Here is a 144,179-nt window from a genome sequence, read left to right as displayed (position 1 = left end):
CAGTCTCACGCTAAAACTTGAAGCTGCTGTGGCCCTTTTAGTGTTACCTTAAGATCTATACTGTTCTTCTGGGGCTGTTCTTGGCGATCGGCCGGCGATGTGGGTGTCTGTCCCTTATCGTAGGGCTTCTAGCCTACACGGCTCTGCTCGTTACTCCCTCGGAACTGCGTCTGTTTCGCGGTGGGAAGGTATGACATGCATTTAGGCGTTCTTGTGTTAGTCTGTGGTATTCCGTTTGCTCACTCGTTGATCGTATTACTTTGGTTAATTTAATGTCAGGATTTATTCGAAGCTATGTCACATGCTGCCGGATTTGCTATCGTGTCAGGGTTTTCATGGAAGGTGTTGGATTTGCCTGACACCTTACAAGTAAAGTGAACAATAACCGGACATACTGAAAAAAGTTTTTATTCTACATCGCTGGAAAAAGATATTTTAAAAAGGGTTATTAATCGTGAATGTCCAACGCCTGAAGAGGTTGAGTCTTGTACATTATTTCATACAGCGACAAAAGTGGCCTTGGAGCTTAGTTATTTGTATTCCTTTATTTTTGTTTTATTATTCAATATCGAATTTTTTTTAAATCTTTTCCTGCAAAAGATTATAAAACAACTGAAATTGTTGAAACATAAAAGGCTGAAATATTGTGTAACGTTCCTCAAGGACAATAAATTAACGTTCATCGTTAAATTAAAATCAAAGTTCCACTGGTGTAGTTAGTTAATACTACTTATATTCTTGTGTCAATGTCTCTGAGCATTTTAAATGCATAAATAATAATGCAAATACTTCTGAAGAGAAATATTTAGTAACGTTTTTCTCTAAAGTGAAAAGAAAAGCATAAGATTGAATTTTGACAGTTACGATATAAAGTTTAAGCTGTCAGAGAGGTTAACTGCCTCTGGTAGAAAACAATACGCAAACAATAGTCATTTGTCTATCACATCAGCTGATCGCATTAAGCGCTCTTGTGTCGTTAATTTTCTTTAATGTTGATTCAACAATCTGATGGAAGTAACTATTTCTTTTATTATCCAAAGAAATACCTTTTTATATTAATGCTCTTCAAATACAGGGCACAGACATAGGATTGTTTTATCGTAAGCAAACATGTCTTACAGATTACAATACTCGGGTACGAAATATTTTGTGCGTCTATGCACTGAGCTCCCACTAGCATATATATTGGCATTGATTTGAGCGGAAGTTATAAGTAGGGTAGTAATTTGTGAATTTGTGATTTGCCGACTTGTAGTTACAACGTTGTGAGTTGTTATCTGGGTGTTGAATTGAGGCGGAGCTGGACATCTTCTGAAAAGAAAAAAAAACCTATTTATCCAATGTGTCGGTGTCAGATTAATTTTGTTGTGTGTAACGTACGCGTACAGATTACCTACTCGTTTCAACACTAGCGGCCTAAATAAAACTATGGTGCTACATTACTGAAGGAAATTGTTGTTACCAAAGTATAGGTCTAACGAACATACATTAGTTTAGAGAATCAATTTCTAAATATTCTCTGTAGTGTACTCAGAAGTTTTCTTGTGGATTGATTTACGATATTGATCTTGAGTGATCACAACTGTACATCAATATATTTTAACACCGGTAATCGTTTATACTGTTTCCACAACTAAGAGGGTAGATTGTATTATGTTGTGATTGCCTATTGACACTATTCTTTGAAAATCTGTTCGATACGCTAGTCGGATGGTGTTGTCAATTTATGGTGTTATACCCTGTCAGTATCTTCTCTTGATATCTTCACCGGAATCTTCAGTTACGTCAGTCAGGCAACCACAGCTCAGAAGTGGTGTGCTGTTTTCCGCAGAATTGATGTTGTACTCTAAAGTGATTATCGACTGCCATCCACTTTGGGATCTTCTATTGAACACTGGCCGGTAATAAGGTTTCTTCATGGGTAGCAGTTCATAGTCGTTTAAAAACACATTTCGTGACCTGATGCATTTCTGTCATTTGAGTGATAACATAGTTTTGCATGACACCGTATACGTAAACTTCGAATGCTGCAGTTAGTTTCGGTTTCTGTGGCGATTCCGAAATGCAGAGGGGAAGCAGGCGGACCTGTTTTGCTTCTTGGGAGCGGAATGGAGCCGTCACCTGCGGCCGCGGTGATTAGTGCGGCCGGAAGGGCTCGGCCAGTGGGCTGCGTAATGCCCGCTAATTGGCCGTAAGAAATTAGCGCCGGGCCTCGCCGTGCAGAGCTGAGCTGCGGCCGCACCGCACCTGTTGCCGGCTTCGCACGTCCACCGGCGACGCTGTGCTGGCACGCGGAAGCCGTGCGTCACAGCAGCTGCGGGCCTTTCAGCACACCGGAGCTGCACTCTTGGGAGCAGCGCAGGGTCCGCATTCAGGAGCACGCTGAAACGCAGCCTCCCTCAGCCTAGTGGCTGTGTATCAAAGCGGAAGCAACGAAACTACTCACCTGAGTATTTCAAAACTATGCCTAAACTTAACATTCCTTGTAGAGAGTGTGGCGGATTTTGTGTATCATCAACATCAACAAGTGCAATGAATATGGATGATACGATACTCTATGGTATTCTGCGGTTTGAATTCACTCGGTTTTTTATTTTTTATTATTTATTTATTTATTATTATTTTTTTTTAGCAGTTGCATTGGTTTGATTTTGTAAATGACACTGGCAATATTATACACATGTATTATGGATTATTCAAACTACAACTTCCCCGGATAATTATTTTGTTCACATTGCACAACAATTCCACCTGACGTAGTGTTATAATGTTGACTGTAAGCTGTATTCATATCACTAAAATTACAGATCGTACATCAGAGTTTTATAACTTTTTTTGTCTTCGATGGATTTAATTATTCTTAGCAAATTGATCATGAAAAGGAACCACAGAATACCACCCGCACACAACACTGACGTTTGCTACCAGAAATATTTTTCTCCGTGATTCGTGCGTAGTTTAATTTTGGCCACACTCTTAAGCAATGAAATCTTGTTCAACAATAAATACCATCAGCACTGTTCTTAGAAAATGCAGTCTGATTCGATTTATTTTTGTTCTTTTATAAATAGAGTTCAGTATCACCAGTGCACATTTATTTCTTACACATCGTAATATTGAAAGTTTTCAGTTTCAAGTAATTTCAATTTGCCGCTGTAATAAAAGTTAAGATGGCGGCCAACAAAAGATAGAGGATTTCTGTTTTAATTAAGAGTTTCCTTTTCCCAGTAAATCATTTAAATTAATGCCACTAATAAAAAATATTATCAAATTATTTTGAAAATTAGTTTAACACAAACCCATTTTATTTTCAACTGAAAGTACAGACGGAGTTGCTATATAATCGCAACAAACAATGGCTGCGCTTCTTGCAGCTATGATAAAACAATTAATACAAAATTATAATTAAAAGACGAAGTGAATTTACAATAACTAATAATAAATAGTTTTAACGCATTTTGCTCTATGTGTTTTTACCAACAAACGAACATAACAGTACAATAATTTTACATTAAAAGTTTTTCATTTAACAGACCTCAAATCGATTTGCGTCTTGCGTCGGCGATGTACATCAGAAGACGACGAAAGGACAGAATGACATAGATTAACAAAGAATGTGAGGCAAATATTGTCTCTGTTTTACATAATTATCATCTTTTTAAGAAATAATTACATAATTTAATGAATATTATCCACACTTTCATATTCCACTCGTAATATATATATATATATATATATATATATATATATACCGTGGATGCTATAAGAGAGCGCGGCGGAAAAACAAATCGACGGTGAGAGACCAAGTCTTAGGAGTGCGACAGGGGTCATTTCTGAGCCCACTATTCCTCTTTTTATATATTAATGACACGTCACCGATAGTGTCCTCTTGTACGTACCATTCCTATGCTGAAAACCTCCAGCTTTCCTCAATTGCCCGACCTGAAGATATCAGTACTGCTATCGCCCAGGTGGGTGACCACCTGTCTCTGTGATCAGATGTTCTTTATCACAGGACACTGGGGTACTCAGTCTAGACCGTAAGTACCAACACTTGTTTTAAATTCGACAATTTTCTTAATTTAGTTCGTCATATTAGATGTTTCAGAAAGTCTACAACTGTGTCATTCGTGATTTAAATAATGAAAACTGCACCAGTTATTTATTTTTTGATTCTTAGCACAACGCGTTTCGAGATTTAGTTCTCATTTCAAGTGTATTTGTTTACATGATTATCTTTTGTAGCATGTTTTGTAAACAAACAGTCGGAGTGATGATTTGTCGTATGTGATTTTCTGCGTAAAGGAGGAGGCACAGTAACTTCTAGCTTCAAAAAGAAGCAAAAGAGGCAGAAAATCACACATGCAAACATCACCAAACATAATCACGTAGCAGGCCGGAGTGGCCGAGCGGTTCTAGGCGCTACAGTCTGGAAACGTGCGACCACTAGAGTCGCAGGTTCGAATCCTGCCTCGGGCACGGATGTGTGTGATGCCCTTAGGTTAGTTAGGTTTAAGTAGTTCAAAGTTCTAGGGGACTGATGGCCTCTGATGTAAGTCCCATAGTGCACAGAGCCATTTGAACCAATAATCACGTAAACAAATGTACAAGTTCACTTGAAAGTGAGAATAAGTTCTCGAAACGCGTTGTGCTAAGCACCAAAAAATAAGTAACTGGTTCCGTTTTCATTGTTTAAATCATCGACAATTTCCTCTAGTTTAAAGAACTAGTAACATAAATCAATCATAAAAAAGACGAAGCCTTAACACAGCCGACAAAACGTGCCATCCAAACGTAAGGAGTAGGCACCTTTCGTTAACCTAATACTAAATTAGACAGCAGTGCTTTGGGAGTAGGGATCAAAACTCGTTCAGGATTCATTTTCTCTCAGGAGTGTCACACGGGTCAGTTGTGGATCCAGTAATGCTCTTGTATTTCAATGACATCTCGGTGGTTCTTTCTTCCTGTACGTATCATTTCTATGCTGAGTACATCCAGAATTACTTAAGTAACACACCCGAAGATATTAACGCAGCCATTGGCCATTGTCCATTACTATTCACATGGAAGTCAATCCTCGAACTTAAACCAAATGCGAGTAAGTGCCAAATAATATTAGTATCCCATCAGAAATTTTTATTTATGAACTCTATGAACAAATTTCCATTATCCTTCTCAGTGGTATCTCAATACTATTAAATAAAACGGCGAGTGACGTGCATTTAAGTTTGCATGAGCATCTTTCCACAAGTTTTGGAACATATATCCCCAGGAATGAATACTGAAAATTCTGGTCATTTCGAACTAACCACGGACGCTTGTGTATAACTTAATAAATTGGTGTTTCGCATGTTCAGTTAGGATGACCATACCCAGCCATGCTACTTGTCTACTTTGCGCACATGCACCCCAGTGTCTGATATCAGATGTATCTGTTGTATTCGCTTTAGCCGCTTTTATGTCGTCTCGTTGTCTCTGTGGGGTTGTACCATGGGAAGTAAGAAGAGAATGTTGCTTGGTGACCGGTGTCGTTCTATAACACAAACGGTACGCAATTAATAAGTGGGTTCTTTATTTATAAACAAAGAGCTACTTCACAATAAGTTTCCGTGTACAGTGGTACAAGCTCTTTTCTTTATAATCAACGTAGCCTCAATCCTGTTGAAGTAGAAGTTCATTATGTTCACTACACGGTTGCTATGTGCTGCCTGTCTCTGTGCTAACGGTAAGTCTGCAGCTCCGTCTCGGAGACACACTGGAACTCCATGGCGTACAGACTCGAACTAACTGGCTAAACTGACTGGCTAACTCCAACGAACTGGCCCTCCGGTCAGCAGCGACTGTCTTAAATACTGGCGGCTGGGAGGGCGTTGGCGGCGTGTTTCCAGCGAGTCTTGTCGTTGGCCACTATCGATACTCTCGTAACCTCTATGCCGCATGGTGTGTTGGCACCAGCGTACTCTAGCACAGTACCACTTCATCATAATGTCAACATTTGGTCTCTCTTAGCTTGTGAATTGAGAACTACACTAGGAATTCTTAAACGATAGCATTCGATTGTTTCTAGAGAAGTGCGTTCACTGGGCGCAGACCACGCGCTCGAAGCGGTTAGTCCCCCATATTTTCGATCCTCTTTACTGGAGCGGGACTAAGACTATGCACACGAATTCTTTCCGTTAATTTGTATCTCTGTGCACACCCTGCAGTACCATGAAAACTTGACCTTACGTTTTCAAAAATTTTGTGTTTCGCTTGCTATACAGGTTATTGCCTCTTTCTGTGTCGAAGTTGATTACCCTTTTTTGCGCCATTAGTCTGCTTATTAGCTTGATGCTACCGCTCTTGTGCCGACGTCTTCATCTCAGAGTAGCACTTGCATCCCAAGTCCTCAATTATTTTCTGGACGCTCCAGTCTCAGTCTTCCTGTACGATTTTTACCCTCTAAAACCTTCTCTAGTGCCATGAAAATTATTCCTTAATGTCTTAACACACGTCCCATCACCTGTTCTCCTACTTCAGTGTTTTTCCATGTGTTCCCCTCTTCGGCGATTCTTCAGAGAACTTCTTATCACTCTGCCTAATTTTCAACATTTTTCCATAGCACTTTATCTCAACCATATCGATTCTCTTCGACACTTGTATTCCCATAGTCCATGTTTCATGTCCTTAGTGCGCTGTCTTCCAAACACACATTCTCAGCAATTTCTTACTCAACTTGATACCGATGTTTGAAGCTAGTAGATTTGCTTTGGCCATAATGCGCTCTTTGCCTACTCTAGGCTCCTTTGAATGACCTTCTTGCTTTGCATGTCTTATGTTATTTTGCTTCCAAGGTAGAAGAATTCCTTCACTTCGTAGTCATCAATTTTGATGTTAACTTTATCACTAATCTCATTTCTGCTACTCCACATTCATTTCATCTTTCTTTGGTTTTCACTCAATCCATACTCTGCACTCATTAGACTATTCATTCCATTCAACACGTCCTGTCTTTCTTCTTTTCTTTCACTGAGGATAGCAATGTCATCAGCAAATATTGTTATTGATACACATTCACCCTGAATGTCAGTCCCATTATTGAGACTTTCTTTTACTTTCGCCGTTGCTTCTTCGGCGTATGTCATGAACAGTCCCTATTTTCCTGAGATTTTCGAACATCTTCGACGACTGTACACTGTCAAACGCTTTTTCCATTTAGACAAATCCTACGAGCGTATGTCATTTCTCTCAACTCTTGCTTCCATTACCAGCCCTAATATCAGAACTGCTTCTCTAGTGCCTTTGTCTTTCCTATGTCAAATTGATTATCATCTAACTGATCTTCAAATTTGTTTTCCAATCTTTTGAATATTAATCTTATCAGCGACTGGGATGGATGAAATGTTAAGCTGATTGTGCGACAGTTCTTGCGCTTATCTGTTCTTGCCGTCTTAAGGACTGTGTGGATGATGTTTTCCCGAAAGTCTAATTAGGTTTCTCCAGACTCACACATCACACAAACCAACTTGAATAGTCTTTTCGTTGCCACTTCCCCCAATTATTTTAGAAATTCCGAATAAACTTTATCTATGCCGTCCACCTTATTTGATCGCAAGTGTCTTGAAGCTCTGTTAAACTCTGACTCTAAAACGCTTTATAAACTGATTGTAGTGAAGCATATTGTCCCATCGGCAAGGTGATGATATGAAAGCCATAATATTCTTACTATTCCTAAATAAATGTTTCAATGTGTACTGTTTCTCTCACTGTTAGGCGTGTTTTGAATGGCACTGGTCTTAAAACAATGAATTTTTAAAAACAACAATATCAGAAGTTGAGTCCGCCTTGATGCAAAACACCTTGTTATATGATTAATTTCTTTATTTTCCCATACTAGTTTCGGCGACAAATATCACCATCATCAGTGGGCTTTTTTAATCTAGAACATGCAGAGAATAGCATGGTTACACAAACAGAGTGGCACATTATTACATTTTTACTGATCGTTTTTTGAAATATACTTTTTATACTACCTTATTTATTGCAAGTTACATAATGTTTTTGAGCATTATTTTTGCTGTCTGCAACATATTTACTCCGTGCTTATGTCTCCGTTTTTATTCACGAACATCATGTCATCTGCAGACTGTATGAGCGGCTGTTAGTAAACAAATACTGAAGGTGAACTGTGTATGTCAGCAATATACTCTTGGGATTGCAGCAGCGTTGTGGAGTGCAGTGTAATGAAACTGTTACTTAGCTATTTGTGTACTTACATTCGTTGGATGGTGTGGAGACGCTTTTATATACACAAAGCAAAACTTTCGCACCTTGTTTTGGCTCGCGGGTATTACGCCATCTTGCCGTTCGCGCGTGTCGCGAGAGGTGTATCGCATGTGGCGAGAGAGGCTATGAAAAAAAAAAAAATTGTGCGAATTACGACGACTCCTGTTCTTTATTTATGTCTGTGTGTGTGATGGGGAAGTGGTTCTATTGCGTGTGTGTGCTTGTCTGTTCTGAGTCCTTGGCCAGTTCTCTCAGAGCAGTGAAGAGTGTGTTATTGCAAAGTGTTGTGTATTCGTTTATTACATTTTTCCCTTCGACTATGGCCTTTTGTATATAGTAATTTTCTTCTATTGTTAATTGTTGGTATAGACTGTTGCTGTTTTTCAGAATGTGTAGATCGTTTTCAATATTAGTGGGGTTATGGTTTTTGTTCATTAGATGTTCTGCAAAAGTTGAATGTGTGCTGTCACTCTTTAGAGCTCTCATGTGCTCTGTGTACCTTGTTCGGAAGTTTCTGCTTGTTTGTCCTATGTACTGGGCCTGACAGGAGTTGCAGGTGAGTTGATATATTCCAGCGTTGCTGAATTTGTCTGCGGTTTTTCTCTCTGGTCTTAGTCTTTTCTGAACTGTATTGTTTGTTCTGAATGTTATTGGGATCCCTTGTTTTTTCAATATGTTTCCTATTCTATGTGATATTTTGTTATTGTATGTAAGTGTGTACCATCTCCCTCTATTTGCTGGAGTGGTATGGTCTGCTGTGTTGTCTCTGTGTACTGCATGTTTCCGTTTTATCTTGTTGTTGAGTTTGTTTATGATGTCTGTTTTGTAGTTGTTTTCAACAGCAATTTGTTTGATTATATTTAGTTCCTGTGTGTTGTTTTCTGGTTTAAGAGGTGTTCTGTTTATCCTGTGGAGCATGTGTGTGAAACTGGCATATTTATGTACTGTAGGGTGGTTGGATGTGCTATGGATAACAGTGCTTGTGGATGTGGGTTTTCTGTAGATGGAGAATTCATGTTGGTGGTTGTTTCTCGTGATTGTAAGATCCAAGAAATTTAGTGTCTGGTTTTTTTCTATTTCCATTGTGAAGTGGATTTGTGGGTGTACTGTATTGATGTTACTGTGTAGCTCTTCTATTCTGTTATGTGTTTCATCTACAAGACAGATTATGTCATCCACATATCGATACCAGTAGATTATTTTGTACCCTCCTTGTTTTACAATGTTATTGAATATTGTGTTTTCTATATGGTCCAAGAAGATGTTGGCTAAGGTTCCACTGATGGGGGATCCCATGGGTAGCCCCTCTTGTTGCAAATAGAAGTTGTTGTTAAAAGTGAAGTAGTTTTGTTCTGTGATCAGCCTCAGAATGGATGAGATTTCATTTATTTGTATGTCTGGGAATTTCTTCAGCACTAATTGTAGCAATGATCTAATGCAACACATTCCTAAAGTAAGAGCGGCAATAATGAGTAACCCATCTAATATACAGCCCTTCACAACTTACTTATTCGTGGAAATGTCCACATTTCTGTGATAACAGCAGCTAAACATGTTCTCCAGGTCTCTGATGATACACCACTTCAGTTCGAGCAACATTTCGGGAACCAGAAGAATATATAATCTATATCATTGAAGGAATCGAACAGAAATAATCGCATACAATGGGATTCGACACAAGGCAAGGTCATGTGCAAAACATAGTCAAGTGCATATCGGCTCCTATTCGTAACGCCGCCGCGTTCTATAGTAACAAAGTGTACGTTCCAGCTATGTGGTATGTAGAATCAGAGAGCGATGTAGAATTTTCATATGTCTTCTTTTAGACGATAGTTCCTACAGTTGCTGCTGATGAAAACGTAACCTCAAAAAGTAGTCCGATAATCTGTAATTATGCTACGAGCAAACAGGGAAACAAAGGTCGCATATGGAAAAATGCCTCTGCTGTTATTCTTTGTAAAAAAAAAAACGTGCACCAGCACAGCCGTTGTTTCGACTATTGTATGGCAGATGTCAGAGATGTGTATTTCCATTACAGGACAAAAATATATTCCATTGCACTCCGTAGACGCCCTTCCTTAAATGGTTCAAATGGCTCTGAGCGCTATGGGACTTAACTTCGGAGGTCATCAGTGCCCTAGAACTTAGAACTACTGAAACCTAACTAATCTAAGGACATCACACACATCCATGTCCGAGGCAGGATTCGAACCTGCGGTCGTAGCGGTCGCGCGGTTCCAGACTGTAGCGCCTAGAACCGCTCGGCCACTCCGGCCTGCCAGGCCTTCCTTAAGTCATGGAGGCGACGCGATAGCAAAATTCTGCTGGTACATGATTTGGCCCAGTCGCCATAGATGTAGCATCCAATAATCACGAGTTTCCCAAATTAAACCTGATTTACCTGCTCCGTTTAAGGGGTGCAGTTTTTGGCCGTGTTGTAACTCACTGGCCGTTATTGTATTTTAACATTCCGTAAATGACCTGAAAATTGGAACAAAGACATTTCTGAGTACATCGCTTTATAATACTCGTTCCTCTTTAAGAAAATCACCAGACTAAACGGTACTCCAAAAACATATACCTATGTACATTTTAGGGAATTCCAAGTTTTAGATTTTTATTATAGTCGATCGTAAGCAAAACTGAGTTTGTTCCGAGACAGAAATTTAGTGTGAACTTTCCGCTCATTAAAGAACATTTTCGTCACGTTCATTTTGTTATTTCGTCAGTGTTTACTGTATTGTCGATGTCAACGGCGAGGTCTCAGATAGGGAAGGGCACTGAGAGAACTGCGCTCCTACTCGTGAAAGACGCGACGACAGAGTCATTCGAAGTCATTTATGGAACAAGAGGCCGTGGTACACCCTTTCCTTTTCTCTTCCATATTTCCATTCTCGACCCATCAGACGACAAGAAGTTCACTGAAGATGGGTGCTACATTGTTCTTGGATACCTGCGCTGAGAGTAACCATCGTTTTGAGTCTTTGTAACGGTAATAGCAAGCACACGACGTCAGTCGAGCGACTAAATAACGTTGTAATAACGCGTATCGAATATCTGCTCGTATTCTGGCCTGTTACTAGCCCAGTCCCATTGTTGCAGATGCCATATTAAATTCGCTCGCATAAAGGCGCAGCCGTCATATCTATTAAGACGAAAAGAATAATTTTCGACGACTAACAGACAATGAGGAGCCGGTTATAAGTTATCGTAGCTAGATCGTGCAGAGAAGTGTCTAAATGAAACCATATTAGCCGCGACTTAAGTATCATCAAAAATGAATTTAATGCTAGACTGTTGTCGTCAGCTGATTTCTCAGTTCTACGTGTTTTCTCTTCCAGAGTTGAATTACGTCACCGAGGAAAATAAAATTCTATGCAAATATTACCACCTGGGTCAGGTGCGAAGCTCGGTAACACAGGTAACTGCGGCGGCGCTCGACACGGTTTGTTCCTGGGTGCAGAGATAAATTTTCATCACTAGTTCTTTAGGTGGTGACGGGAAGAAAAGTGGTGGTGTAGTTCCTCAACTCGAGACATTGCGCCAGTGCTCTCCTTAAAACTAGGAATTCCTCCACACTGTTCCATGGAGTGAGGTTGGGATGGTCTCACGAATGGGGAATTCAGGCGCGCTATTACCTTTGACACTACCAGGCAGCAGAAGGTTTTGTTTAAGCGCTATATTTCATTCTCTAATTTTTTTTCCTATCTTCGTCGTGAATAACACATGGACTTGACACTAAACTCCACATGCAAACTTTAATCATATACACACACCCGATGTAGTTAAGCCACATGACTCACCGCACACAAAGGAAAGGCACAACTGAGTGCGAAAAAAGGGAATCTTGTCAATTGGATGGCTAAACCCAGTACTGCGTGCCACGCAGCCATTAATACTATCCGATTTTAACCGTTTTTGTCAAAATTTATTACAATAATCACAATTTCAAATAAATCTTCCCTTAGCGTTTCAAGTTAAGAGTTTTCTTTCTGACAATATAACCAACAGAACAAAAATTTCAATTCACGTCGGGATTAGTACAAGCAAATATATTTATAAAAGTGAATTACGCCTAAAGCAGATACCACAGTCAGTTAAATATGAATTCACGCAATAATATCGTTTGACAGCTGTCTGTGTTGAAGAAATAATTTTGTTGATTCAGTTGAATTGTTGACAGCTGGACTCACCTCAATAACACTTATTTTTATCAGAATTATGTTTTAGATAACAAGATTTTATTATAAATCCTGAATGAAAAATAGTTTACACTGCACATAAATGAAATTGAACTTCGTGTACAGAGTTTTCAAAGTGATATTCGGTCAACTTTAAGCGAGTGGAGTACTGGTTATTCTTCCTATTTTACTGTCTTCTTTCATACACTTCGACACAACGAATATCGCACTAGACTAATAATAAACTAATTTGGGACGCACGTATAGAATGGGCAAATAGAACTCCATTTTGAGAAGCATTTTGTTTGCAACGCGGAACAAATCGACTCTTTCCTTCGACAACGGGTGCCGCATGAAAGAAGTGATGGGCAGCATTCGTTTGGGCTGACTCGAGCTACACATTGGAAAAACGAAGTTGTTTTAAATGCACATTTGCAGTGCTATGGGCACTTCTTCAGCTTCGATGCTGTGAAACAAATCTCTTCTACTGCAAGGTCTTTGCTTTCCATATTTTGGGAGGATGTAACATGGAAGAACACAAAATAATACACAGAAGAATGGAAAAGGAAACTGAGAATCATTCTGGCTTTAGAAAAGTTAAAGGCGCGATAGAGGCAATTCTGGTGCTGCGGTTGACAATGGGAGCAAGACTGAAGAAAAACCGAGACACGTTCGTAGGATATGTCAGCCTGAAAAAAGGATTTGGCAACATAAATTCGTGCAAGATGTTCGAAATTCTGAGAAAAATACGGGTAAGCCATAGGCCCTGCGGCTTGTCTGACAGCTGGTGTTTAATAAAAGTGAAAGACCAAGAACGAAGTGCTCTAATTAAAAAGGCTGTAAGACAGGAATGCAGTCTATCACTCACACTGTTTGATCTATACAAAGAAGAAGGAATGACAGAAATAAAAGAAAGGTTCAAGACTGATATTACAATTGAAGATGAAAGGATAGCATTATTAAGATTCTCTGAGGACATTGCTATCCTCGGTGAAAGAGAAAAAGAATTACAGAATCTACTGAATGGAATGAACAGTTAATGAGTACAGAATATGGATTGAGAGTAAATCGAAGAAAAGGCAAAGGTAATGAGAAGTAGCAAAAATGAGAAAGCAAGAAATTTAACGTCAGAATTGTGGATCAGAAGTAAAGGAAGTTAAGGAATTCTGCTACCTAGGCAACAAAAAACCCATGATCGACGAAGCAAGAAGGACATGGCTGCGTGTTGTGTGATGTCCTTAGGTTAGTTAGGTTTAAGTAGTTCTAAGTTCTAGGGGACTGATGACCACAGCTGTTAAGTCCCATAGTGCTCAGACCCATTCGAACCAAGCTGTAGATCGAAAGCCACGATTTTGACAAATATTTTCTAGGATGTTGTCAGGTATCAAATTAGTGGCTCGAGAAATGTTTCCAAACCTTAGCTATATCATGAGTGTCTCCTACTTACTTTTGAAAAACATAGAACAAGCATCAATTTTATATGCATTCCTGTAACTAGGTGCCGAAGCTAAATTGTAGCTATGATTAGTTTTCAGATTCACCCACGGCATCCTAAACACCATAAATCGAGATGAGGGGGAATAATTTGGGTGGCCCAACTCTTCGGCAGCTGTTGTAATTATTTTTTCTGTGTTATGCGATCTGTAAAATGGAAATTTTCTTTGCTAGACACAGTTCAACAGCACCTGTTTATTGCGTCATTACAACCCATACTTAGTTTCTGGTAGGGTTCAAAAAGATGGCTCTGAGTACTATGGGACTTAACATCTGAGGTCATCAGTCCCCTAGAACTTAGAACTACTTAAACCTAACTAACCCAATGACATCATCCACATCCATGGCCGAGGTAGGATTCGAATCTGCGACCGTAGCGGTCACGCGGTTCCAGACTGAAGCGCCTAGAACCGCTCGGCCACAACGGCCGGCTTCTGGTAGGGAAAAAGTTGCCCAACTATATGTTAACTGCATGAACATTCCATGTCCCTACACACTACACCACTGCCCCAACATGGTTGGTAAATAAATTATTTACACTATTGTTCGATTTTCTAAATGTAAATTCTTGTTGGAACTAACTCGGTTTGGTTGCTGCAAGGTTTAATACTGACAGCAGTTTTATTGATAGATAAACAAAGTCTTTGAATACCACGTAAAATTCTGAATTGAATTGACCGGGCAATGAACGACATGACTCGAAACAAGGCACCTGGGGTAGACGGCGTTCCCTCAAAATTACTGAGATCCTTGGTACAAAATACCATTACAAACTACTCAATCCGGCACGCAGAATTTACGACATAGGAAAAATACCTTCAGACTTTAAGAAGAACATAATAATTACAAGCCAGACGTTGCACTTACTGACAGAAGAGAATGTTGCCGAGCTACGGTCCTAACAAGTCATGGGATGCGAAATACTGACACAAAATATTTATAGAAGTATCGACGGAAAAAAATTGTGGAATCCGGCTCGGCGATGATCGGTTTGGATTTCGAAGAAACGTAGGAACGCGTAAAGCAATGTTGACCGTATCTTAGAAAACAGGTTGAAGACGTTTCTAACGTTTCTAGCGTTCATCGATTTCGAGAAAGCATTTTACAATGTTCACTGGAAGACACTCTGAAATTCTGAAGGTAGCAGATATAAAATACAGAGAGCGAAAGATTATTTACGACTTATATAAACGACCAAATTGTGGTTGAAGGCTACGGTCGCAGGTTCGAATCCTGCCTCGGACATGGATGTGTGTGTGATGTCCTTAGGTTAGTTTGGTTTAAGTAGTTCTAAGTTCTAGGGGACTGATGACCTCAGAAGTTAAGTCCTATAGTGCTCAAAGCCAGTTGAACCATTTTGTGGTTGAAGGTCATGAAGGGTAGCAGTTGTTGAGAAAGCAGGGAGGGAGTGTTGTTGTCTATTCCCGTTGATAATCACTCTGTGCACTGAGCAACCAGTCAAGGATGCCAAGGAGACATTTTAGAAGGAACTTTAAGTTCAGAGAGACGAAATAAAAACTTTGAGTTTTGACGATAACATTTTAATTCTGTTGCTAACGGCAAAAGACTTACCGGAGCAGTTAGCGGAATGGACAGCGTCATGAAAAAAGGTGATATGACAAATGTCAAGAAAATTAGAACAAGGACAATGAAATGTAGTCGAATTAAACCAACTGGTGCTGAGGAAATTAGTTTAACCAACGGGAAACTAAAAGTAGTAGATGAGTTTTGTTATTTAGGCAGCAAAATAAGTGAAGATGATCGACGTAGAGAAGATAGAAACATCAGGATGCAACAGCAAGAAAAACGTTTACACACAGTAGAATATGAAGGTCGGAAAGTCTTTTGGGAAGCTATCTGCCTGGAGCGTAACCTAGAATGGAATTGAAATATGGACTATAAAAAGTTTAGAGTAGGAGAAAATAAAAAGTTTTGAAATGTGGTGAATAAGAAGAATGCTGAAGATTAGAAGGGTAGATCGGATATGAGGACGGTGACGAGATGAAGGAATCAAATTTGTTTTAGTGAGTCGGGTGATTCGCTAGTGGCTGGTGGTGTGTGTGCGGGTGGGTGGGGAGGGAGAGGTGGGGTTGTGAGCAATAGTTGAGAAAGATCGAGGTTTGAATATAGTGGGAATGTCCAAGTGGATGCAGGTTGCAGTAGTTATGTAGAGATAAGGCACATTTTGGATTAGCGTAGAGAACTGGATCAAACCGATGTCTGGACCAAAAGCCACAACAGCAACAACATATTCATAATTTTCTAATGAATTGTTTTTTTTTCCTCCAGTCCTCGGAATGACATGATGCAGCTGGTCTTGACTTCTTTTACTATATGAACCTCTCCATTTGCGTTACACTTTTTCAGTTACATGATGCATGTGTTTCAGTGTCTGTCTTCCCCTGCAGCTTTTTCCCTCTACGGTTCTCTCTAATATCATGAATGTTTTCTGGCACTATCTTATCACCTGTTCTGACACTATGTTTTAATTAATATTGTCCACTTATTCTTTTCGTCTTCTTTTCTGCAGCAAAGCTCTTCATTTGTTGTGTTTTGAGACACTTAATTTTCATCATTCTTATGTAAAACCACACCTCAAACGAATCGAATTTCTTTTCCATTTTTCAAATGAGAATATAATTGTGCCCGATAAATTGCCAAAGGAGAAAGTGCCTGTATAGAAGCTTTCAGAATGATTCATTTCAATAGTCAGAATACATTAGGAATCTGTTTAGTACGGTAAAACATTGAAAAGCAGAAAGTATCTCTGCTTTCGGCAATTGTTTTGCGACTTGTGAAGTCGAAGTAGGGCTCGAAAGTGTGGTGCAGACGGGAATGAGTCTACTAAAGTATATTTCAGTCTTGGGAAGTTTCATTCAGGATGTGCAAACTTTCAGTAAAATTCAAAACAGTGGAAGATAGGTGGCAGCGAAGTGATTATTTATCAAACTGTAACCCACAGAACATGTGCAGTAATCGTGTTTTCACCTCTGTGGAAGACGATAAGATTCTTTATGCAAATTACCTATGGAACTAACAAGGTCGGTTTCAGGCTCAAGCGACACGAGCCGCTGCTTGGGGCGCCAAGCTGAGAGGGGGCGAGATGAGTCTCGCTATTATTCGTAACTACGTTTTACATCGAAATCATACTTTCTGAAATGTAAAAAATAATTCTGGGTTATGCTTCAGATATTTCGACCTCCAGTCAACGTGGTAGCGTCTCTGAAAGGAGATATTTCCAGGTGCTAAGCAGCTCAGTACACCAGCTAAGCCAACGTATTCTTCCTGTCGCTCCTCTAACTGAGAATTAACAACGTTGTAGGATATGTTCGGCCATTCTGTGTTCGTCGGTTTACTTTCTGGTGCAATTCAGCACAGTCCTGCTAAATTCACCTGATATTTCGTTGCATTTCTGATAGATAATCTGATTGATTCTCACGTAAGGTGTAACAATGAGGCGCCAGAATTATTATTTGATTCCATAAAGATCATTCCATACAGAATCTATAAGTAATCTGTCTGCTTTACCAATGTTCTTTATAACTGAAGAATATCCCACTGAGAGTGTACTGCAGCAGTGCTGGCTCGGTATCTAAGCGGCAACCTCAATGCCTTGTGTAACAAACGTTGCCTTTGCTTTAGGGTCTATTCACGCTATTGCCCTAACTGTTTTGTTTGCTTTTTACTTCTTTTATCGAGCTGTCAGCTTCCAGATTGAGAACCGTTAAGGAAATCTTAACGTCAGCATCACAAATTTCGATTTAGCATCTCGTGGATATAACGGTTGAAAATTTAGGAAATTATGACCTTGCACCCTTGTTAAAACATATATTTTCCTGCTGATTCTGAAATACACTATGATTTTTTGTCACACAATTCAACTGATAATTTGTGAGATTGAATAATTTGATAACTGGGTTCTTTCTGGGTCTACTCTCATTGAAAAGTTTACGTATTTCTGAGGTAATCCCGGAATGCTTCTTGCGTGGGCAGAGGACTTCACGCAGACACAAACCGTATAGGAGTCTAAATTGCGTAATATCTTGCTAATGCGTGATGGTTTGGTCGGCCTTGTGTTACAGGTACTATTTGTTTTATTAACTTACACTTTAATTGTAAGGATAGATGTAATTCATTTGTATCTGAACAGAGCATATTTTTATGCCGTTCCTCCTTGGTTTACGAAATATAACAGAAAAACATAAGAGAGACATGAATCATCAACAATATATTCACCTCATTCCATTAACTAACATGTCCGCCCCGATAACTGAGTGGTCAGCGTGACGGCTTGCCATCCTACGGGCCTTGGTTCGATTCTCAGCTGGGTCGGGGATTTTCTCCGCTCAGGGACTGGGTGTTGTGTTGTCTTCATTATTGTTTCATCCCCATCCGGCACGCAGGTCGCCCAATGTGGCGTCAGATGTAATAAGACCTGCACCAAGGCGGCCGGACCTGCCCCGTAAGAAGCGTCCCGGCCAATGACACCAAACGCTCATTTCCATTTCCATTAACTAAAATAGTCTGACGATAGTCAGGCAATTTTTGGATTCCACAGAGGGAAAGAGCTACTGGTATGGAAATACAGTACGTCGATGACCCAAGTTTAAAGTGGATTTTCGTTCACAAAAAAATGTTTGATAAGAAGCAAGAAAGATAACTGTCTGAGGGCTCTAAATCTGAAGAATAAGTGCGCAAGAGGTTGCTTTTCAGACTTTTTTTTTTTTAAATCAGCACAGTGCACATATACGTGTGTCGTACAGTAGCAACGATATACTCTAACTGACACTACTTGAGAGGTGACATTTCACATGTTGGAGTTATCTTCCTCCAACCACAGCGCTCAACGCCATGCCCGAACTGCTCGCCGTTGTCAAACTACCGCAATAAACGGTCATTTCACTTCTAGTTCCTTGTTTGGCTTTTTTTCTTGTTGTGTTTGGATCTCGAATCTTGGTCCCTGTTACTACGAATTTAATCACACATGATAAACACACCCAAAACAACACACACGAAACGATGGCAACTAAATAACACACATTCTGTACACGCCAATAGCCAAAGACTACAGGATATTTTCACCCAAGACGCGATTTGGCTTCACAAATTTAAATATTATCTTCACAGAGATCGGCTTATAGTAGAGAAACTTCATACGACATGGTGTGAAACGAACTTTCTGGAGGCAGCAAATGATCGTTGCAACTGGTTTTAGGGATAAATAAATATAGCTGCGTAATGTGAAGTGTTCCATAGGGTAGTGATAAACCTACATTTTGAAAAGCAGAAGATTGATGGTTCGAATCCCATCCAGTGGCGATAACTGTTTATTTTTAAATCTTTATCACAATGACTCTGATTGTCATAATTTTAAGTTAACTGGTTTCAGTGTCATGTTTTTTATTTTCAATCTTTTGCCGCATCATTTTCAACGCCGTATTGACTTTATTATTTGCTTTTACTTTTCTTCCTACGATACTTTTTTCGTTTAAAATCTCCCTGACCGGGCGAGACGGCGCAGTGGTTAGCACACTGGACTCGCAATCGGGAGGAAGACGGTTAAAACCCCCGCATGGCCACACTGATGTTGGTTTCCTGTGATTTTCCTAGATCGCTTCAGGCAAATGCAGAGATGATTCCTTTGAAAGAGCACGGCCGACTTCCTTCCCCATCCTTCTCTACTCCGATGGGACTGATGACATCGCTGTTTGATCCCCTCCCCCAAATCAACCAACCAGTCTGCCTGTGTCGCCTAGAACCTGTAAATGAGTTCCAACCAGGACCGCTCATCGGTCGGCATCGCTCATCGGTGTCGCGTCAGCCCGCGTTGCAACATCGAGACGTTACACTTCACTTTTGGCGCTGAAAACGAATTTTTTCTGTCTTCAGTTTCGTCGCACAGGTCAGCTTCAATCGCTCTGGGCCAAGCGACCGAGATTAATAGTTCTGCCTGTAAAGGAACTGAAAATATTGTGATTTAATCGCAGAGGTGCTGAAAAATTGTTCCAGTGACACACCAGAGAAATATCTGGTAAACTTTTTATCTTTGAGAGACATAGGAACAATTTCGCCCTTCGTTTTTTTTTTCTTGTATGAACGACTACCTTTTTTGTTCTGATGGGCTGGTGGGATGTCGTACTGTCTAATTACTAGTGTGTATGTGTGTGGTAAATGAATGAGTTAAAAGACGCAAGATGTGTTTTATATTATTTTCATCGCACAACAAGCCTTATTCCCATGCCTATGGAGTATTTATGTTAAGCAGAGAAGGCGAGTTTTAGATGGAACCGAAGATCTTCAAAACGGCGCTGCTCAACAATAGAGGTACATGATTGTGCTCTCTACTTTCCTTTCGTGGCCGCTAAAATTACTTCCGATTCGTTTTGCCGAGACATTCAGAACCTGCAATCTTCTTTTTCTTATAAAAATACTAGTCCGATGCAAAAGAAATACTCTTAGATTTAAATAATTGCCATTCTTTTACCCAGGCCACGGGGAATGATAGAACGTACGTGCCTCTACTCTGAATGTACGTTCGCAATCTCCGAGTGTGTTACGACGAAATTATTTCACAATGAAAATTTCTCATCAGACCGCAACCACTCGCACGCGAATGTACGTACCCTCTGAATGTATCTAGTCAGTCACGCGCGTTGTTCAAAAGCTTTACTTTTAATATTCAGTGGATTACATTTCCGAAATTAATTTTTGTTTATGCTGCAAATCGTACTTCACGCGAAGTATTTATTACGTAAGTTTCAGGCTCAATTTAATAAAAAAAAAGATTCCGAATAATAGAAATAAAGAATAACAATCAAACAAATCAAACCTAAATAAACAGAAAGAGGGAACGTTACATGCCGCAGGTTTCTGGCGGCCGTGTTCTCCGATACATTGCATATCAAAAGGTTGTGGTGAGGTTAGGAGACGAGTGTAAATTCGGCACTACAAAACCCGTTGTCTGCTGCAGTTCAGTCATTGGTAGTTCAAAATCAGCTGTGGACAGAGCATCTTGCATTCCCGCCACGCCTGATGGCAGCAGCTTCCGACATCGCTCTACTTTACGTGAACAGTATTTCAGCACTTGCGAAGTGATCTGCCGTGTTTGCACGTCACCTTGAATCGAGCGGTTGCCGGTGTGGCAATACTGCAGCGCCAAGTGACAGACGTCTCCTATCATTTAATTTTAAACAGACTGTAGTTGCAGTTTCCTTGATCGTTTTTCCTAAGTTGGGACCACAAGGTGCCTCGCTTGTTGAAAACAGATCACAACTGCGGTGGATACATCCCTGGGATGCAGTTCTTAACATAAAACATCGTCTTTGTGCCACTAAAGCTACATTTTGAGGACGCACTCTGTCCCATGCTTCTGCTTCTTTGTTAGGGCCAACCATTGTTTTCTGTTAATAAACAGTGATTTTTCGTTATTTCCTTGAACTGATTTCTTGTTCTTTTGCAGTTCGTTTGTCTGTATGGCTGTTAAGATATTTTTTTTCTCAGGAACAGGTAGGTGTATCAAGTAAAATACTAATGTCTACAGTCTTTGGTAGTGTAAAATATTTAAGATTCGAACTCACTCAAGTCGAAAGATATTATCATATATTATGTCACATATTTTGATACTGATCTTAGATAGATGAGGGTGTGTACATACGTATCCTTGGTGATTTTGCGATAAAGTGCGTGTGCCTGCGACCCGCCAGATGGCGTGATCGAGTATCGGACGGACCAAAGGTGTTACAGGCTTTCTTTTAAGCTTATCTTGACCTCTCAACAGTTTGACGAGTCGCCAGAAACAACACGTGTATCGGATTCCACGTTCAAGTGTACGTCCCATTATCCCTGTTGTATTTCAGTCCCCAGGGCATTGTCGATACGAAATTATTATTATTATCACCTATAAACATAGATTAAGATTTGATGGAATCCTCGAACCGCGAATCCTACTTGCACCTGTCCAGTTTTTAAAGGTAAACTTTAGCTTGGTCGATTACATACATCAATACATTTGAGATAATATACTGTATGAGAAAATGTCACTACGCCCTTGCCTACTTAATTCTATGAGACGAAATGTGGTTTAAAAACGTAAAGATAAGAGTGCGGTCGATATCTGGCCTATGTGTTTACACTGCTCCATACTTATGAGTAGCCCATAATTATATACATCAACGTAGAATCGCAAGTGGAAAGCAATACTTCCTGCAGAAATTTCTCCATGCTACTGAGTTGCCAGTTCATGTAGCTAGCTGATATGAGATTTTATTTCAGTGATTATGAAATCAAGTCGAAAGCACGCTCTGGGTAGCAAAATCTGCTAATAAATGTCGATATGAACGAACAAGGAAATGAATGTTTCAAACAGGTTGTAATCAACCTCCCGGGAATCAGACCTCACTTTTAGTACGGAGCCTCCTTCACTAGGATACGTTGTAAGACGTCGTGGTCTCCTGACTTTCATCGCTTACATATTCCGCCATCACAATCATATTCCGCACATCAAGACGCTTCAGTCGAACCCAAGCTCGATAAGATAAAGTCAGTGTTGTATGAATTCATATAAACGATATGCAAATAACAAGTAAGTGCACGGTGGTTGAAATACTCGAGGCTGGCGTACACACATACATTCCAGACACGACGGTCACAGGAGCTTTTAGTTTGGGAGAGCAACTGCATGCCAGGAGGCTCGTCCCAAGCTATCTACGCCGGCCGGTGACCGCCCATAGAGCAGACAGTGTTTGCCCGAGTGAAAGCACGACCCCGTGTTCGGCTTAAAAGCAAATTCCGCTACATTGTGTGGGAGCGCCCAGCCTACGCATTCTTTACAAATATAGCACGCAGTTCAGAGATTTTCACAAGGAGACAGCAAATGCCAAACGCCGATGCTACAGATTTCCGGATTGGTCGCCTTGAACGAAACGTCGTTCTCCCGTTTTAGAAGAGCAATGCTGATTGGCAGACGATATTCCTGACTCCTTGAGCTGATGGAGTAATGGAAGAGACCGAAAGATATACCCCTTCACGTCTGGTGTGAATAGGAGCCGTTCTGTTGTCGCTCTTCGAGCGAGAACACGTAACGAGCGCTTGCTCGCTCGTACGTGTACTCAAAAAGCGAGGAACAAGTCTCTCCTCAGTACTTCACTGGGAGAGCATCTCTGACGAGAGCGAATCGAAGTGCGACTCTATATTGAGTCCTTGCGATTAAGCATAGTTCACTGTGTTGGCTGTCACATTTATTGTGCGGTGTGAATGGACAGAGTTATAGTTAAACGCCTGCGAGCGAATTTTTGAGTGACATCGCAGTGGAATGGTTATCTGACTGGTGTACCACGCCAATAGTTAGCCTAGGGGCTTGACTTCATCAAGGTGTAGGGAGAGTTGTACTGGCGAAGGTCAATCCAGATAGAACGAGAGTTATCTTATTTGTCAGCAGCGAGCGGCGCAGACAGCAGTTATCGCAGCTTACGGTATTGTGCGCTACAGCTATTGCGAGCCCCATATTTCCTCCACAACAGTACCCTTCACTGCATTTCACACGTGGCAGCCTCGACCGTACCTAGCAACATTCTCACGGATAATTATTCAAGTTGAGTAGGTTCAGCTCTCAGCCATTCTGCCAAGTCAATAACAATCTTAAACTTTGTATAGAAATTTCATTAGCGAATCCTATCCTTTAGAGGTAACTTCATATACGGAAAAAAACACAGGAAATAATGTGTTCAGTTCATAACTAAAAGTGCCATGGTGATTTCTCAGAATTTTTGCAAAATAAATAATAATTTTCGTTAGTTTCATGTTTTTGTTTCACTAACTAGCACTACTCCAGTACCCAAGTATCCCACAAGTTATGTAAGAAATTTTGTCGATTTTTGTGTCATTTCCTTACAGTAGATGACTCCAGAAGATATTTATTGCTGAACGTTTTTCAGGCATTTCTCTTTAGGACGTTAGGAGCGTCTGTCTGACTTCTGTAGTAGTGTGGGGGTGGAAATTGCATCTTGCAGGAGCCACAGGGTAAAGGGTACATCTGAGATTAATGCTTTGCGCAGAATGACAGAATAGCACCCACACGCTCACAACGTATATGGATCAAAGGTCTTTGTACCTTGGTGCTCTGTTGGAAAGATTCTTGCTACGTGCGCTTAAGCTGTGTGTTCCGCTCTCACATCAAGCAACCATTTTTAATAAACACACAGAGGCCCTCTTCGCCTTTAGTAACAGCAGTTGAACAACATGAGGTTTCACCGTGGGTCCCAACCCCCATTAAACACAACGTCCGTTCGCTACCTACTGAAAGTGAGTCGGTGTAGGTTGGACCATGACAGAGGTGGAAGTCACTCCAGACCGAAACTCTGTCACCAGTAAGCTTCATACACGAGAGATTTTCTTTTCGTATTACTGAGCCAATTGTCGCGTATCTGGGTTCGAATCCTGGTCTGGCACAAAAGTTTCTGTCCTGTCATTTCAAGTTTTATCATGCGTACTCCAAACTAAAGGTGACAAATCATCATGATTTTTAACCCCTTTTACGCGCTTTCTCAACAATAACGATGGCTGGTTCAAACCCATGCAACTCCCCAATGAAAAAGAATTCGATAGCTTCTCTTCATGTTTACTCAACAACGATGATATGCGTAGAGTTCAACACCCACTCAGAATAGAAATTTTTGTCATGTTATTTCTATTTCAGACACCTGCATGTACACAGCTCGCTGAAGGTGAAATAAACCTCTTTTTCACGTCTTTCCGTGACCAGAAGTCGAATACGACAGTGCTGGGTTCGAATACTGGTGAGACAAAACTTTGTCTCGTCGTTTGTTTGAGTCCTCTCGCTACTGGTGAAAAATCCGATTTCGAACATTTTATTGCACTTAGATGGCAATCCGATTAACTATTGATTTCGAATCTCTGCCCAAACAAAACTTTATACCATGTCATTTGAGTTAAAACACCTGCATACTTTGCTATATGTGAGTGAAACCTGTATTTAAGATCTCCCGTGATTAGTTAATAGGAACAATAGTAGGTGGATTAGAGCCCCGGATCCCAGTCCAGCACAAAAATTTTCGCCATACAATTTCAAGTTGAAACTTGCTTTTTGAAATGTCATTTATCGGTAATAAATTTATGTTTGCAAGCGTTAGGGCTTTATCATCGGTAATAACCTATTTTCTAATATTTGCATTATCGTGGTATTAATTTTTTATCTGGCTTGAAAGCCATATAGATAAATTCTCTTTTGAGGCCCCTTTCAGTAACCATTTTGTATAATCAAAAGACCGTACAGGAAAGAGAACAGAAGACCAGCAAGACATTTACGTTACGACATTGCTTACAAATCGGACAAAACGCAATTCAGGTCGTTCAGATAATTTCGAGCAGAATGGTACGTGATTTAGGGCGTAATTCAAAAGGCATCAAACGTTTCTCTAATATAATTTGTTTCTTGCTTTTGGACAAATCATTTCAGAAAACGTTTGACCGGCTTTTTTTTATTTTGCATTTTGCATATTTTATTCAGAAGCCATTGAAGATATTTAAATATAGATCAATATCCTACTATTATTAAAAGAAGTGGACAGTGTTGTTCTAGAGAATAGTGTACGATGTTTCCAGAATGAAATTTTCAATCTGCAGCGGAGTGTTCACTGATATCAAACTTCCTGGCAGATTCAAACTGCGTGCCGGACCGAGACTCGAACTCGCAGGAGAGCTTCTGTAAAGTCTGGAAGGTGGGAGACGAGGTACTGGCAGAAGTGAAGCTGTGATGACGGGGTGTGAGTCGTGCTTGGGTAGCTCAGTTAATGCCGGCAAGGTAACTCAGCGCGTTTGGTCAGAGGGTTAGCTGCCCTCTGTCATAAAAAAAAACTGAGTTAATGGATCAACGACGAACTGTAATAGGTGTCTTGCGACGTTCACCTCGAGGAGCTGAAACGAACGAAAACGAACAAATTATTACAACAACAAAAAAGTTGGTAGAGCGCTTGCCCGCGCAAGGCCAAGGTCCAGAGTTCGAGTCTTGGTCCTTCACACAGTTTTAATCTGCCAGGAAGTTTCACATGATGTTTCCTTGTCGGTCTTTCAATCTAGTCACTGATTTTAGAATCACATTCATAATGCGCACTAGAAACTACCATAAGCAGTTTCCTGCGTTGTCTACTTTTTTGTGAAACATGAGGTTTTGTTTTGTGCAGCATTTGTACGTATAAGAGTTCAACACATTCAACTGTTATATAACCTGTTAAAACTATTTCTATGGTACTGTTACTTCTTCAGGTAAAGAACTTTACGATGAGTAAAATTCCGTATATTTTTAAAACTAGTTTCACAACGTATGGACGGTTAAGTTATTCTTCGCCGGTTCTGCACTATCTTTTACCTTGAAATTGAAAAAGATCTTCTACCGTGGAACTCGTGATATTGCAAATAAATTGAGTTTCAACAATGCCTTAACGATTTTCCCTGTATTGAAAAGGAAGTTTGTATTGGTTACCAACAGCTTCCGTTTCAAAATGTTTTTTGGCTTGTAACCGGTTTTTGACAACATTTCTTCTTAATTTGATTTCACTGACTGATTATTGGTGTCTAGTAGAAAAACAACGTAACACACAGTAGTACTGACGAGATTTTCTCGTTTGCAGCACTTTTATACCTGAATGGAATATTTGTTCCTAGGTACATGACCGTGTTGTACCATGGAACAGGTATTTACATTTGAAAAATCCTTATCTTTCCAGAGTAATCTTTCGATTAAAAACAAAGACAAAAGCTCACATAAAGTGAATGCCATCACTTGAAATTGGAATCAGAAATTAAATTAAACTTCTATCACAGGGCTGGCTAGAGGTGAAAGTCTGAGAAGTGTTCGAGGGTACAGCACTCTCTCGTATGCAGATCAACAGAAAGCAGAGAAGTTCTGTAAGGTGGCGGATAATGGTCGAGACCAGCCATGGGAATATTTTACATAAACGATCGTGGCGCAATAAATTATTTTCAAACATTTACAAGTGACGCGGATTTCTAGTTTGCAGAGTGACAGTTACCTAGAAAAAAGAGAGAAGCTTAATTTTATGCTGTGATTTGATAATTTTTTTACATTTCATTTACATATCTAGCAACAGCTGATCTTGAAACATTTAGAATTTTCTTACTTATCCTGATTACTTTCAAGTAATCAAAAATACCGTAGCGAGAGCTAGTGGAAAGTTGGCGCTGCTTCGGTCAGATACTGCACAAGATGGCATCCCTAAAATGAGCGTAAACTATGCCCAGTCCTTATTTGTAATGTGTGACAACAGCCGTCTCTCACAATTTGTAATAATTATACGTTTTTTACAAAAATGTAAGTAATAGAGGGAATAAAATTATCAGTCCGAAGAAACCGTCGTTTATGATACAAATGTAGCCGTCTGTAAGGAAAACTTAAGAACAATGGCAAACTAGAGAGCAATTTCCGTTTGTCGGATTGGTAGTACTCACCATATACAGATTTCTGTCATCATTATTTCGTAATTAACTAACTGTTCTGAACGCCGCTCAATGTATGTATAATTATGGCTCAAGGTAAAATTTATTTTCATCTGTATATTATTTTTTGCAGTGTAATGACCAAAAGAAGATACAAAAGTTTGTCTGTCATTAAACGCGAGCAATAGACTGAATACCAGTGTACTTTTCATTCATTTTCAAACGTGTTGTTGATTCGACTCATTCTTAATAATTCGGTTTATGTAGAATCTGTGACTTTATATTCCTTGCTCAGATAAAAACGCAGTTTATTTAAAATGTGTTGCCAGCAACAAAGTTTGTTTGTATCAAATTTATATAACCGTGATAATGAATCTACATCTTTAGAATACATTCATGCAATGTAATCTTTAATTACATATTGTCAAGACACCGTTGTTCCATTACGAAGCCTGGGTAAGTACGGCAGTACTATTGTTCTTAGTAAAGTCAGATCTATGGACAATGACGGCTCCTACTTAGCGTTACCAACTCTCCTTTCTTGCGAACAAATATAGAAGTTTAGCCTGAATTATGGCTGATTGCGATGTTGGGTGCTGGGTAAACACGCCGGTAATTTAATCACTCGTATTAATATTACGAATTACGTCACACTTTCTGCTAAATTACTCTGTGAAATGTATTGATAACTAGAAAGCACAGCTGCAGCTTTACCTGTCGCTTAAACTTATCTAAAGTACAGGAATAAAGTTGAAACAGCGATACTAGTCGACCTTTTTGACCACCATGGCCATTGGCATGGTGAACATGCGACAAGGAGTAACTCTCGTTTCATAAAATTACCCGATGACGTCATGCACAATATTGACGACTGCATGATCGGCTATCGACTTTTGTTAGCCATCGATACGGGCCTCACACAACATTGTATGCCCACGTACCGTACATTTATAAAACCACATCGTTCTTGGAATGATTCACTGTAATTATTGCTGTAACAGAATGTGACGTATTGATTTATCGACGGCTAATCCTCCATATAAGAGAGCTCTCTTATGAGTGAGTTATTATCGTCAATAATTGACAAATTAAGAATGAAACACACTTGTTTTATAATTTCCGATATGCCGTTTCAACGTAAAGGAGCATTGAAAATTTATCACACACACACACATCACCATTATCATTAAATGTCACTTAATAACGAATCAACGATACAAGCCTTCATGATAGGATATGATAACCAAGATTGGAGTTAAACGTCGCATGACTTAGTGTTAGCGTAATGAATAACGTCGTGGTTTCTCCAGTCGAAAGTCTCGTCCCGTAACATGGGATTTTTTTCATGTCAGCGTTGTTAACACGCTCTGTTGCTTTCTTACGAATGTAATACAAGTATGTTCTGCAATATTGGATGTTATGTATATTTAGTCTGATCTGAGAATAAAGTATGAAATAAACATTTAGCGATTTCCGAGTATGTGGTTGGGCAGGAACCTAAGAGGACAGTTTAAATTGCTCCGACTAAAGCGAGCAACAATAAAATTTATAGTCTTCCTTCTCACAAATATTTTGCTCTTTATTTCCGAAAATGCGTCTTCTTCCGAGTGTGTGGTCAGGCAGGAACCATAGAGGAGAGCTTATGAGTAAATTGCTGCTAGTGAATCAAAAACCAATAAATGTTGTCACGTTTGCAGGAATTATTGTGTATAGACCATAGATAACACAGACTGCGCATGACGTCATTTTACTGAAACCCTAAGTCATGTGACTTGTGGTACGTAACCGCACATGTCATTAGTGCATTAGTGCATTTTTGTGAACAGTTTATGACATTTTTGTTACAGATCCAATTCTGTATTTTTTATTAGATGCAGAAATAAAGACCTTCACATACGGTCAGATTGGATAGTTGTTTTGTATCCTACAGATTAGGTAAAGTGACGAAAATCTCAGTTGTGTAAGAGAATTGCTTTAATAAGTTGATAGTATGGATGTTGGTACTTGGATGCAAACTTCGTGAATGACTAAGATTTTGAGACGACATATAGTTCATATCTAGCTCACAACACCAGTATTATCAATGTTTTGTAATACATTACGCTTCCCATCTTGATATCGTTTCGTTATCTGTACTGGACTAAACAAAAGTCAGAAAACATACGTGCTTTTTTATGTAAATACCTGACATTATGCACATAAATGAATTTCCTTTCTTACAAAAGCTTACTAACGCATTTCGCACATATTCATGAGGAATTGTTAGAAAATTAATGCTGCGTTCAAAACTGTTTTTTTTTTTTTGTCTTCCATTTCTGTGGAAGAGGCGAACTACAAGAGTTCACAGTGCAAAAAATAAATAAACAAATAAAATGAAGAAGAGTCATTCTGTCGCTTGTTAGAAGAACTGTCATTACGTTTCAACTTCACTACATGTAAAAAAGACAACCATTGCTTTATTATCAGAAATTTCGGTGAAACTAGGTTAACCACACTTCTAAATGTGTAAGAATAGTACTACAGTTCGTTGAATTGACAAAATCAGTGCTTGATTTAAGCTATAAATGAGAGAAACTGTAACTATCAGATTCATTCACATAGCGCGTAATGACACGAACTAGGCGTTCTGCCCCGAGTCACGTGACTTACATGTTGGTTTCAAGAGTTAACATGGCACAGATAGGAACATGCGCGCTCTATGTTATACATGGTCTTTGTTATTGAGACGAGCATACCCCGTGCATCAGGCAATATAAACAACACGGTGATTGTAAATTCATACACTTGACGATATTTTGAAACTTAAATAAAACAATCACAGTTTTGTTTAAGTGGCTTTACTGCGTTCGGAAAAGAAGTATTTAGAGTTAAAACTACGACCTTTAATCAAAAACTATTATCAGAGACATTTTCGGAAAGAATGCGAAACGCGTACCGATATCGTAAAATAAAAAGCGTTAGAACTGTAACAGATAACGCGACACAGCTTGTAAAATTCCTTTTTTAACTGCTATATTCCTAACAATAATGAATTTCAACTGCTGTAGGTAAGATACCAAGTTTATTTGCGAGTTTAATTTACTTACAACTAGAGCTGTAACGTCATAATCAAAAGTACTCACCTTCATATCTTCTGTCGTGAAATAATTCTGATGTTCTTATCTGCTCGATGTGTTTTTCTAATTTTGACTACAACGTTATGTAATTTGCATTATTTAATTGGAAAATTCTTCAATAAAATATGAAAAAACGTAACGTCCCACACTATAGTAAAAGTTAATAAATTTACATTCCTTTTAATCTAAACTTACCTAGTAAGTATTTTTTAACAATAAATTTTACAAAATATTATTTTAATCATGTGCTGTGGCTGTGGTCTTTAGTCTGAAGACTAGTGTGATGCAGGTCTCATTGATAAGCTATCGTATGCAAGCCTTCCATCTCCGAATAATTACTGTATCCTACATCCTTTTGCACCTGCTTACTGGGTTCATCTCTTGGTATCCCTATAAAATTTTGAGCCCCCACGCTTCCGTTATATACTAATCAGTTACCCCTTGATCCCTCAGAATGTTCTATCAACAGTCAAGTTGACCCACAAACTATTTTTTCCCAAATCAATACTCTACCTCATCATTAGTTTCAATGCACTCATTTAATTTTTAGAATTCTTCTGTAGTACCACATTTTAAAAGTTTCTGTTCTCTTCTTGTGTGAACTGCTTATCACTCACGTTTCACTTCCATACAAGGCTAGACTCCAGACAAATACATTCAAAAAAGAATGTATTTAGTGAGTAGCTCCAAAACAGAATTAATCAGAATGGTGAAAAAATATTACATAACAGATGAGAAAACAGGTTTACGTGTTAATGGAGAAATGACAGAATACCTGGTCATAAGTAATAAAATCAGAAGTGATGTGCCTTTGGCTGTGGACGGATTCACTTTCAAGTCTGTTGACCGTTTCAAGTACTGGAAATCTTTTTTACTAACAACAGAACGAATTTAAAAATTTACGCCCATCTAACAACAAAGAACGAAACACTTTTTAACTTTCATTAAAATTCAAAGTTAATATTACTTCTAGTTGACTGCAAAATCCGCTTGTATCAGTCCACTGTTATCCCGGTAACATTATACGGATGTGAAGCGATAATATTTAGCACGAAAGATGCAGAATAACTTTTAGTATTCGAAATAAAGATACTATGGAAAATTTTTGGACCTTTATATCATGTTAGTAACATGGAATGGGAATAAGAAAAAACGAAAAATTAAGAAAACTGTACGGACTCCATATGATTGCCAATGTGTTAAAGAAGAGAAGGTTGAACTGGCCACGCTATATAGCAAGAATGGTGGAGAATGGACTACCAAGAATAACATTCCACAAAACAATAGATGAGACGAGAGGAAGACGAAGACTTAGAATTAGGTGGCGAGATAACATCTGGGAAGACACAGTTAATATCAACATCAGTACCAAGTGGCAAACAGTGCACTCCACACAAAGAAATTTTACTGGCTCCTACACTGCGCGTGTGGTCGATAAGGTCCTTGTCACATGTAAAGTAAAGTACAAAGTAAATTAATACAATATGTTAACAAATTTCTCTTTTTCAGAAACGCTTTTTTTTTGCTATTGCCGGTGTGCATTTCATAAAGTCGCTACTTCGGCCATTATCATTTTACGGCCCAAATAGCAAAATTCATCTACTACTTTTGTGATTCGTTTTATAATCCAATACCCTCAGCATCGCCCGCTTTATTACGACTACATACCATTACCTCTGTTTTGTTTTTATTGATGTTCATCTTATATCTTCCTTGTAAGACACTGTCCATTCCCTTCATCGAGAAACCTCAACGTCTTCGTTTCTGCTCTCTGAATTTCACTTCCTGCTCAAAATTTTTCTTTGGTTTCCTTTACTGCTTTCTCAATGTACAGACTGAATAACTTCGGGCAAATGCTACAGCCCTGTCTTCTTCTCAACCATTGCTTGCCTTTCATGCCCCTCGACTCATAACTGCCGTCTAGTTTGCGCACAAGATCTAAATAGCCTTCTGCTTCCTGTATTTTACTCGTGCTACCTTCACAATGTCGAAGAGTGTACGCCCGTCAACATTGTCAAAAGCTTTCTCCAAGTCTATAGTGCTATAAACATGGGTCTGTCTTTTGTTAACCTATCTTCTAATAGAAGTCGTTGGGCCAGTATCGCCCTGCGTGTTCCTACATTTCTCCAGAATACAAACTCCTCTTCCCCGAGGTCAGCATCATCCAGTTTATGCAATCTTTTGTAAATAAATTGTGGTAATATTTTGCAACCATTACGTACTATACTTATATTTCGGCAATATTCTGACGTGTCAGTACCTGCTTTCTTTGGAATTGGGATTATAAAAATCTTCTTGAAGTCTCCGAGTCGTACATCTTGCAGATCAAGTGCTATTGTTCTATCATGTCTGGTAATTCTGAAGGAATGTCGTCTGTTCCAAGGGCCTTCTGAGCACTCAACTGTTTCATTGGCCTCTCAAATTCTCTTCACAATCTCATATCTCCCATCTCATCTTCATTGACTTCCTTTGCCCTTTCTATCATACTGGCTTGAAGTTCATTTCCCTTGTATAGACCCTCTATATATTCCTTCCTCTTTTTAGCTTACTCTTCTTTGCTTAGTACTGGTTTCCCATCTGAGGACTTTTCTCTAAAGGGTTCTTTAATTTTAAACATAACTTAAAAATAATTTTAAACATAGTGAAATTATAATTTCCCTTCCCTTCAGTTGTAATGTTTTCTCACGACAATTTATACTTTTTTACATAAATCACCTTGTTTTAGTTTCTAAAGAAAATAATAAATTTGAAATTTATTCACACTACAAGCAACAATTTTATAAAGACTTGTCGTACATTAAATCAGAGCAAATTATATCTACATCAATCATTAAGAATAATTACTGTAAATTGAAATGCAACACAGAACAACATATATTCTGCACACAGTGTAATTAAACTGGATCAGGTGGTATACTAAACCGATGTATCATATAGCACTAATCGTTTGTCTCAATTTGTTACGTTAAAAGCTGTAGTGAATACCATCATACAGTAAGAGTAGTAAAAAGAATAATTATCGTAAAGAAAAAAGCCAGATAAGTCGACTAAATATTATAATTCCTACTGAAACAGAAGAGGGAATATTTTGTTCGTATACAGCAGAGTTTTAAAAAATGTGTCTCCAAGAAACAAGAAAATACGACAACGAATAGATTTATAAAGAAATGTAATTCAAAATCTTCACAGAGAAGCAACGCCACAGGACCCATTACCAACACATCAATGGCCGAAACAGACGGCTTGTATCGAAAATACCTCTTGCCTTGAGAAGGCATTGTTTCCTATAATCTTTCACGTAACTTCTCTCATTGCGTCGATCAAAAAAATCATGAATATTATAACAGAAAGAACGCGATACATCGTTGTAAGGGGTATTATAGCATCATGGAATGCAATGCTTTCTGTTTGCGCTGTTTGCAGACTGAAGGATTCCGAAGGACAAAAACAAGAGCAACATAAACAGTTCACTTTAAGCCACTGTTACGTAGTGTGACAGTAATGTTTGAACGGAGACCACTGTTCTGGATGGGACACATCCATAAAGTGCACGCTGTCGTCTCATAGGGACACGCAGTGAGACCGGTGCGCTGGCTCGTGCTTCTGTTCAAGGACTCCCATAACCGTGACGAGAAGAGCCCTCGCATAAAATTTGGGGTTTACAGAGAACCGCTAGAGTGAGCTTAGTATGGGGCCACTGCTTGACTTCTTGGGTCAAGAGGACTTTGCGGTACTAGCTGTCGTCTTCGGGCAGTGACGTAATGGTCATGGATGCTGTCACGTCATTTCCTGGTGTATCTAAATCTAATTTATATTTCACATTAGTGGTTGTCATATTTTCTTTGATTTCAAGAGAAACTATTTTTCTAATGTCGTGAATGAGAACCAAAACAGTGTGTCAATCAGTTTCTCCGGTTCATCGATTTATCTGTCCTTTTTCTGTTTCTTTATACGCTACCTTTCAGACAAATGTTTCTCTTGATAACGTGTTGATAAATTTGGAAAGCCGTGTGCAGTCCTCAGGCACACGAATTATCAGTTTACTTATAATAATTGTGATTTATTTGACAAACTGCAGATAACTTTTATTTACTACTCAGTTAGCTCATGAAATTGTAACACGTAACAATGATACATCAACAACAGAATAAAAGATAATAGCTCAGAGTTGCCATCAAAAAGGAAAAGAAACATGTTAAAAAATGTAGCTCCGTTGAGAGATTTGAACTGCAACCGTCAACATTCCTCCTCAGTTCAAACAATTCTCAACCCACCTCGACAGCATTTCAGTGATCTCGCAACCTTTCAAAATACACACTCTGTAATTTCTTAGTCAATAAGTCAGCCAGTTGTTCTTTCATATTTATATAACATACATCAGTAACACCTTTGCTCACACAGTCTCTGACAAAATAGTATTTAGTATCTACACTCCTGGAAATTGAAATAAAAACAACGTGAATTCATTGTCCCAGGAAGGGGAAACTTTATTGACACATTCCTGGGATCAGATACATCACATGATCACACTGACACAGAACCACAGGCACATAGACACAGGCAACAGAGCATACACAATGTCGGCACTAGTACAGTGTATATCCACCTTTCGCAGCAATGCAGGCTGCTATTCTCCCATGGAGACGATCGTAGAGATGCTGGATGTAGTCCTGTGGAACGGCTTGCCATACCATTTCCACCTGGCGCCTCAGTTGGACCAGCGTTCGTGCTGGACGTGCAGACCGAGTGAGACGACGCTTCAGCCAGTCCCAAACATGCTCAATGGGGAACAGATCCGGAGATCTTGCTGGCCAGGGTAGTTGACTTACACCTTCTAGAGCACGTTGGGTGGCACGGGATACATGCGGACGCGCATTGTCCTGTTGGAACAGCAAGTTCCCTTGCCGGTCTAGGAATGGTAGAACGATGGGTTCGATGACGGTTTGGATGTACCGTGCACTATTCAGTGTCCCCTCGACGATCACCAGAAGTATACGGCCAGTGTAGGAGATCGCTCCCCACACCATGATGCCGGGTGTTGGCCCTGTGTGCCTCGTTCGTATGCAGTCCTGATTGTGGCGCTCACCTGCACGGCGCCAAACACGCATACGACCATCATTGGCACCAAGGCAGAAGCGACTCTCATCGCTGAAGACGACACGTCTTCATTCGTCCCTCCATTCACGCCTGTCGCGACACCACTGGAGGCGGGCTGCACGATGTTGGGGCGTGAGCGGAAGACGGCGTAACGGTGTGCGGGACCGTAGCCCAGCTTCATGGAGATGGTTGCGAATGGTCCTCGCCGATACCCCAGGAGCAACAGTGTCCCTAATTTGCTGGGAAGTGGCGGTGCGGTCCCCTACGGCACTGCGTAGGATCCTACGGTCTTGGCGTGCATCCGTACGTCGCTGCGGTCCGGTCCCAGGTCGACGGGCACGTGCACCTTCCGCCGACCACTGGCGACAACATCGATGTACTGTGGAGACCTCACGCCCCACGTGTTGAGCAATTCGGCGGTACGTCCACCCGGCCTCCCGCATGCCCACTATACGCCCTCGCTCAAAGTCCGTCAACTGCACATACGGGGCACGTCCACGCTGTCGCGGCATGCTACCAGTGTTAAAGACTGCGATGGAGCTCCGTATGCCACGGCAAACGGGCTGACACTGACGGCGGCGGTGATCATTCCTTGTACAGCCCTCTCGCAGTGTCCGGAGCAAGTATGGTGGGTCTGACACACCGGTGTCAATGTGTTCCTTTTTCCATTTCCAGGAGTGTATGTGTTTCATTCTTCCATGCTCCCATCTTTCAAGCAAATGATTACAAGACAGGTTATTTTCAAGAATCCTTACTGGGTAGTTGACATTGAGACCCACTTCAGTCAACGGAGATCCGAATTGTGAAATGATTTGAGTGAAGGTCAAGGTTAAAGCACGCTCAGACATGGTAATTGGATGTCTCTATAGGCCGCCGGGCTCAGCAGCTGTTGTGGCTCAGCACCTGAAGAATAATTTGGAAAATATTTCGAGTAGATTTCCCCACCATGTTATAGTTATGGGTGGTGATTTTAATTTGCCTGATATAGACTGGGAGACTCAAACGTTCATAACGGGTGGCAGGAAAAAGAATCCAGTGAAATTTTTTTAAGTGCTTTATCTGAAATCTACCTTGAGCAGTTAAACAGAGAACCGACTCGTGGCGATAACATATTAGACCTTCTGGTGACAAACAGACCCGAACTATTTGAATCAGTTAACGCAGAACAGGGAATCAGCGATCATAAAGCGGTTACTGTATCGATGATTTCAGTCGTAAATAGAAATATCAAAAAAGGTAGGAAGATTTTTCTATTTAGCAAAAGTGACAAAAAGCAGATTTCAGAGAACTTGATGGCTCAACACAAAAGCTTTGTCTCAAGTACAGATAGTGTTGAGGATCAGTGGACAAAGTTCAAAACCATCGTACAATGTGCGTTAGATGAGTATGTGCCAAGCAAGATCGTAAGAGATGGAAAAGAGTCACCGAGTTAGAAAACTGCTGCTGAAGCAAAGGAAACTTCACAGCAAACATAAACATAGCCAAAGCCTTGCAGACAAACAAAAATTACGCGAGAGGCGTTTAATGAATTCGAAAGTAAAGTTCTATGTAGTGACTTAGCAGAAAATCCTAAGAAATTTTGGTCCTATGTCAAAGCGGTAGGTGGATCAAAACAAAATGTCCAGACACTCTGTGACGAAAATGGTACTGAAACAGAGGATTACAGACTAAAGGCCGAAATACTAAATGTCTTCTTCCAAAGCTGTTTCACAGAGGAAGACTGTACTGTAGTTCATTCTCTATATTGTCGCACAGATGACAAAATGGTAGATATCGAAATAGACGACAGAGGGATAGAGAAACAATTAAAATCGCTCAAAAGAGGGAAGGCCGCTGGACCTGATGGGATACCAGTTCGATTTTACACAGAGTACGCGAAGGAACTTGCCCCCCCCCCCCCCCCTTCTTGCAGCGGTGTACCATAGGTCTCTAGAAGAGCGAAGCGTTCCAAAGGATTGGAAAAGGGCACAGGCCATCCCCGTTTTCAAGAAGGGACGTCGAACAGATGTGCAGAACTATAGACCTATATCTCTAACGACGTCGATCAGTTGTAGAATTTTGGAACACGTATTATGTTGGAGTATAATGACTTTTCTGGAGACTGGAAATCTACTCTGTTCGAATCAGCATGGGTTTCGAAAAAGACGATTGTGTGAAACCCAGCTCGCGCTATTCGTCCACGAGACTCAGAGGGCCATAGACACGGGTTCACAGGTAGATGCCGTGTTTCTTGACTTCCGCAAGGCGTTTGACACGGTTCCCCACAGTCGTTTAATGAACAAAGTAAGAGCATATGGACTATCAGACCAATTGTGAGATTGGATTGAGGAGTTCCTAGATAACAGAACGCAGCATGTCATTCTCAATGGAGAGAAGTCTTCCGAAGTAAGAGTGATTTCAGGTATGCCGCAAGGGAGTGTCATAGGACCGTTGCTATTCACAATATACATAAATGACCTGGTGGATGACATCGGAAGCTCACTGAGGCTTTTTGCACATGATGCTGTGGTGTATCGAGAGGTTGATACAATGGAAAATTGTACTGAAATGCAGGAGGATCTGCAGCGTATTGACGCATGGTGCAGGGAATGGCAATTGAAACTCAATGTAGACAAGTGTAATGTGCTGCGAATACATAGAAAGATAGATCCCTTATCATTTAGCTACAAAATAGCAGGTCAGCAACTGGAAGCACTTAATTCCATAAATTATCTGGGAGTACGCATTAGGTGTGATTTAAAATAGAATGATCGTATAAAGTTGATCGTCGGTAAAGCAGATGCCAGACTGAGATTCATTCGAAGAATCCTAAGGAAATGCAATCCGAAAACAAAGGAAGTAGGTTACAGTCCGCTTGTTCGCCCACTGCTTGAATACTGCTCAACAGTGTGGAATCCGTACCAGATAGGGTTGATAGAAGATATAGAGAAGATCCAACGGAGAGCAGCGCGCTTCGTTACAGGATCATTTAGTAATCGCGAAAGCGTTACGGAGATGATAGATAAACTCCAGTGGAAGACTCTGCAGGAGAGACGCTCAGTAGCTCGGTGAAGTTTCGAGAACATACTTTCACCGAGGAGTCACGCAGTATATTGCTCCCTCCTACGTATATCTCGCGAAGAGACCATGAGGATAAAATCAGAGAGATTAGAGCCCACACAGAAGCATACCGACAATCCTTCTTTCCACGAACAATACGAGGCTGGAATAGAAGGGAGAACCGATAGAGGTACTCAGGGTACCCTCCGCCACACACCGTCAGGTGGTTTGCGGAGTATGGATGTAGATGTAGATGAACAGTCGTATTAGTCACAGCAGTTCAGTACATACTCTGCTTCAGTTGAAGATAAGGAGACTCAGCTTTCACGGTTTTTTTTTCTTCCGACAAACAGTATTTCTATGCAATTGCATAAGAAATCCTGATGTAGACTTCCTGTCTTGTACACTGCCAAAATCTGCATCTGCGTAACAGAGAACCAACTCAGCTCCTCCTATTTCATAGTCCAAACCAAAATTCAACGTCCTTTTACCGTATCTTAGTACTCTTTAAAGTCCCCTCCATTGGCTCTCCGTTGGATTATTTTGGTACCTATTGAAATAATTTGCTGCTACGCTCAAGTCCGGTACCCTAAGCGTAGCACAAATCAAACTGACTACAAGCCTCGCCTTATATCTTATCTCCATCTTGGTTTCGTTAAACTTTGAACATCCATTTGCTGTCAATTGGTTTCTTGTCAGAACAGTACTCAGTCAACACCCATATCTTATTAAATTCCAATGACCTTGTTTCTTCGTTGATTGCTTCCCTCCATTCAAGTTTATCGTATCTGCCTTGTATATCTTCATAGTTCCAGAGAAATCATCAATTAGTGATTCGCCATGCAAGGCCAGTATTGCATAATCGTCATTCGTGCAGGAGAAGTGTTCGTATCTTTTCAGTCGTCTTGACCACTTCTCTTCTAATCTTCCGTCCTCTTCTATCTTATTTTCATCTGCATTGTACTCTTCGGTCCTATTTTCGTCTGTCTTGCATTCTGCTGACCTGTTTATGTCTCCTCCTGAGACCAATGTTCACAGGTTCTCCCATCGAAAGTGGATTCCCTTTTATCGAAAATTGCGTCCTTTCCTAAAATTCCTTTCTTCAGCTCTGGACACGAAAATCTGTATCCATTTGGACAATAGCCAATAAAAATGAATGTAAGTGAACAAGAATCAAACTTTCTAACTATTCTTTTGGAATTTTTGAAAAGGCTTTACAACCAATAACCTTCATCTTCTCCAAGCTGGATTTTCTCACATACCACGGTAATTTTCCCTCCAAGGCGATAGTTCAACTATTTTTTCTAATATAAACTGGGGCCAACACTGCTTCTGTCCAGAAACTCTTGTCAAGTTTTGACTTTATAAGCGTACAACGCGGTTTATCCAGAATAGTTGTATGTATACGTTCAGAAACTCCATTCTGCTGCAGCGTACGTCGTACTGTGAACCGAAATTGCATGCCCAAGTTTTCATAGAAAATCTTCAGCTCATTCAGTATATACTCTCGCCCATTATCAGAACGAAGACGATGTTTTATTTAATTAAAATGAGCTGTAGATATTGCTTAAAATTTTTGAAAAGCTTTGGCATTTCTGGTTTTACTTCTAGAAAGTAAAATACAAGCAAAATGAGAAAAAGCAGCAATAAATGTGAAAACATACCTTTTGTTCTCATATGAGTTTGGAGTAACTGTTCCAGTTAGATCACTATAAATAAGTTGAAGTGGTCTGGTTGTTTTTACTCTTCGTATTTTATGAGGATGTGACGTCTGTTTCCCCTCAAAGGTATGTATCACAAAAATCAAAATCTGACTTGTCAGATTTGAAGTTCGTTCTGTTAGCTTTCGTATGCAACTTATGAATATTAACGTAACTCAGATGAGCCAACCTTTCGTGCAGTAATTCAACTGTCTCTGTTGCTAAAGCTATGTATAAAATTTAGTGTTTGACTCACTCATTTGTGCAGAGACAAGAATCACACTGTTCTGTTGGAAAATACCTTTACAGTTCTCAAAAACTGTTCGCAAACGTTTTGGTTCTTGTTTACGTTCTGTCGCCGAGTTTTAGATGATATCTGAAGTTGACAATATATATGTAATCAAAATTGCAATTTTCTTGCTGTTTATACAACTTATAACTTCAGTTTCACCAACACACTTTGCATGTACAAATGTTCCAGACTTCGCAATATTGATTTTAATTGGCTCTGGAAAAGTTTTCACATTTTTCAGTGGTATATTATTACCTCTTAAGAGCTCTGTAGCTCCTGAATCCAAATTCTATTTCATTTCCGTTAACTGCAGGTAACGTAATTGTTCTCTACATCTTTAGCATCAGAGGCTGCCCCTGCTGTGTTTTGTTTTGGTTTCTGTTGCTTCATTTTTGTTTGGTTTTCGGTAATCTGACAGCTTGTGTCCTTTAAATCTACCACTACAAAAAAAAAAAAATTAAAACCATTAATACCTCTGCTACCTGATGTAATCCTGTTACCAGAATTCGATTTCTGTCCTGACTGCGACAAAGAAACCGTCGATGTGGTCTTTCTTGACAACATTTTTCCTCTTTTCTCTTCGTCCAAAAGATGGTTCTTCACGAAGTCCAGACTTAACGTACCTGGTGACTGTTTCTAGCGCTGCGGCAAGATTATCGTAACCCGGCAACATTGTCAACAATAAAAACAATGCACACAACATCGGTTTCTTCTAATCTTTCTCCCGATGATCGTAGCTCTCGAATTAATTTGTCGAATTACTGATAATGGTAAGCAAGCAAATTATTTGTTGAATCAAATGTCATCATTAGCAAAGTTTTCACAATTAATAACTGACTTCGCATTCTTCTTCGCTCGAAAACATTGCACAGCGATAACCACAGATCAAAAGAAGTAGCTTTGCCTCTTTGGCATACTCCAGATAATTATTTACAAATGCGCTGTCTGACTTGTGACTTCCATTTGTTCGCATGTTTCTTCAAAGTTGGTAATTTCGCATATTTCTTTGCGCATACTTCTGCCGTATCTTTGTCTTCATATGTGATCATTTCTGTTTATTTCATTCTAATCAGTTCCACCAAATCTATTTCATTTATCAGTACTTCATTTTGAGATTTTCGGTTATTAGAATTTGTTTCGTCGAACTGCGGATTTTATATTTCTCTGCCTCTTCAATCATCATCAGTAATGTGTAGCGAATTGCGATTCCTCTGTTATGTCTATTAGCATGCATATTACCAATGAAATCGCCCCATGTTGGGCATCAAAAATGTTGTGAATTTATAGTTCTTTATAATATCTCATAACATACCAATTACCGGGAGATCGGCCCTCTTTGGAACCCAATAATTCACATCAGTGATTAAGTGAAAACAAAAAGTAAAAGGTTATAACATTTAGGGATTGATAAACCGAATGAAACAGACTGTTTAGATGAATAAAACATGAAATGACTTCATTTATTACAGTAACTTTTACACGCAAGAAAAACGTATCTCTGGGGCGATTTGACCGGACGTGGACACGGTTCATTTATTAAGCGGAAGGACGGGGGAACAAGTCATCTCACCATTCACCGTGGCTATTCGTCATGTGGCGATGACGGCGGTAGCCGCTGTGTCAGAACGGCATGTCACCTCGTGATGATGTTTGGTTTGCGGGGCGGCCAACTGCGCAGCCATCACCACCCATACAGAGTCCCAGTTTTTTGATACATAGTCCACTGTCACGAATGATGATGACGATGATGATGAAGATGAAGTCATGAGGACAACACAAACACCCAGTTCCCGGGCAGAGAAAAATCTCCAACCCGGCCGGGAATCGAACCCAGGACCCTGTGATCCAGAGGCAGCAACACTAGCCACTAGACCACGAGCTGCGGACCGAATGTTACCCTGTAGCTGCTGCGACGAGTTGGCAGCTCTCATCAGCAACAGACGGCTTTATACTGAGGCCCAGTTACAGTCTCCATGTTGACTCTTCGACGAGTGTTGCATGGCCGAAGCTGCAATATCTCGGTGTCAGGAGGCAGCTGTGGGTGATGGATCAAAAAGCCCATATGTCCTCTTGCTTCCGCGCTATCTCCACGACCGCCTTCACTCCCGTAGCCACGTCTGAGCTCAACGACCGAAATTTTTCTACTTCCGACGTAGGCAGACAAATTTTGCATTTCTGCCCATTGACTGATCGCCATTTCATGACCACGCCTCCCAGTGCAGGGTGGAAATTCTCTGTCTCGCTTGGGCTGGTACGTGACTCAAAAATGGCGTCTTTCTCACGATTTCACTGTCAACGACGCAGTTCCCAGCGTTGGTAGCACGTAGTTTCGCTATTTTTCTGCGTTCCTAAGTTTCTGTGAAAGCAGCCAAAGAACACTTCTAAGTAACGGCTATCTCTGCGTGAGGCCTAGACATTCTCATGTTTTTGCTTCGTCTCAGAATCTGCTGGCGTTCGTGATTGATATTGAACGTCGTTACTGTCCAGAAACCATTTTTTAAAGCAGGCTGACTTCTTTCACAGTTCTTTAGTTCTACACGTCTCCCTGTGCGAATTCTTTGTGCTGGATGTACGCTCCTTCCCAATGCCTATGGGTTGCCGGAATTATCGACACGTTCTTGCTTCCTAAGGCAGATAAAAGTGGCTGCCGCAAGCCAGAAGCATTCAAACGCCTTCACATATGCATTGTTGACTCTCCGTCCTAATGGCTGCAAGGTTTCATCAATTTTCGACATGCTTCTTTTTGTCTGTCAGCCTCTTCCCAAGGTGTCCATTCTTAAGCGAAGTGAGGGCATCCTGCCGCCTTGTAGAACTGCTCCAATGTGAGTGTTTGCGGAGCTCGCCGCATGGGGCACGGTTTCTCCTGGGCTGTTGGAACTGTGAGTTGGCGAAGGTGGCCCCCGCCGGAGGTGTCACAAGTGAGATCACATCCGTTGTGATTATACGAACAAATTACGTGTCCTATAAATTAACACAGTTCTGGTGGCATAACACGATAAATTAAGAGATCTGAGGCCATTCCTCATGGATATAAATTATCAGTTTACTTGTAAAAATAGAGATTTATTTGATCAACTGCATATAACTTTTGTTTACTTCTCAATAAGCGCACGAAACTGTAACACTTAGTAACCACATATCAATAATAGAATAAAAGATCATATCACAGGGTTGCCATCACAAAAGAAACAGGAACATACTGTTAAAAAGAAGAATTCTATGAGAGATTTGAACTGCTACCCTCAACATTTGTAAGTGAGGATCGTAGCTACACTCCAGATCTTTATTTTCCCCGTGAAATACATTCTCGTGATCAAAACTTTACGTTTTATTTACTTTCGAAATTGAGGGAAAGGCTATGATGTTACAGCTATTACATTACGTCGTCTGAGGCAGCATTCACTCCGTCGCTGATGAAAGCAGTTCCCACCTCATTCGACTTGTTGACTATTGCAAGCAACAGGGGCGAATGCACAAATCATATTATACACCAGCTTAGTGGCCGTATCTGATATCGTTTACCATAGCAAGTTGGTGCGAACTGACTAAACAAAAGTATATTTTGAAGTTTAAAATTTGATATAAATTAATGGGTTTGGCTTTTACTGGTTATTATTCCACACCAAGAGATTGAAACAAACATCTTGGACTCCTTGGGGGTAACGAACACACAATACTGGGAACGCATGCAGTCTATTAGTACTCACAAGAGCAACTCACCGAAAATAACTAAATTACTACAAAAGACATGGCTGACGGCCATCAGAATCATAATATCGTACTGCAGGAAATCAAACAACTTTCGAATCACATTCAAATTTATATACCATGTGATCTACCCCTACACACATGACCAAACATCACTTACAGTCAAACAAGTTAAAATCGAACGAAAATTCTCATAAAAAGGAGTTTCATACTTTACTGAATAGCTTTTGGAAAACATTAATACACTTTAGCATACTCTGATGCCTCAAATGAACTCAGAATAGAGTCCACGTACCCATGTGGCCAGCATTGTAGTTGCAGTACGAGCCACAAAGAAAAGGCCCAGAATTTGTGAAATAAGTAAGTGAAAGTACTGCGACCATGTTCTGTTATGCTTAGCTAGTATTCAAGATGATTAACCACCCACAAAACTTAAGATTTATGATTGTGAATCTGCGCTCACAGAATTGGCGCGAACATGTGCCCATGACCACGTTACAAGGAAACTCATATAAAATTCAGCTTTATCCCACAAAACTTTACTAATAAGCCACAGCTCGACATATTCTCTCAAATGAATAGATTTTCTTCCCAGTTATTCCCGAAACAGAGTGCATAGCTAATGGCCAAAACTCGTACTCATTGGTCCCAACCACAAATTACCAATTACCTTCTACGAACAAAATTATAGTAATAAAACCGTCTTCTAAACTGACTCTGAATGGCACATTAAAAAGTTATCCATGGCACGATGATATAACTCGTTTTCATCCACCATATCAGTAAGAGGCCCACAGTAGCGTCCGCTCCTCACGCCAGCTCACCTAACAGTGTCCCTTATTCAGACTGGTCGGAGGCGAATCTCTCCTATTGACTGTAGCCACCTGACATCATCTACTATCGATTCTATCGATCTTTACCGAAGCCTACAGGCAATCTCTTTGCTTAGCTTTCCCACGCGTCATACTTGGACAAATTCCACTACATTCCATCTATTTTTGACTCGTCACTCACCTTTCTATATTCCATCACATTCAAACTTCATGCAATCACCCACCCATGGCAGGGTGTAGACAGGAATTGGAAAGTGTGACACATCACAATAAAACACAGATGGGTTCATTCTCGTATCCAAATGCCATATTTCATGAGTATTAAAATAGAAAAATTTTTGTTATGTCACTCAATCTAGTGACATGCTAACCTCACTGAAGCGAATAGCTTAAATTGAGCGTACTAACAGTACCGCGTCATATTGTCACGTTTTTGCCTCAATTATCGCAGCCTCCGAAATCTTACCACATTCATAGGAAGTGAGAAAATATTTTGGCAACCAATACTATTAATTTCATTTAATCTATGCTATTATATCCCAACCCAACAACAACATTTTAATTAGTGACATATTCAGAAGAAACAAAGCTGATTAATTCAAATTTGGCGAGTAAAACTCGTATTCCTAGGTAACCTATACCATGGTCTGAGCTGCAGGTCGGTCGGTCACCACAGATGTTTTATTTTTATTTTAGCTTTCACATTTGTTAGCTTCGCCAACTCAACCCAACTGTCACATACCAACCTAACCACAACTTTGAACTTTGTGACATGCTCGGAAGAAAACAGTTATTTGTGACAACAAAGATTAAATTTATAACCTTTGCTCTTGGCTCCCAGCCTAACTACAACCATAGAAACTACAGCGTATTCGGAAAAAGGTAGCCAAATATTTCTGATATGCAGGATTACAAATGTTGGCTACGTGAAACTGTACGCATTGGCAACCTTGAGCAACAGAGAAACACTACCCTGACTGCCACTGACTCTGTTACTTTTAGTTTGTAGTGCGGTTAAAAAATTTTATAAAATTTATTTTGGTTTTCTGTGGTGGAATTTTTCGATTGAGTCCTTGTTTTATAGGGGTGTGCATGGTATCCCTGTCTTCGTTTTAGTTATATAGATTAAGTGAAATACTTGATTCCAGTTTTGGCTTTCTGTTTTTGATTGGGTTATTTCAGAGGATTTCGTGTGTGCAATTTCTCGATTTCCTTTTTGGGGGGAGGAGAGGAGGGATGTCTGATATCGCTGTCCTCGTTTGGGCTGTATACATCCCGCGTATTCTGCGATTCTACGAGTGTTTTTTTATTCATATATTTCGGTTGTTTAACTCTCTAAGAATTCGCGTGAGTTATTTTCCGATCATGATTCTTTTGTTGGAGGGGTTTGGTACCACTACCTTCGTTTGAGCTATACAGGCCAAGCGAATTATTTGATTCAAATAATATGTTTTCTATGTACTTTGTTTCTGTTACTTCTACAGGAAGTCGTAGTCGTGTTTTTTCGATTTTTTGGTTGCTTTGGAATTATATTAACTTTGTTATTTAGTTTGTCCCCTCCCAAACCCTCTCATTCCCGTGGTTGTCCCGTCAATTTCTCTTTAGCAGCTGACTGAAATATTTCGCGTGTCGTTTACGTTTGCTTAGGACCGTAATGGTCTACCTCGTGGCCCCTATCTTGAAGAATGTAAACGGTGAGTTGTTAAATATTGTCTGTGGTTGTCTTGATAACTCGTGTAAACCATCTTCTTTACTCTAAATATGACGTCACAGGACACAGCAGACGGGTGGAGTCGGACGTTGCTCTATTCCCCTTTTTCCACGGCTAAAGGGCGCATATGGTCTCAGCTTAGCTGGTTAGGGACATCAGATAGATAGAGAGTTTTCCTACACCATTTTCGGAAGCCGCTTAGGCAGATGAGTTAGTCCGCCATCAGAAAAGCATAAAAAAGTATTCAAACAATAAAAATGTCAACCATATAAATTTTTGAGACGAAGAACTCTTCGAGTCATTTTCGAAGGACATTTTCATCCGGGAAGGAAATTCCTCGAAGGCTGTTCAGTGAAGAACGAAAAAGGTGGAAATCTGAGGGAACAAGATCAGGTGAATAGGGTGGGTGCGTAATGAGTCCGCAACAGAGTGTGGGTGGGCATTATCATGAAGTAACAGCACTACGCGCAGTCTTCATGGTCGTTATTCTCAGATTGCGTCTGCAAGATGTATCAGGCGTCGACAATAAATGTTAGTAGTTACGGTTACACTGGGAAACAATTCGTAGTACACCATATCGTCGCTGTTCCAACAGATGCATAACGTCACCTTTTGTGGATGCGCGCTAGTCTTTGTAGGGCGAGGTGACGCTTTGTTTCTGCTCAGCCACTCCTTTCTTTTCCTCACGCTAGCATAAAGACACCATTCCTCGTCACCAGTAACGATATAGGATAGGAATGGTCGGTGTTGTTCACGAGCCAGTTGCCGGTGAGCAAGAAATGATGCACATTTAGCAACCAGCTGATACTTTTGATGTTAGCTTAGAGCATGCCCGACTTTTTAACCTTCCCCATTGGATTCAAATGCTGCACGACGGTGGAACGATCACATTTCATCACATTTGCCAATACTCGTGTACACTGACGTGAAGCATTGTGGATTAAGGCGTTTAAACCATCACCGTCAAACTCCGAAGGTCTTCCTAAACGTGGAGAGACTAATGTCAGAACGATCCACCTTAAACCGAGAAAACCACTTCTTTCCGAGCGCTGTGCAATGGAATTATTCCCATACAAGGCGCAAATGTTTCTGGTTGTCTGCGCTGTAGTCACCCCTTTACTGAAATCAAATTCTCTAGCGTCCGCACCTCGTATGAGTATGTAAACGACAGTGTGTAAACTCAAATTGCAACAATGAACAAGAATAAAAAATGACAGTCGGTGAATAAACCCATAACAACCGGAATGCCAAGATAGAAAACAAAAACGCTACGAAATTATGCACTAAGCTAGTAGAACGATGTCTCTAAGTCTCTTTCTTCTATAGGTAGCAATAATTCTCAATTACAGAGGAGGAAATGGAAGAAATGCGTTTCTTGCTAACCGCACATTAAATGCGTTTTGTTTATATTCCAATGTGCTAAAAGTGACTGACTCAAAATATATTCTTTTAATCTAATCAAGGTGAGACTGTGCATATAGTCTGAGGAAACAACAATTTGTCGTCTCTGTTTATCTCGGTCACATGTTCTTCCATTACTTTAACTCTCAGTTAATGTAAGAGGGGACTCGTAAAAGTACGTTGCACGTGTTGTTTAGGACTGTGACGCAACAGAAGCGGGGCGTTGTCAGAAGAGAGCACGTTTCGGGTTTGCTGAAGACGCAGTTCTGATGCGGTGTGGATAACAGGCGCATATCGGCACGGGGTGAAATGTTAAAGTAACTGGAAACGCATTCCAAAGTTGAAGTACGCAGAGCAATACGGTCCTTGTTGGCAAAAGGTGTAAATTGCACACAGACTGGTCGGCCGGCGGTATGTGGACCAAATGCAATGTCGCGTCCCGCAGTAGTGAAATAACGCCAACAATTTGACGAAGGCGTCATGCGATACCCGTCTTTTCGGCGAGCTGAAGGAACATCTGATGGGGAACACGATTTTCCAGCGAGTAGAACTTTCACACAACGGTTCTCGAGTGGCTCCGTGACTAAGGAGCTGCTTTCTGTCGTGGAGGAATTGAACGGTTAGTAGAACGCTCGACCGTTATTTACAGAGATATGGAGACTATGTTGAAAAGTACTGTAATGTATCTGTGTCCATTGAAAGTGTACTGCAGTATTCAGTAAAAGTTACTTGACCTCGCATAATAAACTGGAACTTTCTTTTTCAAGCCCCCTCGTAAATCTGTATGCTTTCATTTAATTTTACTCACATTAGAAACTTCCAATTTCCAGGTAATTTCGAGGGGCAGACCTCGTTTCTTCTTTTGTCAGCCTCTTAAGCTTAATTGCGAATTAGCTGAATTTTCATGGCTTTAAATTGTGACTTGTGTATCTATTAAGTGTATATGAAAAAAATTCGTCACTCTCTCTGTCCACTGCTTTTATCCTCTGTAAACATAATTTTTGCATATCTCCTCCATTATTTTCCGCATGTACTTGTATAAACAGCCCTACGGCTTTGAGTAGTCTAATCCAAAATGGCCAGTTCGTGTCTTTCCATTCGCAGACAATCGCTACACATGAACGACGGTCTGGAGAGGTAATTGTCCTCTGTGGTAGCTGTGGAAACACCTGACGTCGCAGGGCGCTGCTATTGTTGCAGTTGCCGGGCGATGTAATTGATGTCAAAAGCAGCGTATTGAGAACTAGGTGTCTGGCCGCTCCCGTCAGCGATGTTGGCCACTCTCTGGTGCATTCTGTTCCCAGAGGCCTTCAGGAGGGTAAGTCGCACCAGCAGCCCACGTTCTTCTCACACTAAACTGTTTCTGTTTCTCTTTTCCTTTTCCTAGCCCTTAATTACGAAGGCCGCTGACAGGAACATAGTTACTGTGGAGGTGTCTCTCAGACCGCCCGTTTATTTATTATACATAAAATCAGTGTTTTGTTGATTTTCATGACACTACCTGTCGTTCATTACACTACTTAAACGTGGACTTTGTGGATATTTGAATGTTTTAAAAGGACATAGGATTTAAAACATTTACTCAAATAAAAACCAGCAAAATTTAGGTACATTTTTTATTTTTGTGTTATCAAAATAACGGTAAATAGTTAGCTCTCTACTCACTCTCAGATTATCATCAGAGAGATAATATTACAGATTCGTAGCATAACTACTTGGAAAAACTCTGTTTATGATAAATTGTATGCAAAGCCAGTTCTGAGTTTACTCCTTATCGTTTCGCTATAGAGCGGCTACTGCATTGAATAATTCAATACTGGAAGCAAAACTAAAGAAAAATTAACACACCTTCGTGGGGTCTGTTGACGTGGAAAAAGTGTCCGACAATGTAGAATTGTGCAAATGTTCGAAATTCTGAGAAAAATAGGAGTAACCTATAAGGAGGGACGGGTAATATACAATATGTCTGTGTATGTGTGTATTGAACTGGGGACCTAGAAACGACGGAGAGGCTTCGTCCCGCCGTAGCCCTCAGTGGTTCACAACCCCACAACAGGCCACAGCAGTTCACCCACCCCACCGCCCCACACCGAATCCACGGTTACTGCTCAGTTCGGCCTCCAGTGGACCCCCCCTGGGAACGTTTTATACCAGACGAGTGTAGCTCCAAATGTTTGCATGGTAGAGTAATTATGGTGTACATATTCGTAGAGACAGTGTTTGCACAGCAATCGTCGACACAGTGTAATTGAGGCGCAATAAGGGGAACCAGCCCGCATTCGCCGAGGCAGATGGAAAACCGCCTGAAAAACTAACCACAGGTTGACCGGCACACCGAACCTCGACTCTAATCCGCCGGGTGGATTCGTGCCGGGAACCGACACGCCTTCCCTCTCGGGAAGCAGCGCGTTAGACTGCGCGGCTAGCCGGGCGAGCAGTATACAATACGTACAAGAGCCAAGAGGGAATAATAAGAGTGCACTACCAAGAACGAAGTCCTCAGATTAAAAAGGATTAAGACAGGGATGTAGTCTTTCGCCCATACTATTCAATCTGTACATTGAAGGAACAATGATGGAAATAAAAGAAAGGTTCAGGAGTGGAATTAAAATTCAAGATGAAAGGATAGTAATGATACGATTTGCTGATGATATTGCTATCCTGAGTGAAAATGAAGAAGAATTACATGATCTCGTGAATGGAATGAACAGTCTAATGAGTACACAATACGAACTGAGAGTAAATCGAAGAAAGGCGAAAGTAATGAGGAGCAGCAAAAATGAGAACAGTGAGAAACTTAACATCCGGATTTGGTGGTCACGAAGTAGATGAAGTTAAGGAATTCCACTACATAGGCAGCAAAATAACCAATAACGGACGGAGCAAGGAGGACATCAAAAGCAGACCAGAACTGGTAAAAAGGGCATTCCTGCCCAAGAGAAATCTATTAGAATAAAACATAGGCCTTAATCTGAGGAAGAAATTTCTTGGATTGTACGTTGGAGCACACCATTGTATGGAACTGAGACATCGACTGTGGGAAAACCGGAACAAAAGAGAGTCGAAGTATTTGAGATGTGGTGCTACAGACGAATGTTGAAAATTAGATGGACTGGTAAGGTCAGGAATAAGGAGGCTCTGCGCAGAATCGAAGAAGAAAACACTGACAAGAAGGTGCAGGATGATAGAAGATCTGTTAAGACGTCAGGGAATGACTTCCATCTTACAAAAGGAAGCTGTAGAGGACAAAAACTGTTAAGGAAAACAGAGACTGAAATACATGCAGCACAAAATTGAGGACGTAGCTTGCATGTGCTACTCTGAGATGAAGAGGTTAGCACACAAGAAGAATTCGTGGCGGGCCGCATCAAACCAGTCAGAAGACTGATTTTTTCCTCTTCAACCGAAAAGGGTAAAAGGCACATGTTTTTCGTTTATCGCACTGTTCTTTCAGTGTCGAGGCTCATATTTTGTGTGAAATATTCTTCTGATGGTGTCACTCAACTCTCGTGGGAAGCGTCCAACAGGAAGTCTACACTTCATTTGAGTCTCAGCAAGGTCTCTTGCTAAGAAGATCAAACTTGTCATTACTTCCGCCTTTGGATAACCTTGATGCTCCACATAAGAATTCGCAGCACAAGCCATATTCTCGGCCGGCGACTGTGCGAATAAGCTGCACACCTTTAGTCTACACAGTCCACGCCACCTTTTGTCGTGTTATAAAACATGATATCTAATGTTTTCCTGATTCAGATTCATTGTTTACTGCGTGGTGCATAGAAGAGATCAGTATTGCAGCTTTGGACCTCATGGGCACAAAGGAAACCAGTGTCACATCTTCCGTAAAATCATGAACAGATGTCTTCACACCTCGCTGCTTGTTGTGTAGAAGCTGCTGTTATATTTCTTTTTTATTTCTTTTCAGCGTACCGACGTATGTGAGTACTTTTGTCGAAAGTTCTTTGCTTGGTTCTACTAATTAGTAACGGTTGTCACCTGTAATATTTCTCCGCATGTTTTCAGTAGGTTTCACCAAACGAAGAACATCCTGTTTGCAAACTCTGTGACCTTTCTTATAGTTTGAAAGGGTGTGACCATCGCTGCTTTTCCGGAATAAATGTACACATTGTACAAGTCATCTGTGCAAATGATGTGGTTGGCAGGAGAGCCAACACAGGGTTACTAAAGGAGGCCGAAATGCACGGGTTTTAGCTCACGCAGGCTGGCGTGAGGTCTGGAACATGACAAGGGAATTACAATTGAGAAATACGGACGTAGCTGGTGGAATACTTTAATCCATTAATGATGAACGTCGCTCTTGATGGTACATGATTTACAATATCAATAGAAACTGATCGTGGCGCCTTGTTAGGACGTAGCAAATAACGTAGCTGAAGGCTATGCTAACTATCGTCTCGGCAAATGAGAGCGTAATTTGTCAGTGAACCATCGCTAGCAAAGTCGGCTGTACAACTGGGCCGAGTGCTAGGAAGTCTCTCTAGACCTGCCGTGTGGCGGCGCTCGGTCTGCAATCACTGATAGTGGCGACATGCGGGTCCGACGTATACTAACGGACCGCGGCTGATTTAAAGGCTACCGCCTAGCAAGTGTGGTGTCTGGCGGTGATACCACAGCAAACATCAGTGAAGCACTGAATTTTCAAGCGGTATTTTGCCAATTTTCTTGTCATATGCATTTCAAAACACGCTCTTTCCACAGAAAGGTACAAGAATTTCATCGACGTGTACTGTTGCATCTACAATGTAGCAATCTGGATGTTTTAGATGAAACGCACAAAGATATGGGAAATTGCTGCTGATTTGTCTACTTTCATCCTCTCCCCCCCCCCCTCCCTCTCCACCTCCCCGATAATGTGGGTTGTCAAATAGTAACGCAGATAATAAACACAGATGTTTTTCTTTACTAACGGTCCATCTGAAAACATCAGTGTCTGTTCCATCGGTTGCAAACAAGCAGAAAACTGGTATGTTCCCCGGTTTGAAAATGGCTGAATACGCTAGCATACAAGTTAGTGCCTTGAGTTCAATGGCATCAATATATTGTAGATAGGATAAGTTGTGCTCTAAGCTTAGATATTTTCAGATTTATCCACAGAATGTTTTCGTCTAGAATGTCTTGGATAAAGAAGAGTTTCCATACCTCCAATATAGCAGGGTTTCCTCCGAGACTCTTCGCCATCTCTCGCAGCCCAGGAAGCTGCAGGACGATGTTGCGTTGTCCTTTTTTTACGCTGGCTGGTGGCTTCATTTTTCTCCAGCGAAAACATCTGATCTTACCGAAGAAGTAAGCTTCTCCATCGTCATTAGCGGTCACATCTTCGTCACTTTCAGTTTCATGATCACTAAATATCTCGAAATCAGGGTCATTGTCGCTGTCATCAAAATCTACATCCGAGGATTCACTGAGACATTCTTGAACATCCACATCTTTCTTACGTAAAATACGTTGCATAGAACTTCCAGCTTTCCTGGCCAAGGATAAATGGTGACATCCAACAGAACAACGACACCCAAACACTATATTTCGACTGAGGAACCTCTCAAGGCGCGTAAATAAGAAACAAATGGCAGTAACAATGCAGGAGTTCTATCATTTCTAGCTTACCTTCCAATAGGAAGGTACACAGAAGAGTCCATTTCGCTTTCCAGGCGTGCGTAAAATATCACGAGAGGAAAAATAGTAGCGGTATGAGAGGCGGTACATAATTGTTAAGTAGAAGTAATGTCGCCAAATCACAAGCGATTACAGGTAGATTTAGTACGAATGAATCCGATAAAACAATGGATATAGCTGCCTTGACGCCACACCTCGCACGTTGTATCACAGATGTGCTAAAAGTTTAGGTATTACTTGATAAGGTGAGGTTTAGAGCTGCCCCCACCAGTAGCCACTACGGTCACGCTACGAGACATCCGCTATAAGAGGGGTGAAGGCAAGGGTAAGAGGGAAGTGCTCTTTGTGCATGCGCAACACGAGTAGCAAAGTCCCTACAACAAACATCAGCCGCCTCATTGTTAATAGTAGAAACGTGATAAGCAGGTTGATATTGTTTGTTCAGGCTGTAGCGTCCACGCCAGGTGACATTCCTACAAACAGCTGTGACTTCTTCTAATAGTGTCTAGTTACCGTGATTAACACCCAACGGTTACGTCATTAGGAGGAACACTGGTGGTTGCATTTTATCTATCAGATACAGGATCAAAATCGCACCATTAGCTTCAATTAACCACAGATGCTGGCGTGAATAAGTGAACAAAGCGCAGAACAAAACGTGTATGAATTAATATACCACCAACTGAACATTTACGTTATAAACATGAGCACTAGAACTTTTATTTATTAACATTTAGTAACTTTACACAGAATACAGTATTTGTATGTGGAAACTAATAATGAAACAGGTACGAAATAAGTACAAAATAACGTCCCTTTCTGAGGAAGTAATAAAAAACGGGAGACCTATCATCTTCGATGTCTTTATCAATGTCACAGCCATCAGGATAAAATATTGCACCGTATTGTAGACATAAATACTGACCACATCCTTTGCATTTATGCTGGGTGAGTCTTGTTGTCTTGTTTGGGCAACATATTTTTCAGTTCTTTTGCATTTTGGTGTCCTCGGATGTTGTGCTACTGGGATTCGTAGGTGTCTCAATTTGATGAAGAAGTTCCCGAAGGCGGAATGACATGCTTCGAGGCAAGCGGGGCAGTAGCGAATGCCTTAGCATTTGGTTTCTTATTAGTTCTTTTCCAAGATTACGGAGGTGGATTCGGCCAGCCGGCACTTGATTCCATTTACTAGACATATGATCTGGCTGTTTATAGGAGCAACGAAAAATTACCATTGTGCCACAGTGTACTCAAAACGCATTTTGTCGAACCACTATACGACTCCATAGTGCCCTCTATGCGGAATGCAAACATACTGGAAAATGGTTCACTCCTTTTTCTCTCTTTCAGTTCGTTGGGGATTTGCCATGCAGCCAAGTCGTGATGGAGCGTGGTGTCGCTAAACCAGATGTCAGAAGTGATATTTCGGACGGAGTAAGCAGATGTTCAACCTCGTCTACGTGTTTGTTGCTTACCTGGAAAGGATCGTCGGCTTGAATTCCTTCATAAATTTCCGTGTTCAGTGTATACTATACACCTGAGTCTACTGCAGCTAGTATCTTTATCCCGTATTCTGCGATCTTGGACAGTACATACTGGATGAAATTACGCCTGCTTCTGAAGGCCTGTAACTTTTCGTCTATTGTAAAATCGTCTCATACACAAGAACATCGTTGGCAGTTCAGTACAAACTTCTGAATATATCCCGAACAGGGGCAAGACGAGAAAGAGCTTTTCGCTCTTGTCTTGGTTCTCTGTTCTCAAACCTTAGAGCCCGAAGTAAGAAACGGAACCGCAGTAGAGTCATGGTCAGTCGAAAAATCTCAATCCCGAATATGTCGTTAGCCCATAAAGCCTCGAGGTTTAGTTTTCCAGCTTTATAGGGTCATCTGATACATAGAAGTCCAATAAATGCTTTCAACTCTGTTTGATTAGTTGGTTTCACGTCTCTTTCCCATGAATAATTATCTTTTACTGAATCAATGTATTGGTTTACAATGGTCTCCAACATACTTCCGTCAAATAAACAAGCCAACGTGTCTAAAACTGCGTATGCCCCGAGCTCTACCGATCAGAAAGGGGTTTTTCCTAATTAGGTTATGTTTCCCCCTCTGCGACGAACGATAAGGAAACTTCTTTTTTTTCGGGAAATTAAGTCAATTACTTTCTTGCCTTTCATTTATGGCAAATACAGAATTCATCGTCCTTATCGCCATCAGATGAAACATCAGTGTCGCTTTGCTCAGTTTCGGAAATGTCCTGACGTTCTTCGATTATTTCCTCCGCATGCGTGACACAGTCTTCGTCTGGGACATCGTTAACTGTATGCGGTAGTCTTGACACCAGGCTTGGTGCGGAACCCGGCAGACTAAAAGTATCATTAGGACTCATATCACAGCCATCAAACAGGAGTTAATGTATTTTTACGATGTCGGTAGAATTACTGAAAACATATCTGTCTCTTGTGGCCATACTGTTAGGTTAGGTTAGGTTATTTGGGGAAGAAGACCAAACAGCGAGGTCATCGGTCTCATCGGATTAGTGTAGGAAGTCGGCCGTGCCCTTTGAAAGGAACCATCCCGGCATTTGCCTGGAGCGATTTAGGGAAATCACGGAAAACCCAAATCAGGATGGCCGGACGCGGGATTGAACCGTCGTCCTCCCGAATGCGAGTCCAGTGTCTAACTACTGCGCCACATCTACATGACTACACTGCAATTCACATTTAAGTGCTTGGCAGAGGGTTCATCGAACCACAATCATACTATCTCTCTACTATTCCACTCCCGAACAGCGAGCGGGAAAAACGAACACCTAAACCTTTCTGTTCGAGCTCTGATTTCTCTTATTTTATTTTGATGATCATTCCTACCTATGTAGGTTGGGCTCAACAAAATATTTTCGCATTCGGAAGAGAAAGTTGGTGACTGAAATTTCGTAAAAAGGTCTCGCCGCGACGAAAAACGTCTATGCTTTAATGACTTCCATCCCAACTCGTGTATCGTATCTGCCACACTCTCTCCCCTATAACGCGATAATACAAAACGAGCTGCCCTTTTTTGCACCCTTTCGATGTCCTCCGTCAATCCCACCCGGTAAGGATCCCACACCGCGCAGCAATATTCTAACAGAGGACGAACGAGTGTAGTGTAAGCTGTCTCTTTAGTGGACTTGTTGCATCTTCTAAGTGTCCTGCCAATGAAACGCAACCTTTGGCTCGCCTTCCCGACAATATTATCTATGTGGTCCTTCCAACTGAAGTTGTTCGTAATTTTAACACCCAGGTACTTAGTTGAATTGACAGCCTTGAGAATTGTACTATTTATCGAGTAATCGAATTCCAACGGATTTCTTTTGGAACTCATGTGGATCATCTCACACTTTTCGTTATTTAGCGTCAACTGCCACCTGACACACCATACAGCAATCTTTTCTAAATCGCTTTGCAATTGATACTGGTCTTCGGATGACCTTACTAGACGGTAAATTACAGCATCATCTGCGAACAGTCTAAGAGAACTGCCCAGATTGTCAGCCAGGTCATTTATATAGATCAGGAACAGTAGAGGTCCCAGGACGCTTCCCTGGGGAACACCTGATATCACTCCAGTGGGCCATACTGAACTGTAACATGATGATGGTAATATATTATTATCCACAAACATGCATAGATGACTGTAAAGACAGTACACGTACCAGGTGTAACATATATAATTGTATTGTCTCTGTGGGATACGCGTACGTATTTGCCAACGGTATTTCATCGGCGAGTTAATAACTGCAACTGAGAGATATCACCATGTAAACGGCCTACATCAAGCATCAAAATCGGAAAGCAGACACAATGGATCTACATGATACTACGGTCGCATGGTGTATCTGAACTGTAACATGATGATGGTAATATATTATTATCCACAAACATGCATACATGACTGTAAAGACAGTACACGTACCAGGTGTAGCATATATAATTGTACTTTATCTGTGAGATATGCGTACGTATTTGCCAACGGTATTTCATCGGCGAGTTAATAACTGCAAGTTAGAGATATCACCATGTAAACGGCCTACATCAAGCATCAAAATCGGAAAGCAGACACAATGGATCCACATGATACTACGGTCGCGTGGTGTATCTGAGAAACACAACGGCTTCACACCGATCAACCTGAAGCTGCAAAGGCACCCGTCTGGTAACCAGGCAGGAGAACAGAAGAATGGGGAGCTCGATTCGCCCACCACGGGAATCTGAGGGAGCCCACACGGCCAGTACAGGGTTTGAGGATTAGCCACATCCCTGTCGAGAGTAGGACAAACACAGAAACCACCACGGAAGATATCCTCGTCGACAGGCGCGGTGGCTTGCTATTTGCAAATGTCAGCAAATTTATGAACAGTGAGAAGTCACAATTGACGGAGAAGGCGACAGATCCTACTAAGAAAATATTAAGATTAAATAAGTCGATAGTTTATTATTGTTTATTTATTTGTAAAATGCTCTATTACAATAATACATGTACTTATTGTGTGTGTGTGTGTGTGTGTGTGTGTGTGTGTGTGTGTGTGTAGTGTTGTGTATTGTTTGTGCTTATGTTGAAAATGGTGAGAGAAGGGAGAAGGTGAAACTCGGTGCCACCATATAGCCTACAGCTCGCGAATAGCACCTAGGGGACCGCCGAGCTTACCGCCCCCATCCAACGGACGGATCACCACCCACAGTGTCACGCGACCTCACTTCATAAGACGCTACAGAGGAGTTCAGTATTTAAACCAGGATATTAGAACAAAGTCTCTCCTCTCCTTGTCGGCCAAATACTGGTACTGAAAATTCTTTCCACCACCAGGATTGAAACCGGCATATCCTCGGGGAGAGCACCACTGCAGAAGCATGTAGTAGAGACCGCGGCCATGGAGGCGGGTTAAGTCTGAAAAGCGAGACAAGAAGCCAGTGTCAGAGATATTCAAGTGCATGCAAAATAGGTTCAAATGGCTCTGAGCACTGTGGGACTTAACATCTGTGGTCATCACTCCCCTAGAACTTAGAACTAATTAAACCTAACTAACCTAAGGACATCACACACATCCATGCCCGAGGCAGGATTCAAACCTGCGACCGTAGCGGTCGCGCGGTTCCAGACTGAAGCGCCTAGAACCGCTCGGCCACACCGGCCGGCTGCAAAACAGGATATATACGCTATGTGATCAAAAGTATCCGGACACCTGGCTGAAAAAGACTTACAAGTTCGTGGCGCTATCCATCGGTAATGCTGGAATTCAGTACGGTGCTGGCCCACCCTTAACCTTGATGACAGCTTCCACTCTGTCAGGCAGACGTTCAATCGGGGGCTGGCAGGTTTCTTGGGGAATGACAGCCCATTCTTCACGGAGTGCTGCACTGAGGAGAGGTATCGATGTCGGTCGGTGAGGCCTGGCACGAAATCGGCGTTCCAAAACATCCCAAGCGAGTTCTATAAGATTCAGGTCAGGACTCCGTGCAGGCCAGTTCATTTCAGGGATGTTACTGTTGTCTAACCACTCCTCCACAGGCCGTGCATTATGAAATGTGATCGATCGTGTTGAAAGATGCAATCGCCATTCCAGAATTGCTCTTCAACAGTGGGAAACAAGAAGGTGCTTAAAACATCAACGTAGGTCTGTCATGTGATAGTGCCACACAAAATGACAAGGTATGAAAGTCCCCCCCCCCCCCCCCATGAATAACACGACCACACCATAACACCACCTCCTCCGAATTTTACAGTTGGCACTACATACGCTGCCAGATGACGCTCACCGGGCATTCGCCATACCCACCCCTTGCCATCGGATCGTCACATTGTGTACCGTGATTCATCACTCCACACAACCTTTTTCCACTGTTCAATCGTCCAATGTTTACGCTACTTACACCAACCGAGGCGTCGTTTGGCATTTACCGGCGTGATGTGTGGCTTATGAGCAGCCGCTCGAGCATGAAATCCAAGTTTTCTCATCTCCCGCGTAACTGTCTTAGTACTTGCATCCTGATGCAGTTTGGAGTTACTGTGGGATGGTGTTGATATATGTCTGCCTATTACACATTACGACTCTCTTCAACTGTTGGCGGTCTCTGTCAGTCAACAGACGAGGTCGGCCTGTACGCTTTCGTGCTGTACGTATCCCTTCATGTTTCTACTTCACTATCATATCGGAAACAGTGGACCTAGGGGTGTTTAGGAGACTGGAAGTCTCGCGTACAGACGTATGACACAAGTGACACCCAATCACCTGACACATCCGAAGTCCATGAGTTCAGCGGAGCGCGCCATTCTGCTCTCTCACGATGTCTAATGACTACTGAGGTCATTGATATGGAGTACCTCGCAGTGGGTGTTGGCGCAATGCACCTCTTATGAAAAAAGTATGTTTTGGTGAGTGTACGGATACCTTTTACCACATAGTATATTATTTTGTACCAATTTCTGCAGTACATTACAGACAAGATATGGAAACAGCAACATGGTGAAAATTTCACAGCCTCACGGAAGTGAAATGCAAGACAAACAAAGAAATTCTGATAAAAATTACTGTACCTATGAGATTTTACTTTCAAAGATGCCAGATTAAACGAGTGGTACGTGCGATGAGTATCGTAAAAGGAAAAAAATTATGAATGATTGCTGTGCATTGCGTCGTTGCTTGTTGTTGTTGACAATTTGTTATCACTGGTCGCAGCCAATAAGGAGTATATGGTAACTACTACTATTCTTTATTGTCATTTTATTCTCCTCGTCCCATATGGAAGGGGGTAGGCTGTCACCGGATACAAGCCGCTGCTCTTCATGCAAATGAGAGCAAAAAGTTGAAAAAAAGTATAAAATTGGATGTGGAAGTTAAGAAAGTGAAAGTATTGACATAGTAAAAAAAATAGATTCACTTACAATTTGAAATAGAAAATTCGGATTAGTTGATTAACTGAAAGACTGACGTAGGTGAAACGGCAATAGAATGTTCCAAGAAAGATAACAGTCAGAGGGACAGGATCTTAAGTGAAAAGAATTAAAACTCCAATGTGAAGTAATGAGTGGCCCTAGACTACTAGGAAGACGGCTAGCAGTTGGGGTAGTGCTTAAGAGGGTGTCTGTGCAGGAGGATGGGCAGAGGAAGAATTTGGGAAAGTGAAGAGGGATGCCATTCCGGACCAAGGCTTAGTTGTGAATGGGAAGGAGTTGAGAGGAAGGGAGTCCTGACTGGGGAAGGTGGGGTGGAAAGTTTCGTTGGGAGAGGATGTGGAGAGTACGGAGGAGTAGCTTCGGGGGAATGTGATGGTAGAAGGTAACCAATAACAATCGATCAGTCTTATAATTCTGGGTACCACAAATATTTGGCTGTTTTTCCGAATATGTAACGATTTACGAAGTTGCGGTTAGGTGCGTGTGAAACAAAATATCAACTGATTAAACTACTGCGAGTGAAACAAAATATCAGCTCATTTCATTTATCAAGCAAAGGGAATTACGAACGAGAATCTCATAGGCTTTTTACATCTGAATCACGTCTCGTCTTGTTGGCTTCCCATCATTCATAGCGCGAGCCGTTACTAACAGCAACCCACAATGGAAAATCCGCTAACACCGTAAGTACATTTTTACCGTCAGAGGCATAGATTAACTGAGAATTAATTCCTGGAAATAAAACCACTTTTGATAATTCTCGGCCGGCCGGGGTCGCCGAACAGTTCAAGGCGCTACCGTCTGGACCCTCGAGACCGCTACGGTCGCAGGTTCGAATCCTGCCTCGGGCATGGATGTGTGTGATGTCCTGAGGTTAGTTAGGTTTAAGTAGTTCTACGTTCTAGCGGACTGATGACCTCAGATGTTGAGTCCCATAGTGCTCAGAGCCATTTGAACCACAGGCTCCCCAGTCAAGACCCGTGTTAGTGCACAGCCACGCTCAGGACAAGTGCCCGAAGTGCACCCCACTCAACCCCAGTATCCTCTCCAGACAGGATTCTGAATCCGAAGATCCACTACAGACAGCTGTCTGAATCAGAAGACTAGGTATCACGCCTCCTCACTTTCTGCCAAACCTCGGTAAACTCCTAAAAGCACTCTTGCAACCGCCCCCACAAGACACCACGAGCTCCACATCTCCCCTCTAACTCGTCTACCCTACCCATCAGTCACTCCTAACCAATGTTAACAACATTTTTCTCTTTTGAGGAGAATCGGTCAATCCCTGAGTCGCACATTCCCGCATAGAGAGGTGGAGATGTTGTGTTCCTGACTTGTTTTTTGTTGTGCTACTTTGAGTTTATGTAAAACCTCAACATTACAGCACATCCGACCAGAGGCCCTGGGTAAAGAAGTGCTTTTGTGTCCCAACATAGATCTTTGAAGAGCCGCCAAAAACGTTGCGCTCCTGCTAAAATTGTTTCGAATGCCTGAGGCTTCCCAAAAAACTCTGCAGCCCGTGGGATAACACCAACTGACTGCTTCTTCGATAGCGTCTTATCGAAGGTAAACATGGACATTTATGAATCTATATGGCCACCATCCCTGTTCACAAAGGCCGTTTACGATGCTGCTGTAACGTGTTGGCTGGGCGACCTATGAGATTTCTCTTGTACCACTGGCCTCCGCTGCACTAAGTGGCGCCTAACAGGTAGGCGAGGTAGGCTGTTTTTCCGCCCAGTCGACTGAACACATTGTCTACACATTGTGGGAGAACTTCTTGGGACCTGTATTCTGTCCCCAGCAAGTGTATCGAGATGTTTCCACCCCTGCATGTGGTTTTCAAGCCCGAAACACCCACCGCAAGATTTACTTTTAAATGACCAACTGCCTGCCTGTTCTGAGTTGCTTAAAAATAGTCTTGGAAGGAGAGTTACCAAAAAGGCCCCACAGGCATTAACAATGTACACGCTTCTACCAATGTCTGCCCATTCTGACAGCTTCCAGTCGTCTCACAAACACGATGTCCTGGGTGAAAAATAAACATTGAATTGTATCGTCGACGATGGAGAATAGTTCCCGATAGTTGTCAAGATTTATTTAGTACAACAAATTTTTGATGTTTGCTGTGTGTAGTAATATACTACATTACAGACGAAACTTCCTGGCAGATTAAAACTGTGTGCCCGACCGAGACTCTAACTCGGGAACTTTGCCTTTCGCGGGCAAGTGCTCTACCATCTGAGCTACCGAAGCATGACTCACGCCTGATACTCACAGCTTTACTTCTGCCAGTATCTCATCTCCTACCTTCCAAACTTTACAGAAGCTCTACCGCGGACCTTGCAGAACTAGCACTCCTGAAAGAAAGGATATAGTGGAGACATGGCTTAGCCACAGCCTGGGGGATGTTTCCAGAATGAGATTTTCACTCTGCAGCGGAGTGTGCGCTGATATGAAACTTCCTGGCAGATTAAAACTGTGTGCCCGACCGAGACTCGAACACGGGACCTTTGCCTTTCGCAGGCAAGTGCTCTACCATCTGAGCTACCGAAGCATGACGCATATCAGCACACACTCCGCTGCAGAGTGAAAATCTCATTCTACTACATTAGAGCTTTATAACTTATTTTCACGATACTTGATTCGTTTTCTTTCCAAGAAATATTTCTCTTATTTGCATGTGATTCATCATAATATTTGTAGTTCGAATATCGGCAATGAAACGACGCTATAGTCTGCATATTGTTTATATCTTTTACCAAATTCAAAAATGTTCAAATGTGTGTGAAATCTTGTGGGACTTAACTGCTAAGGTCATCAGTCGCTAAGCTTACACACTACTTAACCTTAACTATCCTACGGACAAACACACACACCCATGCCCGAGGGAGGACTCGAACCTCCGCCGGGACCAGCCGCACAGTCCGTGACTGCAGCGCCATACACCGCTCGGCTAATCCCGCGCGGCTGTCTTTTACCGAACGTTCATTATGTTACTGGTGAATATTTATGGCTCTTTATCTGGGTAGCATTCCTCTGTAATTGCAAAGTGATGTCACCAAGATAAATGCGCACAACGACAAAGCAGATTCCACACCTGAGTCAGATTTACAGATCAGAAGTACAGTACTGTACAGTAAAATTTTATTCACTTATGAAAAGTGCTTATGGAAATTCATATTTTGCCAACTAGAGGCTTTATCACTGTAGCAAGTAGAAAAGTATATCTCTACTGCCAGGACTGGAATAACATTTTCGCGAGGATGACGTCTCTGCACCTTTTCGCTCCGTCGAGAAAATGCGAAACGTGCTAGTCATTAATTTTCCATGAAGTAACAATCAAATATTTCCTGTATTTTTATTTTATAGAGGTAATGAGTCGCTTTCGTTTTAAAAGTTTACACTGTAATGGCTAACTTATAACTTTTGAAAGTCAGTCTCGTTGCGAATACTGTGGTGTCCGCCCTACGACAGTGCGCTTTCCAGTTTACATGATTTGGGAAGAGATCACGCAAAATCGTCTTATTAATTGTGTCATCGGTCGAAACCGACGGGTTGCATCTTTTTCTGAACAGTAGACTGAAATAACTGCCAAAACCCCAGTCATAAAGTCATATGTTTCATTTTTTTTAAATTAGTTCTTCGTGAATAGCCCATATTTGAATTTAAGTGGACGTAAAATCAAGCTGCACATGTAGTATTGAAAATTTCATGATATAGTTACCACATTCAGTGTACTAAAATTCGCTTTGATTCCACTGTTAACTATATGCACGGTCCAGTCACTTTAACGTGACCATCGCCGATGTTCGAAGTCAACGTGCAATAACCACTCGCAGACGGAAGGTGGGAGCATTAGCAATAAAGGGTATATAAAGCGTCTTGGTGAAGGGGAGGGGGGGCGCGGCAAAACAGTGCAGTCATTGTTGTAATGCCGAAACAGAGCGATTTATCCGACGTCTAATAGGGCAAACTGTTCGCATGGCGCCATGGTTGAAGTATACCTTGCATGGCAAAATTGCACTATCCAAAACAGGCCACGAAGCAACTGTGGTACCACGGTCCGTAGGCGACAGCAGTGAATGACGGCTGCGGAGATCTTTACGAGCGAGTAGTCTTGCAACTGTTGAACAAGTATTGGTCGAAGTCAACGTGCAATAACCACTCGCAGACGGAAGGTGGGAGCATTAGCAATAAAGGGTATATAAAGCGTCTTGGTGAAGGGGAGGGGGGGCGCGGCAAAACAGTGCAGTCATTGTTGTAATGCCGAAACAGAGCGATTTATCCGACGTCTAATAGGGCAAACTGTTCGCATGGCGCCATGGTTGAAGTATACCTTGCATGGCAAAATTGCACTATCCAAAACAGGCCACGAAGCAACTGTGGTACCACGGTCCGTAGGCGACAGCAGTGAATGACGGCTGCGGAGATCTTTACGAGCGAGTAGTCTTGCAACTGTTGAACAAGTATTGGTTGAAGTATACCTTGCATGGCAAAATTGCACTATCCAAAACCGGCCACGAGGCAACACAGAGCGATTTATCCGACGTCCAATAGGGCAAACTGTTCGCATGGCGCCATGGTTGAAGTATACCTTGCATGGCAAAATTGCACTATCCAAAACCGGCCACGAGGCAACTGTGGTACCACGGTCCGTAGGCGACAGCAGTGAATGACGGCTGCGGAGATCTTTACGAGCGAGTAGTCTTGCAACTGTTGAGCAACTTATCGTCCCGATAATCCAACTGGCTGCCACAGCGTCTTCTCAATGAGCGTTTAGCGAAGGTTACTACGTATGGACCTCGGCAGCTGAAGCCTGGTTCACGCATCCATGCTAACTGCTGTTCATCGGCGATCAAGGCTAGAATTTGTATTCCAATACCGCAACTGGATGTCCACCTAGTGGTGACAGGTGACCTTTTCGGATGAATCGCTTTTTATGAGTGTACGGCGTTAAACATCTGAAAGCAAACACCCTGCAACAATCGTCAGAAAGGTCCAGGCCGGAGGAGTGAGAGTTACGGTCTAGGGAATGTTTTCATGGAATTCCCTGCGTGATCTTGAAATTCTGGAAAGAATAAGTATGCATACCTAAGCCCGCCCGGTTGGTCGTGCAGTCTAACGCACGACTTTCCTGTTGGGAAGGAGCGCCTGGTCTGTGGATGGTTTTTAGGCGGTTTTCCATCCGCCTCGGCGAATGTTGGCTGGTTCCTCTTTATTCCGCCTCAGTTACACTATGTCAGAGATTGCTGGGCAAACAAGTTCGCCACGTACGTGTGCACCACAATTACTCTACCACGCAAACATAGGGGTTACACTCGTCTGGTGTGAGACGTTTCCTTTGGTGTCCGCCGGGGGCCGAACCGCACAATCACCCTTGGTTCGGTGTGGGGCGGCGGAGGGGTGACGTGGACTGCGGCAGTCGTCGTTGGGTTGTGGATCACTGCGGCTGCGGCGGAGACGGAGTCTCTCCGTCGTTTCTAGGTCCCCGGTTAACGTACAATACAATACAATGCATACCTCAAGTATGCATTTATCGTTGGTGAGCATATTCATCCCTACATGCTGTTTGTTTTTCATCGGCGCGATGGCACATACCAGCTTGAAAATGCTCGCAGTGTAACTGCGTGGTTCGAAGAGCACCAGGACGAGTTTGCCTGCCCTGGACACTAAACTCCCTGGATTTAACCCCAATCTAAAATAAGTGGTACCACCTCGATCGGGTTGTTCAAGCCATGTTTCCTCAACCGAGAAACCTAGCGCAGTTGGCCACAGAGCTGGAGTCGGCGTGGCTCCACATCCGTGTTGATACTTTCCAGAACCTCATTGACTCTAACCCTGCACGTCTCGCATCGCTCTGCGTTCAAAAAGTGGTTATCCAGGCTTTTGAAAGTTGGTCACATTAATGTAACTGACCAGTGTATTAGATACATTGTTTCAACAGTTTTACTGTTTTTAGTGTAGAAAGATTGATATTAAGTTTTAACTGCGAAATTTTCCTTCCTGTTACTCTTATTTCCATTGTTAATTGATAGTGCAGTAAATACAGGTGTGAACGTTATAGGTTGATATTCTGTCGACATCAAAGTCATTACACGGAGAGCAACATCACGTCTGCAGGACGAATGTAAAAAAAGTCGGCTGTTTAAACCTACAAACGTTACCCTCAATCTACATACGGAATCTCCGGACTGGAATCCACCGGACGACGACTTGAATACCCACGTGGCCATCCAGATGTAGGTTTTCATTGGTTTCCGTAAATCGCTCCAGGAAAATGGCAGAGTGAATGCACTGAATGGTGACTTCGTTCGCCATCTGTGATCAGACTTGTGCTCCGTTAAGCCCTAATATTTCTTCCTTCCCTTCTTCTTTCTTTCCTTCTTCGTGTAGAGAAATGATGTATGAGCTAAATCTCAGTGCTTGTGTGGGGTTTTGAATCTACATACATACTCCGCAATCCACCATACGGTGCGTGGCGGAGGGTACCTCGTACCATAACTAGCATGTTCTCTCCCTGTTCCACTCCCAAAGAGAACGAGGGAAAAATGACTGCCTATATGCCTTTGTACGAGCCCTAATCTCTCTTATCTTATCTTTGTGGTCTTCCCGCAAAATGTAAGTTGGCGGCAGTAAAATTGTACTGCAGTCAGCCTCAAATGCTGATTCTCTAAATTTCCTCAGTAACGATTCACGAAAAGAACGCCTCCTTTCCCCACCTGAGTTCCTGAAGAATTTTCGTAACACTTGCAAGATGATCAAACCTACCAGTAACAAATCTAGCAGCTCGCCCCTATCACGTCAATCCGACGTGATAGGGATCCCAAACTCTCAAGCAGTACTCAAGAACAGGTCGTAATAGCGTTTTATAAGCGGTCTCCTTTACAGATGAACCACATCTTTCCAAAATCTACCAATGAACCGAACATGACTATCCGCCTGCCCCACAACTGCCATTACATGCTTGTCCCACTTCATATCGCTCTGCAATGTTACGCCCAAATATTTAATCGACGTGACTTGTGTCAAGCGCTACACTACTAATGGAGTATTCAGACATTACAGGATTTTTTTCCCTATTCATCTGCATTAATTTACATTTATCTACATTTAGAGTTAGCTGCCATTTTTACACCACTCACAAATCCTGTCCAAGTCATCTTGTCTCACAGTCACTCAACGACGACACCTTCCCGTACACCACAGCATCATCAGCAAACAGCTGCACATTGCTATCCACCCTATCCCAAAGATCATTTATGTAGATAGAAAACAACAGCTGACCTACCACACTTCCCTGGGTCACTCCAGATGATACCCTCACCTCCGATGAACACTCACCATCGAGGGCAACGTACTGGATTCTATTACTTAAGAAGTCTTCGACCCACTCACACATTTGGGAACCAATCCCATATGCTCGTACCTTAGTTAGGAGTCTGCAGTGGGGCACTGAGTCAAACGCTTTCCGGAAGTCAAGGAATATGGCATTCGTCTGTTACCCTTCATCCATTGTTCGCAAGATATCATGTGAAAAAAGGCGAGTTGCGTTTCGCAGGAGCGATGCTTTCTAAAGCCGTGCTGATGCATGGACAGCAACTTCTCTGTCTCAAGGAAATTCATTATATTCGAACTGAGAATATGTTCGAGAATCCTGCAACAAACCGATGTTACGGATATTGGTCTGTAATTTTGAGGATCCGTCCTTCTACCCTTCCCATATAAGGCGTCACCTGCGCTTTTTTTCCAGTCGCTCGGGACTTTACGTCGGGCAAGAGATTCGCGACAAATGCAAGCTAAGTAAGGAGCCAATGCAGTAGAGTACTGTCTGTAAAACCGAATTGGAATCCCGTCAGCACCTGGCGATTTATTTATTTTCATTCCTCTCGCGTGTAAATCCATTATCGTAACACTAGCCTTGAGGCCTACATGTCACTGTACTCGAGGGTTACGGAACTGGAGTGGGAGTCAGCTGTCAGATCATCCAGAGAAAGGATGTAGGCGACACTCGTACGTTAAAAGGCCTATTGTTTGGGACAAGGTCCGCATTCAGAAAAGGAAGCAAGATTGGGGTCAATAGCCCGTCGTGACGAGTTGGTTAGAGACGGAAATGTGAGACCCTATGTTGTAAGGATGGGTAGGAACTATGCCATCTCGTTTCTAAAACAACCGTGCGAAAATCTGCCATAAGCGATCTAGGAAAACCAGGGTAAACCTAAATCCGCAAGGCGGACCGGGAATGTCAAGCGCCATCCTCTGTAATGCGAGCCCAGTGCCTTAACACTGAAAACTACACCGATTTCGTACAAATTTATGGCATCTGAAGGGCTTGGCCAAAAAATGAAGTGACAAATGCCGGAGTTCCAGACCCCTACGCTTTTCAAAAAAAAAAAAAAAAAAAATAGCAGTTTTGGCACGGGCCTTGCGAGACAGTGAGCCATTTACGTTAGCGTAGTTTCTATGTGGCAGATGGAGCAGCGGAACGATTACAGAACCGTAACCCAAAGCTAATAGAGTCGAGTCCATAGGCGGGTCATTTTCTTTTTCTTTTCAGTTTTTACCTTACTTAGACGGTAAATGAATTGAAATGCTCAGTATACTGCATTTCTTAATATTTTCATAAAAGGCACCAAAATGAAAAGCAAAGGAAAATTTGATTTAGGGCATAAATAACAAAAAGGTATTGTGCTCATAACGTTCAAGAGGACTGTGCAAATAACTTTCCAAGAATGGATTTTAATTAACGCGTACGGGACTTCATATTCCATTACTTTAATTTTTACCTTCGTACAGCGTTATGGGTGGTTTGCTGCACACAGTGCGATAAAATTACTGTTCCTCCGTTTTACGATGAGTATATCCATTGGACGTGTAAATCATCAACTATAGAATAATAAAAGGATCCAGTTTTGTGTACGAACCTGTAGTGTACGCCATACAGTCCTTTGCTGGAAATATATTAGCAGAATTCTCTTGGACGCTGTTAAATACAATCCTTTCTTAGAAATTTATTTGCTACTAGCTGGAGTACCCGGCTTAATGTGAGATTGTGTGGTAGTTGGAATAGAAGGACTAACTTTAAAGTATAAAGAGGCAAACAAAATTATATTCTGAGTATTTACAATAGTTGTTAAAATAATGAGGTAAAGTATTTTACTGAAAACATGTTCTAACTATTTACAATTCTTATTTGTAAACAAGATTTATAATTTTGTTATCCAGGTTATATATGAACAAATTTTTCGAATCTCCTACTCACACCTCACTGTTTGTTTTTGTTCACTCACTGCACAACTTTTTTGGTTCCTCCCTTCGTCACTGATAAGAAACTGACTTTCGAACACACGACGCCTCTTGCTTTGTATACCCATACTAGTGGGTAGCCCCATCATTGGCGAATTCCAGAACATACCAAAAAGACTTCGAATGGTCCACGATGTTCCAGAACATTCCACAACGTTCGAAAGTGTTCTGGAATGTTCCACAATGGGCTGGGGTGTTCCGGGATATTCCAGAACATTCTGGATAAATAAACGCCATATCGGCGTATTCCTCTCTCATTAATTTGAAAGGCACCCCTATTTCATAAATAATCTACAACCTACAACAGTTCTATGTGGTTTCACTTAAATACACTATTGTTATTGTATTCTTTCACTGTAAAATACAGAAAACCAACTCGTTTTAAGGTTATCAAATCACTGAAACGAATCACTAAGTGCTGCCAACAATGACGTAAACGTTTATACATTCTTAATGGAAAGTAAACAAATTCACTTGTATAATAATCTTTGCCTCTCTGGATGTTCTGGAAAACTACTGCAGATACACATCTGGGACATCTTTAATTAGATTTACCAGATCAATAACAAAAAATAAATGGGAATCTTGCTTCACTTTAACCTCATACAGTTTTGTGGTGGCTTCATATTAGCGAAGTCGCTAAATTTGAGGTAAAGTCTTTTATTAGCCCTAACTCCGTAACTAAACATTTGCGAACCTATGTTTATATGAACTTTTTTCTTTAGTTGTACTTATAGAATAACATATTAAAATATTTGCATATCTTCAGGAATCACCTTGTATATTGATTGCAAATTTTCCTTTTTCTTTCTGTTTCATGCTTCTTATGAAAATATTAATAAATACAATGTGTTGAGTATTATTTCTTTGTATTTGCAATGTAAGTAGTGTAAAAACTGAATATAAAAGTAAAGTTTCTTCAGAGCGACTCAATTTCATGATCTTCAGATTACCGTTCTGTACTCCACCTCCTCCCCCCATCCCCCCTCCCCCCTCCCCTCCCCCCTCCTCTGTACCACATGATGGCTGGAAACCACACTAAAAAAAATAGCCAATGCCTCATCCGACCCTTGGCCCTCTGGAACTACCATTTGTGTTACTTTCATTCCTGGCCAAGTCCCACACATGCCATACATTTAGATGAATTCGGTGATGATGAATAAGCACGGTTTCCTTGCGAGTCACCTTGTAACACATTCAGATGAATGGCAGAGCGGGCAGCAAGGGTTATTTGGAATAGGCAGCAAGGGTTATTTGGAATAGGTACTGGAAGCAATGGAAACATCGATAGTTGTAGTATAGGGTATTACGTTTCCAACCGTTCGTTGGAGGATGGCGGTATTTATGGGGTTGGAGTGAGCAAGGACTGGTTAGTATGGGTACAGCGATTTCAGGGTTAGTTAAGAGTAAATTTGATGCGTAATAATGGGAGAAGATAGGATGTTGTTGATGCACATGTCGTCGAAGTAGGGTTTATGCGTAGGCATTAGTCGAGGAAGCAGTGGGGCAAGGTGGGTCACGGCTGTGAATACGCTGGAATTGTACCACTTACGCATGTGTTGTTGTCACTGACAGCCGAGCCGTAAGTTTGTTTCTTCATTTATCATGGAACTTCGTACATCAGGTGAGAATGCCAGCGAGTAAAAGGAGATTGGTATTCTGTGCTCTAGCCCATCATCAGTGTCCGACACCTATCTTCCGCTCTCGTTCGGAAGATTGAGTTAGTTCGTGGGTAAGGGACATAAACATCAACGTGTTGCCTCAGTGCTAAGTTTCTCTTGTTTTATACCCGCCAGCAACGCAGCAAGCAGTACCAAACAGCAGGGTCCCACTCTATAAGCAAGATAAGGAAGCAAAGTCGACGTAGATATTATTTTTGGTTCCTTCTGATTTGTTGTGGAAAGCGCAGGTCATCTGCAATAAATTTTATAACAGCCCAGAAATACTGTTAAGAGAAAAAGCTGCTAGGAAATGAGTCTAAGAATTTCAAGAACTGCAATACGTGCAGTGACCTAATTCACAGAACATTCTTACTACTCACTTTTTACTTGAGTCAAGACGTATGTTTACTTTTGTTTCAATTTACTTTTGTTGCACTGCCTCAGGTGATAAATACTTAACACAAGAGGGAGTTAAAATATACTAAACAATCCAAGATTTTTGTCATCAAGTCAAAAATTATGAGAGAAAGAGGCCGATCTGAGCTGCTCGGTTAGAGTTGATGCCGTTCTAGATCGTAATTCTGCTCGCCCCACGAAATTTTATACATGCCGCTTTTTTTAGTAGATACAGGGTTGAATAAAAATACGGAAGATCTCGAGAAATGGATCTTTGAGCGCAAAAGCAATGCTGGCCAACCCTGCTTCTTGCGCTGTTGTATTTGACTGCGACCGGTATCTGTGCGACGGCCTCAATACGTTGCAATTGTCAGTAGTGTTCAGGACAGTGTTCTGTGTAGTTTTGGGTGCATTATGGTGGAGCCAAATGTATTCGAACGTGGAAAAATTGTTGATGGTCGTATGACGGGTGCTTCCGTAACCAAAGGAGCCGAAGTGTTTGGTGTTTCAAGACGCATCGTATACTGGGGAAGCGGAGAAACACCATCTGCTGAGCCACAACGCTAACGGAAGTATGTGTCAAGCGACCGTGACAGAAGGTCATTGAAGAGACTTGTGACGAAAACTAAAACGACAACAGCTGCGAAGGTATCTGCAGAACTTAATGTCGCACTCGCCAACCTTACCAACATCAAAACAACATGAACGGAGCTCCATATTGCAGACCGAGCTGGAATTCCAAATCCACTCATCAATGTTGCCAATACCTGTAATAGGAACACGTGGTGCCGAAGCCTTAAAACCTGAAATATGGAAAAAGGGAAAAATTTATTTGGTCGGATGGGCTGTGTTTCACACTGTTTCCAAACTCTGACCGAGTTTACATCCCAGGAATAAAATATGACTGGGTTCGGTGACGATTTGTGCAGCCATATCGTGGTATTCCAATGAGTTGGCTCTGAGCACTATGGGACTTAACATCTGAGGTCATCAGTCCCCTAGAACTTAGAACTACTTAAACCTAACTAACCTAAGGACGACACACACATCAGTGCCCGAGGCAGGATTCGAACCTGCGACCGTAGCTGTCGCGTGGTTCCAGACTGAACCTCCTAGAACCGCTCGGCCACTCCGGCCGGCTACTCCATTGGGCCCCATGATTACCCTCTACGGTCGGATTAGTGTCAGGGATTATGTGACCAATTTGGCTGATCAGATGCACCCCATGGTACAATGTTTGTTCCCCAATGGTATTGCTGTGCTCCAAGACGGCTGGGTTCCGGAGCGCACAGCTGGTTTTGTGCGCACGAGGACGAGTTGTCGCATCGCCGCCGCCCTCCAGACCCACCATAGCTCAATGTTATTGAGCGTTTGCGATCTGCTTTGAACTGAAGACGGCGTGATCGCCATCCACCTCCATAATCATTATCTAACGTGTCGCTATTCTTCTGAAAGGAAGATGTAAAGTTCCCTTGAAAACCACACAGGACCTGTACTTATCCATTACGAAAAAATTGGAAGCTGTTTCGAATGCCAACGGGTTTCCTTCGCCGTATTAGGCATGGTAATGCGTTCTTAGTATTTCCGTATTTTTTTCCACCCCCTGTAGATGTTAATGTACTGCTTGAGAGTTGAAACATACACTGGGCGCGCTTGGTGGGCGTGCATGAGCTGCCGAGCCCTACAGGTAGCCGGTGACACAGTTGTCATCTGGGCTGAGCAGGTTCCATCCGTGTGTTTGCCAGTGGAGCGAGCGGACCCCAAAGGCAGACGCTGGAATTCCCACCTGTCGTAGTGGGCATCCGTATAATGGACAGTCCAATGAAAACGAGACTAATGAGTAAACTGTTTATTAATTCAATTGTAACAGCCATAACTGTTATAGATTCATCCCACTGTGAGAGAAGACGCTCAGTGCCCATATGGAAAAACGTTTGCAGTTGCCTACGGAACCGCGATTGTACTCAGGCGTGCAGCTCTTCGTCCGAAGGAAATCGACGGCCACGAATTCCTTTCTGCAAAGCTCCAAAAATATGGAAATCACATGGAGAGAGATCGGGACTGTATGAAAGACGTGTAAGGATTTCTTAGAGAAATTTCAGCAAGGTACTCGAAACAACCATGGTAATATGTAGGCGGACATTTTGTTTCCAGATCGTTTCGACCACGCTGCAGAGGTTTCGTTGGGAGACCCTTACATATCTTCTTCACAGCCCCGATCTCTCCCCATCCAATTTCCATATTTTTGGATTTCTGATTATGGACATTCGTGGTCGTCGATTAACCTCGGACGAAGAGATGCAGGCCTATGCACAGTCAAGCTTGCGGCGAAGGCCATTTAACTTTTCGTTCAGTACCTCCGTTTCTCCATAGCGTCCTTTAATAGACCTTTCTCCAGATCCCTGTTTTTAGCTTCCTTCTCTTCCGTCGATTGGAATTAACTTGTAGTCATTTTTAACCCCTCTCTTCGTCTAAAGTTCTGACATGGGTGTGTATGACCCTAGTTGTGTTTGCGCCCTAAAACAAAACAAAAAAATGCAATACAAACGATCGCTTCGGCGAGGAAAATGGTTCACATGGCTCTGAGCACTATGGGACTTAACTGTTGAGGTCATCAATCCCCTAGAACTTAGAACTACTGAAACCTAACTAACCTAAGTACATCACACACATCCATGCCCGAGGCAGGATTGGAACCTGCGACCGTAGCAGTCGCGCGGCTCGAGACTATAGCGCCTAGAACCGCTCTGCTACTCCGGCCGGCTGGTTTGGCGAGGAGATGCTCATGTAGCACCCTGCGATTATGACGACAGGCCGGAGGGCGCCCGGTAGCATCAGTAGGCCGTGACCGTAACATCCCTCTCTGCCTCAAGATTCAGACCTATAAGGCTCTGGCGCGCATTTGTTATACTAAAACCTGGCACCCAGTCACGCAGCCCGTAACAAGGCCCTGCCCTAGTGTGGTGACACCGGCCCGCCCTCTATGCCTGTTACCGCTTCACGCTGCGATTTTCGCCGGGTGCGGGTACCCTGCCTCACAGTCCTTCTGCATACATATTATTCTGGCCCACACGTCGCCACACTGCGGCTGCCAGCCCACTGATGCTATTGCGATACTCCATGGCGGCTTTCTTGCCAATTCTTATTACTTTCACTAAAAACTGGGCAGCGACACAACGGCGTAGTACAGGCTCTTTCACTGCTAGAAGCAGTTTTCACAGAAACAAAGGTAAGTGCAGTTACAAACCGAGTAAACCATTCTCTTCTTCATCTTTCTTCATCCCTTTCCCCGCTGCTCTATGGACTCAGCTTTGTCGTTTGGGTTGTGGCAATCTTGCGGTCAGTGAGTGGCGGGACGTCCTTTCTGAAGACCCCCCCTCCAGTATGGAATCTCTAATGTCCCATCTCTCTGTATCTAGTGTGAAACCTTTGGTCAACGGTGAGAACGTTTTTCTATCTGAGGTGGGACATGGGACTAACACCTGAAAAGGAGTCCAGGCTGACCAGCTCAGCAGCCCTCGAAGTTAATTCACGGGGTACATTCAATTCGGGGCAAGTTGTACTTCCAAAATCCCATAAGCGGCGCGTTAACGCACTAAGCTATGGCAGGGTCGAATTGAATAAACAAAAACTACGTTATTTCTCGTTAAGAACCACAGGTGACTCTAGGTTAGAAAATATCTCTGAACAACATCCGAAATATTGTCTGTGGAATTCAAGTTCGCCTTCAATTTTTCTGTTCGCCCATTCACGGCTTTTTACTTGCGTGTGCAAAAATCTAGCTTGTGACAACTTATTTAATTCATTTCTTTATTGCTATTCAAAATTTAACCAATTATTCACACTCTCTGTAATTTAAATCCGCTTAGTTACTGAATCACTACTATTCATTTGAAAATTACCTCTTAATGAGTATCAGTCTTCTGAATATTTGGTTAGAATAGAAAGAGTTGTCAAGGAGAAACTTTTTTAGATTGTTTCCAAATTTTACTTTGCTATCTGTCGGACACTTTATATCACGGGGTAACTTATCAAAAATTTTTGATGTGGCATTGTGCACCTTTCCGTGCTAAAAATAACCTTATGTGGCGTAATGGGTGTCATTTTTTCTGATGATATTGTGATTGTGTATATCAGTGTTCCTCTTGAACTGCAGTGGATTATTTACAACAGACTTCACGAGGGAATAAATATCCGCTGAAGAAATTGTCAGAATGCCCAAATCCTTAAACAGATGTCTATTAGACGATTATGGGTGTTCACCACATATTACTGTTACAGCACGTTTTGGATCAATGAAAACTATCTTTTTGAAAAATGACTAAGTCCAGAACATTATTCCATAGGGTATTATTGAATGAAAATAGGCAAAATATGTCAACTTACTGATTTGTCTCTCCCCAGGATTTGCGAATGTGGCTGAAACACATTTATTTAGAAGTTTCAAAATGAGCTTTTTCCGACTTAAATTCCCATCAACATGATCACCTAACAATTTTGAAGTTTCGACTCTGTTTATTATAAACCTCACTAGATGTTCCACTTATCTGGTGCGAAACCCCTAGATGTGCAGAACTGAATATATTGTGTCTTTCTAAAACTGACGGTGAGACCATTCCCAGAAAAGCAGCCAAAGATACTTTTAAGAACACTGTTTATCATTTCTTCTGTTTCTGTATGAAGGTATGGATTGGTTACAATACTAGGGTCATCTGCAAACAGAGCTAATACAGATTGTTGTATCTTGGAGGGAAGATCGTTGATTTACATATATGAGGAACAATAGTGACCCTAAGATTGAGCCTTGGGGAACCCCATACGTGATTTCTCTCCAGTCAGAATAATGTCGCCGGACTACATTTGTTGAATTACAAAGTCCAGCTTTCTGCATTCTTTTGGTTAGATATGACATTATCCATAAATCTCATAAAACTTCAAATGATCTAGCAGAATATTGTGATTCACACATTCAAATGCCTTAGATAAGTCGCAGAAAATACCAACCGGCGCTATTTTATCACTTAATACTCGTAAAATTTGATGAGTGAACATGTAAATAGTATTCTCAGTCGAACAACTTTTCTGAAACCCAAACTGTGGGTTACTGAGGATATTGTTGTAGCTCAGGTGAAATACTATTCTGGAATACATCACCTTCTCAACACTTTTGGAAGATGATGCCAGCAGTGAAACAGGTCGGTAGTTATTGACATCTCTCCTATTACCTTTCTGACACCACGGATGTCTTGTTGCGTCCATTTCATACGCGATTTTCTTGCACCACTAACACCAGCACATCACATTGAAATATGTAACAACTAACTTGGAAAGAACGTATACCACAGTGATGGGCGCCATATCTGTAGTGATTTGTGATCAACACTGTGAATAAATCACTGAATTTGTGTCGTTGCGTTACAGGATGATGGTCCGATGTTCTGGAAGCTGTGTTTCATCAATCCCATGGGCTCGACTCTCGTGGTGGTGGGACTTGCACTCGTCGGCTTGGTGAGTTTACACCATCATATTTGTGAACACTGATTCCACAAACCCAGCCCTCACACCTCTTACCGTTGTTATTACTTTTGCTCCTGACTTCATACGTCTTAATTGAGCCTAGGTTAGATACAGAATTCGTTCTGTAGTCTCATAGTGAGAATGTCCGTGATGATGTAGTACATGTCACTAAAATAGAAGTACATAATATCTATTTGTAAATGGGCTGATATACCAATGTCACTTCTACAGATTCTAAATGAATCCTGGCATCATGAAAAAAGAAGCAGTTCACAGGGTGCTTTCACTAGTCGCATAACGCCACTGAAGCTATGCCGAAGTCATATTGTATGAAACGTTCATTTTATGTCATATAATTAATAACGTGTACATCAATTGCATCTGATAAGAAATTTCTCAGTAAGGTAAGAAGCTGGCCACAGGTACATCCTTAAGACTCCCCTTAAATTATAGTTTACTAATAGTAAACCTTTTTATGGCTAGTAGAAATCTGTTGAAAATGTCTGTTCCCGAATAATAGGAAGCTAAACGTAAGTGCGTGATATTAACTATTTATTTATGTCTGTTCAGTGGTTTAGAAAAGCAAATTCCATAAGTGTCTTATTGGGTGACTTATTCCTAAATTATATTCAACAATAATTGGAAAAGAATATAATGAGCTTTTACACATAACAACATTAGTGAAGGCTGTGTGCATACTTCTAGATTGGATTAATGCCACAACAACACACTGTGTAACCAGTCATCGAAACTTATATTTACAGTTCATCACAAGTTGCAGAGACTTATCTGCAACTTCACGTAACAATCTCGGACTCTAATTAGTTTTGGAGTGACGAGCTTACGTCTGTTTGAAAATGAGGAGGCGTACCTAAATAAAATAGCTCTTTTCTCTACAAATATCTGGAAATATCGTCATTTCGGCGTTGTCTGTCAAGTGTGACATATTCCAAAGATCGTGCCCATTAACTGAAACAGGAGCACGTGCGTAATGTCTTGGTGACAGCTGACTCATGTCCTTGATGTATCTTGAAATTAAACATAATAATACGAGATAGGTAACAAATAATTAGCTCATTTTTTTAAATTTCTGTTTGTTGATGGGCTCATGCTACAATACGGGAACAAATCACAGAATATTTGCCAACATTTAAAGTTAATAGTATTGCTTTATTTTTCTATGTAATTACAATTGCTCTACCGTGTTATTATAAAACTTAAGTTACAATTGAACGAGCAAACTGGAAGTAAATGTGTTGATAGAATGTGTGTGGTTTAGATCTTCAGAGAAACGCAGCTATATGCTAGTCCATGAGGCGATCGTATTTATAAGATCAGTCTGAGCTCCAACGCGGTTCTTTCAACAAAAGAATTTTTACGAGGACGTTTCCGCAAGTTTGGAGTTGAGAGCATTCGGCAACATTTGATATACTCACTGCCCAATCAGAGGACTTAATAATAATTTCGCATACTACTATATGGTGAGTGTTAAGTCAACTACTGTACTTGGAGCACAGGCTGTCATTAATCTTAAGGGTTGTGATAAAAGGAAACATGTTGATATCAGCAGTGCTTTCTTGGAGAACATGGCACAAGTCTGCCATGCTTAATTTTCAGTGCTGAAGCAACATTTCATGTTATAGATAAAGTCAAAGGCCTAACGTCCGCACTGGAGACTCTAGATCATTCATAAAGTAACTGATCATAAAAGAGCTTCGCTTAAAACGAATATTCTTATGAAAAGGTTTATGGTGCGTTCTCATTTGAGAACGAAATAAAGAGTGTAATGAGCTATGTTCATAAGCTGCAGAGGCAGCGCTTTCCACAGCTTCAGGAGGAATGCAATGGTTTCGTATTCCAGCAGGACGGATCCCCACTCACACTGGCATAATAAAGCATGCCAGTTATATATTAAGACACGAGGTGGCAAGGACTCTTCTTGACCTCAAAGATCTCCACGAGAGGTCCTGCGTGAGCGTTCCTTGTGGAGTTTTCATTTCCCCTTCTTAGTAATATAAGTGACCTCAAAAAGAGAGTAATAGCAGCAGTGACTTTTATTGGTGAAGAATTCTTATACAAAATTGTGCCGTATGGCAATTGCCGCGAGGGTATCTCTTGCCTTTCGGCTCGGGTCGTCGAAAGGTTTATAGACCCGCTGGTTCGATCTGTCTCGCGCAAGATAAGCAGGCACTACCTTCTTGCGTAGGGCAGGGCCCGTGTGGAGTTCTGGTAGCATCACAGAGGCTGAAGGTTGTTGTCGGCGAGTGATTCGATGAGCTCTGCTATGAGCCTTTTCGAGGTGGCTATCTTGGCTTTTCCGTTCCTCGAAGGGAATTCTTTGGCCGTTGACGTGAGTGGCCTTGTACTTGTGTTAAAATTTTAATACAATTTTAAGAGTTGCAAGGATCAGCTAGGCAGTTATTGAATTCGCTTGGGTTGTTGCAGCTGTGATTAAATTTTCATGTGGATTTAAGGGCTGCACAGATCATTGAAGCCATTGCGCTCGTTAGCTTTTTAGCAGTTCGTTGTTAATATTTACCAGTGGTTTTATGTGCTGCACAAATCAGCTGGGCAGCTGTTGACATGGCTGATATCGCTGTAGATTTTACTTGTTGTATATTAATGTGGATTTAATTGCTGCCGAGCTCCGGCTTTCAGCTTTGAGTGAATTGGCGAGGCTGCAGGATGACATAAGTGGTCCTCATGGCGGTTATGAATTGAGGGGAGCTACTGTCGAGATTTATCATTTCTGTTAAGGCCGCAGTAGTGGGCGTTGGACTCCACTGAGATTATACTTCAGCGATTACGTACTTTTCCGATATTAACGGGCTGAAATCTGTTTGCGTCAGAAGGCATGGATGACAATTCTTTCAAAAGGCTATGAAACAAGTATATCCTTCAGCCTTGTAAGTCTGCAATTAGTGTGTGCCCTAGTAGCCCAAGTTGTCGCTTCTGTCTGTTCGTTTTGTTGTTGAAATAAATGGATATTAAGGTATCGTAACTGGGGTAATTCGCCAACCTTACGCTCCAGAATTGGTCGTGGGATCTGCTCGGGTCCCAAAATTACATAACGAATACATCTGTTGTCATACATATACTCCGTACAACTGACTGATGGTGGAAATATAAATCATTCGTAATAGAGTAGCAAAATGAACTTCCATGAGTCAAAAAATTGTTAAAATATGTTACTATTTTTAAACAGCCTATATTATACACAAACTGATGTCTCATGTCAGTACATGAAGTACAAGGACTACCTTACTTTCATGTTGCTGTTCCAGTGATTGTGTTTTGAAACAGGCACGGTGACTGAATATGTCGGATTGGACAAAATTTTAAGACTCAGTATTGCACCTATCCTACAAGGCATAACAGTTAAGTTTTAACTGTTACCTGTACAAAACAACGTTAAGTAATAAATTTTTGTTTGTTTACAGGAACATTCCTCCATTCCTGGTGCACACTGATATTACACTGCTGGCCATTAAAATTGCTACACCAAGAAGAAATGCAGATGATAAACGGGTATTCATTGGACAAATATATTATACTAGAACTGACATGTGATTACATTTTCACACAATTTGGGTGCATAGATCCTGAGAAATCAGTACCCAGAACAACCATCTCTGGCCGTAATAACGGGCTTGATACGCCTGAGCATTGAGTCAAACAGAGTTTGGATGGCGTGTACAGGTACAGCTGCCTATGCAGCTTCAGCACGACACCACAGTTCATCAAGAGTAGTGACTGGCGTATTGTGATGAGCCAGTTGCTCGGCCACCATCGAGCAGACGTTTTCAATTGGTGAGAAACTGCAGAATGTGCTGGCCAGGGCAGCAGTCGAAAATTTTCTGTATCCAGAAAGGCCCGCACAGAACCTGCAACATGCGGTCGTGCATTATCCTACTGAAATGTACGGTTTCGCAGGGATCGAATGAAGAGTAGAGTCGCGGGTCGTAACACATCTGAAATGTAACGTCCACTGTTCAAAGTGCCGTCCATGCGAATAAGAGGTGACCGAGACGTGTAACCAATGGCACCCCATACCATCACGCCGGGTGATACACCAGTATGGCGATGATGGATACACGCTTCCAACGAGCGTTCACCGCGATGTCGCCGAACACGGATGCGACTATCATGATGCTGTAAACAGAACCTGGATTCATCCGAAAAAATTACGTTTTGCCTTTCGTGCACCCAGGTTCGTCGTTGAGTACATCATCGCAGGCTCTACTGTCTGTGATGCAGTGTCAAGGGTAACCGCAGCCATGGTCTCAGAGCTGATAGTCCATGCTGCTGCAAACGTCGACGAACTGTTCGTGCAGATGGTTATTGTCTTGCAGACGTCCCCATCTGTTAACTCAGGGAACGAGACGTGGCTGCACGATCCGTTACAGCCATGCAGATAAGATGCCTGTTATCTCGACTGCTAATGATGCGAGGCTGTTGGAATCCAGCACGGCGTTCCGTATTACCATCCTGAAACCACCGATCCATATTCTAATAACAGTCATTGGATCTCGACCAACGCGAGGAGCAATGTCGCGATACGATAAACCGCAATCGCGATAGGCTACAATCCGACCTTTATCAAAGTCAGAAAAGTGATGGTAGGCATTTCTCCTCCTTACACGGGACATCACAACAACGTTTCACCAGGCAACGCCGGTCAGTGGCTGTTTGTGTATGAGAAATCGGTTGGAAACTTTCCTCATGTCGGCACGTTCGTGTCGCCACCGGCGCCAACCTTGTGTGAATGCTCTGAAAACTAATCATTTTCATATCACAGCATCCCCTTCCTGACGGTTAAATTTCACGTCTGTAGCACGTCATCTTCGTGGTGTAGCAATTTTAATGGCCAGTAGTGTAACAACTTGGCTGTGTAACCACCAAGTGAATGCACACTGTTGTTTAGAGCTTTTAGACACGCAGAGGACGCCTGTTGCAGGTGGTGAACGCGGCGGACGTGGTGCACCGGCTGCAGCACATCGCGACGCCCAGCGAGGCGTCTCGGGACAGACCGACCTGCTCCGTCAGCATCAAGTGGCGTCCCAGCCCAGGTTAACAGCTCTTATCGGCAATTTTTAGCTGAATACTGAAGCCAAATTCCACCAGCCATGTAGGCCACTAGTGTCAATATACTTTGGTAGAAAATGAAGAAGAAACATATCTAATTCAGTGACGCACATACACCACACACTGAGCTGAAAAAAGTCATCGGACACCTCCTAATATCGTGTCGGACCTCCTTTTTCCCCGCGTAGTGCAGCAATTCGACGTGGCATGGACTCAACAAGTCATCGGACGTCCGCTCCAGAAATAATGAGCCATGCTGTCTCCACAGCAGCCCATAAATGCGAAAGTGTTACCGGTGCAGGGCTTTGGGCTCGAATTGACCTCTCGATTGGGAGACCAAATCATTCGCTCCAATCGTCCAGAAAGTTCTTCAAACCAACTGCGAACATTTGTGTTCCAGTGACGTGGCGCAATGTTCTTTCGGAACATGAAGTCCACGAATGGCTAAAAATGGCCTCCAAATAGCCAAACATAAGAATTTCCAGTCAAAGATCGCTTCAGGCCCCATTCCACGTAAACATAGCCGACACCACTATGGAGCTACCCCACCTTGCACAGTGTCAGTCAAAGATCGCTTCAGGCCCCATTCCACGTAAACATAGCCGACACCACTATGGAGCTACCCCACCTTGCACAGTGTCTTGCTGATAACTTGGGCCCATGGCATTGTGGGCTCTGTGCCACACGCCGACCCTTCCATCAGCTCTTGCTGTTGTTGTGGTCTTCAGTCCTGAGACTGGTTTAATGCAGCTCTCCATGCTACTCTATCCTGTGCAAGCTTCTTCATCTCCCAGTACCTACTGCAGCCTACATCCTTCTGAATCTGCTTAGTGTATTCATCTTTTGGTCTCCCTCTACGATTTTTACCCTCCACGCTGCCCTCCAATACTAAACTGGTGATCCCTCGCTGTCTCAGAACATGTCCTACCAACCTATCCCTTGTTCTAGTCAAGTTGTGCCACAAGCTCCTCTTCTCCCCAATTCTATTCAATACCTCCTCATTAGTTATGTGATCTACCCACCTAATCTTCAGCATTCTTCTGTAGCGCCACATTTCAAAAGCTTCTACTAACTCTTACTCACTGAAATAGAGATTTATCTGACCAGTCTATGGTTTTCCAGTCTTCTAGGATCCAACTGCTATGGTCAAGAGCCCCAGTCCATGGTTTCCCAGTCTTCTAGGGTCCAACTGCTATGGTCAAGAGCCCAGGAGAGGGCCTGCAGGAGATGACGTGCAATTATCAAAGGCACTCGCAGCTGTCGTCTCCTGCCGCAACCCATTATCGCCAGAGTTCGCCTCTCTGTCCTAACGGATACGTTCGTCGTACGCCCCAGATTGATTTCTACGGTTATTTCACGCAGAGTGTTTTGTCTGTTAGCACTGACAACTCTAAGAAACGCCTCTGACGTCGGTCGTTAACCGAAGCCACTCGGCCAATGCGTTGTCCGTGGTGAGAGGTAATACCTGAAATTTGGTATTCGCACCACACTCTTGACACTGTGGCTCTCCGAATACCAAATTTCCTAACGATATCCGAAATGAAATATCTCATGCGTCTAACTCCACCTGTCATTCCGCGTCCAAAGTCTGTTTACTTCCTTCGTCCATCCATAATGTCTTCGGAAACCTTTTCACATGAATCACCTAAGTGTAAATGACAGCTCCGCCAATGCACTGCCCTTTTATACCATGTGTACGCGATACTACAGCCATCTGTATATGTGCATATCTCCATCCCATGACTTTTGTCACATCAGTGTAGATAAGCCACGACTGTAATGGCGAGAAAAATTTGCGCAGTTACCTGAATTTGAATAATTTTATATTGCGGTCATTCCACACAATTAGCCTACACTTTGAATATGAGGCTTCAACAGTCTATAAATGATGGTGCCACTAATACTCGTGTTTGGCGTCTTGGTTCCAGATGGCAGCAGAACACACGTTTTGACACGAACTCGTCCATCAGACGTATAGTTGTTAAAGAATGCGTCGTAACGACAGTGCAGATTGGGGCTGCCGATCGTTCCAGAGTACTTTGGAGAACGCTGGTCTATTTGAAGCTGGTCATTGTCCAATAGAATTCTCTCACTTCGACACTGTGCAGTATAGTCTTTGCTGTGTAGGGCAAGCCACATATAGAGTTACGAACAGCATTCACCACGCTGGCCTAACAGCTCCTTATATTCTATCTCCACCACAGATGATATAGTCCGTTTTATCATAGCTGTGCTTGCAAATTCTCAATCCTTTTTACCCTTTCTCAAGTCAAGGGGCTGAACATTCCACATTTCAGGTCAATTCACATCACATATTTTCAGAACCTTTCTCATTTCTCTATCTCTCTCTCTCTCTCTTTCTCTCTCTCTCTCTCTCTCTCTCTCTCTCTCTCTCTCTCTCTCTCTCTCTCTCTCTCTCTTCTCTGTCACCTTCTCTCCAAGCTTAGATACTCCACCCTTCCATGTACAGCACCTGCAACCCTGCTACACTAAATTCCCATCACAAGCACAACTACATCCAGGCCCATTGTCCAACCCTCGGACTACATCCTGACAAATACCCTATCAAATACCTTACATCAACTTCCCATCTAAATCCCATTTCCATGTTCCTACATTTGCTTCCATTTCACTGACACGTTTACCTGGAATTGGTCATCAAGTTGAAGGTATCATTTTCTAGCTGGAAGCTCTATCTACAGCCACCATAAAACATTGTGAGGATCATGGCAGACGCTACTTAGCGTTGTACCACGTTAGGGTCTCTTCCCATTTTAATCGCGTGTGAAGCTTCGGAATAATGACTTGCACCTTTGTGCCGTGTAATCTTGTCTTTAACGGCCACTACTGAGCTCGATATGCCGCGTGACTAGGTATCCCATCAGGTTGACTGTTCGCCGGGTGCGAGTCTTTCGATTTGACGCCACTTCGGCGACTTGCGCATCGATGGGGATGAAATGATGATGATTACGACAACAGGACACCAAGTCCCTCAGCGGAGAAAATCTCCGACCAGCCGGGATCGAAGCCGGGCCCTTAGGATTGACGTTCTGTCGCGCTGACCATTCAGCTACTGGGGGCGGATACTACTGAGCTAAATTTAGGGAGATGAAGCATATTTCTACATTCTTCACTGGGTCCTGAAAATTTGTGGGATAATGGGCATTTATTTTTAAGCATCTGCCAATTTAGGTTTTTCACCGTTTCCTTGATGCTCTCCTGTGAGTCAAACAAATCATGATCATTGATGTAGCCCTTCTTTGCATACATTTAAATCCTTTGTCAGCCCTATCTGGTATAGCTCTCGTACATTTGAGCCGTATTCTAAGACTGGACCCATGGACCCACGTGTGTTGTGGGAGCAGTCTTCTTCGCAGACTGCATTTTCCCAGTATTCTGCCAATGACGAGATGTGTCTGCTACCTGCTTTACCTACGACTAATCTTACGTTATTATTCCACTTTATATACATACAAATTGATGCACTCAATATTTGTTATTAGTTCACTTATTCTGCTGAGGAACTCATCATTATTGTAGATGCACAATATTATTTTTCTGCGTTTTGTGGAGTTCACAGTTTTAATTTCTGCTTATTTAAAGAAAGTTACCAATGTTTACACCGTTTCAAAGCTTATCAAGATCTGACTAGATGTTAGAGAAGTTTCATCAAATAGTGCTTCATTACAAATAGCTACATAATCCCCGAAATTCAGGTGCTACTATAAGTACTGTCTGATAGGTCATTAATATACGAAGGTACGCTGAAAGGTAACGCCACCGAATTTTATATTCTGCTTTCAGTAAGAGTTGAGGTATTACATGAGACGCTTGGTACTCAGTCGACTTTCCCACTTGGCTGACGCCATTTGCAGTTCTCTGCCGCTAGAGGTCTCCGAAATGTAGCATGTGACATGGCGGTGCGTAACGTAACTATGTCGGTACATGAGAAAAAGCTCAGGAAAGTAAAAGAACAAATACGAAGAGCTTTCTCCACACATGAAACACCCTCTCCTTCAGCGCGACAATGCCCGACCACACACGAGCGGTGGGACATGTGCAACAATCCGACGCCTTGGGTTCACTGTCATCAATTTGCCTCCATAATGTCCCGACTTAGCCCCAACCGATTTCATCCGCTTCCAAAACTTAAAGAAAACGTTCGAGGAATTCACTTTGATAGCCAGCCAGAGTGGACGTGTGGTTCTAGGCGCTGCAGTCTGAAGCCGAGCGACCACTACGGTCGCAGGTTCGAATCCTGCCTCGGGCATGGATGTGTGTGATGTCCGTAGGTTTGTTAGATTTAATTAGTTCTAAGTTCTAGGCGATTGATGACCTCAGAAGTTAAGTCACATACTGCTCAGATCCATTTGAACCATTTTTCACTTTGATAGTGATGAAGTGATGCAAGTGGAGGTGAGACTGTGGTTGTGTCAACAAAGTCGAACATTGATCATAGAATGAAGGATTTCACGACAGGTGTTGTTATCACTTAACACTCCTGGGCTGAGATGCCGTGATCCATACATAAGACTCTCCCCTGACATTTCGCCTTCGACCGGAGAAGGCATCCTCCGAGGACAACCAGCGAACTACAACGAGAGCACGAGGTAGAGCCGTATTATATAAGCCATCCAGAGGGCGCCGCTGTCAATCACGTGACGTCGACTGTGCTAAGATCTCAGACTGACAAGGCGCCCTCTAGATGGCTTATATATACGGCGCTCATTCGCACTCTCATCCCTTCAAATCCTCAAACGCCATGCTGTTAGCCTCACCTATCGCATCCATCTCCCCCACGCGGATCCTGTATGATCTTATCCCATTCCCCCACCTCCTCCTTTTCCTCAAATGGATACGGATCATCTACACCTCCCATAACTAGATCCCCCTCACTCGCTTGTCTCTCCCATCCTCTCCCACCCCCATCTGCTGCCACACCTGTATTTCCACGTCCTACCTGCTCTCCATCTCTCCACTCTCCTTACCCCCTCCCAAGATGGCTTCCGCCAGCTCCCCCTCCCTGTTGATGCCCTCCTCCCCTCCATCTACCCCTCCTATCAACTCTGATCCTCCCCTCCCACTTCCTATTTTTTTTCCTCAGGGCACCCTCTCTCCATTCCCTCCCTCCTCCCTTCCTCCCCCCTCCTCCCCTGGGCTACCCCTAACTCCCATACCTTCATTCCTCCCCCCATCTCCTCTGCCATTGGCATCTCTGCTCTCCCTCCCTTCCTGTCTTGGCAGGTCCCTGGACTCGCACACATTAAGTGGACATTCACACGCCGGAAATCATCGCCATCGGTTTAGTGTGTGTGCCGTCGTGTTTGTGCCTCAGTGTTTTCGCCGCCCACGCTCCATCGTTCACGTGTCGTCTCCATCATCAGTGTCCGTGTTCAGTGCTAACATTTTCTTGGGTGTCCTTCGCGTGTGAACGGCTTTGTGTTTTTCCGTTACTGTGTCTACTGTTTTTTGTCCCCCACTATGTTATGTGTATGTTATGTGTCTCCATAGTTTTTCTTTTGTAATACCTGTGGATGAAGAGCAGCGTACTGTGCTGCTGCCTGCCCACCTTATGTAGGGTGTGAAATAACAATAAAGGGAAAAAAACATCGCACTCTCGCTGCAGTTCGCCGATTGTCCTCAGAGGATGCCTTCCGCAGTCGAAGGCGAAACGTAAGGGGAGAGTCTTATGTATGGACCACGGCATCTCAGCCCCGAAGTGTTAAGTGAAAGTCGAACATTCTATAGTGACGGTATCAACAAACTGGCCTCACCTTGGGAGAAATGAGTTGGTCGCCAGGATGACTGTGTTGAGAAATGAATATGTAAACATGAAGAATACAGATGTAGAATGTTAATAACTTTTGTTTCCTGTAAATAGATTCAGAGGCGTTACTTTTCATCATGCCCTCATACAACAAAAACAGCAATGGTCCCGGCCACACTTGAAACTACTTATGCTTCTGCCGATGACTCTCCATCCAAGAAAACAGGCTGCACCCTCCTTAACAAAAATTCCTTACTGCAGTCGCATATTTTATTTGATACCCTATACGACACTACTGCTTGTAACAAATGTTAATGTCGCACCAGTCTAACTTCGAGCCCACAACGAACATCTGCCGGCCGGTGTGGCTGTGCGGTTCTAGGCGCTTCAGTCTGGAACCGCGTGACCGCTACGGTCTCAGGTTCGAATCCTGCCTCGGGCGTGGATGTGCAGTCTGAGAAGGCGGATTCTTACCTTTTTGTTCACTGTCCTGCTCACAAGTAACATCGTTACCGCTTCGCGACACGAAAGAAGTGAGGTTCTGTCTAACCGTAATACAGCGTCGCTGTACTTTTGCGTAGTATAAGCTCATCGCGAAATAATGTTTGACATTCCTTCCTATGTCAGTCAGACACGTTATCATAAACAGCAAAACACGAAGCTGTATGTATTGTTTCAACGACCTTGATGATCAAAGTCCAAAATGACACTGCCTTTGTTATACCAAAGCGATACGTTAATTTTTCAAATTATAAAAACATGTCGCGGTTCATAGAATAAGCATTTTTTCGAAAGAAAAACAATCTTGGCTGCAGATGGAAAAATGCTGTTATTGACATGTTTCGCCCTTCTGGGTCATCATCAGAAAATATTAATAGACCGCAACATTTTTCATTTGTCGCCTCTGCGGGGATGCCCCAGCACACTTCTTTCAGCTGACTCCGGTATGTTTGGGGCACACACAACAGTCCCTAAGACTGTGACAATGCAAACTTTTCAGTATATTAAAATTTTCTGTTGATTCCTGTTAAGATCGAAACACGCCAATGAAAGTATTTTTTTTTCCTGCAATCAAGGCAGTTTTCTTTTGGAATACTACCCACGATTGCTATAAAGAGGGAAGAATTGTACATAAATTATATGCGTGGAACTGCATTTTAGTATTATATTATTATTCTATGTATTCTACACTTCCTCAAATTTTAATCACACTATAAATATACTTGTAGACTTAACTTTATTTTTGTGATGTTTTCTTGATTTACGAAAACTTATGTTTTATGAAACTCAAACTGTGACAAATGTTACTCAAGGGTTTGGAGAAAATTAAATTATAATTCTGTCGTCTACATATGCTCTGCAATAGTATCAAGGAATAACAGAATATGGGCCGGCCGGAGTGGCCTTGCGGTTCTAGGCGCTACAGTCTGCAACCGAGCGACCGCTACGGTCGCAGGTTCGAATCCTGCCATGGGCGTGGATGTGTGTGATGTCCTTAAGTAAGTTAGGTTTAAGTAGTTCTAAGTTCTAGGGGACTGATGACCTCAGAAGTTAAGTCCCACAGTGGTCAAAGCCATTTGAACCAGCCAACAGAATATGGGAGCACATAAAAATAAGACAAGAAAAGGAAGTATGAAAGTTGAAGTAGTTTTCCAGATTACTCATCTAGATTTATAACCTGCTGTGTGAAAGTGAGTAAAATACTTTTAAGTTTGGTTTCAGCTCCACAGCGCTTTAAAATAATCAGTCATGTTGGGGATGTGAAGTGGAACAAGAACAGTTAAATCACACTCTCTGAGGAAGCCTTGCCACAGCAGAAGGGGGAGGGAGAAGGTAGGGGGCGGTACTACTCTCTAATTGATTGAGGTTGACTCGTCCTTATTCTTGCAGTGACATATAGACATTGGCTAGTCAAACTATCTACCAGCAATGAGGGGATCTGCAGTATTATATAAAACTGAGAATACAAATCAGTTTGGAATCTGGAAATTACCATAAACTATTAAAATGGAAAGATACCTTAATAGTGACTGAAAATTTTTCTTACTACACCTTGGAATCAAACCACGAACCTTGCAATTTGTAGTATTTCACTGATTCAGCCGAGCTTCACAATCAGTCAATGCTGTCATACCTGAGGACATGTCCACTGGAGAACGGAAAAGCATTGCTGTGTAGGTGGAGGCTCATCACAGATGGTTCTCAACTGGCCTTCTACAAGAACCAATAATCTAACTTGTATGTAGCATTGACTACATGCACCAATTCAATTTAATTGGAAATAAGAAATGGATCCCATCTAAACATACAGGAATACTTGCATTTAAGGAAACTAAATTGATGTAGCTTCGACCGAACAGTAGCGGCTCCGGTCAAAGAAAATCATCATAACGACGGGGAGAGCGGTGTGCTCACCACATGCACCTCCTATCCGCGTCCTCAGCTGAGGGTGACACGGCGGCCGGATGATTTCGATGGGCCACTTGTGGCCTGAAGACGGAGTGCAGTTTAATGTAGGTGGGTGAGTCACCGTAAAGCATGTGATTCTCAGACGAAAATTCTGAAGCATTTCTGAAAAACCATCATTATATAACTAATGTACACATAATACAATATTATGTCTATGTTTGAAAGTCAACAAATCCACTATGATTCTACAGTTCCTCCTGGCGTGTTTGCTGATCGAACTGTCCACGGCTGTACTGCCGGTTCATAGTGTCCAACGGGCACAATATTACGGCGATCTTTGCCAGCCCAATGAAACACGAACATTATTGAGAAGTGTCAAAGGTGATCTCAGCTTGCGGAAGGCCAGCGGATACCAGATTCCATGTCAATGTGGAAAGACATATTGCACCGCACCGTCGAAGTTCGTTGCCGAGAGGCACCCTAGACTGATGTATCCCAGCGGTCGCAGAGCGCTGTTTGTCCGAGAATCACGCGATGGAGTACGAACGTACCAGCATCTTGGCACAGCTTTCCAAATACTGGGACAGCGTCGTTAGAGAGTCCAAAAGAAATTCGTACTAGGGACGACCTTATCAACCAAGAAATGATGTTAGAAAGGCTTGGGAAACAACACTGCGTGGACTGAGCGGCTCGCGGGGTCCGTGGATATTAGTCGGCCGCGAGCCCACAGGAGCGCAGTTCGTCAGCGCACCTGACGATGATGACATGTTTGATAGCCAAAATATAGTGCCCGTTGGACACTATGAACCGGCAGCACACCGGTGGACTGATCGATCTCAACAAATTCACTGATATACACGTGTTACGAAACACACAGTGGACATTGCCACAGCTTTCATAACACATAATGTGATGATACATAGCCCACACTGATTAAAGTATAACAGTTACAAATGCTAGTCACATGACATACGACAAGTGACCAAAACTCTTATTTACAGTTGTCCGAAAACATAAAGTGAGTAGTTGGACATGGGATTCCCTTGTGTACGGATCACTGAAAGTGCCTGCAGTGGCAAGAAGACACTAACAATCACACCTCAAAAATAGACTGTAGAGTGAATGAATGATGCGGTTATTGGAGACCAGTTGGCAGTTCCACGAAGTTGCAAGTTTGGAGAGTGACCGAACGGTGAAGTTGTGGAAGCCCAGCTTGTAGCTCCGCAAAGATGCTACTCACATGAGCCACGACGGTTCGATGATGTATCAGTTGTCAAGATCGTAGGAGTCAGCGAATTTTCATTAAAAACGCGCTCTGTCAGCGCAACTTCAACAAAAGCGCCTGGAAAGAAGGATATCTAGCCATACTGTGAGTAAGAAGACGATAACCGCTAGTGAAATCAGAGTCATCTTAGCTCTCCGAAGATACTCGTGTATATGGATAATAAATAATTACTTAGTGGAAGTTAGTATACACAGTGTAGAAAAACGACACAGAAAAACTTCGAGATGCCGTAAATGTTGTCCTGAGCAAGAAATTGAGAATTGTGATCCACGTACATAAACGTCACAAAATGACGCTACAGCTTGTTGAAGTCACAGCCTACAGACCCGTGTGCATGGTGATAGATACTGACCCCTATAACTTCGATACTCTGTACTGTCTAACACATGTTCCTCTCCTCAATTTCTTCCTCGAAACTCCCTTTAACCTCTCGACCTTTTCCTATCGTTGATACCGGTTTACTGGTGACTATGTTTCTGTCTTGAACAAATGACTATCCTGTTCGATCCGAAAATATACCGTTGAGAGGGGAAACTCATTCAGGGTTCAGGATCTGTGCTGAGAATAACATTGGTTCGTAGGATCTCCCATGGGGCAATGGCGATTTATTCGTACATCTACATCGAAAGGGCAATTCAGTGTTCCTTCTGTCTTAGATCTCTACGGCTCCTAATCTTAGCATTCATGTGTTAACGGTTGGTCGCCGCCTGGCTGTGTATGTCAGAATGATTAACGAGCTTACGATAAGCTAGACAAACATTCAACATTTCAATCTGCATTACATGACACGTTAACTGTTCGTGTGACTTAGTAGAGTGATTCAACTGAATGAGTGCTCTGGACATGAATCTACCACACAGTACTAAACAACCTATATGTCGGATGAGCGTATACTACTACAGTTTTGTGTATCATCATTTGGGGATATACGTAAATTTCAACCCTGTTTTCTTCAGTGTATTTTCATCAGGGTGTGATACTCAACTTCAGTTACAAGAAATTGTGAGCAAGCAGGGAAACTTTGACAGACATTGGGTGGATGCACACGAACGCAATCTTTGAACGTCATATATTGTATTTTTCAGTGACCTGCATGCTTTATGGCATTTTGGCCAACGAAGTGCCGTTCGTCATAAAGTAATCTTTTTTAACAACTGCCCAGTAACGCTTCCTCTCACAATAGGAACATCCGTCTCTGATGTTGTTGCAGTGAGCGTGGAAACAGAGCGGCAGATACAACTCATGTCGTCCCTTCTGAACTTCGAGAACAACTTCATGCTGCTCGCCGGTATTCTCTTGGTAAGTCCCTCTACAACACATCTTGTCCTCTCTCACCATCTCTCTTCCATCGGATAAACACGCTTTAGCTTATAAGGTGCACTGTGTTCTGATCGTGACTAAAGCATACGGTGGTTTCTTTATCTTATAGGTCTAGTTTTTAATTTTCATTTATCTTCTAATTTTTTACTTCTTTCTAGTTTCATAGAACCATTAATGGATCAAGTTACTACATAAGCGAGTATTTCTAAATGTATGTCGCAAGCTCCTACAGTATGTACAGAGAGAGAGAGCAAGATACAATGAGTTTTTCAATACGAACTCATGTCCAAAGAGGGACTACTATTGCACCACAGAAACAGTAGTTAAAACAAGTCTTCGAGTCCTCTGTATCTCCTACGTGAAACAACAATATTAATTTATTGTTATTCAACTAATTACTGATTTCGTAACCAAGGTGACTAATTTTGGCAGCAATGCCAAATGCTAAGGAGAACAAAGTATTCGAGTAGTTAACAGAATCTTCCGTCGGTGATTGGTAGAACAACATTATAATAAATGGAAAGCACCAGTTTGCTCTTGTTCTACAATATTACTTTTATTGTTAACCGGTTTCCGGCTTACAAGGCCATCTTCAGACGTTTAATATCTGAAGATGGCCTTGTAAGCCGAAAACCGGTTAACAATAAAAGTAATATTGTAGAACAAGAGCAAACTGGTGCTTTTCATTTATTATTCAAGTAGTGTATTTGTTACTCCACTCCTCTCCTGCCACATACGGCTCACATCCTATTCCGCTATAACGCCAGCGTTTAGTATTACGAACTGTTAACACAATTTCTATTTGCTTAGAAATATTGTAATTATCACACTCACTCACGTATTGCGAATACATAGAAAGAAGGATCCTTTATTCATAACATGTAACCTTTCACGGCCGGCGTCTTCATTAATTAAAACTTGCGGGCTGAATTGCCGTGGTCCATATATAAAACTTCTTCTCCTTCCTGACGTTTCGTTGCCTACTGCGGGCAACATCTTCTGAGGTGAATCGGCGACTCAGAAGATGTTGCCCGCAGTAGGCAACGAAGCGTCAGGAAGGAGAAGAAGTTTTATATATGGACCACGGCAATTCAGCCCGGAAGTTTTAATTAATGAAGGATCCTTTATTGTATGATTATATGATAGCGGAACAAACACTGGTAGCAGTTACTTCTGTAAAATACCTGGGAGTATGCGTACGGAACGATTTGAAGAGGAATGATCATATAAAATTAATTGTTGGTAAGGCAGGTGCCAGGTTGAGAATCATTGGAATAGTCCTTAGAAAAAATAGTCCATCAACAAAGGAGGTGGCTTACAAAACACTCGGTCAACCTATACTTGAGTATTTGCTCAGCACTGTGGGATCCGTATCAGGTCGGGTTGACAGAGGAGATAGAGAAGGTCCAAAGAAGAGCGGCAGATAGAGAAGGTCCAAAGAAGAGCGGCGCGTTTCGTCACACGGTTATTTGGTAAGTGTGATTGCGTTTCGGAGATGTTTAGCAAACACAAGTGGCAGACTCTGCATGAAACGCACTCTGCATCAAGGTGTAGTTTGCTGCGCAAGTAGCATCCCCATCATCCACGTACTACTTCTGGCAGAGTACATCCCTCATTGGGCCAAATATATGTCAGTCGGAAGATGCGAGACTCATGCTGTAGGGTGGATGACGAAGAAAAGACCACTGAAATTTCGTGAGCTCCTCTCGGGCACGCAGACTTGTGTGAGTCCTTGCTTTGTCACTGCGAAGGAGAAGTTTGCATTTATTACGCTGAAGTCATTCCTTCAGTTTCCTGTGCCTAGCACAATACGCTTCGGAGTTGATTGTTGCACCATGAGGGATGACATCAAACAGAGTAACTCCCTTCATAGTCCCAGAAGACCATCGCGATTACTTTGCCGGCTGAGGGTGCGCTTTGAACTTTTTCTTCGGAGGAAAGGTGGTGTTGCTCCACTACATGGATTGCCATTCTGTTTATGGTTCGAGTGATGAATCAAAGTGTCGTCACCTATGACGATGTTCGACAAAAATGTGTCACGGTCAGCCTCATAATGCGCAGGCAATTCCGCACAGATGGTAGTTCGTTGCTTTTTATGGTCTTCTATTAGGCGGCGCCCCCCCATGAACCATGTACCTTGCGGTTGGTGGGGAGGTTTGCGTGCCTCAGCGATACAGATAGCTGTACCGTAGGTGCAACCACAACGGAGGGGTATCTGTTGAGAGGCCAGACAAACGTGTGGTTCCTGAGGAGGGGCAGCAGCCTTTTCATTAGTTGCAGGGGCAACAGTGTGGATGATTGACTGATCTGGCCTTGTAACACTAACCAAAACGGCCTTGCTATGTTGGTACTGCGAACTGCTGAAAGCAAGGGGAAACTACAGACGTAATTTTTCCCGAGGGCATGCAGCTTTACTGTATGGTTAATGATGATACAACATCAAATAGAGGTAATGCAGGAGTGGGTTTAATAATGAATAAAAAAAATAGGACTGTGGGTAAGCTACTACAAACAGCATAGTGAACACATTATTGTGGCCAAGATTGACACGAAGCCCACGCCTACTACAGTAGTACAAGTTTATATGCCAATTAGCTCTGCAGATGACGAAGAAATTGAAGAAATGAATGATAAAATAAAAGAAATTATTCAGATAGTGAAGGGAGAAGAAAATTTAATAGTCATGGGTGACTGGAATTCGGTAGTAGGAAAAGGGAGAGAAGGAAACGTAGTGGGTGAGTATGGATGGGGGTAAGAAAAGAAAGAGGAAGCCGCCTGGTAGAATTTTGCACAGAGTACAACTTAATCATAGCTAATACTTGGTTCAAGAATCATAAAAGAAGGTTGTATACATGGCAGAAGCCTGGCGATACTGACAAGTTTCAAATAGATTATTTCATGGTAAGACAGAGATTTAGGAACCAGGTTTTAAATTGTAAGACGTTTCCAGGGGCAGATGTGGACTCTGACCACAATCTATTGGTTATGAACTATAGATTAAAACTGAAGAAACTGGAAAAAGGTGGGAATTTAAGGAGATGGGACCTGGATAAACTGACTAAACCAGAGGTTGTACAGAGTTTCAGGGAGGGGATAAGGGAACAATTGACAGGAATGGGGGAAAGAAATACAGTAGAAGAAGAATGGGTAGCTTTAAGGGATGAAGTAGTGAAGGCAGAAGAGGATCAAGAAAGTAAAAAGACGAGGGCTAGTAGAAATCCTTGGGTAACAGAAGATATATTGAATTTAATGGATGAAAGGAGAAAATATAAAAATGCAGTAAATGAAGCAGGCAAGAAGGAATACAGACGTCTCAAAAATGAACTCGACAGGAAGTGCAAAATGGCTAAGCGGGGATGGCTAGAGGACAAATGTAAGGATGTAGAGGCTTATCTCACTAGGGGTAAGATAGATACTGCCTACAGGAAAATTAAAGAGACCTTTGGAGAAAAGAGAACCACTTGTATGAATATCAAGAGCTCAGATGGAAACCCAGTTCTAAGCAAAGAAGGGAAAGCAGAAAGGTGGAAGGAGTATATAGAGGGACTATACAATGGCGATGGAATTGAGGACAATATTATGAAAATGGAAGAGGATGTAGATGAAGATGAACTGGGAGATATAATACTGCGGGAAAAGTTTGACAGAGCACTGAAAGACCTGAGTCAAAACAAGGCCCCGGGAGTAGATAACATTCCATTACAGCTACTGACATCCTTGGGAGAGCCAGTCCTGACAAAACTCTCACTCTCTGGTGAGCAAGATTTATGAGACAGGCGAAATACCCTCACACTTCAAGAAGAATATAATAATTCCAATCCCAAAGAAAGCACATGTTGACAGATGTGAAAATTACCGAACTATCAGTTTAATAAGTCTCAGCTGCAAAATACTAACGCGAATTCTTTACAGACGAATGGAAAAACTAGTAGAAGCCGACCTCGGGGAAGATCAGTTTGGATTCCGTAGAAATATTGGAACACGTGAGGCAATACTGACCCTATGACTTATCTTGGAAGCTAGATTAAGGAAAGGCAAAACCTACATTTCTAGCATTTGTAGACTTAGAGAAAGCTTTTAACAATGTTGACTGGAATACTCTCTTTCAGATTCTGAAGGTGACAGGGGTAAAATACAGGGAGCGAAAGGCTGTTTACAATTTGTACAGAAACCAGATGACAGTTATAAGAGTTGAGGGGCATGAAAAGGAAGCAGTTGTTGGGAAGGGAGTGAGACAGGGTTGTAGACTCTCCTCGATGTTATTCGATCTGTATATTGAGAAGCAGTTAAGGAAACAAAAGAAAAATTCGGAATAGGTATTAAAATTCATGGAGAAGAAAGAAAAACCTTGAGGTTCGCCGATGACATTGTAATTCTGTCAGAGACAGCAAAGGACTTGGAAGAGCATTGAACGGAATGGATAGCGTCTTGAAAGGAGGATATAAGATGAACATCAACAAAAGCAAAACGAGGATAATGGAATGTAGTCGAATTAAGACGGGTTATGCTGAGGGTATTAGATTAGGAAATGAGATACTTAAAGTAGTAAAGGAGTTTTGCTAATTGGGGAGCAAAATAACTGATGATGGTCAAAGTAGAGAGGATATAAAATGTAGACTGGCAATGGCAAGGAAAGCGTTTCTGAAGAAGACAAATTTGTTAACATCGAGTATAGATTTAAGTGTGAGGAAGTCATTTCTGAAAGTATTTGTATGGAGTGTAGCCATGTATGGACGACAAATAGTTTGGACAAGAAGAGAACAGAAGCTTTCGAAATGTGGTGCTACTGAAGAATGCTGAAGATTAGATGGGTAGATCACATAACTAATGAGGAGATATTGAATAGGATTGGGCAGAAGAGAAGTTTGTGGCACAACTTGACCAGAAGAAGGGATCGGTTGGTAGGACTTGTTCTGAGGCATGAAGGGTTCACCAATTTAGCATTGGAGGGCAGCGTGGAGGGTAAAAATCGTAGAGGGAGACCAAGAGATGAATACACCAAGCAGATTCAGAAGGATGTAGGTTGCAGTAGGTACTGGGAGATGAAGAAGCTTGCACAGGATAGAGTAGCATGGAGAGCTGCATCAAACCAGTCTCAGGACTGAAGACCACAACAACAACAACAATTAGGCGGCGAGGAAATCAACAATACCCCAATACCCCAACTGGTGGACTAATGTGTGAGCACCACCAAAAGAGGCGTCCAGTTGTGGAAAGAGGTGTTTGATTGAGATCCGTCTATCACCTAGAATGGGAGTGTCCGCACGTTCCAACATTGCAGGACTCACAGATGTGTGCGGCAGGTCGGACGCGGGAGATCGTACAGTTTTGCGAGACCTTGTTGCGACGATAACAGACGCCCCTCTCAACGACTCGGCGTGTTTTTCTTCATTGCCAGATCTCCCTAAACAATCAGCTAGCGCCTGAATATTTGCAATGTCCTGATTTTCCGCCAAAAGAATCTCAATGCCAGATAGCTGCTTGGAAAGCATCTCCATTACAGAAGCCATTTTGTAGGCTACGTATAGTGCCGTCATCTATCGGAACTTCATGAGATTATAAGGGCTTACGCGGGATGGTTTCACGATGTCCCACAGCAAATAAAAAAAACAGAACTCGTTCGTCGAAAGTTTCGGCCATGCACCTAAGCTGATGCATTGTTTTCCATGTTATTAGTCTGCACTAGCTTGGTGCTCGCTGCTTCGCTCGCGGAGGCTGTATGGTCTGCACGATTTTTCTGTTTTTCTTTAATCGCATTTTTATGCTGCTCACAAACTGCAATACCTTTTAAACTTTTCACGCTCTCGAATGTGGTTCTGATCATAGAAGTTTCTGGTAGCTAGAGTCCAAAGTTTTCGTTAACAACACCTTTCGCGTTCTTGTGTGATACATCCATGCAAACTTTCATACCTTAACGAATATTTTTTATATGTAATCGAAAAGTGAAATGCTAATTTTCGTCGATTTAACTTTAAAAACTATCTGATGTAACGACATATTTTCTTTAAAACTTTCTTCACCTATTTCAACCTCTTAGCAGTTGAATTTCCAAAAACAATTAAACGCGAATTATTTTTATATCTAACCGAAAATTCAACTATTAATTTTCATAGATACAGCTTTATAGCTTTATAAATTCTTCAGTACTTCTTTAATAATGATTTATGTTTAAAAAGACTTTGACCCACTATTTTGCCCCTTAATGGTTGACTTCCCCGTTAGTGGCTGAATTTCCAAAGATGTTGAAAAACATATTTTTTGGCTCAACTTTGAAATACAGAAAAGTCTTGATAGCTCAGTTCCTTATTAAGCGTTTCGCGTTTCAAAATTTCATCGTCAGATCGAAGATGCAGATGCAGATAATGCAGTGCTAGCTTTGTTTATCGTTGCTATTGCTCTGCTCTGCATCAACAACACTAGCACTGAAGCACTGTTGTGAGCTACCCACCGACTAAACAGTTCAACTACGGTCGACAGCCTCATGCTGTGCTCAGCTTTGGATACCTTCAGTCCCGCCCCCTGTTGCCATTCGCAGACAATATTGTGTGGTTCGGTGGTAGGCAACATGTCGGATCTCGAATACCGTAAACATCATTGACCTCTTGGAACGGCCGGCTGGAGTGACCGTGTGGTCCTAGGCGCTACTGTCTGGAGCGGAGAACTTAGAACTACTTAAACCTAAGTAACCTAAGAACATCACACACATCCATGCCCGAAGCAGGATTCGAACCTGCCACCGTAGTGGTCGCGCGGGTCCAGACTGAAGCGCTTAGAACCGCTCGACCACTCCGGCCGGCAGCGAGTCATTTTAAGGGCGCGTATACATCATTTCTGTGTGTGTTTGGTTACTTTCTACCCAACCGTGATAAAGTGACAGTTTTAGTGACCTGTAGTGAATGACATGTTTCTTTAATGTAATATTTATTTCAGATGTTGTTGTTATTCTACAATTGCAGCGGACTGTTATGTGTGCGTGCGTGCGTGAGTGTGTGTGTGTGTGTGTGTGTGTGTGTGTGTGTGTGTGTGTGTGTGTCAAAAGTACGGAGTGTAACGCATCAGTGCAAATATTTTCACATGTGGAACTTCAATATGTACACACGTCAGTGTGTCGGTTGTCAGTTTCTCTGCGTGGAACAGTTTTCCCACAAACACTTCACAAACTTTACGACGTGATGCCTTCCGCACGGTCATAACGACACGACTAGCTGAACTAGGCCTTTCGGTACGGACTAACCGTACTGCGTCGATGTATCCACACTGAAACACCTGACCTGCTGCCCAGGGGAAAATAAGCATAACAGCTTGCTCCTGCGACACGTACTTGCAGGAAAACATAAAAACAAATCACTCCTAATAGCTGTGATTATTATTCTGAAAGTAAATACTGATGTAATGTTGTTCACTACACGATCCTCAGCCACCATTAGGAATATCTGCACTTATTTCTTTACACCCTATGTATACACATTATTATAGCAGGCTAAGTAACTTTACTGAAAGGCACACTACACTTCAAACTGTCGTGGATGCATGACATATCTTTCAGCACGGTCTCCAGGCCTCTGTAAACGATGTTCAGAACGTTCAACCAACCGTTCAATTCCTCGACGAGTCAAAGTCCTCACCATTGGAAAATCTGTGATTTCTGCCAAACAGTTCCTCGATTTCTTGGTCGTTGTCGTCTGTGGCCGATGTCGATGGCATTCCACCCCTATCAGTATCAGTATCACCAACGCCCCTGCGGCCTTGTTCAAATTACTGCCACCATTTCACTACTGCTACACGCGAAATTGCTTTTGGTCTGTAAACAGCAAGAATTTCATTGTGAATCTGTGTCCAAATTATGCGTTTTTCTCACCATCATCATACTTTCCCGCGTACTTCAACTCTGGAGTTCGTTTCCACTTGTTGCCCCCTTTCATTCCCACACTGTGATGCACCTATTACCCGAACCGCAGCACAACTGTGTCCCTACGAAACAAAGAACATGTTCTCTCTTCTGACAACGTGCCAATGTTGTTGCACAATGGTCTTAACGTGGAACGAAATTCCCTCACACAAATACTGCTGTGCAATACTTAAGGACGAAATTAACATTCGCATGATGTGGTACAGCCAAGTAACACAGCTCGATGAAAGTTAGATCATACTAAGAAAGAACTGCTACAGTATAATACAGAAGGTAAATGAAAGAAATGCAATGAGACGAACAGAAAATGAGACTTTTATTCAAAGACGGTAATCACACTGACATCACCGCGATTCATGGCAGCCTGGACATTAGACAACGCGGGACTTCGAACTTAATAAATTGTGTGATCATCACTGATGACACCGCGTGCTCTGCAGCTTGCTCCTGCTGGCTACAATGTTGGGAAGGAGTTCTTGTTGTGAGCGTGCCGTTCCTTCACAATAGTCATGGGCAAGTGATGGATGGCCATTGATGGATATGGACGTACTGGAGTACGTCTTCCTGACGCATCTCGAATGCGCTAGATGGGATTTCAGTCAGAGACAACGGGCAGTCCAGTCCATTCGCCGAATATAATTTCGTTCCTAAAGCTCTTCAAAAATGTGTGAAATCATACGGGACCTAACTGCTAAGGTCATCAGTCCCAAAGATAACACACTTCTTAACCTAAATTATCCTAAGGACAAACACACACACCCATGCCCGAGGGAGGACTCGAACCTCCGCCGGGACCAGCCGCTCAGTCCATGACTGCTGCGCCTAAGACCGCTCGGCTAATCCCGCGCATCCTAAAGCTTTTCCATCTGCAATGTTCGATGTGGTCACACATTGTCATCCATAGCAATGAAGTCAGGGAAGAATGCGCTCCTGAAATGACGCACATAGGGAAGGAAAACAGTGCCACAGAGACGATGACTGGTGAGAGTATCGCGTTTAAGATTTGGATGTGAGTACGCCTCCCCACATCGTAACACTCGGATCACCAAAACGATCATATTCGATAATACTGGACGTACCTTGATTGGACAATAGCTAGGAACACGTAATCCATCCTGGAAGTTTCTCGACATGATCTTTTGGTTGTCCACGTGTTACGGTGTGGGAAGGCATAAGGTTGCATAGGCATGCCGACCTCAAAATCTTTGAAGACGGCAACTGACTGTCGTTACAGTGGCACCTTACTCCTTTCCTATGTGCGTCTTTTCAGGGGTGCATTCGGCTCTACTTTATGGATAAGAATGGACGACATCATCGAACTGTTCAGGTAGTGAAGCTCTTGAAACGAGAAGATGTTGGGCGAATGGTTTAGCGAGCCCGTTTCCTGAATCCCACCGAGCAAATGTGAACGTGTCGGGGAGGCGTTCTGCAGCACGCGCAAATGCACCGATGACCGCCTACATTATCAACGGCACTGCTGCTTTCTCAGCAGCATTACGGCCAGCATAGGAGCATACTGCAGTACATGCACAGACGTCCAGTGTCACCGCGCACCCTACTAAGAACCAGGTCCCGCATTTTGTAATGTCCAGGCTATCATGAATCGCGGTGACTCCAGTGTAATTATTGTGTAAATAAAAAAATCATTTCTGTTTGTCTCATTGCGTATTTCCTTCAGTTCCGTGCTATTCTGTAGTATTTCTTCCTGTGTATGGTCCAAGTATTATTGAGCTATGTTACTTGTCAGGCCGCCCTGAGTGGCCGAGATGTTCTAGGCGCTTCAGTCTGGAACCGGATGACCGCTACGGTCCCAGGTTCGAATCCCGCCTCGGGCATGGATGTGTGTGATGTCCTTAGGGTTAGTTAGGTTTAAGTACTTCTAAGTCCTAGGGGACTGATGACCTCATATGTTAGGTCCCATTCTGCTAAATTCCTCACACACAAATAAAGAAAAGATGTTATGTGGACATGTGTCCGGAAACGCTTAATTTCCGTGTTAGAGCTCATTTTAGTTTCGTCAGTATGTACTGTACATCCTGGATTCACCGCCAGTTGGCCCAGTTGAAGGAAGGTAATGTTGACTTTGGTGCTTGTGTTGAGATGCGACTCATTGCTCTACAGTACTAGCATCAAGCACATCAGTACGTAGCATCAACAGGTTAGTCTTCATCACGAACGTGGTTTTGCAGTCGGTGCAATGTTTACAAATGCGGAGTTGGCAGATGCCCATTTGATGTATGGATTAGCACGGGGCAATAGCCGTGGCGCGGTACGTTTGTATCGAGACAGATTTCCAGAACGAAGGTGTCCTTACAGGAAGACGTTCGAAGCAATTGATCGGCGTCTTAGGGAGCACGGAACATTCCAGCCTACGACTCGCGACAGGGGAATACATTTCCTGTAACAAAGTGTTTGAAGTCACACCGGTACGTTCTGTTGCTGTGTGTTTCCATTCCATGATTAATGTGATTTGAAGAGAAGTAATAAAATGAGCTCTAACATGGAAAGTAAGCGTTTCCGGACACATGTCCACATAACATATCTTCTTTATTTGTGTGTGAAGAATGTTTCCTGAAAGTTTGGCCCTACCTTTTTGTAACACCCTGTATATATGAGCATATATATGCCAAATGGCCGGCCTTTAAAATTGCTACACCAAGAAGAAATGCATTCCTTGGACAAATATATTATACTATAACTGGCACGTGGTCACGTTTTCACGCAATTTGGGTGCATAGATCCTGATAAATCAGTACCCAGAACAACCACCTCTGGCCCTAATAACGGCCTTGACACGCCTGGACATTGAGTCAAACAGAGCTTGGGTGGCGCAGTGTGTTGAAGCTGCATGGGCAGCTGTACCTACAGCTGCCCATGCAGCTTCAACACAATACCACAGTTCATCAAGAGAAGTGACTGGCATATTACGACGAGCCAGTTGCTTGGCCATCATTGACCAGACGGTTTCAATTGGTGAGAGATCTGGAGAATGTGCTGGCCAGGGCAGCATTTTCTGTATCCAGGAAGGCCCTTACACGACCTGCAACATGCGGTCGTGCATTATCCTGCTGAAATGTAGGGTTTCGCAGAGATCGAATGAAGGGTAGTGCCACGGGTCGTAACACATCTGAAATGTAATGTCCACTGTTCAAAGCGCCGTCAATGCGAACAAGACGTAACCGAGACGTATAACCAATGGCGCCCATACAGTCACTCCCGGTGATACGCCTGTATGGCGATGACGAATACACCCTTCCAATGTGCGTTCACCGCGAGGTTGCCAAAGACGGATGCGACCATCATGATGCTGCAAACAGAACCTGGATTCATCCGAAAAAATGACGTTTTGCCATTCGTACACCTACGTTCGTCATTGAGTACACCATCGCATGCGCTCCAGTCTGGAATGCAGCGTAAGGGTAACCGCAGCCATGGTCTCCGAGCTGATAGTCCATGCTGCTGCAAACGTCATCGAACTGTTCGTGCAAATGGTTGTTGTCTTGGAAACATCCCCATTTGTTGACTCAGGGATCGAGACGTGGATGTACGATCCGTTACAGCCACGCGGATAAGATGCCTTTCATCTCGGCTGCTAGTGATACGAGGCCGTTGGGATCCAGCACGGCGTTTCGTATTACCATCCTGAACCCGCCGATTCCATATTTTGCTAATGCTCATTGGATCTCGAACAACGCGAGCAGCAATGTCGCGATACGATAAACCGCTATCGCGATAGGCTACAATCCGACCTTTATCAAAGTCGGAAACGTGATGGTACGCATTTCTCCTCCTTACACGAGGGATCACAAAATCGTTTCACCAGGCAACGGCGGTCAACTGCTGTTTGTGTATGAGAAATCGGTTGGAAACTATCCTCATGTCAGCACATTGTAGGTGTCGCCAACGGCGCCAACCTTGTGTGAATGCTCTGAAAGTCTAATCATTTGCATATCACAGCATCTTCTTCTTGTTGGTTAAATTTCGTTTCTGTAGCACGTCATCTTCGTGGTTTAGTAGTTTTAGTGGCCAGTAGTGTATATATATAGAGAGAGAGTGTCTGTGTGTATAGTTGTGTGAGAAAAGGATTTGCTGCGCTGCCTGCAGGACAGCACGGCTCTGATAGTTCCGTGGCTGGCGGTGCAGACAGTGACGGTACTGCTGGAGCTGCTCATCTTCTGCAGCCAGATTGCCACGGTAGGCCTCCACATGGGCCGCTTTGATGTACTCACCACAGGTAGGTGTTCTCGTGCCCTCAGTGGATCCACACTTCGCTTTCTGGCTATCGAGTAGTTCTTCCACAGCTTCCCAATAAGATATCTTCCTTTCCATCTTAATACTTTGCTACGAAAACTTAGCACTATATCGTCTATAAATTAAAAGCCACGACTGAAGATCGAAGTCCTGACCTTTGGATGTATTCCAGATAAAAAATCCAAAGGTACCGCCTTCGATACTCAGTATGTCCTATGATTTTTTTCTGGATCCGATGTCATGACCTTTATCTTCTTCTGTGATTTGCTAATGCGATTTGCAGTCCTCATTAAACTGTAGGCCTCTCAGAGTAATTCAGTTCAGCACAGAGACAGACACGCGCGCGAGCGCGCTCACACACACACAACCACCGACTGCCAAAGCCCAACGACCTTGCACACAACAAATCGACATTCGAGAAAATTTCCTAAATTGTAATACCTAATCGGAATTCGAAGCTTATAACAAGTTATTAGAAACCCTCACTTGTCGCTGTGGTCTTCAGTTCGAAGACTGGTTTGATGCAGTTCTCTAATGCTTTCTATGCAAGTCTCTTCGCCTGGGCATAACTGCCGCAACTTAAACCTATTTGATTCTACTTACTATAGTCAGGCCTTCTCCTACAATTTTTGCCCCACACACTTGTCTCTATTACCAAATGGACAGCTGCTCAGGATGTGTCCTATCAAGCGATCCTTTCTTTAAGTCTAGTTGTACCATACATTTTTCTTCTCTTCTATTCCACTCAGTACAACTCCATTTCTTATCCGATCTACTCACCTAATCTTCAGCATTCTTCTGTCGCACCAAATTTTAAAAGCTTCTCTCCTCTTCTTGTCTGAACTGTCCGTAAAAGGCTACACTCTAGACAAATACCTTTAGAAAATATTTATTAGCACTTAAATTAATATTACATGTTGAAAAATTTCTCTTTTCGTAAGCATTTTTCTGACTGTTGCTAGTCTCCATTTTATATACTCTCTACTTCAATCATCATCAATTATTTGCTGCACAAATGGAAAAGTAATCTGTTACTTTTTCTATCTCTTTTCCCAATGAAATTCCCTCAACATGATGCGATTTAATTTGACAACACTCCATTACCCAATTTTACTTTTTTTATTTTCATCTTATAACATATTTTTAAAACACTATCAATTCCGTTTAACCGATATTTCAAGTCTTTTGCCATCCCTGACAGAATTATTATGTCACTGAGACAACACAAAGTTCTGTTTATTCTCCTTGATCTTTAATTCCGTTTCCGACATTTCTTGAGTGCTTGTTCAATGTACAGATTGAATAACAACGGGATAGACTAGAAGACTTCCTCATTCTTTCCTCAGCTAAATCCCTCTTCATGTCCTTGGACTCTGATTCTGTACAAGTTTTAGATAATCTTTCGCCTTCTATTTCATCCATGCTATTTTCAGAGTTTCAACTCACGTAATAAAGTGAATAGTTTAATCGCATGGAATTAAGACGCAAGAGGTTATTATCCAAATATGTTTTAATTAGAAAAGTAACCAACTAGACTGATAATGGTATTGGTCGACAAAAGGATAACACTCTTTTCCAAAAACGTGTTATTCAAACAGTGGTTTGGCCTACCTTAGAAGCATGCAGTGTGAAGTTAGGTTACGAAACGTGTAGTCAGAATAATTACCTTTTTTATAGTAAAAATATGCTCACTATGTTGCACAAAATAATCAGACACAATGTGCAATAACTTGAAAAGTTGTGCATGGAAAACTCAACACTCCTATTTTTTACATTTATAAAACTGTTCCTTATATGCAGTGATTAACACATTAGCACTTGATAGAAAGTACCACGTTTCTGGATGACGAGAAACCGAGACGACGAAGATGAAGACATGACATACATGATATAAAAATTCTCAGTGTTATTTATACTGCCAAAACTAATCTTTATATTAATAACAGTGAATTGTAGGATGTAAAAGTAATGTGATCCGTTCTTTTTAGAAATTGCATCAACTGCTCATAACTTTTGATTGCCATAGGAAATTTCCATTATAAATAGATTTTCACTTGAATTTTCTGTTAAGGACTATTGAAATTATTTACGCTTATCGTTTTTGGCTTTCATTAATGCGATCGATACGTATATGAGTTCAGGCCTCAATAGAGGGAGATTTTATTAAAACAATCTACTCGGACTTCATTTCGCCCATATCTAACCTTAGTAAGGCTCAGTGTTTCGGCTGGTTTCATGCGGTCATCTGTCTTCTCATAGCTTTTGCAGGTCGTTTCATTTATATGTAACAATAACAACCAACTTCACCTAGAATCTCTTTTGGATATTCAGTCTTCTTCTGCATCTATTATTTTTCCCTTAGATTGTTCCTTCCAGCGCCATATCAACTATATCTGGATGCCACAGTAGATGTCCCGTGAATCTGTTCCTTCTTCTGATAGCATACTATCCTAGACCTGTTTCCTTTTCTAGAACTCAGCATCACCTTTGTCTCTGCTCTGTTTGTTCTAAAGCCACATCCGTGCTAAATACACAGTCTGACAACAAAAATGAAACGCCCAGAACATTTGCTCGTCTCCAACGAAACAAACTTCATGGACTGAGAGAGTATGTGATGTTACTTCAATGATTACAAAATAGTCATATTTATAAATAACTTGGCAGTATGAGCTGCATTATTAGTATGTCGTTACACCCAACTTATCCGTCCCCCTCCCTCCCTCCTCCCACTTGGACTTGATGCTTGTACTGATTCGTATGAGAAGAGTGACATAAAGCCTTTGTTTCTCCTCTAGAGGCAAGCCGATCCACAGCTTTTCTGTTGGTCCTTGATAAGCTGAAAACTACCACTGGGATGGATCTGATGTTCGAGCTGGTGTCAGATACGTTCTGTCAAGGAGTGATCTGGGGATTTTCCTCTCCACTGGAGCACCTGAATGTCATGCAGAGAGTTCATAGAGACGCGTGTCATGTGAGGACGAGCAATGTTCTGTTGGAGAATACCGGTGTGCCGTCAGAGTTCCTTCAGTAACTAACAGACGTGGCCGGCAGCGGTGGTCTCGCGGTTCTAGGCGCGCAGTCCGGAACCGTGCGACTGTTACGAGCGCAGGTTCGAATCCTGCCTCGGGCATGGATGTGTGTGATGTCCTTAGGTTAGTTAGGTTTAAGTAGTTCTAAGTTCTAGGGGACTGATGACCATAGCAGTTGAGTCCCATAGTGCTCAGAGCTATTTGTACCATTTTAACAGACGTGACCTGAATTCGTCCGATGGCTCCCCACTCCAGGAATAACACCTCTCCAATACTTTGGAACAACGGTATCTCCAGACTCGCAGACGATCGTCGTCTGGGCACTGCAGACCCCCATTCATCGCTAAACACCGTGCAACGCCATTTATCAACAGTCCATGCGACCTGCTCTTAGTAACACTCAAAACTCTGAACGTATGTGATATACTGTTAATGGCAGCCTACGCATGGGACGGCAGTTCTCTAGTCCCATCCTGCTAGTTTCCGACCAGTGGTGAAGAACAGCACGGAATATTGTAGGGAGACCATTACTTGGTATCAGATGGCAGGAGGAAATGTGAAGGGGTTACGATGTGCAAGGCGCACTATACGGTGGTCCTCCCTTGTGGTGGTCAGCCGTGTTCGACCGGAACTTCGACAACGGTTACACGTGCCTTCAAGTTTCCATGCAGTCAAACTCGGGCGACTGTCACATCAGAATGCCCTAGAAATCTGGATACTGCACGATTCGATCAGCTGGCACAGTGGAGATCCACAGTGAGGCCCCTTTGAAATACTATTAGGTGCTGATCATAGTATCTCAGACAAGTACGTAGCATCTCCGTGTCTTTCTCACTGACCATACAACAACGTATGATGCTGTTCACTCGCCTTATATAGCCTACAATGTCTAGTAGCTACACTAAAAGAGAATAACACAAATGTACTCTGGTGACCTTTCTACTTGCCGCTTGTCATTGCAGATATAATCATTTGCGATTTGTGTACACGTACAAAGTCAGATTGACATCCACTCATGTCTTCTGGCTGCTTCACTTTTTTTGTCAGGCAGTGTACGTTGTTCACCTCTTTCAATATGTCCACTAAGTCTTTTTTAAATCCGGACATCCGCTCGGAATGGCAGCGCGATTTGAGGCGCCAAGTCACGGATTGCGCGTCCCCTCTCGCCGGAGGTTCGAGTCCTCCCTCGGGCGTGGTTCTGTGTTGTCCTTATCGTAAGTTAGTTTCCGTAGTGTGTAAGCGCAGGGACCGATGAGTTCAGCAGTTTGGTCTCTCAGGAATTCTCACACATTTGAACATTGGAAATCCGGCCAGTTTTATGAATGACACATTAATCATAAAAATAAATTTCCGTGAAATTCCTCTGGGTATCACAACGCATTACATCGCAAAAATGTGAATTAACGAATCCGCAATGCTCGTAACGTACAGATATTTATCGTTTATTTGCCTTGTTGTCAACATGTACAGCCCAATAAATTTCTTTCCGTTCTGTTGATTGTTCTTACGTTCACACTTCACAGGAATGTTTCGTTGTAGAAGTAGATTCTTTTTGCAATGCTTTCCATGTTTCTACATATTCATCACATATAAATCCTTGCTTATTTAACACCCCAAGTACGCAACGCTGACTTTCTGTTTCCAAATCTCCCCCCCCCCCCCCCCATGTTTTTTATGTTCGTGTTTCTCTTCCCTTAAGATCGCCGCTGCATTAATCTTTATAAAAATTGTCTTAATATCATAAACTACATATCTTTTCTTCAGTTCCCTCAACATTATTAGTCTGTGTTCACCAGATAATGGTATATTCTAAGCCAACCGAACAATCTGATATTTCTAAAGCCCACTGTTACAATGTTGTACTTCCTTCTTGCTTGGCACGTTTCTGTATCACACCTTACAAATAAATACTAAACGACGTGCTGATTAATACATCAAATAATCATCGAGAGTGTAAGGAACAAAGTTGGCTGTAGAGAAATCACTAAGCGAGTGCTTTGATTAAGTACTCCAGACATATTAGAAATGGATCTCATACTGTCATACCAGCTTGGATACTATTTTAAGCGAATTCAGAATACTAAGCTAACATTACATTATTTGAATTTCATACGTGACAACTGAGGAAACAAACACGAGGCCTACGTCGTTTACAGCAACGTAGAATTTTTCAAATTCACGGCTCAGTAGTTGTTCTTCGAATATAGCGGGAGGGGGGAGCTGGGGTCGGACGTCACGATGCACTGAGTTTTTAGTACGATATTGCAGTGCCTGTGTTATTCAGAAGTATGATGTAAATGTCCTTTCGAACGTGCATGCATGTCCGAAGGAACACGCACTGCGGCCAATGTAGCCGTTATTAAATACATTACGTGTATTCGCAGTTGCGAATCTTGACAATCATCAGCTGCATAATGGAATAATTACGATGAAAATTTGTGTCGCACTGGAACTCGGACCAGGATTTTCCGATTATTGCGAGCTATCGCTTTATCATTTTTCTTTCTTTCTTTCTTTCCTCCTCTTTAGCCAGCCCCACCTTGCTTTTGGCAATATATGTCTTCTCGGCTCTCCTTCATCGCCTTTAAACAAAGCATTTTCAAAACGTAAAATTAAAAATTATGTCTCCTGCATCAAATGAAAAATATGCCTTGTCTTCCACCATTTTTAGCAGAAAAGACTGAAACTGACTGATGTACTTGTTGCATCAAATCGAGGGCTGAATGTATGGAGGGAACTGGGAGAACCTAACGTACAGCTATTGTCGCAGCAAACTAAATAGAAGTGACGCACTTGGGTAAGGAAGCCTTGAAATAAAATCGAATGGTGGAATCCATACTACCAGTAACTGATATTGCATTGTGCACTGGACTGGAAACAAATCATCCGAGGATCCTTTCGCAATTAAGACGAAAAATAAAAAGCGGGCACATACCACAGCACAAGGAAAAGGGTAATGACAGATCTCGCCCATACCTTAATCATCCAGATATGACATCTCGTCTGGACTGAGGTAAACCCCACGTTCAATCGTGCGTTGTTCTGTCGTCGTTTCTTAATTCTAGCTTGTCCTACCCGTGTGGGGTTTATAGTCGCACATCTTGGAGGCATCTTTTTAAAAGATTGGGAATTTTTACAACAGCCTCACAATACATCTACTCACTAATGAAATTTGTTCTTAACATCATGGACCAGTTTAAAAACAACAGTGATATTCATGATTATAATACCAGAAAAAAGAAAGACTTACACTATCCTTTGCTCAACCTGTCTCTGGCACAGAAAGGGGTAAAATATGATGCTATAAAAATTTTCGACAAATTACCAGATGAATAAGGTGTCTGACAGGCAGCAGTAATAGCTACAAAAATAAATTGAAATCGTATCTCCTTGACAGCTCGTTCTATACCATAGTCACCTAACATTACCGCTGGATGTATTTCGTAAACCACATAAAATACTGACGAATCGATTCCACAGACCGAACGTGAGGAGAGGAGCTAGTGTAATACAAACCATACAAAAATGCACGGAAGTATGTTTTTTAACACAAAGTTACGTTTTTAAATGGGTCCCCGTTAGTTTTGTTAGCGCATCTGAACATATAAACAAATACGTAATCAGTGCCGTTTGTTGCATTGTAAAATGTTAATTACATCCGGAGATATTGTAACCTAAAGTTGACGCTTGAGTACCACTCCTCCGCTGTTCGATCGTGTGTATTGGAGAGCACCGAATTACGTAGGGATCCAAAGGGAACGGTGATGGACCTTAGGTACAGAAGAGACTGGAACAGCACATTACGTCCACATGCTAACACCTTTTTATTGGTCTTTTTCACTGACGCACATGTACATTACCATGAGGGGTGAGGTACACGTACACACGTGGTTTCCGTTTTCAATTGCGGAGTGGAATAGAGTGTGTCCCGACATGTCAGGCCAATACATGTTCAATGTGGTGGCCATCATTTGCTGCACACAATTGCAATCTCTGGCGTAATGAATGTCGTACACGCCGCAGTACATCTGGTGTAATGTCGCTGCAGGCTGCCACAACACGTTGTTTCATATCCTCTGGGGTTGTAGGCAAATCACGGTACACATGCTCCTTTAACGTACCCCACAGAAAGAAGTCCAGAGGTGTAAGATCAGGTGAACGGGCTGGCCAATTTATGCGTCCTCCACGTCCTATGAAACCCCCGTCGAACATCCTGTCAAGGGTCAGCCTAGTGTTAATTGCGGAATGTGCAGGTGCACCATCATGCTGATACCACATACGTCGACGCGTTTCCAGTGGGACATTTTCGAGTAACGTTGGCAGATCATTCTGTAGAAACGCGATGTATGTTGCAGCTATTTGGGCCCCTGCAATGAAGTGAGGACCAATGAGGTGGCCACCAATGATTCCGCACCATACATTTACAATCCACGATCGCTGTCGCTCTACCTGTCTGAGCCAGCGAGGATTGTCCACGGACCAGTAATGCATGTTCCGTAGATTCACTGCCCCGTGGTTTGTGAAACCCGCTTCATCGGTAAACAGGTAGAACTGCAACGCATTCTCTGTTAATGCCCATTGACAGCATTGCACTCGATGATTAAAGTCATCACCATGTAATTGCTGACACATGAAACGGGTGAAAGCGGTGACGATGCAGTATGCGCATGACACTACTTTGACTCAGTCCACCGGCTCTCGCCTTGTCCCGTGTACTCATGTGTGGGTTCATGGCAACAGCAGCTAACACACCAACTGCACCCGCTTCTCCTGTGACGGGCCTGTTACTGACCCGTTTGCGTGCTACGACCATACCTGTTGCGTACAGTTGGCGGTAGATGTTTTGCAATGTGCGGCACGTTGGATGCTCTCTGTCCGGGTACCGTTATGCATACACACTGCAGGCTTCAGCTGCATTTCGTCTACACTCGCCAAAGATGAATATCATCTCCGCCTTTTCAGAGTTCGAATACACCATGGTCACAGTTCCTACAACACTACACTATCACAGACGTCTGGTAACACGGTGTTCTGCAGTTGGTCTGCGTGCGGAGACGAATGCAGAATAACAATAGCAGCAAGCGCTACATGCGGACACTGCGACAGCTAGACCAAACGACAACAGTGCACTGCAGCCACACTCGTAAACACGGTCGTCATCCTAAACATGTCCCTGCAGATGCTGCTCGCCGAGCGTGGCCCGTGTTTGTTACAACACGCAACTGAACGTCGGAGGTTTCAAGCGGCAACTTTAGGTTACAATATCTCCGGATGTAATTAACATTTTACAATGCAACCAACGGCACTGATTACGTATTTGTTTATATGTTAAGATGTGCTAACAAAACTAACGTGGTTCCATTTAAAAAAACGTAGGTTTGTTTTAAAAAACATACTTCCGTTCATTTTTGTATGGTTTGTATTAAACAATTACACTAGCCCCTCTCCTCACGTTCGGTCTGTGGAATCGGTCCGTCAGTATTTGATGTGGTTTACGAAACATATCCAGCGGTAACGTTAGGTGACTCACCCTATATATATATATATATATATATATATATATATATATATATATATGTGTGTGTGTGTGTGTGTGTGTGTGTGTGTGTGTGTGTGCGCATTTCTTGTGCATTTGACACGTTCCACATCATAACGGCTACCGTACCGTGCGATTGATCAATGGAACGCGCAACCAACTAACTAACTAACTATGACCATCCGACTGCGTGGCAGCTCCCGAAGCGCACTCAATAAATAACTGGAGAAATATTGTCTATATTTAGGGTTGCAGATAATCTTGCAATGTCGTTCCTGCAAGTAGTTTCAGAAGTTTAAAGTGTCCTTAGGTCCGCCTTGAAATAAATAATGCACTGCGCGTCCACTAAGCCACGTCACAGCATTAGTTTTGGTACGTGTCTTATTGGGAATAAGAGTCTCAAGTTCAACATGGTCTGGTGTCTCTCGAAGAAACTACGCCAACATCTGCTTCACGAAACGCCACACGGTGGCCGACTGGCCGCAGCTAAGGTGGTACTCATCGTTGTCTTGGATTCCACAGCCCATGTATAGTGCTGAATGCGCCATATGGATCGCTCCCTTGCCGTTAAGTGACTGCGGTGTCCAAAGTAACATGGTGAATCGTTCGGCACACTACGTCCCAAAATATGTCCGGATGCTTCCTGTCTACCATGGTATTTTATCGTCCACGCTACGTAACACGTTACATTGCCAGTGAGGTCGCCATTCGGTCCGCTGGTAGGATGTGAGGTCTACTTATAAGACACCGATGTAGAAGAGTGATGGGGGGACGTGTTGTATCGTCAAAAGCGGCGTTAGGGAGAGCGAAATCAGGTCGTCTAATTACAAACCTGTCAAATTATCTGGAAGGCGATGCCATAAATTGACTAACGTGTTTAGAAATAGAGCGACCGCTCTGTCATAAACACAGACATGGCCAAGACGTCCCCGATCCGGCGGTAGTGTGAGTGTTTCATATTTGAAAAACCTGAACTCACAAAGGACCCAAAGGTCTCTACTATATGGCGAGCTAACATCTTCGATATAGGCAGTATCTGGGCGACGTGTCGGATGCATGAAGCGAAATCTATGTTGTCATACTGAGTCCTTTGTAGGATATCCAATGGCCGTAGATGATTGCACGCGATTCCTGTCCGGACATTTTGTAAATGTCGTTGGTAGTTTTGAGCAGCGGTGCGTCGTATATCACCAAGGAAATCAATGCCTAGGCGTTTCATGGTATCTCTGAGCTATAGGGGGGATAACACAGTTAACAGGCAGCCCGAACCCGATACTCATCGCCACTGATTTGGTGATACTGTTGATTACTCGAGGCCATGCCATATTTAGCGATCCAATCCAGTGCGTTACCGGTGTCGTCGCCGCTGCGGATCACAATCACCAGGCCGTCAGCATACGATTCAATCGAAATGTGTGACCTCATAACGTCATACTCGTTAGTCTTAGGCGCAAGCCCCATAATAGTGGATCGAGGGTCACAGCATAGAGCAATGGAGACAGGTGGCAGCCTTGGCGTACATATCGAGGAATCTTGAGTGGCGGCGTAGGCCGTTCGTTGACGATCACCTTGGAGTTCGCACCACGGAGGACTTGCATCACGAGAGACATAAATAGCAAGAGGTATCACATATCTCGGAGGACAGCTTCCAAATATTCATGGTCCACGTGGTCGAAGGCTTGACTGAAATAAGCTGGCGACAGTGCACCCTTCAGACGGCATGCCCTTGTCATTGGGATCAAGTCACGGTGTTCACTGAACCGACAGTCTGGAAAACATCTTGATGTCACAATTTACAATCGTCAGCGGGCGGTAATCTTGTACCCATGAACCACTGAACGGTTTTTTGAACTGCTATAATCAACCCTTCTACAAAGGTCGCACCGAGCGGCACGTCTGTAGACTGTAGTTCGCGACAGATGTCCGTCCATCGGGTAGTTAATAAATGTTGAAAAGTCCCGTAAAATTCTAAGGGGAAGCCGTCAGGGCCCAGAGACCTGTTTGCCGCGCCTCTATTATTTCTTCTTCCGAAATTTCTTCTGGCAAAGTCACGTCCATTGCATGGTGTCGTAAATCACATGAGAAACGTCTGGCAATTCCGTTGGATCAGAAGCCTGAGATGAAAAAAGCTGAGAATAGCAATTGTGGAATGTGCTGCCTAAGTGGAGTGGCGACGACCGTCCTCCATTTCGTTTCCTATCCAATCCTGCATCCGCTATCGGACTATGGCACCAGTTCCTCGACATAATCCATACCCGGAACTCGGGGAACTAACCCAAGACATGTGGATGATGGACATCTGGGAAAATTGTCGTGGCCATCGACCTGCCAGAATCACTCTTCCAGTCGCACTGACCAGATTAATGTTTCACGCACTCTTGCCTCTGAGACACAGGATGCGGAACTGTGGCCTGCCACCCTCTTGGACCACTCGTCTCACGTATGTGCCGTCACCTTTTGTCAGCCATGAGTGTGGAGAAACCTCAGTCCGTGGAAGTTAAACGTCATTTGCCTGGCTTACCTGAACTACTGCCAATCCATTGATGATACTAAGGGACCAAACTGCTTAGGTCATCGGTCCCTAGACTTACTTACTACTTAAACTAACTTACAACACACACACCCATGCCGATGGAGGACTCGAGTCTCCGGCAGGAGGGGCCACGCAGTCCGTGACACGACGCCTAAAATTCGTGTGAAATCCGCCTCTGTGCATATTCTGCGCCGATCCGTTGGTGGCTGGACTGCGGCATACCGGCCCTACGACGAACTTTTATGAACTATAGTCGAGGTCATGCGGTTTGGTGCAGACATACACTTGATTTCTAATGCAAGGTAATGCGGGACTGTGATACTATGAAACCATCTCCGGAACAACGAACGGTGACTCACTGTGCTAAGGCTCAGATCATCGCCCACACGCAACGATACTTCGAGCGGCCGTCGTCCGATAGAGGACGCAGGATATAACAAAGTCTTCGGATGCTAGGATGCAATTGAAGACACTCCTAAACATTAAATGGTCGTGGCAGCCTTGGAAGACCGACGCAACTTCTTCTTCAAATAAACGTGGACGTTCGCGACGTCTGTCCATGACAGAAGATACGTAGATATTGATAAGCCTCATACCCAGCACTGTGAGTGGCGACTCTCGAGCACCGGGGAAATAGTGAATGTCGTCCGCCACTATTCCTTCCCTTAGAAGTATAGCGATACCGCAGCCTGTGAGAGAGGCGTGGGACATGCATGTGTCATAGCCGCGCATGCCTGGAAAGTCGTCAACGTATGCTTCTGAAGAAAGGCTGTATCGATGACAGGAGCGTCCAGCATGTCCTGAAGCCAGGATAACTCAGCGCGCAGCCGCACAGTGTTGATGTTAATAGTCGCAACACGATAAGTTTGGAGTCTGTCCATCGCACCATTGGCCATCGGCAACACTGTAAGTGGTTACTTACGTCAGGGTGTCTCATCATAGTCACCGACAGTGGAATGCGATCAACACTGATGGCTGATGGCTGGTGTCCGGCATGACGTGCGATGAGCTTTCTTCACTATCGTCAGCCTAGTAGTCATATACTACCGTCAATCGCTGATAGGATACCCCAGTTATGGTTCTTTGTGCAGGCACCGTCAGACTGTCCATAGTCTGGTTCAGATCTTCGCAGTTGTCTGCTGGAGCACACCGCCGTTTTATGCGTTTTCGTGGGGAACGCTGTTTGCGGACATGTATTTCATAATCTAAATAGTGGTGGAGTTCTTTGGCTGCCCTGTTGTCGGGAAGAAAGATTGCATTCAGTACCACCCATGCGTCGATGTATAGCTTCTCATCCGTACCTTGTTGCGAGGTCTGCCTTTTGCTGTCTTCTAAAAGCGGTGCCATAGTAGTGTAGTGGTCCAGTACTTCTGACTCCACCACGATCACCCCGTTGGGAGCGTCTCACTGATGAGCGTGGTCAACCTCAGATGGGACAGCCGTCCAGGCAACCTCTGCGTAATTGACGGGGATGGTCGTGATTATAGGAGGAGTGATAATGTCACCTGTTGGCATTTGACCAAGTCGCTGTTGCAGACGCGTCGACCTGACGTGTCCTTCTTAGCCACAACCGGAGTAAGTACGTGGCTGTCCATCGTACACTGCAATCGCCCTATAGCCGCCGATGACGAAGTAGGTCGGCACGTGTTTCGTCAACTCAATTTTAATCTTTCGTAACCCGTTGAGGACTGGTTCTGTTGTAAAAGTGGTCCATTTTTCTGCCACATGGCTGACCACTTTGCCATAACGTTGGAAAGCTGCTGTGACGAAGTCCACTGGTACTTTGGAGGGGGGGGGGGGGAGTTCGAAAACTCGTAGCGTACCAAAGCCAAGTCCTGCATGATTGAAAGAGAATGCTCCAACATGACCATCGGAGTGTTCGAATTTCGGATTGTTCCGATTTTCGCGCACTTTTCTCTTGCATACTTCGTCACAAACTAAGGTGATGTAGACGACACTACTCGTAATAGAGAGATGGATTCCGATTGTGTCCCGTGGATATATTTTAATGTTACCACGTATGAAGTGTTCAGCTTCAGAAGCTCGCAGCAGTGCATGACCAGGTTAAAATCTAATCTTCACAGTGGTTTTATGAGTGTGCCACATAATGTCGGCCGTGACGGACGAGGTAGTAAACAACTACACGCACACGCGACTCCACAGACGGGATTGTTTAAACAGCACGTCCGCGCCACTCCACTACCGAAGCCTGGCTGACCCAGACTTCCATATGTCGTCAACCATTTGTCTGCAACATGCACTCGTAGATCCAGTATGTATGTTCCCGTACAGAGAATGTATTTCATAACGGCTGTAGTCGTCACAGTGCATGTTCCTAAGGACATGTATGAATGTCCGAAAGAACATTGCGTTGTACTTCTGAATAACACAGCCACTGGAATATCTTATTTATCCACAGACACCGGGCAAACGGCTTTAAATTAAAATTTCTCACCTGTACAGGAATATACATAACGAACGTAAGAGTGTAGGTTGTAGACACGTCGCTGACGACATATCCAAGGTTGGGTCTGGCTGTGATTCATGCTTGGATAGCCTAATGGGGTAAGGCAACCACCCTCGATAAGCTGTAAATCAGCATTCGACTCCCGGTTCGGATCAAATTTTCATTGTCGTCATTCCATTAAAAATTTGAAGATGAGGCAATTCCTTCCCCTTCTCAGGGAAGAGAAGCAAAATTCAGGAGGTCACTCTTCCTGCAACCTACGACATACAAACTGATAATTTCTTTGATGTACATTATTCCTCAATTCGCTTCCTAAGTCGCTTTTTATCTACACGACCAGTTACATGCCTCCATCTTCATTATCAGCTCTTATCTCTTATTTAAAAAATCTACACTATTAACTACCTTCACCAGTGAATCAAACTGGAATTAACAATGTGCTGTTTGCGATTAAGTCATTAGATATGGAGCATAATCTTGGACAGGACAAGGGAACCACCCCAGAATTCGCCTTAATAGACTTAGAGAAACTACATGAGATCTGACTGTGGTTGGCCGAGGCGGTATTTGAACTCCGCTCCCCACGAATACGAGTAGCGTGGTTCCACCGTTCATGCACTCAGTGAATGAAGGTCCAGTGACGACAGGTATTATAACGAATACTCGCGGCAGTAAGTTAAATGTTCGCGGCGGTAAGCAAATGACATGTGATCAATGGTCTATATTCAGGGTAGAATAGCTTGGCAAATGACTAACAAGTGACCTTTAAACATTGCTGCTGCAACGCTTTGTAGTGATTTTTTCGTACGTCTGGGTGTGTGTATGTGTGTATTTGTATACTTGTGCTGTTAATAATAAATCGTATGATCACATGAGGCTACATACGAGATACTCACTTCAACTTCCTTTTCTATATTCCAGTGCCTGATAAATAAATCACTTTGAAATGTTTGTCTATACGTAAAATAAGTTAGGAACAGCTTGGCGTAAAGCACCTAAATGTTTTACTTTTAGAAATATCTCATGATTGTAATGGAATGTCTTTTCACATGATAAATGATTTACACTTTCGTAGATTCACGTAGGGAAATACTTTCTGTGTGGTACGCTTACTATTGATTCAAAACTTTCTTAACTGTGAAAATCTCGTTACCTGAACAAAAAATAGTCGTGAAGCGGCAATTACAAGAATCTGTTTTACTACCGATATTAATCTCTGCAAAATGAATGAAATTAAATTGAGTTTAGTATGTTAACTAAAAAAATTAATTATAAACCATCTTCCTTTTGTTTTACACCACTTAATATTGGAGTTAATTTGACAATAATCTGCCTTCTTGCAAATGGCGGCCAAAAATACTAATTACAACTCAGTTGTACCGCACGTTATTAATCTCTGAAAAAATGTACAATTAAATTTTGACATATCTAGAGATGCTACGCTAAGGAAATGAGTGGTTTGATTATAAATGACAGCATATATCTACCAGAAATACGTCACAAGATACATACGCCTCCTTCCAAGTCTTCTAGTAAGAAGGTTCGAGCAAGAGTAAAATTATTATGAAAACCTGTTTCTGTTGTTTTTATTGTTCTCAGTATCTTTACTACAAAACTTAGATTATTGTGAAGCATCGATATTGCTTTTCATATACATTACAGTGAGATAATTAATATTTTTACGTCCTCCTTTGGATGCAGAATAACTGTTCGATTAAACATTTCATGTCAAACACAAATAAATGTTTTTCGTTTCCAGGGGACCAGTACAAATTTAAATATACAAGGTGAATGGCATTTATCCTTTCAGATAACGGCATATTGGCATCAAGCGACTGTTTTTGTTCGTATTTATTACTGAAAATTCATTTCTAATTTTTTAAGCAAATATAAAAGTAACTAAACAGAAAACATCTTTCTTTTTCAGCGACGACAGTACACAACTTCCTACAAGTATTGTGCTTCCTGTGCAAGAAACGTGTGATCTGCTAGATGTGAAGAAATGTGTTACGAAACAAAATCAGCTGTAGTAAAAAGGCTTTGTCGTCTTTGTCACTCAATAAATGATTAATCTAAAGTCCCACCCAACATTAGGGCTGAAATCATTGTAATGTACGACGTCCACCTGTGATCTTGGAACATGCAAACCCCTGCCTAATCATTAGTTCTATCCTAAGCGGGATAACGCACTGATGAGCCAAACTATTATGACCACCTGCTTAATAGCTTGTTTGTCCGTCCTTGGGACGAAATACATCACTAATTCTGCGTATCGTTGCTGGTAGATTTGTGGGTGATGTAGAGTTGGATGTCTACACACAGTTCATGCGTACTCGGTGATGGCGCCCGATAGCGACCCAGATGGGTTCCGTAGGATTTACATCAGGCGAATTTGGTCGCCGAGACATCAACGTGAATTCACTATAATGCTACCAAACCACAGTAGCTTGGTTCTGGCTCCAAGAACGGATAATTATGTTGCTGAAAGATGACATCGCCGTCGGGGAAGAGATAAAGCATGAAGGGATGCAAGTGGTTCGCAGCTATCAGGCTGTCTTCGATTTCTACCCTAGGTCCCATGCAATCTCAGAAGAATGTCCCCCGTAGTATAATACTGCACCCACCAACGTGCGCTAGTGGAGCGCTGCATGTTCGCTGTTCGCCTAGATGACGGTGTTTGTGGAAACGACCACCTGCCTAGCGTAGAAAAATGTGAGTCGCCCGAAGAGCCGACACGTTTCCATTGATCGACGGTCGAATCCCGATGGTCCCGTGCCCACTGCAATCGTGACTGACAATGTTGCTCGTTGGGTCAACATGTGAACACGGAGGGTTGGTCCGCTGAGGGGGTCCATGTTCAACAGTGTACGATGAACGTAGTGCGCTCTTTCGGCAAAGAGTCATACATCACCATCTATCCTACTTTACAGAGCAGACAAGTCTCCGAACCCCACGTTCTGTGAAGAGTCGTGAATGTCCAACCATTTAGCGTCTAGTGGTAGTTTCGCTGTCCTTCTACCTCCTTCGATAGAGGCTCACGACAGTTGCACGTAAACATTCGACCAGCTTCGTCGTTTTCGAGATACTCGTTGACAAGCTCTGTGCAATAATAATCCCACCTTTTTCAAAGTCGCTTATCTCAATGGATTTCCCCATTAGCTGCCAATATCTTCGATAGGGTGTTCCCCTGTCCGCGTCTGCTGCACTTACATACTTTTCATAGCACGCCACGTGACAGTAATGTCACCAGGCGGCATCCAACTTTGCGGTTAGTTCATGGTGTTTATTCATACACTTGGTAGATGACTTGCATGTTTCTGGCCAGCACGGTTCTTTCTTTGATGTAAAACCAACACGTATTGGATTGTTGAAACGGTTAGTATACACGTACTAGCAGCAGCACTCCGTCTTCAGGCCACATGTGTCCTCAGCTGAGGATGCGGATAGGAGGGGCGTGTGGTCAGCACACTGCTCTCCCGGTCGTTATGATGGTTTTCTTTTGACCTTTTGGTCGAGTAGCTCCTCAATTGGCATCACGAGACTGAGAGCACCCCCGAAAAATGGCAACAGCGCATGTCGGCCCCGATGGCCACCCATCCAAGTGCCAGCCACGCCCGACAGCGCTTAACTTCGGTGATGTGACGGGAACCACACAAACAATAAAAAAAAATGTCGGCCTTGCTCAGTTTCCTAGTTATTATTGTAATTCGAGTTCCTCATCGAGGCCTTGAAGGCCCAAGGTATGGACGTCTACCGAACGCCGTGTCATCTCTGCCTCGTGGCATCACGCGGACGCGGAATGAAGGGGCATGTGGTCAGCACACCTCTATCCCGTCCCATTTTTCAGACTGTGGAGCCGCTACTTCTCATTCAGCTACCTCCTCAGTTGGCATTACGAGGCTGATGGCACCCCGTATCAGTCCTTAAACGAAGGTAAAATCTTTGGCAGTAAGTGGAATCGAAGCCGGGTCCTCTGCATGGCAGCCAGCAAAGCTGGTAGACGGACCGTTACTGTAACAACATTCTCCAAATTGAATGTTGCAGATTTCTGAGCTGATAGGAATTTTTATTTATGTCACGAAATCAAAGAAACTGACCAATCAGGTTGTATTGTTGTTGTGGTCTTCAGTCCAGAGACTGCTTTGATGCAGCTATCCTTGCTACTCTATCCTGTGCAAGCTTCTTCATCTCCCAGTACTTACTGCAACCTACATCCCTCTGAATCTGCTTGGTGTATTCATCACTGGACTTAATTTGATTACATTCCATTATCCTCTTTTTGCTTTTATTGATATTCATCTTCTATCCGCCTTTCAAGACACTGTCCATTCCGTTGAACTGCTCTTCCAGGTCCTTTGCTGTCTCTGACAGAATTACGATGTCATCGGCGAACCTCAATGATTTATTTCTTCACCATGGATTTTAATTCCTATTCAAAATTTTTCTTTTGTTTCCTTTACTGCTTGCTCAATATACAGACTGTGTAGCATCGGAGATAGGCTACAACTCTGTCTCACTCCCTTCATAGGCTGCAACCTTGTCTCACTCCCTTCCCAACCACTGCTTCTCTTTCGTGTCCCTCGACTCCTATAACTGCCATCTGGTTTCTGTACTAATTGTAAATAGCCTTTCGCTCCCTGTATATTACCCCTGCACCTTCAGAATTTGAAAGAGAGTATTCCATCCAACATTCTCAAAAGCTTTCTCTAAGTCTAGAAAATCTAGAAACGTAGGTTTGCCTTCCCTTAATCTATCTTCTGAGATCAGTCGTAGAGTCAGTATTGCCTCATGTGTTCCATTACTTCTACAAAATCCAAACTGATATTCGCCGACGTCGTCTTCTACCAGTTTTTCAATTCATCTGTAAAGAATTCGCGTAAGTATTTTGCGGCCGTGACTTATTAAACTGATAGTTCGGTAATTTTCACATCTGTCAACACCTGCTTTCTTTGGGATTGGAATTATTATATTCTTCTTGAAGTCTGAGGGTATTTCACATGTTTCATACATCTTGCTCACCAGATGGTAGAGTTTTGTCACGCCTGGCGCTCCCAGGACTGTCAGTGACGCTAATGGAATGTTGTCTACTTCCGGGGCCTTGTTTCGACTTAGGTCTTTCAGTGTTCTGTCAAACTCTTCCCGCAGTATCATATTCTCATTTCATCTTCATCTACATCCTCTTCCATTTCCAAATTGTACTCAAGAACACCACCCTTGTATAGACCCTCTATATACTCCTTCCACCTTTCTGTTTTCCCTTCTTTGCTTCGAACTTGGTTTCCATCTGAGTTCTTGATATTCATGCATGTGGTTCTCTTTTCTCCAAAGGTCTCTTTAATTTTCCTGTAGGCAGAGCTATCTTACCCCTAGTGAGATATGCCTCTACATCCTTACATTTGTCCTCTAGCCATCCCCGCTTAGCCATTTTGCACTTCCTGACAATCTCATTTTTGAGATGTTTGCATTCCTTTTTGCCTGTTTCATTTACTGAATTTTTATATTTTCTCCTTTCATCAATTAAATTTAATATGTCCTCTGTTGCCCAAGAATTTCTACTAGCCCTCGTCTTTTTACCTATTTGATTATGTGCTGCCTTCACTATTTCATCCCTCGAAGCTGCCCATTCTTTTTCTACTGTATTTCTTTCCCCCATTCCTGTCAATCGTCCCCTAATGCTCACCCTGAAACTCTCTACAACCTTTGGTTCTGTCGGTTTATCTATGTTCCCACGTTTTTGTAGTTTCCTCAGTTTTAATCTACAGTTCATAACCAATAGATTGTGGTCAGAGTCCACATCCGTCCCTGGAAGTGTTTTACAAACTTGGTTCCTAAATTTCTGTCTTACCATTATATAATCTATCTGAAACCTTCCAGTATCTCCAGGCTTCCCAATCATTTTAAATAAAATAAAATAAATAAGAAAGTGAGAAACGTCGCTCTCATGCTTGTACAGAGTATACATTCATCTTATAATGGACTGAGAAGTACTTTCAGAGATCCATAAAAGATGTCGAAATCTTTCTCTTGTTTCCATGAAATGTTGATGAAGCACCTCCGCGAGAGCAATGTTGGTAGGCTAAGTAAGTCTTCTAATTGTCCAAAGCAAAAAGCCCAGAGAACTTGTAGCACTAATAATCGACAAGATTATGTATATTCCGTATACGTTTTCTGCTGAAATTGTACATTAGAATATCTGCATAGCCAAGATCTTTAGCTGTGTAAATATGTAATAATTATGTTAATTATCTTGGCGTTTTAAGTAATTATATTGTACCTCTGGTTTTATATCTAATATTCTGTGAATGTAACAATTTGTAAAATCTCTGTGTAATTTACTGGTCCATAAGTAGGGAAGCTAAAGGTAAAATCTGTAGTGAAACCCGGCCGCTGCGAAAGTAGTTTGGCGAGACAGGGGGTGGACTTCGCGCGCAAGGCGCTTGATTCCTTTGTGACGAGTGATTCATTCGAGATCTGACTATGATACAGAGTGGTCAGTGACAGCCATGGTCAGCTATTGCGGATAATTTGGATGTATAAATTGAAAGAAGAAGAGTTAGCGAGCATGTAAATGAGCCTCGGGTGGAATGTGAAGAGGCCTAACGACAATGGTATCGTTATTGGCCTTGTTGGGTTAAACTTACGATGCCAAGAGGAGTTATATCAGGGCGTGGCTAACATCAAGAGCCGTGGTTACTTTACCGCCAATTTTATAGCGACTGTAATTTGCCACAAGAGCCACCACTTTCAGCAGAACTGTTATCTAAATATGTACATCCAATAGACCAAGTATTGTGTTGACTAATAACTTTTTGTGGAACTCCTAAGTTACGTGTGCACACCCGTGATTATCCCCAGTAACATAACTAGACAGGGTCCTTTCCAAGCGAATTTATTTAAAACATCCTGTTTTTATTAATCTGGCAATTTTGGCAGTAAAATATTTTTCAGTTTTATTAACGTTGTGGAGTATGAAGTTTGGTTAGTTTTTTGTACAGTAGTAAATGATTTACTTCACATAATTTTTCATCTTAATGTTTCCTAAAGTGTGTTCATAAAGAAAGCTTCTCATTAAATAATTAAAATAATCAGTGATAACAATACAAAGTGCTTATAGCTGTCTGTAATTATTTCACTTTGAACAGGTTTGAGACTTGTAATTAAAGTAGTTTTTCAAGTTGTGTAGTCACTTACAAAGCCAGTTTGACTTTGAGTCCAATGACTGACTAGTTGTTAGGTCCCTTGTCCACTGTTGAACTAATTCTGCATTATTCATTATACTTCAAGATATTAGTAAAGATATTTGCCACGTTCTTAATTTTGTGTGTTACTATTTATGATTAATTGTGGTTCTTCAAACCATAGCAGTTTAAAGGGTCCCATTAGCAATTTAACTTATGTCATGAATGAAAGTTAAGGCTCCGTCCGACCAAGTGCAGCAATCAGTCCCATTATTTATACTACTACTACTACTACGTGATCAGGCCCAGTGGACCGCACGCATCTACAAGTTTCCTCCTCCACTGTATTCTGTACATTGCTGCTATCCACCATTCGTTTATTTATTATTTATAATGCACCAAAACTTTTCCTATATATAATAATTATACTGTCCATTTGTATGGCGTAACTTCATGCGCGAATTTCTGAAGCCCACAGTAATCAGTACTGTTTCAGATCAGGATCTTTTTTGTGATAGTTAGTTAAAATAATAGAAGTTCATGTCAGTCAGACTTTCTGATATGTTCATATGCCCTGCCGCCCGCTGTGACCGAGTGGTTCTGGGCGCTTCAGTCTGGAACCGCGCTGCTGCTACGGTCGCAGGTTCGAATCCTGGCTCGGGCATGGATGTGTGTGATGTCCTTAAGTTAGTTAGGTTTAAGTAGTTCTAAGTCTAGGGGACTGATGATCTCATGCTGAGTCCCATAGCGCTTAGAGCCATTTGAACCATTCAGTAAAATACAGCATCAAGTGTTTTCAGTAGAGGTTAACTGAACGAGATTGGAACTGAATTTTAATCAAACAAAAGTGAACATTCATAGTACTGATTCCAATCTGGTGCAGTGTAGTAATTATTTTGTTTTGTGTGACGGAATAATTGATGTGTTGCGTGTGACGTTTTCCCGATTAGACTTGCACCCAAACATTTGCAAACATGGTGAAAACAGTGCGACGGGTAAGAAAAGCTACACAGCAGGAAGTAACTGTAGAACATTCAGAGGAGGAAGGAATAACTAGTGATGTAGAAATTGATAATATTTTTTCGGATCAGACAGAGGATATAGAACAGGACACTAATATTAAAGCCCGTGATCCATGTGCTGTAGAACACTCAGGCAGAATGCAGACGGTAGTTCAAGTGCATACTGAAGCGGAACCACGGGAAACACCAGGTACAGTCCATTTACCACCGGTAGAGCCAACACAAACAGTAGTGGATCCATTTTCTCTCTTAATGATGAAAATGGAACAAATGTTTAAAATACAGGAACAACCACAGATACAGAGTGAACAAGAAACTGCTAAACAGCTTGCAACTGAGATTAATAATAATTTAGATAAACGTATTAGCACAGTAGATGAACGGATTAGGACCTTGGATGAACGCATCAGTCAGTTAGACGAGCGTACGCAGTTAAGCTTTTCACAGTTCTCAAAAGAGATAGATCAAAAGCTTGAAAACCGGTTAAAAGAACACGATCGTCAGCTGCGACAGCAAATAGATGCCCCGTTGTCTGCTATACAGAACATTTCAAGTATGCAACAAACATACCATGATTTACCACAGAATGTAAAGCAAGTAACCCAGGATGTGGACAAATTACAACAAACACACACTTCTTGGGAAGCAGAAATACGCAACATAAGTACACGTATAGAAAACCTTACGGTTGATAATCAAAATTTAATAGAACAAAAATGCAAAAAACAAGATGAACGCGTTGTGACCACATTCAACACATGGCTAAATGACAAAGATAAACAAATTAGTACTGTTATACAGAAGGAACTACCTGTGATGTTACAATGAGCAGGAACACAACTGATACATGAAAACAACACAAAGATTCATGAACTACAGACTGAATTACAAAACGTGCAGAAAGTGCTTAATGAAACACGTATGCAAACATCTCATAACAGTTCACCGGAGTGTGTTAGTATCACAGAAACACACCCTGATCATTATGAAACGCCTTTAACTGAAAGTAGGGGCAGACGGGCATTAATTTCAATCCAACACGTGGAGTAACATCCGTTTATACAGACCATACACAATCATTGGTGACTCAGGATGCTTTAGTGAATAATTCACAGTTTCAGAAGTTTACCAATGATTGTGTTTACCATTACCCATATTCAAGGTGAGCCAGCGTTGTTCGCGACACAGAAAGCTGAACAATGCAGCTCCTTCGATGAAATTGAACAAGTTTTTCTAAACAAGAATTGGTCGCGTGGGGTACAAGAACGATTAAGAAAAGAAGTTAATAGTCCTGAGCCATTTAATAGAAAAGGCGGTACTTTGCGGAAATATTTCGAAAAGTATCTGGACAAAGTGAAATATTTATCCACACCAATTCCGGGATGTGATGTTGAATTGCCCCCTCTGTTTATTGATGGTATAGCCACTGAATTGCTATTTATTTATTTAATGGGATAATAATAATTATTAAAAGGTGGCAATTTTATTTGAGCATTGATTTTACTCTTTCGATTGTTGCGAGTCAACGATAGTGCAATGCTGCTCGCTTTGGAGAATACACATTTAATAAGAATTATTTGGTCCAGGAAACACTTTTGCGATCACGGTTGCGATTTAGACGGTATTTCCGTAAATGTACTGGTTAAAAGTTATCGTTTCCGAAAGACGCAGGTTCGATTAAAGCTGTGTGCACTTTTACGCGTATAATGAAAATATTCATAACACGTCGCGTAAAAAAAAAGAAACATGCGAATCACAACCGTGATCAAACGAAGGAAATATATGATAACATAAATGTTCTTCGCTGTTATTCAGGACAGGCTCCGATTAGACCTTGCAAGTTTTGGTTATAGGAAATCACAAGATGTTGCAGTTAGGAGATATTTGTTTTGAATAAGTAGTATTTACCTTTTCTCTCTTTCCTTTGTACAGCCTTTATACCTTCAGATCGATTAAGGAACTTTTCCTTTTCTACCGACCAGTACGAGAACAAAATTCAGACGCAACAAAATGTCTTACGTCGAATTATTACATGCTTAACCCTTAACAATCATATATAGTTTCGTAGTACAAACAATGCTAATTTATTCCGTGCATTAGAAAGTCTTTGATGCACTAAGCACAAAAATGAAAATAATAAAATTATAATTACATTTTTAATATCGTGAATACTTCTTTAAATCATGAAAATAAGGTTTGACATCATCGTAATATTAATTTTCATCGTTGTAGCACTACATATCCTTAAGTTAGTTAGGTTCAAGAAGTTCTAAGTATAGGGGACTGATGATCTCAGGTGTTGAGTCCCATAGCGTTTAGAGCCATTAGAACCATTTTCATATGCCCTCCTGAATTTCTTCATTATACTGCACAGTCGTTCTTGCCAATAGACTGTGAGACAGTGTGTACTGCTGCATTTACTGGCAATTCTGTGTTCTGATTAAGGGTTAGCTGCTATGTTGTTTGCTAGGGCAAGTTGCTGAACTGTACTGATAGTAACTGTGTTAGAAGAGATTAGTTAAGGTATCAAGTCCAGTTATTTTTATTAGGCAAAGTTTATTTCCGCTTTACTATAAAACTTGAAACCGCATTGCCTAATTAGGCTGGCAACAGTATGTAGATGTAATTACACTTTACTTTCATATTAGTAGTACACAAGTTCAAAACCCGTTTGCTTTGCTCTTGGTATTCTTTCACTAATTTCGCGGTTCCTTGCACCAGGTATAATTGCGGTCAGGCTAAACCCTTAACAGAAGGTTAACATTATCGACGAGTGCCAGTTTGATAAAAGCCAATAGTGTTACGAACTGAGTTCGTTATAACGCCTACCGGTTCTTCACGACCTGTTCATCTGTAATGGTAGACATGCCGAACAATGTGGCAAAAATATAATACCGGAGTCTCAACAACATAACAGATACACTTCCTCTTCTTGCGTAGGGTGTGGAAAAAATATATTGGCTCTCATTGGTAACATCAAGTAAAACTATTCTGTTAACAACAGCTTGGTATAAAATGATTCCGTATTATGATTAGCTGACCAGTTTTATTTTTTAGGTGTAAGGAACCCATTTCTAGTGCTTGGTCTAGTAATTCGTTTACAACTTAATCGTACAAGTGAATATGGAATTAACTAATTGACCAATCAACTAAGTAAATAGCTTTTGGACTTCTGTAGTGCTTTCTGTCACTGACGTAGAAAGCACTAGTAGTAAGTGTGAGTGCTGACTTGTCAGGTCATATGGTGCTTGGTTTATCGAATAAATTCAACTTGCGAAATTGAATCTGAAACAAATTTACAGTTAGACGAGTACATCAAGTTGTAATCAGTGGCAAGAGACGCTTCTATATGATGTCAATAATATCTATCATGGCCATTAGTTCACTACATTTCGTAAACTTTTTCCTTACAGGCCATCTACACACGTTAGAGGACAATTATCTGATTACTCACAATACATAGTTCCGTTTAATACAACTTCTTGCTGCTTATAGCATCGCTTCTTGAAAAAAACTAATAAAAAAGCTAGTAATCGATATTCAGCGACAATGAAAGCGCTATATGCGCTCCTAGGATTGTAACAAGCACGATCTTTGCCTCGTAGTATATAAGAAAAGAACTTTTTTTTGTTTGTGCTCTGCTTCTCTTTCGTCTTTTTGGTTCTGACGTCCTAGCTAAAGGTCGCAAATAGATCATGTTCTGAAATTAATTTAACTATATGTAGTGTAATTAAAATTTTTGCTAAATATGTACGTCAGTATCCAATGTAGAATGTGTTTTTGTTAGTAGCAAGAAGGTACCTTCCCTGCCCCTTATTTAATTACGTAACAATTAAATGTTTCCCTGCTATTTTGTGTAAGTGAATTATTGAAGTGATGCCATTGGTGTTAAAATGATAAAAACTTTCTTAATAGTCAATTAATTCTGAAATTATTGAAAGAATTTAATCTCAATAAATAGAAAATGGCGTGTTATGATATTTTCAATTTCATTTTAGGCCAGAGGTACAATTTCATTAAAAACAATCATTTCAGTTGTTTACGCTGCCGTTGCACATAGGCGCCTATACGGGAGCATCAAGCGTCACAGAGAAAAATAAATAATTAATTGAGTATTGTGTTTAATTTGCTTATCGCGTAACATTAAAGAAAGATATTTTTTTATCCATCGTAAGACGGATGTCTTCACGTTGGAACACGTATGAGATTTCTGGCGATACCGCGTGGATGTTTATTATAAATCGAGCTTAATCCTTGGAACTGTGCACGCGGTTGAAGGTGTCACAAGTGTCGCAGGCTCAAGCATAGGCTTGCATGTGTGTTTTTGGATATCTTGGTGAGTTAAATTGCATGATCTAGTCTGCTAAGATTGACACCCTGCCTTGTCATACATGCTGTAATTACACACATTGAACTTCATTAGTGCAGACTGGAGGTGACTTGGTAATTTAAGTTTGCATTTTTGTTGTATAACTGAGTTTCACGTTGTGTCAATGCTTATATGCCAAGCGCACCTTTAAGCAATATAAGCATTCGGTGTGGCCAACTACTGTTCCTTAGCAATGTTATAAACTTAGTGGCTTTTAACGAACATAAAAGAGATTTTTTTAACAAAACATTTCATTCCAAATTTAACAGAATATTTTATTTCATTCACTTTTCAAAAATTTACGCGATATGCTGTTACTGTCTTAATTAATTTACAGCGAGCAGATCTGAGGATATCGACTCAAACATACACCAAAAATCATAATTAAAAGGGATATTTACAGTTACTGGTGCGGACATTTGGGAACCAACGAAAACATTAACTGAAAGATGAATAATATGATTAAAGAAAGCCTGTCGAGCGGTTCTAGACGCTACAGTCTGGAACCACGCGACCGCTACGGTCACAGGTTCGAATCCTGCCTCAGGCATGGATGTGTGTGATGTCCTTGGGTTAGTTAGGGGTAAGTAGTTCTACGTTCTAGATGACTGATGACCTTAAAAGTTAAAGACCATAGTACTCAGAGCCATTTGAACCATTTTTGATTAAAGAAATTTACAATGACTTTTAAAGAAACACTGGATTAGATTATACGACTGAACTAAATTATAGATCAGCTTTTCGAGTTCACTGAAGTACTATCAATAAGTCAATAGCTGCCATTTACTGTGTAGAGATACCTCTGGAACTACGTCCGATATGCTTCTTCTACGTTATTATATTTAGGTAACACTGGACTGGAAATAAAACTGCCTGTAATAACACTGGTCTGAACAAATTGATTACCTGTGATATCCTCTTCGAATATTTATGAACACGAGTATTTTTAGGTGAAATTCCAGTTATTAGAGACTCTCATGCTATGTTGGACTACGTCAACTAAAGTCTGTGTCGACGTTTTGTTGTGTTTGAGAGACGGAGATGGGAACTATGGTTCTGACAAACTCTTATCTTACGAATTATTTATGAATAAAGAAGACGAGTCACCGAAAGACAGAAGCGCTGTGTCGTTGGTAGGCACACAAACACACCCTAACTCACTCACATGCACACCCCTATCTCCCTGCTTTGTGCTCAGTCGACTGCCTGCTCTCAATACCTATGTGCCTGTCAACGACGCAGCGCTTCTACTTTTCGGTAAGGCGTTTCCTTTATTTCAAAGTAATTCATAATTTTCACCCAGAACTATAAGAACATTACTAAACTCTTAACTTACTTAGTAATGCACACAGAATATTCAGAAATTGTGCATACTCATTACCTCACTTTATGTTGTTTTACAGGAGCGACTTTCTTGTCTGAATCGACTACTCTTGGTGGATGCGAGCCAAGTTCCAGCTTGTAAATCAGCCGCTAATCACGTCGAGATTAGGGCGGTGATATCAGTGATCAGTTGACTGCGCTAAGTGTAGAGTCCTAAAATCCTCGGCCCTCCCGCTGGAGGTTCGAATCCTCCCTCGGGCATGGGTGTGTGTGTTGTTCATAGCATAAGTTAGTTTAAGTAGTGTGTAAGTCTAGGGACCGATGACCTCAGCTGTTTGGTCCCTTAGGAATTCACACACATTTGAACATTTTCTAAAATACCGATTATGCTGAAAATGCGCATGGGCTAAAACGGTGGACGTTGTTGTCCTCTGTTACAGTTCTAACTTAACCTACTCTCACTCACGCTATAGTATCCGATTTTACGTTTTTGAATCCTTTTAATCTGTATTTAATCGTTTGCTTAATTTCCGAGCACCCTGCGGAAGTTGTATGATTTGATGTTTATCTTACGAGTTTTCTTTCATAAGAGAGACCAGTTATCTGATAGCAATAAATATTTAGGTATTACAATACCTGGACAAAGTAAAATTCAGTACTGTAGGTAAATGAGAACATTATTAGATAGACGTTTTGATGAAAATTGTATCTGAAGTGAAAAATTCTGCTCCAGTGAAGGAAAAAATATTTTTTGATGCAGAAAGTAAATGGGACACAGAGGATATAGTAAAAAAGAGCTATATAGAGCCTTTTAAACATTGAATGGTGTATTTTTATGTATATATTTTCTACAGCAAAGAAGTGTTCATATTTTGAAATTTTTGCACCATACGTTTACTATCCTTTCAGTTCCCAGCAGAGTAGAAGATTTGCCATACGGCTTTAATCACGAACATCCACTAATAACTTTGCTGTGATAATAAGTTCACCATCGTTGCTAGTTCGTTAACGATGTTACTGTAATTCAATTTACTGTAAGAAGGACGATCCCTCCTCAGTTTTACCGTTCAGCCGTTCAATATTGCTAGAACACAAGGAATTTTGACTACAGTGGGTGAGCACAAGCTACCATTCATATAACATGCGAGTGGGGCTACAGTAGGTACATAAGCCACGAATGGTTGACGGAGACCAAGAAAGTCGCTAGTGTAAGCTTTAGATTGCATTTGTGTACCAGTTATAGCTCATGCACTATCGATTGCAACCGCCTCTATAAAAACTTTCCTACGTGCTGGTATGATAACTGCCGCTGTAGAATGGCTCTCCGCAGTAATTTCTGCGGGATACGCGGCAAACTTCCACGCTCTTCATTATCGTTATCTTCACTTACACTTGGCCTCACAGAGCATAGTCTCCCTTGATGATATATGAATCTTTTGCCATGAAACAGTCCGCACTATCTTCGATTTTCGTTCTAAGGGCAATACTGCCCTAAACTGGAACAGCGCACTATTCGTGCGTCTTCAAGTCGTGATAACACCTCCTAGCTCTCAAATAAGTAGGAGGAGGAATGCAGTTGTACTTTTCTTCCTTACTCATCTTTATTGTGGCCATAAATTCAAAGCAAAACGTATGTAAACATCAACGCACACAATGCGAACATCTGTAAAATGTTCCTAATTGTTAACAGTTCCTGCTGTTGAATGTTTATGCTACTCGTTATACATCAGATATTACTAGTTACATCAGTGTATGATTAATGTACAGTGAACTATGTGAAAGTTCAACTGGCTACGTATATGACGTCTGTCCTGTGTCAAATGTGTTCTCGCTAGCTAGAATAGCTTACACTTCACCTCTATGAAAGTAGCGTTATTATTCAGCAGATTACAAGAATGACATTCGTCGCGCTTTTATTTGACATTCATATACCCACAAAATTAAACTGATTTTTATACTCGATGCGTAATCGCATCCAACAATTTCCATAGTGTGCAGTACGTCATAAAAAGTCAACTGTTCCGAGGTTAGTTCAGCAAGACAGACAAGAAGTTATCCAAATCATTGTCTGAAACATGGAATAGTTTCTCTCTAATATTTGGTGGAAGTCTAGCTTTTAATACCCTGATCACATCACGATTTGAAATCGGTTCGTCCCAATATCGCGTTTTGTTTTATGTACTTTTCGTAATACATTCTTAGGTTTCCTTGTTTAGGACTATATACCTCTGGACTATAGACTTCTATTCTAAGTCTTTCCTGAATGCAAAGCCACCAGTATTTATTTAGAAATGTATTCTCAAATTGTTCACAGGTGTAGCTATTTCAGCTGCATCTGTCGCCCATAGAGCAGCATCTCCTACTATGTGCGAAACAATAAACTGAATCTTTTGTTTCTCTGGCCATGTTCTCGGCAGTATGTTTCGAAAATTCTTTATGAATACAACCTGGTGACAAAATTTTCTTGTCGGTGGAGAGGGCTTGGTACTAGCGTGTTAGTTAAACTCTCCTCTATCATTATTGAAGATACAGTGGGCACAGTCCCTGCATCGTTCAAAGGTTCACTGTCCCCCACAAATTATATTTTAGATGGCGGAGAACGGAGGATTTTCGGGTAAGACACGCGAAGCAGGTACATTTATTTACTCTTTCCTGTTCTGTCTGATTGATCTGAGCAGTCGAGTGAACTGCGCAAATTGCACGTGTCACTTCCGTTTGTATTTTATCATCTATCTGCTTCTCTTTGTTATCTATCCCTTTTTCTACGACCTTTTTAGTATGTTCCGCGAGGGAGGCAATTCTGTATTCTTTCTTAATTTCCTGTCTCTATGTTTCCTATTCTCTCGGTTATGTTCTGAATATCTTCCTTCGTGGTATTCTGCTCTATTTGCAGATTTTGTACGTCTGTGGATAAGCTGGCTAACAATTTCGGCAATGCCTGGTACGCTTGTTTCAAACTGGCTATCTCTGTTTTCATGATTTCTAAACATTTAAGATGTTCATATATTTTGTTTTCCCTCTCTTTTTCCCTTTCTTTCCTTTCTCTTTCTATCTCCTCCTACTGTCTCTCCATTTTTAACTGGGTTCTTTCCCTCTCTATTTCTCTCTCGTCCTGCTGTCTCCACCTTTCTAATTATATTCTTTCCTTCTCTCTTTCTCTCTCCTCCTGCTGTCTCTCCCGTTCTAACTGTATTCTTTCCCTCTCTTTTTCTCTCTCCTCCTGTTGCTTCTGGTACTGATCTAACTTCATTAGAATTGCAGTCACGGCGTCGTAACCAGGCGCGGCGCAAGTAAATGTTAGCTTAGTTGTGGGCGCGATTGTTCCACCCGCAACAGTTGGCAACTTGGTGCTATCAATACGTAGCTTGAATTCTGCACGCCTATGTGCAGTTTCTATTTCAGAGTCAGTAGTATGTTCCTGCATGTTCCTATTGGAGTTAGATCCCATGGAGATTTCCTCCAATTCGGTATCACTTTCCTCTCGTGAATCTGCTTCCATATCAACTTCTCTCCTTGTCTTATTACGTAATCTCTTTGACTCTGAACGAGACATTATTCTATCACAATTGTTTTCACACGGCAATCACCACAAAATAATGATACTACAATATAAAATTTCTAATTCTACACATATTTACAGAAAATATAAATTTTCTTGCCTACCCGATATAATTTTAATTAATATTGTGTTTATACTGGTTGCTCGTGAGGAGGAAAGTTAGTTGTGAGTGTTTTATTAATGATCTCACGCATAAGCAGCCATATCACAGTCATCACAGTCGCTCAAGAAAGTTGTAATTAAGCTTTACTTGTTTAATCATAATCGGACTATGACTCTCCTTTTCCGCAGTCTCGATGATTCGAAGCGATCTGCAATACTGTGTAAATAAAATGTCTTGGTTTTCTTGCGTTGCGTAGTCAGTCGGGAAACCTCAGATCAAGTGGAAAGTTTGCTTTGATAGAGTTTAATTATCTGATGAAATACAGTAATGGAGCTCTCGGATCTAGTAATTACAGGTTCGTTTCCAATTCATCGGAAGTTCCCTTCTGATTACCAACGAAACGACACCTCCGTGCAAATTTCCAATTAGAGAATACATAAATAATGAAATTCCTTACACACCTTTGATGTAAATGCTCAGTATATATTTTCTTGAGTAATATACAATATATTTTCAATCTCTTTCTTCCAGTAATCTCGATAGCAAAATTACAATTATTCAATACGGCTATTCGGCACGCAGAAGATCCTAGAAGTGCTCTCAACACACCAGAGAGAATATTACTAAGGGTAATTATGCGCTCATGGAATAGAAATAGTACTGTACTACTTTGCGCATCGATTCTGCGAGTATATAGACGGTCGAGTAGTAAACGTAATTCACTCATAGAATTGTGCAGGGATAATTAGTAGAATATAGAGAGATATTACAATGAATTAGTGTTTAAAAACACTACCACGCGGTATGAACCATGAATATTGGCAAACAAGACACACGAAGGCAACAGATATTTTCAGAAGCCCTTACCTTCGTTTTTATTGTCGTTTTTATTCTTATTCAAATCTGTGGTGGGTTCCAGATCTTCCCTTTCTCTTTATATCGAAAATAATATTCCTCGTATACATGCAACAGATTACATATACAAGCATTAATTTTCTTCTATTAATAATATATTCTTGCCACATACATAAATTTTCTGGAACATACAGCCCCAAGTTGGGCGCCAGTTATCGCCTAGTTTTTCTTTTTTTGAACGTTTTAAACTGAATTCTGCTTCATACAACGATAACTGTGCCGTTATTCCTATTGTATGAAATGGTTTTGAAAGTACTCTTTTATGTTTGTTAAAACCCGCAGCTAAATTTTCTCAGGGCACTGTCACCAGTAATATCATCCGTCTTACAATGGATTAAAAATCTTTCTTCAACATATATCGATAGCTACGATGCCACGGCGTAGGTGAAAGTTCTTCAGTTGGCACTACGACAGACACCGACCAAAGCGCCCTCTAGCCGGTGCTTTGGAGGTCGAGCTCCGCTACAGATTTGATCAAGAGCAAACGGCTGGGACACTTCGCTTCAGCTTCGCTTTACTTACGACGGGTCTAAGGCTTCGCATCTACATACAAAGTTATGTATGCCTCTGTATATATTCACGTTTTGTATTCAGTTAGTATGGTAATATAGTAAAACTATTTCTAAGAGCAGTAGCGAGAGATTTTCACATTTTACTGCTCCTACTCACTGCCTACCCTTCAGTTTACAGGAGCAGACCCACGCGCAGCCTTCCAGGCGTGATATAAAAATGTCAATTTAAAAAATGCTTAATTATTTTTTCTAAGAGGCTGGATGCTCCAGGATAGCTGCTTATGTGCAATGGCAGCGTAAGGTTTTATAGATACTACTATTAACAAAAAAAACTGTACCTCTGGCCTAATATGAATTGGAAAATATTACAACGTCGTTTTCAATTTATTGAGATTATTCTTTTTAATACTTTTAGCATTAAATGACTGTTACAGGAACTTACATAATTTTTGTCATCAATAGTGTCGCTACAATAATGAGCCTACACAAATTGTTCAAGGCAACGTTTAATTATTACGTACTGAATTATATGCAGGATAGGTACTTACTATTGACAAAAACACATATTACAACTATTAATCTCATACATATTCAACAAAATTCTATTACTATCACAGATAATCGTATCAGTTACAGACCGTGAACAATTAGCGTCCGTCAGTTAGAACACCAGAATCGATAATATAATGAAACAAAAAAATTTGCTCAATCTCCTTGTACATAGGGACAAAGGTAATAATGACTGCGATTCTAAAAACGCAGATAGCGCTTCTCCATTGTTGAGTATCAACGACTGATTTATTCTTCTTTTTACCGGAGGCTATGCTACATAAAGTAAGTGAAATTACATTTAATGTCGTCTTTGAACAATTTTCACGTACTGTTTTTATCGTTTCTAACGCTATAAACCAAAATCCACATCTTTCGTCTTTTGACGTAGTAGTTCCGATCGCTGTAATGAAAATCGATGTCGTGCTCCACGACAGTTGCGCGTTTGATATATATCACTTGCAAGCGTTCTATAAAATTACCGACTAATGCGCTCTGACAATCTAATAAAACAAAAACTCTATTCTGCATGGAGGTATGCCTCTATGCAGTTCTGTTTCTTTGACATTTGAATAATTTGACTTTGTTGACGTGCACAAGATAACGATAGCATGCCTTACTTCTTTCCTCATTGCACACGTTCATGGGCTATCAAAGAACACGTAGGTAAGTTTTTTGCAAACATGGACATTAAAAATGTTGTGCTTAGTAACTGGAAGCTAAAAATGTAACGAACAAGAAGCAGTACTGATACCAGTAAGCAAACAAGCATTGATTTCAGAGTTACAGTTTCATTTGCCACCAGTACAAATACAGTAAAAGTTGAATGAAAAGGATTACGAAAGCATGCTTTTCACGTCACTTGCTTCTGTTCCTGGTTATCCGAAATATAGCAGCAAGAGACGAGTTACGTTAACGAGGCCAAATGTGTCGTATTACTAGTGCAAATACGGATTCAGGAACAGTAAACTTTCGAAATTGCCTTCATGTCACTCCGTTATTCATGTAAGGTGTACTATGTTTAGTATGTAAAACAGCTGTTGCGTGCAAACGACAGAAATAACGAACAAGAAGCAATCGCCAACAGCAGTGTGCTATTATTCTGGGTTACTTAATATGGTGGCAGGCCCCGCCCACTCTGGCTTCAAAACAACGTACAGCTAAGTCTGTAGTGCCACCTCCCTTCTTTTGTTACCTCCATGCTACTACTACGTAAATAACGTCTTTTGTTTGGAATTCATATTACTGAAATATTAATGATAATTTTATTTAACTTTATTTTTATCGTACTTTTTAAATATGTCCTCTTTTAATAACATTTATATTTTTATATTTTTAACTAACGCGAGTTCGCATGACGCAACACAAAAAGTAACTAATACCTTGGGTTCAAAATATTGTTATACGTCAGATGCACTCGCAAACAGTTTCTCATATGCAAACATCTTTCAAATAATCAGAAACTGTTCGTGGAACTTTGTCGTTTCAACTGTTCGTGGAACTTTTTCCTTTTGTTTATAATCAATAAAGAAATTTCCAAATAAAACGACACACATCCACACTATTCTAAACTTGTACACGTCAACAGACTCACTCTATGAAATCAGAAGATGAATTGTTAAGTTTTACTTTCTCTAGCCAGTCTCGGCTCACTTCTTTGATGTTTTATTGATAAAATCCAGTTGTTAATACAGTTTCTAAGTACCCGCGTGATCGAGTTACAGCAAGAAGACTATGTCTCCTAGAACGGAATCAGACTAACAAAACAAAAAAATCAGCGCATCACCAGCTCAACCACTTCAGGCATTGACAATTCGCGGTCGTCCTACTTCAAACAAATTACAAATGTCACTCGTACAGATCTCTTCTATAGTCCTAAAAAATGGTTACACAGTGCTTCGTAATATTGTTTCTACTTTTCTGCCCTCAGTTCCTTTTATTTACAAGTTCGGGTACATCGCAAACTTAACATAACACTCTGCGTGGAGTAGCAAAGTAAGCTACAGTTCCCAATCTATGTATCGTTAGCCAGACGAAATATATACTACATCGAGACCTCCGCTCGGAACCCAAAATAATTCTACAGCCAACAACTTCTAAATAAGCACGAACTTTATCACCACAGAATCAGCCAGCAGTTTCGCTAACACCCTTTCACGGACCTGTAGAACCCTTAAAGTCCAGATAAACTAACTTCCACTGGTATTATCCAGGCTCACAAGTACCCAGCTTACTGCACCAGCTCCTAACTCAAATAGGAGATCTCCCTACTCCATGCAACTGCATTCGCAGGTTAATTAATCAAATTCTAGCATGCGGAACTCCACGGTTTAGGGACACTACTAAATCTCCTATAACGTACAAATTTCGGAACGAGCTAACTGCGACCCCTCTCAGCAGTTAGACTTCCCGGCCCAGGCAAACTGTTACCAGTATTATCTCCCGTCTGACGATCTGCTGCGACCTATGGCAAAACGGGAACTCAAACTGTCTGCCATTACCAGAATCTGCAGGGACCATATCGCAGACAAATTGCAAACGATTTTTGACTTAAAAATAATGTTCACATTGTTGAAAATAACTCTCGGGGCGTCGTACAGCGTCCATATCTGAACTCCGCCGTCGCCGCTGCCCTATCTCGGCTTTGCTGCACAGTTGATGGGTTTTGCAGCCATTTGTCGATCTAGATATCTACAACATATCTAGAAAACTGCTTAGGCAACAATTACAAAATAAGTACATTAAAACCCTTCGTATTTCTTCTCTATAACTCACACCGTGACGTAGCACATATGTCGAGGCGAACAACGTCTTTTAATGTACGTCAAATCTGACACAGTATAGTAGCCAGTCACAAGACTACAGCTAATTAAATGTCACGAATACGCGGTAGAACAACTATTTAAATACAACAAATTTTCAAGAAATTTTCGCCTGCGAGTTTGCTTCTAAAATGAAATTACATTATTAAATATTACAGGGAAGTCTTCAATCTGTGTATTAGTACAAAATATTAACACTTTTAATGCTCACGTGATTCGCTTTTTGGTTCGCTTCTACTGCCCACGTTTTCTGTGCTCAAGGTTGTATGCACGTAACTATGCGTGTATCATAACATGTGAAGATGACAAGTGGTGCTTTTAATCCCTGGTTCTGCCATCTTGGCGCAGAGAAGTGTTTCATCTGGGAAACTTGTGCTGGGGCAGATAGATCTCGCACATTTTGGAGATGTAATTTTTTGAGGTTCGTTTTACTCTATTGAAACAGCACAAGACAAAATAGGGGAAAAGGAATATGTAAAAATCGGAAAATTTCTTTATGTCATGTATGGCTTGTGTATTGTACATACAGTCGAGTACCTTGTACAGCATGTTCGGAAGGTGACGATGAAGATCATCCGTCAGCCCAAAGACAACCTCAGAGAACTGGAGCCAGAGACCATCATGCACCAGCTGGCCGCTAGAAGAACGACTAATGGCTAAGTGTTGCTCATTGATAATTGTTAAGCAATAATGGTGACGCCATACTTTCGTCAACGAAATTGTTCAGCTGTGGTTTTACGCCCGAAAAAAGTGCAGTTACTATCGAGGAGCAGTGAAAGACACTTAAGAGGGCTAAGTTTGTGCGCAGAGGGTCGGAAGGACCGAAATTCAGTTGCTGTTTGTTCGCAGACTTGAGCCGATGCAATTAGCTATCGATATTAATTACCGGATGGTTGTATCGATCCACTGTGCAAATATAAAGTTTCTGCAGTTTTAGAAGAATGACTGAAAGCGTCTATGTTTCGGTGAATGTTGCAGTAACGGTTATAGGACTGGATATCAAAGAATGGAAATAATTCAATTTTGTTGCCGTTCTCGATTTATTTTGAAGAATTATCTCAATGACGTATTCTTCAATTAGCTGAGTGTGGGTTTAAGTTTTGTACTTGTAACGCTGGTTACGAGTTTTCTGAGGACTATGAGTCGTGAATCGAATAAGTATTGTTTGACTAAAGCGATCAGACTGACGCCATTTGAGTCGGGGTTCCTTTGTGGCTTATTTGTAGCACGCCTATAAAGTGGGCCCTGTGGTTAACGGCAAAAGTTGACGGAGGCGTTCTTTGACACATGGACTAACGACCGTGAACGTATTGGAAGGATTTATATTTGAGGTGATAAGTGAGCAGGACGTAGTGAAAATTGAATTATTTTGTTGTCCAGCAGAGTTCTTGATTTTTGTAGAGATTTTAAGATTGTTACCGGAACAGCCAAACAGCCAGACGGGTGTTTTTTTAGTTTTGGTAAATTTTATCCCACTCAGAGTTGCGATAGTAACGTTTCGTGTCGACCGCCAGACCTTAGCTGAACCATATTTCAGTGGAGTCCCATTGCAACTATTATTCCTGTAGTGACACTTTCATTGAGCTTTGTTAATGGGATCGTGGATCGCTTACACCTGAAGTGGCTGAGAACATTTTAATTGGTGTTTTAAATTGAGTTACAAAGTGATGGTAGCCCGTAGAACTTAAGTTTGATTCGTTTTGTATAACTTCATTCAAAAAGTTCCGCTTAGAGCGGAAATTTATTTTCGTTTGTCACTCGATCACTCGTTGGCGTTTGTCTCTGTACGAAGTTAGTAAGTTGAAAGTTTATGAAAAACAGAAATGTTGTTTATATTACTGCCGTGGAAAAAAAAACAGATCACTCACTCTACCTGCCAAAATTCATATATTTGAAACATATTTTTATTTATGACGAGAGAAGTATGCGTAAGCAAGAAGGTAGCAAAACGTATCAATCTACAATGTAATTTTACTAAAAGCTCAATAGGGAAGCGAGCGCAGTTAAGGTCTGTGATTTATGTTAAAGAGGGGTCTGGCCTGTGTATTTGCAGTAGTGATTTTTGGCTACTTTACAAGAATACTATTAAGAAAATTAAGTTATTTCTGTTGTAGGAACAGTTCTAGAGTCCTACCTCTTACATACAGGGTGTTACAAAAAGGTACGGCCAAACTTTCAGGAAACATTCCTCACACACAAATAAAGAAAAGATGTTACGTGGACATTTTCGCAGGCTCTATTATTATTTGCTTTGTTTTATTATTACTCGTGTAACAACTAATATATGAAATAAAATATGTTACTACGAAAAGAGCCCCGAAATATCTTTTAGTGATGCTGTGCTGTGACTTTCTTTGGATCATTAATTTTCAACAAGACAAAATATATTATGTTCTTATTCTTCTGGATCTGGCTTTCTATTAAAGGAACATTTTTTCGTTACTGTAACTCACTATAAAGTTCAACATATCTTCCTTACT

At 41.8% G+C, this 144,179-nt stretch overlaps 1 protein-coding gene across 1 annotated transcript; it reads left to right on the top strand.

The window, feature by feature from the left end:
* The first annotated feature begins 27,684 nt into the window (after positions 1-27,684).
* LOC126323717 (uncharacterized) lies at positions 27,685-121,435 on the top strand. The gene is made up of 7 exons (XM_049994712.1): positions 27,685-27,866; positions 49,412-49,625; positions 77,661-77,747; positions 82,714-82,825; positions 93,513-93,601; positions 105,636-105,765; positions 121,275-121,435. Exons 2-7 carry the CDS (start codon positions 49,578-49,580, stop codon positions 121,337-121,339), a joined length of 531 nt encoding a protein of 176 aa, XP_049850669.1. The 5' UTR covers positions 27,685-27,866; positions 49,412-49,577; the 3' UTR covers positions 121,340-121,435.
* Positions 121,436-144,179: the final 22,744 nt, after the last annotated feature.

This window comes from Schistocerca gregaria, chromosome 2 (assembly GCF_023897955.1).
Source record: "Schistocerca gregaria isolate iqSchGreg1 chromosome 2, iqSchGreg1.2, whole genome shotgun sequence".
Taxonomy (NCBI): domain Eukaryota; kingdom Metazoa; phylum Arthropoda; class Insecta; order Orthoptera; family Acrididae; genus Schistocerca; species Schistocerca gregaria.
This window is presented reverse-complemented; position numbering and strand designations above follow the sequence as displayed.

What these genes read in the sequence shown, in the direction of transcription:
- LOC126323717 (XM_049994712.1), top strand. Translation starts at nt 49,578, where the DNA reads ATGTTGGCCACTCTCTGGTGCATTCTGTTCCCAGAGGCCTTCAGGAGG. An exon ending in GACTTGCACTCGTCGGCTTG is followed by an intron (nt 77,748 to 82,713) that starts GTGAGTTTACAC and finishes CGCCTGTTGCAG; the next exon opens with GTGGTGAACGCGGCGGACGT. An exon ending in CTTTGATGTACTCACCACAG is followed by an intron (nt 105,766 to 121,274) that starts GTAGGTGTTCTC and finishes TTTCTTTTTCAG; the next exon opens with CGACGACAGTACACAACTTC.